The sequence below is a fragment of the Brienomyrus brachyistius genome, chromosome 10 (assembly GCF_023856365.1).
Source record: "Brienomyrus brachyistius isolate T26 chromosome 10, BBRACH_0.4, whole genome shotgun sequence".
Classification (NCBI taxonomy): Eukaryota; Metazoa; Chordata; class Actinopteri; order Osteoglossiformes; family Mormyridae; genus Brienomyrus; species Brienomyrus brachyistius.
This window is the reverse complement of record NC_064542.1, coordinates 6,120,678-6,241,149: the sequence shown is the minus strand read 5'-3', so window position 1 is coordinate 6,241,149 and position 120,472 is coordinate 6,120,678. Positions and strand designations below refer to the sequence as shown.

The following is a 120,472-nucleotide window of genomic DNA, read 5'->3' as shown; positions in this document are numbered from 1 at the left end:
CGGTACATGCTGGCTGAGTGTGGTATGAGACGCCGTGCTACAGAGCTTATCTGCCGTGGGTTCAGGACTTCCCCGGATCGACCCACGGAATTTACGGGGCGGAAATACTGCGCAGAAATACTTGACCATCATTTCCTCTTGCGGCTGAAGCAGAGCTTCTCAGACTCAAGAATATTTGCACTAAATAAGCAGGCTATACATAAAATAACACGTGTTAGGCCCTCCCTGTTATTCTACTTATATAAACGTCAGCAGCACATTATTTTTCTTATGGGTTCATTAAACTAGCGTACAACCAAACAACTTTTATTAAGCATAAGGGATGGATGAGGGACTTTCCACTGCTAAATATGTGTGTGGTTTAATACATGGAATACACGCCTATGCAAATTAGAGGTAATGTATCAACACGGATACGCCAATGAACAGAAAACATGAAGCGATGCGGCGCCCAGCTAGGGTGCATTGGCACCACCGGCGTTTGTAAGCAGCGCTGCTGCCACATTCATCAACTGCAAAGGCTCCTGCTTCAAAATCGGTGAGCGATTTTTGATGTTGTTGCTGTAGAGGGAAGATCACGCTGATAAATTAAATAGTTATAAGACTGAAGATTAGATGAGTCATATTTGAAATATAAACAGCTATAAAATATGCCGACAAATATATATGCCGGGACGTCTTCACAGTACAGTATAGGCGTATTGAAAAATTAGTGTATCGGTATACCGATGAAAGTGTACAGAATGTATTTCCAGGATGAAGTTGATATTGTCAAATTATCTAGGACCTTGGACTATTTTAAATTTACCTTTCTGTTCTTTGTATTTTGTGGGTATAACTTGTTTCTCGAAAATAAATAAGAGTACAGTACATTTCTATTACAATTGGTGCTGGAGATATGATGACATTGTTTCAACATGCAATTATATATAGTCACCATACAATGTATAAGGTATAATTATACCTTAATGCAGAGTCATATTAAAACAGTCCATTTAATGAGCATGGTATTTTCCTATTTTTTTTTGATAAATGATAACCTGTTTTTCTCTAACTGTGTAAAAGTGTATGGTGGGGTTATATGGAATACTATAGCTCTGTGTCTTTTGTCTTTAAATCATTGTTTATTATACAGACTATAGTGTTTATTGTACAGACAATAGTGTCTGCCAGTGTCACCTATTTGTACTATATATATTTCAATACATATATTTATATCTGTAAAACTGCTACTGCTGTTTCTGCCACGACCGTTTCTGTTCCGTGGCCCATTGACGGCTTCCGCTTAAATTACCGTATGCATGAAAATCCCTTTGTCCCACTGACTTGAACTTCAATCATTAACTAAAACAGGAAATGTTGGCTGTGTGGACAGACCTTCTTTTGCCTTCCAGGCCCCAAAACAGCTGCTCTTTGATGTATCAAAAGGAACAGATGTTCTGCATAGTTTGGGACATAACAATATCTTTAATATCATACCCACCCTCCACACCAGGAGCAGCAGGCAGCCAAATGAAAGGTACTTCCATTCACTGTACTCGCTTAGGGAATAAAGTATAATGTAGCCTGTATTTTGCCTCAGCCTGCATCTGTGTGTTTATGTGTGTTCATGACATGATACTAGATCACAAGCCTGATGTGTTTAGTTAAATTTGAGAACAGGAGAAATTTGCCATGTACTGATAACATAACTGAAGACATGAGATGCAAATATGTAAACAAAAAAGTCACCATTATATATTATGGCTGTAGCTTGTTTTCCATCATTTTCAATTTGCTGTTTTCATTGGTACAGTGCTGCTGGGATATATCTATCTCTGACACATATAAATTGTCCCAGAATAACACAGAGTTTATTTTTAAAATGTCTGCAGGAAAGGAGCAAACTTCAGATACGTCTTCTGAGAACAGCGATAGGGTGGTAAAAATACAGCCTGCAGTGTGAAGTGCTGGCAAAAATACAGCCTGCAGTGTGAGCCACTGGCAAAAATACAGCCTGCAGTGTGAGCCGCTGGAAAAATTACAGCCTGCAGTGTGAAGCGCTGACAAAAATACAGCCTGCAGTGTGAAGCGCTGACAAAAATACAGCCTGCAATGTGAAGCACTGGCAAAAATACAGCCTGCAGTGTGAGCCGCTGGCAAAAATACAGTCTGCAGTGTGAGCCGCTGGCAAAAATACAGCCTGCAGTGTGAAGCGCTGACAAAAATACAGCCTGCAGTGTGAAGTGCTGGCAAAAATACAGCCTGCAGTGTGAAGCGCTGGTAAAAATACAGCCTGCAGTGTGAAGCGTTGGCAAAAATACAGCCTGCAGTGTGAGCCGCTGGCAAACATACAGTCTGCAGTGTGAGCCGCTGGTAAAAAAAAAACACAACCTGCATGCAGTGGGAACCGCTGGTAAAAAGACAGCCTGCAGTATGAGCCGTTGGCCTTGAGAACTGGATTCCAAGGCTTGTGGACGTGGCTCAACCTGTGGAATTCAGTTCTTAAGCCCAGATGCTCTGAAAATGCAGAAGGTGGTGAGGCACCCGAGCAGCAGCACAGTCTGTAACGGTCAATTCATTCAAGTTGGGATAGTGGTGAGTGCAGTAAGACATTTATCCCTGCAATGGGCCTTTGTAAGAAAATATATGAGTATTTATTGGTTAAGATAAATAAGATGTTTAGATTTTGGATTTTAAATATTTCAGAGTGTGTTACTGTGATTATTTAAAACATATATTTTAAACAGTCATACTGCATTTTTGATGAGTTCCATCCGTCAATGAAACTATACGGGCAGAATCCCGGCAGAAGAAAGTTCAGGAAATTTGCTAATTTGTCCGAAATGCCTTTCAGCCTTTTAATCTTTATTGGAAAGTATGTCCTCAGGCCTCTTTGGATACTGTTTGTTAAAACGATAAATAAATTATAAAGCTGAATTAAACAGAATGCTGCCAAAAGTACTACAAGAGTATAGTAGTAACAAAGGTATTATTAAGAAATTGTTATTCTTTTGTTAAATTCCGTTGCCTGATAATGGTTTCGGACAATAATTTGGGATGTTGGTTAAGAGACAGTTTATGAGAATAATTCGTAGGTCCGTGCAACTGTAGTACATTTAGTACATTCGCTGGGAAAAACTAATTCATTCAAAAACAAAATTGTGATTCCCTCTAGTGGATTCAAAAATATACTGCACGCATCTAGTCTGTATTACGTATAACATACATATGGAGAACTTACGGGTTTGATATAAATTTAAATTTAATACCTCGGAAATGTAATACGGTTTTTCTGCATTAAGTACATTAACAGAATATGTACATGTCGCAAAGAATTAAAAACATCATAAAGGTTGTTGTCGTGTCTGAACCTACATCACACTTCATCACACTATCTTTGAGGAAGATATTTAACATGCACGTCTCTTTAAAATGCAATTCTGCAAACATTTTTGTTTTTGTCACAAAGTGCAACTGAATGCCTGCGTGTCAGACACATCTTAATCATTTTTACATTTTTAAAAGCAGTATGTCTGAAACACATACACAGGCCTATGTGGAACAGTAGTGTTTAAATGTGTACTTTGGCTAAACACTCAAGTATAACTATAAGAAGCACTGCATTTTGTAGGAGTGCATGGGCTAATTAATATGCAGAGATCTGCTCTTTGGGATTGAGGTCGCACCGTTGGGACAGTAGCAGCCATTCCCTGATCCAACCACCTGTTGGTGAAACGTGCAATGTGCACTGGAGCGCTTTCATGAGGGGGGGGGGTGCCTCATGTCCAAGTAGGTAAGAAAAGAGGAATCATGGGATGCAAAGAGCGGAAACACGCCGCAACGACGTTTTCTTTGGCTATAATAAAACTGAAATGTGGTGTGACGCGTCCTTTTAATGTGGCGCAAGAGAGCTTTGAGGTCGCATTCATATAGTGACTGCATACGTGACAATGTCCATGTTCACATTGTCCAAGCTGGTTTCTTACTTAAACAACGTTATTTGCCTGTGCAGTCGTGTTTGCATTTATCTTTGACCCTGGATTAAGAGGCTGAGCGATTTCACTGTCACCTTTCGCTTAAAATTAATCGCCTGTAAAATGGCTTTGTATGTAACATACTATAATGAATGCATTTTTTTCCCTGAATGTACGAAAATGTTTAAAAGATGTTCTTATGTTTCAGCGTGATACCATCCAGTTTAAAGGTTTGAGGTCATTACAGTCATCTGTATTTCTGTACCAAAAACGTTCAGCATTCGCTTGTTTTATATATTTTTGGGGCTCTTTGGGTTCTCATTTTTCCTAAATTCCCGACTGAAATATGTGGAACACGACAGCTGAAGCCAAGTTCATACGCGTAGTTTCTGTTTCATTACCGTCTGTCAGAAACAAACCCAAGGCTTGGTGAATCAGCCATGGAGGGTGGGCAGACTTTATCGCGTTTTTTCGCCATTTTGAAAACAGCATTTAAATAGTTTAGGCTGATAGATAGCATCCCATTATATCGCCCTCCTCTCTAATCAGAGCGGAGGTGCTGAATTTAGTTAGATCCAAGCGCATCTGGTTTTCCGGTCAGAGGATAAGGGGGAAAATGATACCCGGTAAGTCATCGGGGTGCGATTTGGGGATGCGCTCCTGCTGCCTATATGCTTGGTTAATTTAAATCCCGCGTAATTTACACCTCTTCGCCTGGATCATCCGCAGGTCGTGGCGGAGATCCGGACGACACACGGTGGTGTTTCGCGCAGGTGAAAGGTGTCGTCGAGGTGAATGTCACCGAAGGTAAGTGATCATTTGCTCGAGCGCCAGATGAATCGATTGTCATGACGAGTCAGTTGTAACTCGTCGCTGTGATAAATGTTCGTGGCAAATTGCATTTTAAATAAACTGTCTGTGATAAAAAAAAAAGTGCCAAAAGGAATATATTCCAATAACGGAATGTTGGAGAATTGTGACAATTTGAAGATTGTTTTGTGTAACGACGTGTTTTTTATTACGGTTGTAAATTCTGTGTTTTACGTGTGCATTCAATTTTATTATGGAAGACGTTAAAGTATAATTTGCTAAGGTCTCGATGGCATGTAACTATAGAAACCGTACTTTTGCGCCCCCCTCCTCCTCCGGAGCAGGATTGCATAAGCGCGCGGAGCCGCTCTTCGTCTCCCTCTTTTTCTCGCTCTAAGGTTTACGGCACAAAATATTTATGCACGTGATCTTTATTTATGCACGTGATACTTTCATTTGTTAGACGTCTCACCGTAGCAAATCTTTAAACCTCAGTTTTATTAAACCAGCACATTAACGGGCAGGCTTCACAGACCACGGAAGTAGTTAGCAATCGCGTTTATATGCAGATTTGTAGATGATTATCCCCCATTAACGGTTTTTCACAAGTCTACCGATTCCTCAAATGTCTGTCACTGATCGTGTGAAGCAGATCCTTTGCTTTTCACACGCCGGATAGACAATTTACAGGCAGATGCTGGCAGCCTTATAATCTTTTTATGAAGTCAGTTATGAAAGATTTTAAATTTTGCCTCTTAGCGAGCCTAACATAGGCGTTATCATTGAGTTTTTAAAGAACTATGAAGAATTTCATGAAAAATACTTAAAAATCCTATATAACCATGAACAAAAATTATTGCACTAATGTGAGGGTCTAGCTGTGCTGTCTGAGCATCAAAGAAAACTGGGCCGTTAGTTTAAGCTGAACAATAAAAGAGCGAAAGTCTGTCGTAAAGCTGAACAGTTTTCAATTCTCTCTTAAATGTCAAGCTGTCTGGAGGTTAGAAATGCAAGTACTAAAGAAAAATATAAATGTTAAATGTTATATCCTCAAAAATGCTAAGAGGGGACGTGGCAGCTCCATATTAGTCCATCAGCGCTGCTGATGGCCAGAATCGGATTCATTGTTATTCAAAGCTCTTGACGATAAGAACGAAACGCAGTTTCTCAGGTCTCAGTGTGCGCAGTGTGACTACTAAACAACAAATAAATAACATAATAATAAAATACTAGAATAAGATATCTGAACTGGGTATAAAATAGAATAAACTGCCGATGGTGTCAACAACAATAATAGTAATAATAATTATTGACTGGCATTACTAGTTGAAGAAGCCCAGGGTTTGGGCTTCTCAATGTGACACAGGATTCAGGGTGACTTACATCCCCTGTAGGAGGGAAAGCCAACTCTCAGTGTGTGAACACCCGCCGGACACCCTGCAGGGACGCGCTGAGCCAGGCTCCCAGCACTGGGCTGCCTCCTCTTGCGGACAGAAGGTGCTGGGAACTGCAGCCTGATTTGGTTGGACCTGAGCGGCAGCATACGAATGTGACGCGAGATAAGCGAACATACGAATGCAGCAGCGTGACGAGGACGATGTGGGTTTGGATCAAGCGCAGCTTCTCACACAAGCTACCTGTAGCTTTGGCTGCATCCAGGGTCTCCCCTGAACATTTACACCCACCTTCACACTATTTGCAGTACATCGCTATCAGCCTAAATATAGACATCGCACTCATTCATGGAGCCCCTTAAAAAGCACAGGGAAGGGAGGGGGCAGCCGACTGTGACTCAGGCTTATTGTGTGAGGTTGCCGGGGGGAAGGGGGGGGGGAGGAAGTCAGATCTTTGATATGCTGATATGCTCAGCCGGTAGGGAATGGCATCTGTCCCTGAAAACTGAGAGCTGCTCCTATTGATTCCTGGCCTGTGGAAGATCCTGCTGTGTGAAAGGGTGAGGGAAGTGGCACCTGAGTCCATGATGACTGTTAACGCACCACAGAGCCGAGCATCTGCAGTGGCTGCTGCCTGGTCAGGCTTTGCATGCAAACATCGTTTAAGGCACAGAAAATATCACTGCTGTTGGTGCCTTTTAATGAGAGGAAACAGGACAACAAAATAAGTCTTTACTGATTGGTTAGTTCAGTATGTCATTTCGTAGTTACATATGGGTTAGTACAGTAACCCATATCTTCACTGACTGGTGAAGCTTGGCTTTATAGATGATGCGTGGGACATGCATTTCACGTTGCTCTTGTTTATAACAGAAATTTAAGAGTAAACATATCGACAGTATACAGTGATGCATAAAAAGAAGCAAATGTAGCCTTACTGGAAATTACGGTGGCGCGTTCTGTCAGGGTAAGACGGTCTTATTTATCCGATCAGATATACTACACACGAACCATCACTGATCAGGGGCATTGGAAGTACCAACATGTTAATGTACTAAAGTGCTTGTTTCTCATTTAGACAGTGTTAGTCTTTTGTGGGACTCCTGTAATGCAATTTGATAGACTAAGAGAACCGCAACAAATAAAAGCATCACATTCTCTCCCAAAGCATGTACTTAAAGAAAAATCTCCATTCACACGTTTAAATGAATACCGTTTTTCCTTTAATGAATAAGGAATTCTCAATGAGATAAGCGTCAGAATATATACTGCAGTACACGGAAGCACCACTAGATGGTACTGTGAACAACTCGATGACACTTAGAAAACAGCTGCTAATTTGAGATCATGGTTACGTAACTGGCTCTAAAGATAACACTCTGTCAATGTGCATAACAAATAGAATTGAAAAGTAAACAGCTTCGCAAGTGCTGTCAACAGAGATAATGTATTTGACACATTAAACATGTCATAATTATGGCAATGCTTATGTTTTGATAGTCCTTATTGGTCCGTCCACAACACGTAGTTGACCATAACTTACAAAAATTCTTAGGTGAGGATGGGTGGGGTGCTACATGGTCACCTTCAGTTTACCCTCCCAATATTCTAGGTAGCCTGCCAGACCTTTACTAATTGTATCTGGTATTGATTCAGGTATGACATCATCAACAACGGGGCAGTCTTATTGGCCCAGTATCCCGGGGGAATCCCCCAAGGATCCCCCTGAAAGCTCCTCCCCCTGTATATTAAGGATATAGAGGTTGGTAAAGCAGGATGACTCTTAAATGCAAGTGAATACTGTGAAAGTCTCTCTGACACACATCACACACTGAACACTGTTGCATCCTGTTTGATGCATGTAGGTGACTAAAAATCAGGCCCAACTTTCATCTCTTCAAATAACAGCAGAACAACCTTTCAGCATTCATTAGACACTATCTTAATAGCTTTAGTGTCTACATTGATTCCATCAACATCACAGTCTCTCCAGAGACGTGTAGAAGTGCATCTCTGAAGCATTTAAAAGCTCTAGTGATTCTGCAAGCAAAATGAAAACAAGCTTTGTTACAAGATGCAAAATTTATGAGTTTCTAAATCAGCATTGGGAGTTTATTGTTAAAAATTCCCTGAACATTCTCTGAAATGAACATGCCAAGAATGTGGAAATAAACGAACACACTTTGAGCGTAATCCACAATCAGAAAAAGACTAAGCAGGTGAGTGTGTGAGCGGCAGACATGATGGGGACAAAGTGCTCCGTCAATCAGGGACTAAAAACACTGAGAGCAGTATGAAATATGTCACCGCTGAACGAAAATACAGGATATCCATGGTGTGATACATATAAAGAGTGTTCAGAGCTGTACTGTCATTCTATCACGTCTCATTTTATACCTGGCTGTGAGTCTCTGTCATTGTGCATTCCCTATCGCACAAGATCCATTTAAATTTTTGACTGAGTATTGGGAGTAAGAGGGCAAATCCCAAATGAGGAAAGCAAAAGGTAACCAGTAACTCCACTGGAGTAACTAATCAATCATTGTCTATCGAGTCTAATTGCATTTCCAAACAGACACAATAGCAAACAGACAATTACCTGAATGTAACTGATACTTTAATACAGATATTGCCTCATGCCTCCTGGGCTGGGATTCAAATTTTACATCCTTTCTGGCTAGAAGCTAGAGGGCAGCCTCACCTTTTTAGACATTTTTGAGCCCTTAGATTCTGTTTACCCTGAGTTCCTGATGCCCTTGTGTTCATGTATTTCAGTTCGCCTTTGTTTATACCTTTGCTCGCGTTCACCCTGCTTGTGTCTAATTCAGTTACTATGTTCTGTTTTACCTGTTTGCAGTATCTCCTAGTGTTTGGATCTGTAGTGTTGTTGATTACCCTCACATGTGTGTTGTTACTCTAGTCCAGTCTAGCCCTGGTCTCATATGTATGTAAGTGTCTGTCCTTTTTCTGTTCCTCGGTCACTCATCATATTCCTTCCTGTATTGCGGTACAGTGGTTCCTGTGTGGTTCCCTGGTTTCGTTAGATGATTCTTTCCTTACTTCAGTTTAGTTTGGCTTTGATTAAGTTCCTGTTTGCTCACCTGCCTGTGCTGAGACCCCTTGCGTGTCCCTCTTGTTTCTTGTCTTTAAGCTCTCAATAAAGCCCCTTGCTGATATAATGCCTTTCACTGATCCTCATCTTAACAGTGCGCCCTGTGATGCACGTACAGCCCACCAGGGTGCAGCGTACCCAGTCTTGTGTCCTATTCTGCCTGGGACTAAGCCTGACCAGCTTGAATGGTTAGAAGATTGATGGATAGTACTGGCCAGTTAAATACTGTATGTTTAATAACAGAATACGTCAGAGAGAGAGGTAAGGAGCACGGACTGATACACCGCGTAAGGAGCACGGACTGATACACCGCGTAAGGAGCACGCACTGATACAGCATGCAAGGAGTACGCATTGATACAGCGCTTAAGGAGCACGCACTGATACAGCGCGTAAGGAGCACGGACTGATACACCGCGTAAGGAGCACGCACTGATACAGCGCGTAAGGAGCACGCACTGATACAGCGCGTAAGGAGCACGCACTGATACAGCGCGTAAGGAGCACGCACTGATACAGCGCGTAAGGAGCACGCACTGATACAGTGCGTTGCCGCACCCATCACATGACAAACCACGTCATGGGTGAGAACCTGAATGCAGCCATGTGGCAGGTGATACCTCAGCTCCACACAACTCCGAATGGACCAGTGTGAGGTTTTTCCAGTGGCTGCAGTGCCAATCCTGCCGCCAACCCCCAAGTTATTCCCTGTGAGTTGGAGGACCTCCTTATAGGGCTGGATGTAGATTAACATTATACCCAGGATGAAGCAATTGCAGGTTAAGGACCTTGTTCATGGGCCCAATGGAATGGAATCCTGCATTCACGGGATTTGAACCAGCACCCTTCCAGTTGCAGGCACAGATCCCAAGCCTCAGAGCCAGCACTCCACCCACAGAATACTTGAATACATACTAATTATAAACACGCCAGTTTTGAGTCCTTAATTAAAACGTACAGATTTTCAGATTTTTAGCTTTTGTCCTCAATAAAACATTCTGATGGAGAACCTCAGCTTGCCTAGAAATTAATCTTTAAGAAGGACAATGAAGATCAAACTGGCAACATACACACTGGTCTCTAAAAAAGTCACCACTACATTACAGAGGATGATATTTAACTGCTTTCCCAAATGTCTGGACAACATAGAGACCCTAAGCGGATATTCAGACTGCCAAAGCGGTAAGCTAGGAGGCACACGGACTCAGCCAGGATATGTCTTCTCTGTGAGAGATGGAAGGCAGAGCTGGATTCTGGCTGAGTGACCACACCGCTCCCAACGGCCATCAAAAAGATGGACACACATATGCTCATTGTCACACTGTGGTAAAACAACATCAACTGTCAGACATTTATGGAAGATGGATGGATGGTGGATGGATGGAAATGCAAATGAATCAAATGACTACCATTAACTATCTTAGAAGAGGGTATCTCTAGTTGCCATGTTTTTGGCAACAAAGCCCCAAGCTGTGTCTTACATTATCATTTAATGTCTTTGCAATTTGTTTCACATAATGAAACAAACCTTTTCATCATATCGGAGTTAGTGTTCAGTAGCACCTCAGCCATAGTAATCCCATGTTTAGTTTTTAGTCTCTTACCAAGAAATGTAATTTAATTTATTTTTAGGCAAGCGAGTCTTTTTTAAAAAGCTTCTAATGTCATAAACCCCAGGGACGTTGTAACTAAGTGTGCTCCATCGTTTTAACCAAACGTCTTGCTCAGCTGATCAGCGTATCTGTTTTGTGTGTCGCGCTTATTATTAGTCGGCATGTTGGATACCGAGGGCTCGGGGGACGTGACTGTTCTATTTTAAAATACCATAGAGATCATGTGTATGTTTTCGTGACCTTAGAAGGAATGCACGCAAAATTGCGTAAGGCTCTTTATGTCCATCTTTTTAAGTCGAACAGGCAAAGTTTTAACACAGCTGTTAGTAGCCTAAAGATATACGTGTAAGAGGTTTAACTTCAGACAACATGAATATTTATACTGGTAGCTTCGACATTGTATTATGGGTTTTTTGTGAATAAGCAAAAAAAAAAAAAAGACAAATTACTGGCATCCGGTCCAGCGTGTGACCCCATCAGCCCCCCCCCTCCTCCCTTCCTACCCCCCCAGGGTAAGCGGTAGGAAACAGGGCAGCTGGACAGTTAATCAGTGACGTCTACACGGAATACAAAGCAAATTAAAATATTAATATTTATCAGAATTTACAACAACATCAATAATAATTACAACAACAACAATAATGCTGTAGTAATAATAATAATGTTGTAAGTAAATAAGCATATGGGGTAGGCATGTGTGTTTTTTTCACGTTCTATCTGGGAATATAAGGAGCTATATTCGCCGCTGAGTTAGCTATTTATTCCGCGCAGGCCAGCAATTGGTAATTTTATGTGTGTGAAAGGGAGGGGGGCGCTGGAAGGAGAGCGAGAGAGCAGGGGATGGGGGGGGGGCAAGGGAGTGTGTCGGCAGATACTGGGACATTTAACTTCCTCGCAGCTGAGGCAGCGGCGGCGATCATCACTGTGCTCACAGGCAGCCAGCAGATGCGGTGCCGGCAGCTCTCAGCCCTCCTCCTCTCCGCTCCCCGATGCTCAGTCCCCTGCGATCCGTGAGAAAAAGCGCAGCCTGACGTCCAGCTAACGACTGGGGGCGGGGGGGGGGATAAAGCAAACATGATGAACGAGAGAGAAGCGTCGTCAGGAGACATGTCAATCTCCCCGATCCGCTATTGCAGTAAAGGAGGGATTTGAGCTCCGATTTAAAGTGATGCCGCTGTAGATCAGTGGAAAAAACGCAGGGAGCTCTCCTCCCTGCCCTCATACTCCGGTCTGTGCCACCGACTTTCGGATATGGACAAACAGTAATGCGCTGCCAGTAAGGAAAAGATTTTTAAAACATGAAATGCTTTTCCCGTTACCTCCCGTACCTTTTTCGACCCCCCAGCACCATACTCTCCTCCAGCTGCCACACAGAAGGTAGGTACGCGGGGTTTGATTTAACGGGGCTCTGTGTTTGGATGACGGGCTGGGTGGAGGGGAAGGTGGAGGGGGAGGGGGGAGGAGGGGTTGTTCTGAAGCGTGTGTTTTCTGATGGAGAGCGACTCCACTGTATGGGTGAGACCAGCAGACAGTCGGTCTGCCCCAGCGCTCACTGCTTCCTCTCCTCCGTGTCTCTGTTTACCCAGTTAGGTTTAGTTGCCTTGGCATATCTGCCATTATTGTACTAGATGGCTGATACTGGCAGCTTGAGTGCAATAAACTGCCCGATCTTTCCATGACTGGGCATATTTGGAGGTTATTAATGGGAATGTTTGGTTCAGGTGGTTCTGCCTGGCAGGAAGCTTCGTGTTTGTTTAGCTGTGTCATTTATGAGTGAGACATATTCACCACTGAACGGGAGCACTATTAAAATCTCCAGTTACAAATCAGAAGCCATTTCTGCGACATATCTGTCACTGTCCCTATCCCTGAAACTCACTATAGAAAAATACCTGCTTACAAATGACACCTAATACCATACAATGCTCTTCAAAAGCAAAACAACTATCAGCGCTTCTGATACATTTTGTCTTTATTATCACGTATTTGTGGCCTACAGTAACGAGCCATTCATGAAGCACATTCACAGCTTCATGCTAAATCACCTGCATGCATTTGAGATGGGACACGTGCAGAAACTCCCGCATAGTTACGAGCTGATTTGTTATCCTGTTAATCAGTCGTTTTGTTTTATTTGTAACATGTTATTGTTTATTGCAGATAAAATGCTTGTCTCATCTATCCTAGTAAAAGGGAGTTTTCTTTAGAAGTAATTAATTCCTGGTGGACTTACTGGTTTTAATTGTGGTTTGTGTGTATTTATTTGTAAGGGTATTTCCACAGGGCAATTCCCGCAAGCACCACAGTGGATTCACTTTGAAGTCATATTTTTATAAATAGTTTTCTGTGTAATTTTGCATGCCACATGTCAGGGGCAGCTAGTAGGCTATCAGTGGGAGGTGAACGCACCTTTAAAAAGCTTTCAGATAACAAGCAGAATAGTAACCCTGACCAAGCTCCTTAACCAGAATAATTCAATTAATAAAGAGACTGTTGAGGGAAAAGAGGTTCTGAAAGTACGAGTGGGTGGGGTTACAGTATTCGACCAACCAATGGGTGGCTTAAACCATTTTGTAACCGAATGCAACCTCTTGCGGCAGATTCTTAAATCTAATTTCTGCCATTTACCGCTGTCAGTGAATAACTACATGCCGAGTGTATTTTTACTACAGAAGTAACAAACTAAGAAATGTATGTTATGAAAGAAATCTCTATCATTGGGATTAAATCCCAGTGCAAACCAAAACTAAATAGTTAAGGAAACCAAGACAAAACATGAACCTCAAGAATGGATTTTACTGATTGTACCAGTCTTTAAAGTATTTTTTTTTTTTAAACTGCTAACTCAAAGTAGTCTTTTCATATTTTTGTAGTAACAAAATTAATAAGAAAAATGTAAGATGCTTATTTTGCTAAATAAAAACAGCCGACATGTCAGGACCTGTTCAATCCATTTTACGAAGAGACGCGAAGACATGGCAGGATAAGGATTCGTTATTAATCTCCCAGGTTCCTTACAGCCCCTCTCCACGAGAAGCATTAGTATCGTCTGCTGGGTGTTTCACTAGTTGACGCTGCCTTGCTTAAGCTTTGACCTATTTACAACGCAGTTTCATATGTAATAATGTTAGCGCCATTTCCTCCTCCAGTCGTGACTTAAATAACGAGAGTTAGTATCGCCCTGCCTATTTTTTTTCTCGCTGGAAACGTGTCCGGCACTGATATAGCCCCAGCCCAGTTTCCGTCTTGCTGCAGGTGCAAAGCTTGAATGAGTCTTTTAGGGGAACTGGGGAGATCTGGGTGGTTAAGTCTAATGCATGTTAGCCTGTGCACTGAGAGTTATTCTTAACATGATTTATTAGGTCAGTACGCTGCATGGTTAATGCAATGTGTCGTTCCCCTTTAATTATGCGCCCCTGGCTCTGCAGTTACACTCACAGGCGGTGCGGGGTCTGCACTTTGGGACGGGACAGTAAATGCATTGTGGGCGGGCGGATTTTTAAGTAACACAGAACAAATGAAGCAGTCAGCTTTCCTGCCGAGATTAAAATGTTCTCACCATGCAGTTGAGTTGTTCACCTCGTTAGCTCTACTGTATGTTAACTTATTCCAACGCGTAAATGTTCCTCTTAACTAAATCTGTCAGCAACGTCATTTTCTACGCGCTGTGTGAATAAGATACCATTACAATCGCAGTGACTTATCGTACTGTCTAATCATGCAAAGCTCAGCCCATTTCCTCTGATATTTACAGATACTCCACAAAAAGAGCACAATTCAGAAAAAAAAATTAAAGCAAATAGGTATTTCCTAATTACACTGGGCAGGAGAGGCTCACTGGCCGCTGGGATCTTGCTGCCCCAGGGGGATTGACCTGCAGGGGCAGGTCTAACCCAAAGGGTGAAAAATTGCCCCAGGACACATTTGGACTCCGCCCATCTGGGGTATTGGTATGCTGTGCCTAAAGTGCTGCCAGTCTTCACTTAAGTATGACTGTGGTCTTGGCTCTCCGAGCCCAGGGAGGAGTCTAGAATGGCCGGCAGCGGCCACTCTAGACCCAGCCACTCTAGACTCATCACCATCTAGTCAGGCTTGTGACAACGTTCTCGGTCACCCCTGCACTGTCCCCATCTTTCCGGAAAATTTGGTTGTGTTGTGTGGGGATGCAGCTGGCCTTGTAACGACATGGCCACACCCCTTCGTCATCCCTGTGTGCCATCACCCCCCCTCCCCCCACATATAAACACTCTCAAGTAAAATGAGTGATGGTGAGGTCTGCTCCACTCCCACTGCGCCGTTCAGGGTGTGGCCAGTGGCGCTCGGCTGAGAAATAAGTGAACAATGGTAAGGCAGCTCTCCAGAGCTGTGGATCAATGATCTAATTGCGTCCCACCAAGAGGCTGGGTGCGACCCAGGGCATTGAGGGGAAACGATTTCCCAGCTCGCAGAGTCTCTGGAACATGAGTTTTCATATCGCATCATAAAGGGAGCCTCCTCTATTCTGTTCTGTGGAGCAGGAAGCCCTTTTAGGAGGCTGAGACACTGTGGCCGATCGGGAGAAGGATGGTGACGACTTCCCCTCTGTCGCATTAAAAACTGCCTTAGTGCTGTCATCGCGCATCTGCCTGGGGTGGGGGGAGGGACATATCCTTGAGCTCTGCTGGATAACCAGTGCAAACGAGCGGGAGGGTGAAACAAGTCTGCTCTGTGCTTCTCCTGCCAAAACTCCAGCCGCATCTCAGCCAACGACTCTTCACGGGAGAGAATATTCATCCACGGCGGATGTAACTGTTAGTCACTCGTTATTCCCAAGATTGCTCTCAAGCCTGTGGCTCTCGCTCTTTCCTAATCACCGGCTTATGCTCGCCTGTCTCCTGTTTACTTAGGAGCTCACGTCCACACGGTGGGGGTGTAACTGGAGTAACCCCATCATTTAGATCCGGGGCTCGGCGTCAGACGAACACACCACACTCAGGCATGATGTGACTGGGAATTCAGCCCAGATCCGGGAGACGTCAGTTATTTTTAACAAGCGTTGGGAGGACACCAGTAACCCTGAGTAGCTGAGCGAGTTGAGGGGAGACAGCCTGTTATAATGGCGTTGGAGGACCCCATGAATCAGGACGTTCTCTTGGGATAGGCAGAGTTTATCCAACGTTATTTTAATCTCGGTGGCCTCAGTCTAGCTGCTCACAGCATCTCACTTTGGGTTTGCATCTCAGCAGATGATGCTCTAATCAATGATATAAGCTTTCTTCTGACAGGATTTCAGATTAGACAAAACAGAACTGTGATCCCATGGAGTGTCTCTGTGCTCAGCACTGACATCCGGTACCCTCTGCTTATGCGCACAGCGGTGAGGTGGGGGGCGGCACAGGCTGCTGCTGCACAGAGACTCTTTGGGGTGTCTTGCCTGTGTTGTGTGTAGTGATGGAGCAAAGAAATGAGAAAGCTGGAGAGCAGCAGCAGCAAAGGGGGAGAAGGTTCACGGGATGAAACAGTGGGTCACCAAAGAAGACTGATGCTTTTCAGCTGCGATGGTACAACAGCAACCCACTCTTCAGATTTGACCCTTCTGGTGAACGTCTTGTAACCACTGCACTTCATAATGCCTGTAACCTCATAACGCCAAGTGAGCTGGCTCTCTGTTAAATTAACGGCATTAACAATAAACAATATATTATTAAAAATTAAAACTGCTGCATCTTGAGAAAGAACAAAGCCTTCTGGTGCATTTTATCGTCCCTCATAGAGGCAGAAGCATGTACGGATTGTCCAGACTGGTGTTTCCCAGTCCGGTCCTCGGGGACCAGCAGACAGCTCACGTTTTTGCTCCATCCCATCTCCCGGCTGTTTGCGGGTCCCTGAGGACCGTTTTGGGAAACACTGATCTAGATGAACTGTGCCTTGGTTTGCCACCCACGTCTTTAGACCGAGAAGCTGATGCAAGGCTGGGTCACATCTTCGTATCCATGGGCCTTGTTAGCTGCCCCAAGCTTTCACTTAAAGACTCTTTAATGGAAGCCTGTGGGACGCATCCCATCTGTCCGGGGCTGTTCTAGAAAAGACGGTATTCAGTTTCCAAGGGATTCTTGGGTCAGTACACAAAGTCACATTTTGCGGCAGGTCGTAATCTGGCCACAATGGGTGTTTTGTATGTCCATCACCACTGAGCCGTTCAATGTCCCCCTGGAAGTTGATTGTGCAGCTTCAATAGGATTCCAGGTGGGCAGGTTTGCATAGCCGCATTAGTGTCTGGTATTTGTCTGGTCATGTGGCCCTCTCTGCGGGCCCTCGGTCAAGTGGCCCTCTCTGCGGGCGCTCGGTCATGTGGCCCTCTCTGCGGGCCCTCGGTCATGTGGCCCTCTCTGCGGGCGCTCGGTCATGTGGCCCTCCCTGCGGGCGCTCGGTCATGTGGCCCTCGGTCATGTGGCCCTCTCTGCGGGCGCTCGGTCATGTGGCCCTCGGTCATGTGGCCCTCTCTGCGGGCGCTCGGTCATGTGGCCCTCTCTGCGGGCGCTCGGTCATGTGACCCTCTCTGCGGGCGCTCGGTCATGTGGCCCTCGGTCATGTGGCCCTCTCTGCGGGCGCTCGGTCATGTGACCCTCTCTGCGGGCGCTCATTCACGCAGATTGGCACCAGAACGGAAGGCGAGAGAGTGATTAGAGAGAGTCTGAAAGCAGAGAGAGGAGGAAAGAAGAGGCAAGTATGCAGGAAGAAAACCTAGGGGGTGAGAAATGCGCAGAGCGGTATCTGCGCCGCCATTGGCTGCTTTAGAACTCTCAGCCCGGCTCATTGGCTTATTATTGGTTGGTATATTCTAGGTGTTGGTGTGTCCAGCCAGACCAAACCCCTCGACTGAGTATTGACATTTTTTCCATTCCGGGCTCATGTCTGTGCATGTATAAAGGCTTCCAGTAATGAGATGACAAGAGCATCCATGTCTTTCAGTGTGAGAATCTGAGCGGGGGCGGGGCATGAGCTCCCCAAAGGGAACTTTCTTCGGCTGCATGGAGTGGGGGGTCCCTCCCGCTAGGAGAACACTCCCTTGCTCCGCTCCATCTTTGGCACGTTGCTCCCGCCCTTTGTGGTGGGGTGGTCTCTCTCCCCTGATGAAAATGGAGCTCAAACAGACGCATATATGTTGACTTTATGGAATATCACCCTGGGCAGTGCCTACGATTCCTCACCCAAAACGGCCCCAGAGCGTGCAGGGGGGGGGGGGGGGGGCGCACTGTCACAGTGCAGAGCTGCTCATTACCTCAGACGCTGTCCTCTTCTGTTTGGCTGATTGATCCCCAGCTCGGGTTTGGCTTCCCGGGACACAGTGATGCCCCCCCCCCCTGTGTAATCAAAATACTAAAAATGCCAAAAGTTGAATTTTGTTTGGTTCCTTGTGGTTAAGGTTAGGGCTGGGTAGGGTTAGGGTTAGGGTTAGGGTCGTCATAGTTGGGATTAATGTTATGCCCATAAAAATGAATGGATTGTCCTCACAAAGATGTGAGTACCAGTCTGTGTGTGTGTGGCTTATGTATATCTGTGATAAAAAAACTATTATCTTGACCTTGTGGGGACATTTTGTGACTGCAAAAAAAAAACTAAGATGCCAACAGTCTTTTGTTTGGCTACTTGCGGTTAAAGGTTACAGCTGGGCTGGATGTGTGTGTGTGTCATTTATGTAGACATTACATTGTGGGGACCAAATTTCCCAACGATGTGATAAAAACCTGTTATTCTTGGCATTGCGGGGGCCATTTTCTCGGCCCTCACAAGGAGAAACTCAATTGAATAAAAATCTGTGACTGCGATCAAAAAACTGAAAGTAAGGTAAGGGCTGGGTGTGTGTGTGTGTGTGTGTTTGTGTCATGGGCTAGGTAACACACTGATGTACTACAGTCATGGTGCCATTCTGAGTGATGCAGGAACACTTGTTCTGCACTGGAAATGTTTCACTGCTTGATGTCGTTTCCTGACCTTCTGAGTAACAGAAGCGGTAAGAGAACAGAGGCAGTCGTCCATGATCCCGGACCGGTTCCCCACCGCGGCTCCATCCCGGCGCCTCTCCTCTGCACTCCTCTGTCCGCAGACTTCATTCTAACACTGGAGGGGTTATCTCTGTTTACACTGGGTCCCATGCTTCTGCTATCAGTGACATGTGACAAGTCGCTGTAAGGCACGTGGAGATAAAAGACCTGTTTGTGATTCAGTTACAGCCAACGCCTCCAGCATTGATGTCAACGTTGCATGACAGAGGTGCAGCCTTTAAGGTGGACTGTAAGGAGGAGCTGAGCGCTGAGCAGATGTACACATCAGGAAGCCTCTGTACCATGTCTGTGTTACGCCCTTTGGCTGCCTGACACGTAGGCATTCATCTCTGTAAGCAAACTGTGCTTACATCTCAGCCAGCATATGAGTGACATGTGCTCGTCAACTACACAGAAGACGGGGGGGAGGGTGATCCATCGGACATGACCCTGTGTGTCCTGGGCAGGCTTGCTCCCTGGTGGGGGGGCTATAAGAGGGTGGCACTGGTCTGTCACATGCATCAGCAGATGAGATGAATGTGTTTCCCATCATCGGCTTTGTGTCTGAAAACTGACTAAAACTTTGTTTCTTTGGTATTGAAAGCAGTTCTCACTTTCTTCAAAATGTGACCAACTCATTGGTTGAAAATGAACAGTCTTATAGGCCTAGAGTTTATTTCTAATTCAAGGTTAGAGAGACAGGTTTTATTATCAATGAGTATTTGTTTTTTTCTTTAGCATATTTTCACTTGTTCAGTGGTTAATGATGAGAGTTTGAAGCACTGTTTCAAATCAACAGGCCCTGATGGGGCACTTTGGGTATTAAGCCTGAACAGTTATTTAACCTGAACCTGATTTGGCATTAAACCCGAACAGTTATTTAACCTGAACCTGATTTGGCATTAAACCCGAACAGTTATTTAACCTGAACCTGATTTGGCATTAAACCCAAACAGTTATTTAACCTGAACCTGATTTGGCATTAAACCCGAACAGTTATTTAACCTGAACCTGATTTGGCATTAAACCTGAACAGGTGTTTAACCTGAACCTGAACTGATATTAAACATGAGCTGGTAAAATTCCCACCTGCACAAAACGAGAATGACTACATTTTCCAGGTCAGCAGTTCTGCTTGTATACTTGGTCTGGGTGTAAGGTGGTCCAGCTGGCTTTCTCTGCTTGAAAGGTATAAACGTCAGAAGTCACCTTCAGTTTTTGGTAGCGCAGCAGTTCCATCAGAACTTCCTACAAAAGTGCAAGTAATTTTCTCTTATCATGCAGCTGTTATCATTTGGGCAGATTGGGGCTCCATCGCATTACTTCAAACGTGGCCTTTAATGTCAGTACAGTCTTCCCAGCATACGTCAGAACCGAGCGTTATTTCAGTTTGTCCTAATAACTAAGGAGCACCTGAATGACACCAGGTTGTACTTTCTTTTGCCAGGGTGCTTGTTGCCATCAAATATGGCCTTATCCTCACATCTGTTTGTCTGTTGTGTCAGGTCCTCTTACCCTGTGTACTGGAGAGCCACATAAACTCAGCAGTTAGAGCTGCTAATCTAAGCCAGACTTAGGCCACTCCCATTAGCTTTAACCTTGTTGTCATACTGTGGTGGTTGAGGACGCAGATCGTTATGTATGTTTGTGCCACAGTATTATCTTGTGGGGGAAGTGCACTGGCTCGAGGGATTGTGTTATCACCTCACACTTCAGGGCCCAGCCCTGTGTGAACACAGAATTTCCATGCTACCCCCCCACCTCTCCCCACAGCGCTGGTTTTAACTCGTGATCCAAATGCATGCAGATCAGGTGAAATGGTGTAAATTGGCTGCTGGATGAGTTTGTGTGTGTGTGTTTGTGTGTGTGTGTGTTACCAAATGTCCCCCACAATGTGATAAAAACCTGTTGTTTTGCCATTTTGGGGACTATTTTAGGTCCAGATTGGATGGATCCTTCCTGAAAATGTATAAATGCTGTTTCTCAGCTGAAGGGCCTGGGCTGGTGACTCGTCAGACCCCACATGCCATCAACGGTGGTGGGTTATAACTGAGGTTTCTGCCAGTCCCTCAGCTTAGTGTTTAACCTGCACACATGCCAGATCTGGCTGTATTCAGGCATCGGGGACGGAGGAGCTTGAGGGGCATTGTGGGAATGTCGTGCCCACTTTTGTGGCCTGCTTGTAGCTGAGGCCTAGAACAAAACTCTCCTGCCTCAGAGCTGAGTATTTCCTTCAGGCTGAAAGTGGGCTGTGAGGGGAGATGATGCCGTCAGGTGGCCACCTCACAGTTCGGGGTCTGGTCCCTGCACAGAATTCGGAACGTCGTCCTGGTATGTGTGTGTCTCTCTTATTCACTTTGAGATTTGGAGCATCTGGGTTACCTGTCTGGGAAGAGGGCAATTCCTATATCGGGGAGGGTCACTTCCGGGTGTCGGGGAGGGGTTTGCTCAGCGGAGAGGCATCAGAACTGGCCTGGACGTGACTCCAGGACAGCGAGGGGGAAAAAGAGATGAGCAAATCCAGATGGTTCTGTAATCTTATCCCGTCTGACGTGCAGATGAGGGGAAGGTGAGAATTAGTTCACGGTGACAAGGGCCGAGACCATGAGGGCAGTGTGCGTTCGTGTGGCAGTAAATTAAGGGCCCACACAGATTCAGGCAGCACTGAAAATAAGCACAGGAATTATGAAAAGAGGGTCTTTAGCGGCTAGAACAGAGGATGACTGTTGCTCTCGTGTGATTCTAGCAGTGTGCTAGCAGTGTGCTAGCAGTGAGCAGTAAGCTTCTGACCAGTGGTGCACCGTCCCTTTAAGGGGTAGCCTGTTACCAGAACAAGGTGCCCAGTGTGCAGCCAAAGCCATTGAGCACACGGCGCAGCTCGGGGGGGGGCTGTAACTGACTCCAAGTATTTCTGTTTCACCATGAAGCTCCGTGGTTGCTCAGCTGAAAGAATGGGCCCTGTCAGGCCATGCTGGGGGGAGGGCAGGGGGGGCAGCGGCTCAATCCGGAAGGTGGAGCCCGGCTGGGAAGCGGAGACGTGCTCACCGGCCAGCGGCACCATGGAAAATATCAGCCAAGCCAACCCTGCAGGTGTCACCGCTGAACTTCTGAAAGGGGCAGGCTGCGTTGCTATAGCAACACTTTGTTTGGATTTTTCTCTCTTCCGTGTGAGGGGACCACAGGGCTGCTACCGGGGGGGGGGGCGGGGGGGGGGGGTGCTTTTACTTCTGAATAGGTCGGCCTCGTGTGGTGCACCGCTCCAGGGTTGAGGCTCAGTGCTCCACCCCCCAGGGTCTGGCTCGTCTGTAACTAATGGCTCCGTAGTGGAAAGAGCTGTCAGGATGACTGAGGAGCTGTGCGTGGACCCCAGGGCACCCCCCCATGCTCGCCACCTGCCCGACTGCCGTGGGAGGAGGGAAAAGCCCCCCAGGATTGGCATATATCAAACACGCAGAGGATCGGCTGCTGCCTAGTAATGCATTAATGCCTCCATCACAATGTAGGCGATTCTAAGCCCCTTTTGGGTGGGGGGGGGCTTCAGCCACCTCATTTTTCTTTCTCAGCTTCCCTGAAAAAAAATATTTTTCTAAATGCATTTACCGATTTTCCCATGTTTTTGTGCATGCCTCATAGCCCACAGCTGACGGATGTTGCCCCCATTGGTTGCCCTGCTAATCGAGAGCTCCCCCCAGAGGACGACCTCTTGTTGGTTTTGTGCAAATTTCGAAAAAAGTTCCTTTTCTCTCATCTACTGTATGTGTGAATCACACGTCACCACAGCTTGTCATCGTTCCCCTTAAATACAAAAAAAAAAAAAATCAATCTCCCTGCTCGCCTAGTCTGATCTGAACCCTCATCACCCCACTCTGGGGGCCTCTATTGCCAACAGCGCTCCGGGTCGAGTGTCCTTAACTGGAGGAGGAGCACGAGTTAACAGAGGCGTCCCAATACATTTGCACACTTCTGATGTGTGGCCAGCTTAGATTCGGATAAAAAAATAGCCTGTGCGAGGTTTTATCTTTTATAAAAACCTCTAAACAGAACTGGCAAGGTGACCGGTCACTCAGGGCTGCTGCTGGTTTGCTTGGCAGATGAGCACATCTCTAATGCTTTCCAGCATGCGCACTCTCCTTGATTATACTGGGGCACGTGGTCCCCCGGGACATCATGCGTGTGGCCGTGTGACCCTGTCTAGGAGCTGCGCGGGACGGAGGGTGAGAGCGGCTCGTTCTCCTCCGAAAATCACCAGCTTTGAGTTTGCAATCAGCTCCCAAGACGCCGCCGCTACCATAAATCCAATTATGTTAATAGCGGCTGTGCGAAGTTAAAGCGAAGGCTCTCCTGTCGTCTGCTGCAAGTCGCAACTGGGAATAGGCCTACATAAAGCCTGCTTTTCAGGAACAGGGAGAGCCTAAAATCATTCACATTACCCAAAGGATTAGAGTGTTATGAATGTCGATCGTACTTGTGCTGGGGAAAGCCCACGTTTAGGCATGTTAAATTTTTATTTAGTACAGACAGGTCCCCAGGTCCCCTGTAGGGAGAAAAAAAAGGTCACATGTTCAGTTTCACACTGAGGGAAAATACGGCAACGAAATACCGTTTCTCTGACACGACACCCCCCCCCCCCCGGGTGTGACTCACAACGACACGTGTAATGTCACTATGTAGCCAGATGGTGGAGCTCTAAGATAAGACGATATGTGATAATTGCGGCATTACTGTATGCCGGATATCTCTTTAGTTTTAAGCCCCCATTTTAATATATCTGAATCGCTTACTTGTTGTTTGTGAGCGTATTTTAAAATACATTAGCGGAAGTGTGCGTGTTCAGGGCCTCCGTCGTCTTGTGTGTTTCCGTAAAGATAAACAGCGTTATGTTAATTATCATTTTGAGTATTTCTCCGAAGGAATGCCGTTGTTAGCTGTTGATAGACACTGATGGTACAGAAGAGCGTACGTCAGTTGATTGTACGACTTTCAGCACCCGGAGCTCAAAACGTTAGAATATTAATTTATATTTTAAAAGACATTCATTTTTGGAAAGGAATAACACTTTACTGTAAATATCCAATCTACACCCATTTTAGATTAATGTTTTTGTAAAGTATAATGGCTGCTATCTAGGCCAATCCTTGAAATTCCTGGTTCTGATCCGCTGGGCTGAAGTAAGATCAATATTTCAGGTGTTGATACACAGAGCCAGAAGAGCTATAGTGGCAGTGATACGCAGAATTTAGTCAGTTTTGGAAAACAGCACTGGGGATCGCCATTGGCCACTGGTGCTGAGCGGACACAGCATGCTGGTCACCGGAACAAGATGATTGGGCTTTGCAGTCTGTGAGTTAAAGCCGAACGGCTGCTTACATCAGGAAGTCGTAGTATTCCAGAAATATTTGCACTGCATGACCTCACTTCCTGGCGTTTCACGTTTATACAACATCAGCATCTGTTTGTTCTTTGAATAAATTAACCCCTCCAGGATAAAAATATTTGCCCGGGACACTCCTTTGCAATAACAGAAATATTCTCTGAACAAATGGATTTTTTAAAATAAACATACAATCGATACTTTAGAAAAGTCACTCGAGATCCTCGTCAGCCTTGCAGGGGACCATGGCGCCCAAATGGAGCGCTGTGTGGCCGCGGGCGGTGTTACACGCATTAGGGGTGACAGACTTCTCTGTTTCCTTTTCCACTTGGCTGACACATGTATCCAAGGCAACGCATGACTTTACACATCAATATACACATTCATACTGTAGCTATACCTCAGGAGCAAATGGTGGATAAGAACCCAGCATAGCGTACAGCTGCATTCCTTGTCTGCGACGCGGACGGAGGTGTCGCGTGTCGTCTGCTCATGTGCTGCCTCAGATGAAGAATCTGCAAATCTGCTGCCTGCTGCTATAATTCTCCATATTGCGGCTTCCTGGTTGGGTTGTTACCCTGCATGGAGGCATTTGCTAAGACAGTATGGACATTATAAACAGGGACGCTGCTGGTTGACCCTCAACTCCACCGCCTGTAGATGCAGCAGAATACGGAGGACAGATGGGACCCTAATATGGCATTTTCAGTATTTAAGAGGAAGTGTGGGTCAGATGAGAATCAGTCTGACAGCATGTTTGTCTCAATAACCTTCTGCCTGACCCACGGTCAATATGTCATTGGCGCATAGACGAGAGCGACAGCATGGGACAGGGGTCTCCCACAGAGCCAGCAGGAAGAGCTACAGTCGCACCCCAGACACAGACGCCCAGATGCCTCCTGTCGGGTCCAGCCTGGCCCGGACCGGCCGGCCTGGAGTGACACACTGCTGAGCTGAGCCTAAGACACACACCCTCAGCCATGAGCCGGGCCAGATGGTGCTGCAGGGGTCTGCTCGCTGTGAGGAGAGTATATATGCTTCACTGAGGAACGGGTGCCCGGCGTCCTGCTGTGTGCGGGGGGGGGGGGGGGGGGGTTCTCTGCAGCCGCACCGATCAGGTGCTGTGTGTCACTTTGGGCATCAGTGAACAATTCAGTCACACCATCCGTTTATATCGGCATATTCTATCTATCTATCTATCTATCTATCTATCTATCTATCTATCTATCTATCTAATCGTTGTTCTTTATTGTCCAGAGCATATTACAGTATGCTGGTACAGTATTTAACAAAAATGACAATATAAAAATATTCAATTTGAGAATAGCATAATTTAAATAAACCCATGTTATTTTTTTGATTTCATGCTGGTAGACGAGAATATGGCGTGTTTAGCAAAATGTAGGACCAGAGAACAGAGGCATCTCATTCGCAGACCTGCCCATAGTTACACAGCAGCGAGGAGCCAGCCAGTCGCCATGGAGTGAAACCTCGCCTGACTAATTCCTTTTAGATCACAGCAAATCAATAATTAATCGGGGCTCATTTTTCGACGCGCGTCTTAACCGCTTTCCCGTGACATTTTTTTAAATGTCGCCGTCTCCTTTGGCCCGGGGGGAGCCAGCACTGTAGCCTTATCAGGGGGCAGCTTGCAGCCCCTGCGGGTACCGGGAGACGAGCTCCCTGTGATCAACACTAGCAGCTGCTCAGCCAAATGGGTGTGGGGGCAGGGTCTGCCTTTGCTGTATGAGCAACCTGGATACGGGAAGAGAGCGGGAGCCGCCTGGCACCCACCCACAAAGTCCCCATGTGAAAAATTTATGGTCAGGGTGCGATCTGAAAGCAATGAAACCAGACCTGCAATATGTGTTCTTTCATAAGAGCACTATATTAATAAATTAAATATTTAAAAGCTTGTACTAAAAATGGAAGATCTAAGTTCACGATTTATTTTCGTAATGCCTGTACAATAAAATATAGGTCTGTTATGGACTATTTAGTATTTCACATACTTGCAAAAAATAATACTCTATAGGTTTGCAACTATTTATAGCTAAAATGGCTATTTGCGAAACCAGCAGTTATATTAATCTGTTGCTCCAGTGAATACTAAGGCAACCTGGCAGCGACAAAACAAAGGGCTCTCGGAGTGTCGGTTTAGCTACGCCTGAAAACCGCCGCCACAGCGTTCGTACTGCTCGCAATGCGAAACGTCACCGTGGAGATGCCACATTCTGTGTTATCCAGCTTACTGGTGAGGGGGAAAAATGCTAAATTCAATTTAATTTGAACATCTCCACTTTATATTTGTCTTGTGTGACTAATACGTCCACGTACCGCCAAATGGATACATCACATTCGTGTGCATTTATACAATACCCGTTAGATGGCGCCAGTTTCAATCAACCGAAAGAATATTCTAACACCATTTTAAAGTGAATCCGGCGATGCACTGATGAGTTTGCTACATTTGTGTGTAAAATAACTGAATTCTTGATTTTAGATAATCCTATATGAATATGAAATAGCTTAATAAAAAGGCCTACCATGCCTACCCAGAAGGGCATACGTTTCAAAAAGTAATGCTTTGATTAGCGATCATGTAACAGTAATTCATTACAGCTTTACCCACCAAGGGGCGTAATAAAAGATAAACTAGGGTAAGGTGTCCGGAATTTGGGTCTGAGAGGATTCTAATGCTTTCATGGCGGGTCGAAGGCTAATCCGGAGCTGTCCAAGGTTCTGAACTATCATCGAACGATTAACTGCAAGAGCCAGATGCACAAAATACTTTATAACGTCAAAGGTAATGAAAACTTTAATAAAGTTAGTTAATTTTTTTCCATCTATACCCAATTAATCACCAATAGACCTCTGCCAGTTTTCAGTAATTAGTTTTTTATAAATTAGCGTTTTGGATTAATTGTCATGTTTAAATTGATATACTTGGTGCGCAAATTGATATCGTGCGTAAATTGGTGCAAATCACAGCTGAACACGTGAACGCTTTAGTAATCTGATTACGGACAGCTGTTGTTCACCACGCGACAGCGCTCCACGAGCGGTCTCCTAGCAACCAGGCAGCCAGGTGCTGAAGCATGTCGCCCGGAGCAATGAAGTTTCTCACACATAGCAGCAGATGCATTTGGGTTATAAAACCAGGCTGAGTTTGTATGCGTGTGTCCTCTCGCACGATGTCTGGATTTGCGTGTTGCCATTAAGGATATCCATTCATATAATTTATTGGAATTTTTTTAAACCTGTTTCCTAATACCAATTCAGGCGGAATTTAAATAAATAGCTGCATTACGGACTGTTTCTATCGAACAAAAATGGAAGAATATATTGACATGTAACTCCCATAAACGGGGGGGGGGGGGGGGGGGGGGGGCTGCTGTATAGTTTATTAAGTGACAGGTCATGCCTGAATGGGTTGAGTGTGAGCAGAAATTAGCATTTTGTGTTTTTATTATTTATCTTTCTGTCTGTTGTGTTGACAGTTTGAGAACTGTTAGAAAGTATATGAGCCTCGGTGATTCAATGACATCATTAACAATTGATGACCTCAGTCAACATGATCAAGGGGAGTGATGCACACCTTCTTTTAATAAATGTATACCTGCATATCGCTAATCTACACTGCGTAACATTTCCTCAGTCTCCCTGGGGTTTCTGTCACTAGATGCCAAGCAACAGTCTCAGTACCTTTTGATAGACCTTCAGAACATTCTTGATGGTTTTCTAAGCTTCCCGCTATACCACATGATTTTTTGTTTTTAGCAGGAGACACTAAAGATATATAATGTAACTTTTTTTTGTAGATGAAAGTGGGAAAAAAATATCCGTGCATAATTGGATTATGTTGATACACGCCTATGTGTCAGCCTACCTGAAACTGGAGGACAAAGGACATTCATAACCGGGACGGATTTAAAGACTGGGGCGTTAAGCGTCGCAGGGTGTTCATTCCCAGGAAACATTAATAAAGGTCTGAAAGTAAATGTGAAATGTCTTAATGAGCTTTATCGATTGACGCCACCAGCATAGCCATATTCATTTGTGTCGCAACAATTAATGACCACAAAGATTATGGGCCTTTTTATCTTCATTGTAGCAGGACAAGAACACAAGCCTCTAAGGCGTTATAGAGATTCACTCTGTCTAAGGAAGCAGGAACGATAACTGCGACGAGGACAGATCAAGCCAGATTTAATTTAGAATCTTTCATTGCTGAGCTATGAATTATTTATTACTGTTTGATAGATTAAATATATAGATCATGAGGTTGCTGGTATATGAAATCACAATAAACATGTGATGTTGTTATAAACTTCACTAAAACCAATAACAAGTCGCGTCTCCTGTCCTTAAATTGCTGGAATGATGCTTGGAGAGTTTGGCTGCCCAAATCAACTAATCACAACCCAGAACTAAACAAAGCCCATGCATTACTTTCAGTGTATTTTATTTATTATTTGCAGCATTATTGCGAGGTTCTGCTTGATTTGCATGACCTGGCCATGAAGGAAATGGCAGCAGTCATCATGATTTAAGAAGCAATATTAGATTATCCCCCAGGCTGGATTTAATCCTGTTTGCTAAATGTACACATTCATCTTGTTAGGTTTCTCGCCACTAATCTGTCTATACATCTGCTTCTGTGTAGCACCGCAAACACCTTAATCCCCTCCCCCCACTCTTTATTCTCTCTTATGCCATTTTCAGCTAAAAAGGCTTCTATTCAAAGACCAGGAGCTATAGCTGTTCTGAAATCTTGGCCAACTGGCTGCCTTTGCCTTTTGTGGTATCAGTATTAGGAGACGGCAAACCATTATCGGACTCCAAATGATTAAAAAGGAAGTATCCCATTTTCCATGGTAGGTATGCAAATGCTGTGAGCACATGGGAGGTGCTGCTCTCTGTTGCATTTGACTCTCTGCTCTGATAAAACAAGCTTTTCAGCGTGAGATTACGGCGCCTTTGCCGCGAAAGGTCCTTTCCAACAAAAATGCAGCATTTGGCCAGCGGTGTTACAAGGGCAAATGCAAATCCTGTGCACCTTTGTTGGAAATTAAATGTCAGCAAAATGTCGATATTGATTTTCGTGTCATATGGAGGCCGGCTGGCCAGAAACTGGAGCATATAGCGAATGGGTTTTTGGCTGACAGAGGCCAGCGAGCTGCGTCAGCTTCCAGTAAACATGCTCCACATCTCAGGATTCCTGCTCACTTCTTACTCCCCATTAGTGTGGCGGCTGATGTATTTGCCCCCCAGGCAGAAGCGACAAGGTGTCACGTTTGAAATTTAGAATAGAATAGTGTTACTTCATTAATCCCCGTGGGAAGTTGTCTTTTAACTTTGCCCCATCTTGTTCTCCATAGAGGTGAGAGCAAGGTGGGGCTCACAGCAAAGGGGCAGCCCCATCGTCATGTCTGGGATCCGGGGGGGTCTGGGGGCCTTGTTTAATGGCCCACACATTTGTGACTATGCTGCTGAGGTCGAGGCTCGAACTGCTGAACTCACCCAACCGCCCCAAATACAATTTCCATTTATTTTATTTTTTAAAAAGCAAACCCTTTTGTCAAAAGAGACACATGAGTGGATTTGAACCGGTGATGACTGCATCATGCAGCCACAGGAGGCGCTACCCTGTCAACCTGGGCCTCATAAATTGCTTTTCTCTTTCACAGTTCTCCGCGTCTCGTGGAAAACCCCTTTGCCCCACCTCCGTATTGCAACTGGGTGCCTGCGACGTGTGTAAATCTCATTAGCTGCAGGCAATGACTGCCTGCACACAGGGGTTTGCTTTTAAGCAGCAACAAAGAAATAAAATCTGCAAATGTTTCTTTTGAGGGAATTTTACAATGCAGGTTTATGCTCTAAAATAAAAATGATAGAATTGATGATAGAATAAACGAGACCTTCAGCCCTATAGCCTGCGCTGCTTTAGAGGTGGGAGGTGAGCTGTCCCACTCACTCACTCCCCGCATTAACCAGCTGTGCCCCCTTCTGACGGCTCCAGGCCCTGGACTTCCTGCCCTGTCAGTATTTGGCAGTCAGCGTATCTGGGAGCTGTCCCGGGTGCTGACTTACCCACCTCTCCATCTGATCACGGCTGCCAAAATAAGAGTGGCTGGAGTCTGTCCGTCCTCAGCGCTGCGATGGGGGTGGAGAGACTGGCTCAGCACGATATGCCGGTGTTTGGCTGCCCTGATGCTGCGCTCACTGCGTGATGTGAGAAGTGGTGCCCAACCATGTTTTTTTTTTTTTTTTTTGGTGGGGGGGGGGGTTCCCAAATGTCACGCACTTCCTGTACAGCAAAATAAGTAATTTGCATGTCAGTAAGGTGTGGTGATGGCAGCGCTGTCGATCTTCCAGGACATCTGTGCCCAGTTTTGTAGAACTAGCCAGACACTCGGAGAATCTGGCACGGAAAGCGGAAGTGGATAGCCCCTCCTATGAGCTCCCAACCCCCGAACCACACCCCCCTCACACGATCCATCAATAATCACCATGCTGCATATCAGGCTGCCAAGTGTGCAGAAAACGAGGCACGTTTTGGGACACCGAGGTGCTTGTTGCTGCAGTAGGAAGGTCTGACTTTTTGTAGAGCTGAGAAGAGAAGAAGCGTTTTTAGCTCTACAAGCATGGCATCCTCCTTTTTTAATATGTGATGCCCACGTGAGGTGTACAGTGTGGGCGGTGGGCTGGGCCCAGGATGAAGTCACTCTGGCTGGGTGCTCAGACTGTTCACCCACGGAATCACGGAGGGTGTGAATCTCTCCCACGAGTTGAATCCCTTTTCTGTCTCTTTCCTGCAGTTCTCTGCTCAGTTCAGACTGGGCTGCCACTGGGGATACTGCCTAGTACTCTTGCAGAAACAGAGGTTTAAGGAGATTAGCTGTTCGCTGGGAGATAATCAGAGGAGAACTTTCATTAAATGGAGGGGGGGGGTTACTGTATCGAGAGGCTCTTTTATGCATAACACGTGATGCCATTTCATACTGATGTGTTTACAAATAATAACCCTTTTTATGATGATTTGTTAATAAGCTGCGTGAAACGTCGTATCACCTTTAATAGATTGTTTTCATGAATCCTGCCACTAAATCGAGCCTCGCGTGTAAATTAACCCTGTAAATACTGGTGACGCGTTACCTCAGGACGTAGGACCCCACGTGGGGATACCCCGTTTTACGTGAGCAGGGTGAAATGCGCGCGGGCGTGAATCCTCCATGCTGGGTCATAGTGAAAGGGAGTCGCTGTGTGTGCTTCGAACAAGCTGTAAAATTAGCACATTAAACCATCTCCTCCAGGCCCAAAGCAGCATTGTTACAGGTCTACACGCTAATATCGCTTCTCCCCACATGAGTGATTCAGGTAGAAATCGATGCCATTTTAATTCCTCTACGCATGTCGCTCATTCCGACGAGCCCGCAGGGATCGACACTGAACCGTGTTAAGCTCCCCTGACCGAAAACAGACAGCTTATTTGTCGTTTGATTTAAATAAGAGTCATGATCATTTTACGGAGAAATACAGAGCCTTAGCCATCCCCATTAAGGGATCTGAGGTGGAGGGGAAAACGACTCCATTTTAGCGGGGAGGATGTGGGGGGGGAGCTTGCAAATGGGTTGAAGATGAGATGGAGACTCACTACTGCTACCCCGCACATTACATTCAACGGAGATAATGTCCTAAAATTTATTCTAATGGAAGCGTAAGGGCGATGGAGTGTTAAATAGAGTATGCGCTGCGAGTAATGTGCGGCTGCAATGACAATATGTCATCACAGGCAGACGCCCCGTGACCTTAACGGGGATTTTCATTTGCAAATAGGCTTGCGGATAAGATGTGGCTAATGCGTTTACAAACTAAACATAACGTGTCTCTCTCCCCCCGCCCGCCCGCCGGGTTCTGAATTCGAAAACAAGTCTTTCGCAGACAATAGCATCAGGTAGATTAAAGGGGGTAAATGTGCAGGGGGCTTCGAAAACGGAATAGGGAGCGAGACGAGGGAAGACCCTGTGGAGACAAATATTAAACACAGCATGTAAATCAATCCGGTCCAGAATTAGGTGGCAACGACGAGATTGTGCATCTCATTTGTCGGCTTCGCACTGCCTTCTTAAAGGGGAAACGAACGCTGTTCATGGGGAGTTTCCCGGTCCCGAAAGAGCTGCCTTTTGCTTGCCGAGGCTTACATTCAAAAGTGACTCCGACATGTTTTCTAATCTCTGGTCCCTAAAGTTTTGTTCAGGCAGTTACCTACTAGTCTTACACTCTTACTTGTGTGTACTAACATTCTACACAATCCCTGTAGTTCTTCGAGGAACTTTTGTGTAGAAGTTTTTGTGTAGAAATGCAGTGACTGAATTTTTTTTTTAATAATTTTGATTTAAAATAATGTTTTATGCAAGAATCAGAACTATTCATCATTGGAAGGATACTAAAACCGGAGGTTTTTAACCAAGATGTCAGTTTTCACTTAAGAAAAATCTCAAACAGTGAAAGAGAAGGAAGCACTGGTTTTGTACGCCATATACAATTTCTACACAAAATTCGGGTGCTCAAAAAATATGTTATAGACAATAACTTAATTTAATAGCCAACATGCGTGCAAAAAATGTATGCTGCATTACCAAGCCAAACAATATAGCCTAGAAATTAAGATAAGATAGCCTTTATTACTCCTACGGGTGGGAAATTTTCATTCTTTCGTGTATAGATAATTTAACATTTTTGTGCAGTAATGTTTGACTATTGCTTAGAGCACCAAATAGTTTCTATTTTTGATTGAAGGTGCACGCTTTCTAAAAAGTGCTTTAAATATTTTATTTGCTCCCCGTTGACTCATTATTTTTCAGAATTGTTATTTCTTTTTTAGCTTTTGTCTTTTTCGGGGGGAATAAGTGTTGGGTGGCTACAAACCGTAAAGCATTTTCGTTCTGCGGGTGTAAAAAATGGACATCAGGCGATGTCCGGCTCAAACAATCTCTTCTGCGAATCCCTTTGTATTATGGCTGATTATCCGTTGTGCTGAAGGACGTTACAGGTTAAAATAAGGATCGTATTTCGTTCCGACGCCGTGTTCCCGGCAATTCCGTGGCCGGTCGGTCCCTGCAGCGTTTCGGCGGCATGTGCGCGGACCACGGAGGCACTGACGCAGTCAGCCGTCGGCGCTCCGTATGGGAGGAGCCTGTCCCAATGCGGTACAGGCCGAGGTGCCATCGGATCTACCATGCAGCACTTGGAGTAGGGACGAGCCCATCGGTCTGACCGAGGACGAAATTAAGCTGGATGACGACCGATCTCTAATAAATCCACGCGCAACGTAGAAAATCTTTTCCAAACGCAAGTCGTTGAGATTCACTGTTACCTTGTTAGTGGGGCTCCGGATGCATTTTTCAGTTTCATACAAACTATTTGCGTTTAATCTTTTCCGACATCCACGCAGAACGCAGCAGTAAGCTCATACCTGCACTGTAACATTGGAGCGCGACCTGTCATTCATTTCACCTGTTATACTATTTCACACGGCAAGGAGAGCGACCGCAATTTAAGACGGGAAACCTGCAAGTCTGTGCGCCAACTCCGCAAGACTGTCTGCGGCGATTTCTTATTTGAACTCCGGATCTTGTGAAATCTGTAGTTTTCATCATTCATTTTTCGGCGAGGTCCGAGACATGACGGTCAGCCCGCTTCGTCCGCGGACCCCCTGCTGAAGCGAAGGTGCGGGACCATGGATGCCTGCCTGTCTCTTATCTGCCTCCCAGCTAACGACATCATAAATGGAGGAAGACATTGACACTCGTAAAATCAACAACAGCTTCCTTCGCGACCACAACTATGCAACTGAAGGTAAATAGATTTTCTGTTTAATAAGCATTATTCCTGATGTAGGAGTCATGCTTTCTCTGGATGCTCTGCGCTGAACGTAGCGGTTGTCGAAATTATTCTAGAAAACGTGCATCGTCTCACCAGACAGTAACATATTTAAGATGGTGTTAAGCAGCAGTACCTAAAATAGAATATCTAATTAAAACGTGTAGTACTAACGGAAACGAATAATAATAGAATTAAATATGTAATACAGAATATCCTCTGTCATACACAAGATATTATTTCAGGTAATCTGAATTTCAAGAGGACGCTGTCTAATATATTCATTAATACGTGAAATAGTTGATCAGAGACCGGTAAACGAGACAGGAGAATAAGCGGAGAATAGGAGGTGAAGCGTGACACACCCTGCCGCCAAGTCCCGGGGATCCCATGTCAGCGCCAGCGAGATGCTTAGCCCAAGACCTACCCATTAACAAGTTGGCCATTTTTTATTAATCGTTAAACCTAACGTGTCAAAATCAATTTATCGCATTTCACTTGGAAAATTGCGTTCTGGTGTTACATCTGCGGGGTCGTAGATGACGGTGGGCTGGAGAGCTTTAAGCGGCTTAATCATAAAACCAGCAGCGTCACTGTGCCTCTATAAAGCTTGTATAAACCCCCCAACGCGGTGCTTCTTACGTGTTTTTCACTGAGCCGGGTAGGCTGCTGGAATACATTATTAGCTTATTACTTATATATCTTCTTCACTATCGTCGATTAAAATGGGCCGACAGCTGGCAGGTTTCACTGAGCGATAGCGGACCACTTGCATTGACACGCAGAGGTGCATCAACCTCATGTAACAGAGGGAGCACTTTAACTGCCCCCTGCTTCTAGGAATGCGACCAGGGTGCCCATGCGCTGCCAGGTGGCATTAAGCTTCTGGGCTGATACTTTCCGCCATTTGCAAGTAGACAGGACAATGAAAGCCATGTGAATATTGGGAGGGATTTCAAATGCAGCCTTGTTGGAATCCATCAAGGAAACGCATTTAGTAAAAAGTGGACACACTTCTGTGGGCTTATTTTAAAATGCACACTTCTGCATGCACTGGGATGTAAAAGCACAGCATGCCTGACTGATAATTAGGCACAGCAATCATGCTCCAGAAAGCCGCCTCTTTCATAAAGCTGAAGAGGAGAGCAGGCAGGCACTGACAAGGGCAGCTATGCGAGGGGGGATAGGAGTGGAACAGCACCGAGTGCATGACTGTGGAACACCTAAGCAGATGGGATGAGCAGAATCCGGTGCCAGTCCTTATGCACCCTAATCCAGGCCAGGCCAAGTGCAGCACTTTCCTGCGCAGAAGGAAACGTTGCCCACAGCGGATTTCTTGACCTTGCCGTCAAAAGCCCGGTTCTGCCGCTCGGCCTCTGGTACCATCCTGGGTGAGATGGGTTATCGACCGGCAGCCTCTGGCTAAGCTGAGGCTCGGGCTAGACAGGGACCGTGGGAGAAGAATGCGGTCAACCGGAGGGTGGGGGCTTCAGGAAGGCAGAAGAAAGTAGGGGGTGATAGTTTGGGTTTGTTGCTGAAGGCACAAGGAGAGCATTGTTCGTGTGACGCCGGGTCACTAAGGAAGCTGACTGGACACGAGCTCTGAGCTCCGCAGCAGGTACAAATGTTAAACTATCTCCAGGTGTCCAGTGAGCCAGAAATCATTGAGAGTTGCCCTGTTTCACCCCAACCAGACTGTGGCCCGTGGTAGCAGCGATCACCCATCGCCGATCAATCCTCCGCTTTAGGTCTGCCCGATCGTATGGCCCCCGCCCCTCCGACCCCGCTACCCATTCAGTTTTGATTCCTAATTGGGTCAGTGATTTACTTGGCTGTCCAGAGCCACCTTCTGATTGATCGGCCTGTTTATCAAAGCCCTTGGTCGCACAAAGAAGATGCATGAGCGCATTAAAGATGCACAAAGGACAATGAGACCGGAGAGAGAGGTCACCACAATTGGAAAAGGGCCGATGAGAGCATAGATCAAAAGCTCAAGCAGCTTACTTCCTGGTATTTCATTTGGAGACACACACACACACACACACACACAGCTATTCTTCAGTGGCAGGGCAGCATTCATCGGCCTCATTAGAGTCCTGTCTCCCTGTTCCTGGAAAGCCTAAAGCCTTTTCTATTTTCAGAGTGATCCAGGTAAGGTAGCTAATGGGGAGCTATTGGCTAACGCAGGGGCACCAGCTCCAGCCGATGTGTTCCGAAGAAGTGGCACACATCACGCCCCGCCTGCTGCAGAGCAGAGCAGAGCAGTGAGACACCATGATCCCCCTTTTCTTCTACATCCTCTGCTCCGCACTGTGCGAGTCCCCTGCTCCCCATATTTAGGGCACACTAATTTATTAAGCAGATGGAGACAGTTGTTTGATGGCTCTGTTATAGCCAGCAGACTTTATGTTTCCATGTGAATAACCTCATTTTGCTTAGCGACTGAACACCCCCCTCCCCCCCCAGAGAGACACACCCTTCTCTAGGACCCCTCCCCCCAAGAGTGGGCTGTCTGGCTTCTCCTGTAAAATATCATGTCAGCCATGATATGTTTCACGGTGTCTGTTTTTGATGGAGAAGACTGACCACTCATTTCAAATACAGATCAAATTATATAACTGGTAATAAGTTTTGAGATTCCTTATCATGAACTATTTCGTCATACCATACGAAAGTACGAGACATGCCAACACCCCGGTGCAGATTCAGATGAGGAGCCCATTCAGCTCCTTTTCCTCATTCCAAGCCTTATTTAAGATGAATCCCCACCTTTGGCCACAGTGAACATGCCCAGATCGTGACCCGTCCGTCACCTCTGACCCATTCCTGTCCTGATAGCAGATTCACTTCTTTTTCGTCTCCAGTCCTCTCTGCTGGTCTCACTTACCGTCTCCCCATCCCTTCCTGTCATCTCCAAGGCTCACGGATCTGGTTGTCAATCTGCCTTGTCTAAAGATGCCAACGTACAGCCTCAGAAAGGAGGTTGTCAGTTATGGCTAAAGTGATCACTGACACTTGCCCAGCTTTTACACTGAATCGTAGCCTCCTACTCTGCAGCATTAGAATGCTATTGCACCTTTTTCCCAATTAACTGCAAGTGACTAAATGAAACCCTACAGACTGGCTCCTGTATATTTCATAGCACGGATGAGCAGCCTTGTTCTTACTGGAATGCATCCTGCAGACTCTCTCGCCCCCCAACTTAAAAGTGGGACATTATTATCAACAAATAAACAAATACAGCCATGCCCGGCTAATCTAAAAAAATGAAACACATGTTCAGTTATGAGCACATATTGCTAACAGCACATTAAAAAGCCATTAGTGACACCATTATTAGATCCTCGTGGGTCTCCAGTATCTAGACAAGCCAGCAGCCAGTGACATTCAAGCAGGTGTTTTGATTGAGATTCATACCAGTGAGAGCTGCACCTGCATTGAATTTAGATTAATAGGCAGTAAAAGGTGGACATTAGACAATGTAAAGAAACCCAGCTGATTTCTAAGCCTGATTCTTTGTCATGTTTTTGATTAACCACTCAACAAACTGCACAGTAATGTCACCTGGTTTACCATAACCTACTGTTAGAGCATTCTGATTAGAATAGTTTGCTTTTCAATGAAAGGTACTAAAATACAAAAGTACTAAGATATCCTCCATGCCACCGATAAAGCGAACGCCCCATTGCTTCCTTAAATCAACCCCTTACAACCCGAAATGGTTGCACTTTATACCTCTTTGCTCAGCTCTCTACAAGTCGAGCCAGTGCTTCCCTGCCCGGCCAATCAGAGGGCTAGCTGAGCGGCATTCCCACACGCTGCTCCTCAGAAAGTGGCGAGCTGCCCAGTGAGCTGAAAGCCTGCTCTTTGGGCCACTGATTTATAGACCTGTAAACCCCCCGAAAACGGCAGCGTTTGACCTGAGCAATCTGTGGCTGGCTGGCAGCCGTTGCGTTTGTGACCTTTTGAAAACCTCAGGGCGTCTCAGCCAAAGTCCCCGTCGGCATCGGGGGGGTCTAATGCCCCTCTCAAAGCGTCTGTCCCGCGCCATCCATTATGGACTCTAATTCATTAATATTTATGCCATTCCCAAAACACGTCGTGAAATGCGAGTGCCTTTTGATCCTTCCCTGGGGTGCTGTGTCACAGACCCAGGAACTGTAAAGGTTATGTAGACAGGATACGGATCTGTATCTTCAATATATTCATATATTTCAGTAATCAAAATGTAGAAAAAAAAACGGGATTTAGAAAGTCAAACAAAAGCCTACATTGCACATTACTGGAGAAAGATGCCATTGTTTATATTCTGCCCAACCTCAACGGGGAACATTTATCTATAAGGTGTGTCATAGCTTTTCCGATGAAACATAGATGCAGCTTGATGTTTATTAATGGCGATGAAAAACATAAAGGGGAAGGTGACAGGGATTAGATGCTGGAACCTAACAGAGGCAAATGGTAAGAGAGTGACCCTCAAGCTGAGTTATCGCAGCAGTGTGGCTGTGGGCCCTGAAGGTTGCGCACATAGCCAGGCTCTCCTGCTGGCCTGGAGGAGATGAAATGCAGCAAATCTGAGCGTCGCATATGTCCTGCACGGTGCCCCGCAGCGGGGGAATGAATGCTGATGCTTATTTTGATCACATGTCTAGAACCGGGTCCCGATTTCCCCAGAGGATCATTTCAGACTTGAGGTGGTGGGGGGGGGGTGTTTGAATGAGTGTGTTTATATATATGTCACAAAAAGTGAAAGACATGGCTAGATTGCTGGTATTTCCTAATTGTTTGCATGGCTGACTGTTGGGCAGCCTTGGAGGCTTGGGGGCTGTGGTGGGGTGTTTTAGGGTGATGGGGTAGGTTAGGTGGGGGCAAGAATTGGATGTTAAATCTGTATGGGCTGCTGGGCCATACTGACCCCTGATCTCAGCCTCACTGAGGGTAAATTTCCTCCCTTACGCTAGAATTGTCCCACATCAGGTGCAATAGATGCAATAATAGAAAGAAAATCTCCCACCAGCCCCTGTAAAGAAGATCCACACAATAATACTGATAACACTGCAAGACAGAACACATCACTACACCCCCCCCATGTGGATGCAACTAAACTTGGGCTCAGGATGGGGTCCTTGGAGAGGAAAGTAAGACAGCAAGAGGCTGAACTCCATCTGCGCAGGACCCCTGTTCAGAGCCGGCTGCAGAGTCCGTGGAGGATACATTATACACACAAGGGGAAAGCTGAGATGGGCATAAATAAAGCCCCCGCAAACCTCTGCAGGGGAATTGCAGTCATAAATCAAAGGCACGTCTTGGCCGGGCTCTTTCTCTGCCAGGTTTCGAAGCAGAGGCGTCTCCTGCTGGGAGTAATGCCTCTAAAAATAGGTGGCATCACCCTCCACCCAAGTTTTTAACATAAATGAATGAAATTGCTGTTCAATATTGTAACTGGATGAAGTTCATTTCCTTCTTGTGTGCTCGTGTGCTTGTTTTTGTGTGTTTATCCGCTTTGGGATAACACGGGCATGGCCATTTATCTGAACGTGTGACTGAGTGAACGACGAAGACTAAGATTAAGGCAGCAAACTAGAATAAAAGATTCAGCTCTTTTCAGGGAGATGCGGTTTGGCCAGCAGTTCCTAACGTTCCTGCTCTTTTGAAGCTCTCCCTTGTTTTCCAGCTTGCAGAGGAAGGACTGTTTTGTGTGCTGTGTAGCAGCAGATCACTGGACTGAGGTCCTCTGGGCCCTCTCTGAATCTGGCTTTTCTTGGAGCTAATCGATGGTCCGGAAGCAGACCATTCCGGGTGAATTGCCATGAGCTTATAGAAGTGAAAGGGGTAATGAATGCCTTACCTCAGGGATGCTCTGTTGCTTCCAAAACAAGCGCAGTACACAAAGAAAAGAGCAATACTCCAATGGAGCAGGGCCTTGTCTTACCAGGCCCCCTCAACTATGAACAGCAAGTGCACCCCGGATTCACTGAGCTGTAATAGGGGTTTGGACATTGACCATTGACTGTCACCACAGATAATCCCCAATCAATATAGGCTACCCCCTCCCCGCAGATAAGTATTGACTTTTATGTACAACTGACTGATCAGTATTTGGGAAGTCTATCTCTGCTGTGCCTTTCCCCGTTCTCATCCGCTCTGCTTGGCTGCCGGCGCACACAGTCCTGCTCATGAGTGGTTACCGCGGTACACTGGCTCCAGCTCCCACTGCCCCCAGCTTTTCATTGGTCCACTTGTGATCTGAGCCACATTCTCCAAGAGACGACCGTGGTAAGAACACAGCTGAGGGGAAACAGGGTCTGCGATGTCACTCTCACGTCCGGCAACGAAGAAATGACCAGACGCAGTTTATTTATGTCGCACCCGGCGATTCTGGCCTCCGCCCGCCTATGTGTTGCCGTTGGAGAACCGCCGTTCTTGTTGAGCAGAGGCGGCAGCGGCTGACTGTGCTGACTGCCTGCTCTTGTCCTTCTTGGTGCAGGTATGAAGGTTGATGCACCCTTCAGGTGCTGATGGAGTGGAGACCCAAAGGAGGGACAGCAATCCTTGTGCCCGTGGTTGGGTGGATTTGGGGGGAGTGTGGGCATTAAAATTAACTCGTTAAATTAGGCCAACTGATGGCCCGGTTTCTGCACAGCGCCTCCAGCGGCTATAAACATGGACCAGCAGCCGCTCCCTCACAGCAGGCTTCCCTCTGCCAGAAACATCCAGCTGTGCGAATACACACGTGTATTAGTGTATCATGTAATATTTTTCGCTTATCGCTTAGTTGCTTGGCTCTCGCTTTCATCGAGAGGAAAATGCGACTTACAAACAGTATCTGAAACCTGCAAACTCCACTGATCACCTTCCTACCCCTTGGTGTTGTGTGAAAAACGAGTGGATAAAACTACCTGTAAAATAAATGATGTAATTAAGGTTTGGCAGTTACTAGTGCTGCTTCAGACGGGCGCTGAAACCGGTGCGCGCTACGGCGATATGCAGGCCTTCATCGTGCAGACTGGCGGAGCAGCAAGCTGGATGGATTGAAAGCCACCGATCAGCCCTACATCCACCTAATGCTTGCCAAATATGCTGGCTGTTTTCCCCAAAGCATACCCACGTTAGCGTAGCATGGTGCTAAACAGTCATCTAATTTGTTTGTTTATGCATTAGATGTCACGCTACAAGGAAGTTGCACACTAAATGACTTTTTTTCAGTAATATTGTCTGGATCGCAATGCATTCTGGGAGGTGTTAAATGCTTTTGTTCTTCATAGGCAACACAGAAAAATGGCTGCATTTAGAGACTTTTTGGATACAGTTAAATTATTATCTAATATTACTAATATGGTAAATGCTGCATATACATTATACTTTATTATTTTGTAAATGCAATAAATGTGCTGATGGGAAATTCCTGTTTTTTTTAATGCTGTTAGGGCCTTAAGTATCTCAAGAAATGACACTTGGGCACTTGCGAGTGGAAATAGTTGAAGTAATGGCAGGTAGTGTTCGAATCCAGAAGGCGAAAGCATGCGAGACAGATCCATGAGGCTGTTTTGGGCGACCGCAGGTATCACGGAATCATGTAGTTTTCTGTGCACTGTGAGACGTCGCTTTGCCGGGTCATGTGCCGGTCCTGTTTCTGTGACAGTCAGCCTCCTTACAGAACCCTCTCAGTTGGCTGCGATGACCACCCTCTGACAGGAACCCAGGTGTCCCTTACAGCCAAGAGGCGTTTCACTTATCAAATCAATCTTGTCTAGCAGCTTTTAGGAGACCCATCGTTTGAGAAAGAAACACATAACTTTGTGCGAAGGAAGTACTAATATCCTGCAATGTCAGTTTGATGCCATTAGTTTGATAATATTGTCCATGTCACGAGTAATCAAGCATCAGTTCCATTCAGCCATTTCACAATATTGTATCCTCTCTTTATTGGAATTTACTGCGCAGTTTGGTAGCCCCAGAGGTAGGATATTGTGTCCCAGAACTAATAAAACAGACATACATACTTAGTAAATTAACTCTCTCCTCTCAGGCTATAGATAAGTAGATTGCAGGGAGTAGGTTAGTCTAGACTGTGAGTGATTATGTGTTTTAGGGGTGTAATTTCAGTTTTTTATGTCGGCCATATTGGTTCTTCCCTGCAGACATATCTGTCATTCTTGACATTATCCCCCTCATGCACCACTGTACTGTGGATTAATGCTTTGCCTTTGAGTAAACACAGCACCCCAAAGGATCTTACAGCAGAAATCGCATTGCTGTCCATAGATCCCCTCCATCCTAACCCTACTCATCTCCCTCCTCGATCAGCTTAATACCAGGAGGGATTCTGGTAAAAACTGGAGCAGCCCCCCCCCCCCCCCCACCACCAGCTTTCTGTGCTTAATCATTGCATCCTGATTTACAATGACCCCAAGTATTCCGCATTAGGGACAGCACAGGCTGACAGGCTATGAACCCCCCCCCCTCGAGCAGCAGGACTCCCTTAGAGGAAACCCAGGACCCTAAACAAACCAGCCAACTGTTTACCATGAGGTGACGTCCAGACACCAGGTCGCTGTAAATCGCTGAGCTCTTAGTGGTGTCTGCAGACTGTCACAGGTCTGTTTTATTGCATCCTTGTCTTGGCAGCTGTGGTTGGGAATGGGCTGATGCACCATGTTCCACTGAGTTTGGAGGGGGAGGGGGGGTGGGGCAGGATAATGACATTGAGCCCAGCATTGATACAACATGCCCCAAGGAGCGAGTCCCTCAAGAACATCCAGCCAATCCCTGTGCAAGGTCATAAAAACAGATACTGCACAGCAAGCTCTGTATCAATACTAAACCCATATAAATAATAATGCTTAGGGGGAAATGGTGCCACTTAGAGAGAAATAAAGTTTAATTGGTTAGCTATCGACTGTTCTTTATGAACTGAGCTAAATGGCCCGGGCTACGTATCCTGCGGGTCTTTCACTAAAAAGACCGTCTTCTTGTTGGTCTGCAGTCTGGACCACTGAGCAGGACCCGGGTGTGTGGAGCAACTTGCTCACACATCAGCACTGTGCTGTCAGCTGCACCTTCTTGAGAGCGGCTCCACCAGTCAGCCTCGTCTAGGGACGCGCTGGGGAGAGAGCGGACCCTCAGCAATGCCTGCATTTGGGATTATGGGGAACCCACATCTGTGGTAAAATGGTCCTGCTTTTAGCACAAGGCTTAGAGCAAATCCTCTGTTAGGTAAAATGACAATATAAATGAGGCCAGCAGATGTTGTGTTTAATGGAGACAAACAGCCCCCTCCATCGGTTTGTGCCGGACCGTTCTGTCTCGTTTGCATGCAGCAGACGTCTCTCTCGGTGCCGACGTTTCCTAGAGCAGACTTGGCCGGGCTGACAGTTGTGGAGTGCAGTCTACTGTAATCGCTAAAGAATCGTAGCATCTTAGCCCACAGAGACATAAGGGTCTGCATTAATCTGGGGTTTTAGGCACAGACCTCAGTAATCCCTCGGACGCGGTCAGGATTTGTAGATATATTCATACGGGAATCTCCGCACTGTGAGGCACAGATACAGGCAACGGGGACACAGCCTAGGTGGTTGACAATGGATGACAATATCCTCTTTGATATATTCTTTCATTCATAAAACATCTTGCGTCTGTGTCCCACAAGGCCCCATTGTTCACCTCCCACCCCCCGTAACATGATCAGTCAAGCTCTTAGTGTGTTATGGACCCAGGGTGCAGACGGAACAGCCACAGAGATGCTGTGGTTCAGTCGCTGTCCTGTGCCTGGCCAGCACCCCCTCCTCCTTCTTCCCAGCAACCTTAAGTGTGAGTTACAACTCTCGCTCCTCTCTGTCGTGGTTGGCCACTCGTGCTGTAGCACTTAAATCCGGGTTGTTGTGATGGCGGTGATTCCCTCAGGCCTGGCGTCACAGACACATGTTAAGGCCCCCTTGGGGGTCCGTGTTTAAGAGCAGAGTAGCCCGGATCGTGAAAGCAGACTGGCCTGTGTGAGGAGTGTGCTTACGCATCCCAGAATCCTTCAGAAACTTGAAGGTAACCGGTCTGTGTGTATTTGTGTGAGCGGCTGCAGGAATGAATGAGTGTTCCAGGTTAGCTTCTGCAGAGCACAGTTCCAGAGTCTACAGGCACGGTGGGTAGCCCCCCCTCCCCCCCAGCCACAATTAAAATGACTTTACAGATCAATGTGAAATGAGCCATCCCACTCTGATGCATCACTGCTGTTTCACTGGGATCAGCAGTCTTCCAGAGGAGATTAAAAAAATGACATCTCACTCTATTTCTGATAAGTAGAACTTCCTGAAATTGAGCAGGGTGTGTTTTTGTCTCGTCATATGCAGCTATTGCTGTCGCTACTATAATTTAACCTTTTCAGCAATGCTTCTCCTAATTGTAACATAAAATTCGAGCAATATATAAAAAGCAATAAATTAAACACAAACTGTTTCCAAATAAAACCCAGCTGCACAACCACATACATCAAAGCCAATAAACCTCGATTAGGGAAAACTTCAATGTCCTTAAACGTTTATTCGTCCATATTTAAATGAGAGTGCGAATGTTAGGGGAAAAAAATCAATAATCTCACTAAGGACCAAGTTTCCCAAATTACTTCTAGTTTCCAAAAATGGCAGGGTTGGGGGGGTCAGTGTGCTCAGGTCCTCTTCAAAAGAGGCATGTGATCATGTTCCTGCAGGAAGGTGATACTGCCCCCCCTTCCTGCGGGATGAGGACTACTGCCCCCCTTCCTGTTTTGTGATGCAGCCCCGCTCTCCACCCAAGTCCATCATCCATGCAGAAAGTGTAGGGTGAAGCTATGATTATATCGCAGTCAGGCCAAGGTGGAGCAACAGACCCCAGTAACCATCTTTTCCAAACAAAGAATCAGCATTTTGATCTTCAGCATTTAATCATGAAAAGCTATGGATCAGCTCCCCTGCAGGGGACATTTATTATTCAAAAGAAAATCCACTTAAATTTATGAGCACGGGGTGAAAAGTTTGGGTGAATAAAATATTCACCAGCTGCATTTTTCTGCTTAATTCATCAACAATTTTTTTTTGGTAAATTTTACTGAACATAAATTCAGTCATTCGGCAGGTTGCCTGCACTGCAACACATTTCTTAGTAGCAGATATTTTGTAACCATATAGAATGATGTGAATTGGAGCCACATGCAGGAATTTCACGGTACTCTTCCCACCAGCTGGGTGCATGAAGCCGTCCCTTTGAAGCCTTCCTTATTATTAGTTAATAAACCCTTTGCAACAGAAGATTCTTTAGCTAGAGGCGTAACTATTGAGCTCTACAAACTGGCGCAGACGTCTGACACGCTACACCAAAAAACCCCCCTTTGAAGATGATAAGAGAAAGTGGGGGGGGGGGGGGGGGGTAAGAAGGCCTCTGCTTCTCTACCTTTTATTTATAATTGCGATTTTAATTGACATACTACTGAGTTACTGCGCCTGTGTGCCTGCGAGTTTATCTTCAGTGAAATGAACATAAAATTTATTCTCATTGTAATTGACTATATTTTCCGAAGCCAGTTATAATGGCCTAATTCAAACGTAGTGGATTCTATTTATTCATACGTTCGCAGTAAATGCTGATCTGATCAAGGCTGCAGTTGTAATAACAAACGCAGGGGTCCCTTTATCTCCTCCCGGCAGAATATGATGGCAGTGAACTGAAGGGTCAGACACTCTGCTGAAGTCGCTGATGGTGTTACAGGACGGCGCACGAGTGTTTTCCGACTGTTTTCATGCCCCCGGGTATCGTGGGATGACGGAGATGTCTGTGCACATGGGTTCCGTTCTGTCGGGCTGACACTAACGCACCCGCTACCCAGTTTGCAGAAGTAAGGGCATTTTATTGGGTCCAGTCTTTCCCATGGAAAGTGCCCAAAGGAAGAAGAAGGGACCAGATCTGGCCCAGACCAAAGCCTCACCGCTGGGGATGTGCGAGAGAGATGGCTGAGGCCCATAGGGACCCCCCCCCCCCCCCCCCAATGTGCAATAGTCTGGAATTAGGTTCTTTAACTTGTCCCTGGTTAAATTATGCATCTGTTAATGAAGTGTGAAAATCAGCCAAACGGTGAGTGACGCTAGTTCCCCCCTCATCCCAGGGGCCCAGGACCCTTTCAGAGGCTGCTGATCCGTTTGGTGTCACATTTCTATAGGGCATTGTTCTGCAAAATAGGGTTAATGAGCTTTTTCTGTTCTTTCTTGAGTGGTGGTAACGTTACCAATGCTGTGTAATCACAGGCACGGCGGCCGGCAGGGCTTCTGGTTAAACGGAGATTCACACAAAATGCAGGCTTGTTCTGTCTCTCAGATTAGCATGGTAGCTTTGGCATACACATGGAATTGTGTTATGCTTCAAAAAACACCCAGACATGTCTATAAATATCTACTGATACTGTCACTGACATTCCGTAAATCATGCGGTGAGCAGCTCTGGGCCTGTGACTGAAAGGTCGCCAGTTCGAACCTGGCCTCAGCAGAACAGTCTTTGAGCTTTAGAGAGTAAGATGGGGGTAAGCAAAGGGAAGAGTTCCAGTGCACCTGTACTCGTACTTGTGCAAATGGCAAATGAAGGATTTATCATGAAAACTTTTTTGCAGTGCATCATCAATGGAGCCAACACTGCGTCAAAATTGATGTCATGTGTCGTGGGACTCAGTGTCACCGGCAGGCAGGTCCTCCCCTTTTGTAATGAGAATCTGGCCAGAACCTGATAACCCTCAGGTACATCCCCATGTAAAAAAACACATGCAAACCCTATGGACAGATGGCCATCAATGTGCGTTCCTCTGGCCAGCCCTCTGGGGGGCACACGGCCGGGGGGGTAGGGCAATGACGGTCCCCGAATAAGAACCATGGGATGCTGATGGCAGAAAGATGGACTGATGTGCTGTACGCTCACTGCTGCAGTAGGTCAAACATCCATCCACCCATCCATCCATTTTCTGTAACCACTTGTCCTATTAAGGGAATCTCAGAGACTATGGGCACAAGGTAGGGAACAACCCAGGATGGGGCACCAACCCATCGCAGGGCACACACACACCATTCACTCGCACACCAGTCACTCGCACACACACACACCTATGGGTGATTTGATAACTTCAGTTAGCCTCAGCATGTTTTTGGACTCTGGGGGGAAACCAAAGTACGTGGAGGAAACCCCATGATGATACGGGGAGAACATGCAAACTCCACACACATGGAGCCCTGGCGGAGACTCGAACACTGGACACTCCCGGAGGTGTGAGGCCACAGTGGTAAGCACTGCATCACTGGAGCAAACATCAGCAATACAAGGAATCAATCTACCTACCAACCAATATGACTGTCAGTTATGTCACTTCACCTTCACGCCGAACAGGGCGGCTCCGTCACAGAAGGTGCTGCAGTGTTCCTTCCTCGTCTGCTTCGCCTTCACACCTGTGCCGCCCTCGTTCTCGCCCTAGCGGCTGCTGTCATTGGGCAGCACCCTGAGCCGGACTGGCTGGTGCCACGCTCGGGTTCACGTAGCTCCGGGTTTCTCTGTTTCCCAAGCTGGCTGTAGCTTTCTGACCTACTTATCAGCCGTGCTGTCTGCCCCTTATTCCTGCTCACCCGGCCGTATCGCTGTCCTACAATGAACTTTTTTTTCCCAAACACTTTTGTTCTGGGTATTTTTGTTGTAGAGGATTGGTGCCAGTGAAACGTATCGAGGTCGGCAGTGTGGCGGTAATCCCTAAAGCCTGTGCAGGCGATGTGTCCCCATTTTTTGATGCCTGCCCTCCTCACCTCAATACAGACAACCCCCCATCCCACCCCCCCCGGGTGGAACACGTTCACTGAGCAATTATGGGTGGGATAATCAAAACCAGCCAATACAACCTCCTGGACCCCCTTAAATGGATGGAGACCTCAACCCCCCCAATACTCAACCCAAGGTTATGCCCTTGCTCATTTGAATTTGTCCCACTCACTCCATGCTGGCAGGTGCTTGAAGGGGTCGCTATCGGTGATAGACGGACGACCACACATCAGCCGAGTAGGGGTCTGCAAGATGCTCATGGATCCTCATGGATTTTTAACAGCCACGCCTGCTATCAGTGTACGGAGGAGTGATAACCCACCTTCATCCCCCGCTACCAAAGTGAATCTCCCCCTTATTACATGAGCTAGATCTCTGTTATCAGACCGCTCCCCTGTCACATGGCTGGGCCGACCTCTAACCTCCGCCGATTCCAAACCGCCCCAGAAATGTGTTGACTTTCCGTGGTTTTGGTTGCCTCGCTTATTTACTAAAGCAGAGTTAGGCGATCAGTGGAGCCGCCCTTAGCCCGACATCCAATCCCCTACAAATACAGCTCGCTCTTTTTCAATAAGCTGATTCAGAGACAGATTTGGCGGGGGAGGGCAAGTTAATCCCCTCTCAAGATGTCTACGCCAAACAAAGGCGGCATTTCCCCTGTGGAATCCAGGGTGCTGCGGCCGAATGCTCCACAAATATTACGAGGGGATCTATGCTTCATTTTGCGGTTTGTCTTTTGTTTACCCAGATTCCCAGTAAAGCTGGTACTCTACTCTGCTAAGGTCTGATAAATGTTCCTCCTCAAAAAGCTCAAGGATATCTTCAATCCCCCAAAACTCTAATGTTTCTCTGCTAGAGACCCTAACCCCGGTTGCTGTGGGGGGGGGGGTGCTTTCAGTCACCCCAATCTCTGGCCAGGGGCAGCTGAGGACCCCAATCTCTGGCCAGGGGCAGCTAGGGACCCCAATCTCTGGCCAGGGGCAGCTAGGGACCCCAATCTCTGGCCAGGGGCAGCTAGGGACCCCGATTTCTGGCCAGGGGCAGCAAGGGACCCCGATTTCTGGCCAGGGGCGGCAAGGGACCCCGATTTCTGGTCAAGGGCGGCAAGGGACCCCAATCTCTGGCCAGGGGCAGCTGAGGACCCCAATCTCTGGCCAGGGGCAGCAAGGGACCCCGATTTCTGGCCAGGGGCAGCAAGGGACCCCGATTTCTGGCCAGGGGCAGCTAGAAACAGCAGTACTGCAGTAAGCTCACTCATTAAAGCAGCGACATTCATTAAAACCGCCTACAGCGGTTTAATGTGTTAATAATAAGAGCAACTTCTGAAATAACAATCTCCCCTAAGTGGTTTACTTTGGATTCACATGGCTGATGACTCCTTCCCATTTTCATAATCCCTTTACCAGAAAATGTATTAATATTAATTTGCTAAAGATGAATTACATTCTCTGGAGGACCCCAGTGCTCTTCAGCAGACCTTGTGCTACACAGCAGAAAGGACACAGATCCTTGGGTGAAATTACATGGCGGCTGATTCGCAGTGTTTCTAAACCGAGGACAATGGTGACTAATTTATGACCTGGCTTTAATAACCAAAGCAGGTACGGAAATGGTGGTGGGACATATTTCTGGCGTGTAGGACAGCAACAGAAATGTGTCTTTAATCTGTTACAACTAAAGGCATGACTGACTCTCCTACACTAGGCCAGAATATGGAATATTAATCTGTTTTCAAATTCACCCCAAAAGATGATTTAGTTTTAGCCTCCACTTTGTAGCTGAAAATTAAGGGAAAACACTGGAAAGACAGAGACTCCTGGGGCCTAATTAGGTCAGGATGCTTTTTTCCTTGGAAAAAAAGAATTTATAATTTACTTCCAGTAACAAATTTGAATATGCTTTAGACATTGTCGTTCTCCCTCCCTCTGTGTCAGACATTCTGTCCTTTAGCAGAGCTCGTCTGGTGAGTGCAGTTCCCTTCAGACTACAGAACATCACAGTAAAATGCCTTTGTAGAGTCACAGCGGGTAGCACAAATTAGATCAGCCCAGCAGCACAACGACGCTCTACCAAATCATCGGGGGGGGGGGGGGGGGATGAGGAGACCGGACTCTAAAATTCAAAGTCCTTGGCTCATTCAGCCGTACCGTTCATGACTAAACAGCAGAAAGTTTCGGAAACAAGAAGTTTTCTATAAGACTGAGGCTGCAGCTCTGGGTCTTCAGAGTCTGTGAGGAAAAGGCATTGTGACAGAGCAGAAGAGAGACATCTGACGAGACACCGAGAGGACCCACCATGACACGGCACTCAGTGTGAAGCACGGTTTGACTGTTTGCCAGGTGCTATCACTGTTTGCTCAGTGCTGTGCCAAAGCCGTTCTTGTCAACAGAGACACAAGACAGACCTTTGTGCTAAATAAAAGAAAGTAACCATGCGCTGTATGCTTTGGAAACACACCCAGTATTTTCAACAAGGTGAAGTCCTCCAATTTTTCCACTATTCTTATGTATTTTCTCATTAGGTTTTGCCTTGTCTCTCTTATGGAGCTCCTGGTAAATACTTCAGAAGAGAAATTTGTTTATAAATGGAGAAGATAACATTAGCACGTGCAAGCTTGAGTTATTTCCATTCAGGCAATGTGTGGCTGACTAATCACTGTACATGGTTAACAGTTTGTGACGCACTGCAGCTCTTGTTGAATGATCACTGGCACAATTAGCTGTCTGGAAATGAGAGGGAAAGTCAGGAGGCATGCAGGATGCGTGCTGTACAAACAGTGATAAGAAAGCACTTTGCATGGCTCCTTGGACTGAAGAAGGGATTGCCATGGAAACACTCCTTAAACTCTCATCGCAACTCGCATTAATTGCACAGAGGGACTGCAGGTAAAAAAGAAAGAGGAAGAAAAACGGCCACCCCCAAAGCCCCCAGCGCTCTGTCTGTTTCACCCTAATGCACTCTGAAAACTGGAATTATTCAAGAGCCGTTCCAGTTTGTCTCCTCCATCCCATGTTCATCACTGTAGACTCATATTAGATCGTTTGTAGAGCTTGTGTTCTGGCCTTGAAGCGTTGCGGTGTTCCACGTGGCACGGTCATGCAATATGAGTGCGTTGTGAAGCAAAGATGTAGGGGACATTGATTATGAAAAGACCGCGGTGTGCCCTAAAATCGAGAGATGGACGGACCTCTTTGAAGGCGATAAAAGACGGTGCTTGAAAGATAGGTATTGATTGGGTTCTGCGATTCCATAAGAGGCTACCAATCTACTTTGCTGAAAATCTCCTGCAGCTTTGCTGGCAAATGTGAAGTCAGTCCACCTGCTGCTAAATGTGAAGCTTTGCTATCGAAACATGAACAGGCATTCGTCGTATTTGGTGGGTTTATGACGCTTATGTGCTTTTGGGGGACTCTACTTGGTGACCTCGCAAACAGGGCTGGTGCTTGTGATGCATTGCCATGCTCTGGATGATAAGACACTAAGGATCTCTTCAGGATGACTTCATTGTGGTCAAATTACCCCAAATTGTCTTCTCCATATTGCGTAGTGATGAAGTGGTTTAAGTCACAACACAGGTTATATGAGGGCATGCTTCTACAGGACAAACGTGCCGGGAATCCTTAAATGCCCCCTCTTGTACCATGGTTGTTGTGAGGCTTTCTTGGAAAGAAAATGACAGCATTTGGATCAGTGAATGCCAAGGATAAAATGTATTTCTGTCCCTGTGCAGCCTGCCTGCTGCGTGTGAGGTGCGGAGATTCAGCCGGCCTGTGGGTGTAGAGGTGTCATATTTATGGGATGCCTTACTCAGGCTGATGTTGGGTTTGGCCATTGACAGGAATGAGACAGGGGTAATTATAACCAGCCGTGTCACTACGAGCTCACCTCCGTGTCGGGGGGACGGGCAGAAATGGCAAAGGAAATCACTGGCACGAAGCAATACCATCGATAAGCTTCAAAATACGCACAGAAACTGGGGGTGAGGAAAAACCCTGGCCAATCTCTATCCCACAAAGCGCTACGATTATGTTAATGCATCTTTGGGAAATTACTACAAACTCCATTGTTAATGGACATTTCACTTAAATTCAATCACATACTCAGTACGAATTACAACAGTCAAACATTAGAGTAAAGCATTTGAAATATGCAATTAAGCAGAAGTTATGATCTGGATATACAGAAACAAAGTGGCAATACAGTACATTGTAGAGCCTCTGCCTGTGTTTAAATGTGATAATGGCTATTTATGCTACAGTGTAATTAAAAGCCAAATGTGTCCAAAGAATGCAGTGTCGGTGTTTCTGTGACGGAATCGAAAATCAGCAATAAGCTTCGTCACAGATAATGAGCAACCACACCTCTTATGTGAATAGCAGACGTCGTACCTGTGCCTCAGAAATCCAGCCGAGCACGGATTGTTCCAGCACTGATTGAGATGTGAAGCTCTCAGGCCTGGGAGTTCTTGACCTGGAGAGTGGAACCCGTGCCCTTTGCGTCACACCTGTCTCTCATGCTCCCCGCATTTTTCCGTGACATGCAGTTATGGTGCCGTGCAATGGAAATCTCTGGAAGAGAATCAGAGGGAATTGTCAAAGGGATTAGCATATCAATGAGATGGCAAAAGGCAGGGGGAGGGCGGCATGCCGCTGTGGGGTGGAGAACCCAGTCTTCAGGGAGGGAAGCATGTCTTTGGTCTATTCCTCTTCTGAAATAACGACGCTCAAGTCGTGTGCCAGATGAGCTTTTCTCGGGTGTGAAAGTCATTGTAATGCACTACCAAAACAATTGTCAAAGGGCTTTCGTTAGGATTGTTTCTTCATCATAGCCTTCTACTCTTTCACTCTTTCCCCTGCACATTAAAGTGTCCATACTGAGCTGTTGATGACACTCTTTAATGACATTGAAGGTCGTGGATAAGCAAGCCTGAAATTTGGCTGACCAGTATCCTCTATGATGTGATGTCTTGCAGCTGACATCATCTCCACCGTTGAGTTCAACTCCACGGGAGAGCTTCTGGCCACTGGAGACAAGGGGGGCCGAGTGGTGGTGTTCCAGAGAGAGCAGGAGGTAAGCGACAACTGGCCAGCTATCGGCATTGGCCGACACGGCAACAAATCGACCAGCAGCCGATGGTTTAAAATGAGCCAATATTTACTGCCGATAATTCCCTTCAAAATGGTGACCCATGTACTAAAGTCAGAAAAATGTCTTCTGCGTGGAATTATTTTAATGTTAGTGAAAATTAGAAAATGACATTAGAAATGCACTTGGGAAACATTGCTCTGCTAAAATTTCACAAGGAGGATATACAAAGATATTTTTCAACGCAACACATTTGATTGCTCACCTTAAGTAAAGAGTGTGAACAATTTCTGAAAAACAATCTGTTCCACTAAAGTAGGCTGCAGAACGTGTCGGCAATAATGCAAGCATTTGATAGCAAACAAAAAAATTCAGTTCAGACAGTGTGAAATCAAAAGATATTACTCGAAAAATTCATCACACTTGATGATCAGCATTTCCCTATAGTTAAGGCCTTTTCAGCAATTTATAACACAACTTTATAGTTACGTTCTGTAAGTAACAGAATACTTCAAATGTGTAACTCAGAGCAAATACTGCATTCTCCGTTTACATTAATCTCACGGCACATTATTATCATCGTTATTAATTTATGTAACATAAATACTCATTTGAAATGTGTAATGGTAACTGAAAGCAGATAATGTTATAAATATGACAAGATGCATAGAGGTATAAAAAATTATACTCTGGGTCTGTTGCTATATGCCAGAGTTGTTTTCTTATCAAAAAATAAACACTTCATATTTTCGGAATGTAATTTATTTAATTTTTATTTTTAGCATTTTTATTTTATTCCTTGCCAAAATACAATGCAATATCAAACATACAGCCTCAGCCGCCGCCCCCCCAAAGCCCCACAAATTCTTGTCACCACAAACCAAACAAAGCTGGTCGACAGCCTACATAAGAAAAGTTTCCCATCCATGCACTGGGCGAACGAAACAAAACTCAGCCAACTGAAAAGAAAACACACGCTAAGGAATCTATATGAAGTGTAAGATGTACCTTCGTATCCCTCGCAACTGCAATGTTCTTACAAATTCCATCTCACTCCTCATCATCCAGTGTCACATTCAGATCTCTTCCCCATGACATACCCCCTTCACCCAGGTTCTCAACCATCATGGAGTAACACGTCGAGGCCTTGTCACCTTCCCCGTATCGCATTAAAACTTTATCTAGCGACTCTGCGATCTTGGGAAATGGAGTAATCCCCAGTATTAAATGGCAAATTTGTAGATATCTGAAGAACTGCGACCAGGGGATACCAAATTGTTGTACTGAGTCCTGAAAATATTCCAACCTACCGTTACAGTATTAGTTATTTATTTCTCTATTTATTTGGGTGGAGTGTCCCTTTATACTTATTAAAGCAGAACCTCCCAAACAATCAGCATTGGGTTTGGCGTCAGTTTTTGAAATAATTGCCTGTTGGTATCACCTAGAAATTTCCTTATCGGTGCATCACTAGTAAGTAGAGATGCTAAAACATCTGAATGCTACATTTACACCCAAACTCACACGTGGCCAGCAGCCACACCCAAACTCAACTTTCAGTGGAAATTTATACGAAAAGGGAGGAGCTTCTGTACAAACACGCCCACACAAACAAGCTTTACCAGCAAATGCATGAAGTTTCTATTGGCTAGGAAAGACAGGGCAGGAAGTCATCTTCTCGCTGTCGTGAGGAGCGTTACAGAGAGCATGTCCCGCATTCATTCTTCTGTGCTTCACCGCTCTCTCCCATAGCACATTGTCTGTTAATGGAGGGCTAGACAGACGAGTCCTCAACGTCTCTCTTCACTTCACACGGCACCACAAGCACAAGGACCTGCTTTCCAATCCCCTTCAGCTCCTCCTTTGTTTCTTTCCACATTGATCTGGCTGCTCTCAGAAGGGAATCCCCATTTTCAGAAGGGAATCCCCATTTTCACAATAGAGATATCACAACCCAAGGGCCGGCTGTCATCCTCCTGCCAAAATGTCAGCAAAAGGAACTACCTGCTCTATGACCAACCTAAAGCGCCATTACAATGTCGTGCAGCTGTCACTGACAATCGGCTTATAAAACTGACGCAGAGAGTTTTTGGGGAGAGGTGATGACAATCCGTCTTTTAATCACGTGTCGAAATTTTTATGGACAGACTGCAATGAATCTCAGCATAATCCTGCTTTGTCATAACTGCTATTTCTCTGGTCTCGCAGAGTAAAAACCAGCCACACAGACGAGGGGAGTACAATGTTTACAGCACCTTCCAGAGTCACGAGCCCGAGTTCGACTACCTGAAGAGTCTCGAGATCGAGGAGAAGATCAACAAGATCCGCTGGCTGCCACAGCAGAATGCGGCCTACTTCCTGCTCTCCACCAACGGTACAGGCCGCAGGGTGAATTCTGTTTGCTCAAACCTGGGAGGTCGAGCGCCTCGCTGCCAATCCACGCGTCAAGTAAAAGGCGTCTTCTGACATACACAGAGGATAAGGCAATATTAACCGGTCAATAGCCTTTACATTTTATAATTGACTGTGTACTCATGTTACCATGCAAACCGTGCAGAGTATTAAACTGGCACTGTCATGACAACTCTTGCACCGAATTCAATTCAAGCATATTCTGTGAGTCCATCTTCAGGTTACTGAATAACCCTTTCCTAAAATACCTCTTTAATTACATTTACTGAGGAGATTGTACCTCCCTAATCCTCCCAAAAACAATGATCTAAGTGACTGTCAGTTTCTCATGCTGAGGCACATTTATTCTCTTACAATAACACTGCTGCGTACATCCCGGTATGCAGTTTGCTGGCCCTCACTAAGGCACGACTCTGTGTGTTTCCACTGGGCAGATAAAACTGTGAAGCTCTGGAAGATCAGTGAAAGGGACAGGAGACCTGAGGGGTACAACCTGAAGGATGAGGAGGGCAGAATTCGAGACCCGGCCACCATCACCACACTCCGGGTAAGCGGCCACAGGGAGCCCTACTCTGACCTGTCAGCATTTCTTTACAACGACTGCTTAGACCCCCTGGTACCAGATAGTGTTTCGAGTCATTTGGGGTTGAAATGAACTAAGGTATGTCAAAATATGTACATGATTATTGTGCTTTAAGCAAATCATAGTCGGATTTGCAGTTAGTTGTTGCACATTGAGAACGTTTCCACAATCCCTGGGACTGGCATGTAAAGTATCCTATACTCAGTGATTCCACATACTCTCAGAGTGTTTGCTAAATATAAGAACACAAAAGGAGAGACTAATACTCCCTGTGCGTCTGCTAACCATTAGAACAAAAGGAGACTCATACTTTGTATGTTCGCTAACCAGGAGACCACAAAAGTCGAGACATACTCTCAGCATAACACACAGCAACAAAGCACAATGGCTGACTAAGGAAAGGAATCCAGGCAGGCACTTAAATATAAACAGGCAACCAGGCAAACAAGGCGACAGGTGTGGCATATGAAGCCAGACAACCAATCAGCAGAGACACAGAACAACGAGCAGCAGGTGAAGTAATTTACGGTAAATGAGAACCAAACTAGGGAACCTTAACAAACACGGCGATTAGGAAACATTAACCACACACTACGGTTTCACCACTAGGATAATAAACACAGAACAAAAGTACAAGCAGACCCAAACTAAAAGAGAAATAAAGGTAACTAATAACAAACACTAGGGAACACAAAACAAAAAGAGTTTGTGGAGGTGGGCCTGGAACCCATGACCAGAAACCTCTCAGCTTCTGAGCTACACACTTAGCTCAATGGGCTATGGAACAGTCTGCAGAACAAGGGAAAACACTAGGGACTTATGAGTAAGACAGAGGAGGGAACAGGATAGCCAGCCGCACCTGCTGGCTAAACATGGGTGAACACATAGTACAGAGATGGACTGTATGATAGAGAGGGGGAAAGGACACAAAGGATGGGGTCAGACAGGTGCTGATCCTGACATACTCTCAGCATGTTTGCTAACCATTGGAACACAAAAGGAGAGACTCATTTTCTCAGCATGTTTGCTAACCATCAGAAAACAAAATGGGAGACATACTCCTGGAATGTTTGCTAACCATTGGAACACAAAAGGAGAGACTCATAGTGTCAGCATGTTTGCTAACCATCAGAATACAAAAGGAGAGACACAAGAGAATTGCTGCCACTATTTAATATGTAATCAACCAATAACCTAGATCATAATAATATAGGTGTTGTTACTGGATGTAGCATTTGTACTTCTGCAATGATATGTTTAGTAAGATTGCCTGCAGTTAAGGAGTGACCAGTAGTACCGTTATATTTAAACACTACGAATCAAGCATTAGATATTAATAGGCAGCCAGGTTTCTGTCTCTGTTCAAATTACACGTTCATCTAGAATTGCTTTTAAATCAAACTTTTTTGGTTTTAAATCTCTTTTGAATGTATCTGCTTTTTGGTGCCAGTTAAAGAGCTAAAAAAAATCCATACCTTCTTTAATTTGGGTCTGTTCTACAAAAACAAACCCGGTGGAGGGCCGGATAGGACATATGCTTACTCTCCCTTTGTTTCCCTTTTGAATCTGTGGGTCAGTCGGCCTATTTCTTTGGAGCAGGCATGCCGAACAGCCTGCAGAGCAATCGGTACGACCCGGCGTGTGCCTGGCGGCCAGAGGCATCTGGAGCAGGCCGTGCTCACAGGATCGTATAATCACAGGCTAATCCTCCAAATTCCCAGAGGGCCGTAGAGATTAAACGTGAGACTGTGATGTATCGTACGATTAAAGCCGGGGGGACAGTGGTCTCCGAGTTACAGATCCGGTCTCAGAGGGCCATAGGCGGTTGGGTCAGAAGCTCATGCTGATGGGGTGCCGTACAGAGACGGTTTTATCTGCAGGTTGCCCATCTGCCACAGCCAACCAGAGAAACCAGAGGTCAGCACTGTAGAAGGCTTGAGCAGCGTTCGTCATTTTTCTGCACTCTACAAGCTACTAGGTTCCAGCGTTGATCAAGGAGAAGTCAGGCACTGTATTGGTGAAAAAGGGGGTTTTTTGTTTATAGAACCATGGTTAGCCATGATGGATAGAGCAGTGTCTGCATCATGCAGGCTGTACTGCTCTCTTTAAGGACCTTTCAGATGCACTTCGGCATTCAAAAAAGCCTCTTTATTGACACTGAGATACCATTGCAAACAGAATAATATCTGCCGTGATGTCTAGCATCAAGTAGGATACGTACCTGATCATTTAAATGAACATAAGAAAAGACCATTGCACCGTTTCTTAAAAAGTGCTTCTTAAATCAGTGCTTCATTTTGGGATATTGCATCTCTTGGGAAACAAAATGAGGCTGATGAATCAGTGATATTTTAACTAACCCAAAAGAGCACCCAGGATTTTTAAATTATAGCAACACAACATATGATTCATTGGAGTGAGAGCAGAAAGGAAAACAATCGATATATTGACTAGAGCAACAGTAGGCCTGTATTTATCTCTCCGCCTTGCCTTTCAAGCCCCTGCAATTTTTCACACCATGTCCAAATTGACCCGAACACAACATTAGTGTTGAAAAATTGATTAGAAGTAGACAGGTGGAATTCTAGGAGCAAAGACATCAAAATGAATGCACTCTGGTCGTTAAGGGAAATACTGTTTTGCGCTGAATTCTATGCCATGGTTCCTAGGAAGATCAACATACTCAGATGAGACCTAAATGACCTTAATTACTCCTGTTCCCTGATTGGTCTTTGGAAAAAAAACTGAAAAAAAATCGGCGTATAGTTTAATAAAATCTCAATTTTTGATTTTTTTTTGGTTGACACTTTAATCCAAAGCAACATACATTTTTTTGACAATGTAGGATCAGATAATCCCAGGAGCAATTGGGGGTTAAGGGGCCTAATGGTGAAATTAATCTTCTGACCCTAGGATCTGAACTGGCAACCTTCCAATCACATCACAGCATCCCAAGCCCCAAAATGAAATTACATGTATGACATTACATTCTTATGCAGTGACCAATGAAATTGCTCATAGCAGGTAGCCGACGCCTGATTGGCACATTTGCACAACTTGGTGTGAAGAAGAAATGGTATGAAAATTTTATATCACAATTATAGTCACCATAATGATCATGGTTATCAGTATTAGCACAGTATTGTTAAAATATGCCGAAAATGTTCAAAAACCACTGCACAACTGAAACCAGTTTTATATTATGTATCATGTTGCACTTTCCGCCTGCGCACCTGTGTCCGGGAGACTGACGCTAACATTGGTTGATGCTGGATGGTATTTAACGTGAGATTTTTCAAAGCATGGTAATCACTACAGTTTTAATAATTTAAAATTGAAATGGTAACACTAACCCTTGGGAATCTTACTGTGGTTTACCATGAAACCTCTAACTGGTTCATCACCTAGGTGGGTTGTTGCTAAAGCAGAACAGGTATGGATGTGGACAGAACATTCTGGTAGAGAACAGAAATGACCCACAGTCCACAGTATAATCACTGGAGTTCCCAGATATCCTCCTAGTACTTCACCCTCAGTACCAAGAACCTGATTTTCTTCATACTGTCTCTCAGTCGCCTGACCTGCTGCTAAGCCTGCATCTGCCATCTTCATCTTCAGGCGCGAAGCTTCAGCAGCTTCCTGGGGCTTCATGAAGCTTAGGGCTTGTTAGCCCAGACGTGCCTGCCTGTATCCTGGTGCATGAATCTCATTCTAGTTGCAGGGAGGATTTTCCATCCTGCTGAACTCATATTCAGTCAGTGATACACACCCTGACGGAGAGCTTACTTGTGCCTCCATATGGCTGCATGGCCACGTAGTTTTGGGGGGGGGGCGGTATCACGTGTGGGAGGTGGAGGATGGGCCCTGCTGACTGCCTGCAGCCATAACCGCTTCTTAATAAGCTTTTCTGTCCTGCCTCAGTGGGGAGGAGTGGGGGGGCAGGAGACCCTCTCCCGATTGCGAGTCGTATGAGGGGAAGGGGCCCAGGGCTCGGGGCCAGCAGCAGTGAGGATGCTCCTGTTTAGTCTGTAGCCTGTTAGACGCCTCCTTCAGGAGCTGTCGCCTTCGAGCCTGTGTCATGAATTATTCTGAAATGTGAGGCGGCAGGGTGTTAAGGGCACACATGGCAATGTCAGACTGGAGGAAGCGCGACTCGCTGCTCCACCTACAGGCATCGCTGCACTTAGCGTAGGATACAACTCGTATGATTCATTCTATTTACACATAAACATGTGGCGGCAGCTAATGACCTGCTGAGAAGAGCTGCACTGACGCAGAAGGGTGGTTAGGTCTTAGTGGTCACACTGCCAGGATTGAAATCAATAAAGGAACCTGTCAATCATTCGTAATAATATCCTGCTCATATTATACTTATCACTAAATAAAAGAATATGCTGTATATAGTGATTTTGAAACACAAGGTCAGCGTACAGCAAAGAGGCAAAAAATCCACTTAAATTGTACATTTTTAAAGCTCAGAGCTTTTGGTTTGTTTTCAAATGTATGATTAAATACTATTTAAATGAACAGTATAATCAAGTTACATGCATATAATTTTCTGATGGGCTTTTTCATACAGTATTCATAAATTATGTATAAATACAATAATATGCTGTCAAATTTGTAGGTAAAGTACACAAACCACTTAATTACAATCTATAGTATTAAAGGAGATTCTACTTTGACATTTTAAGTCAAAAGAAAAAAAATGTTCACATCATTCCTTTATAATAAGAACGGTTACATTTAGTATCACAATAGTGCAATGAAGATGGTTATTCTTATCAAAGTTATTCAAATTGGAAAATTATATTTAATAATTTATGTTCCTGGCAGATGAGTGAGATATTGGGTCAGTCTACACATAGTTTATTACCATTGGTGTATAAATAAATAAAGAGTTTATAGGAGTCAGAGCTGATGCACAGGCTGAATCAGCAGGAGTCCCTGCTGCCCTCTGTCTGGAACGTGCCATACTGGGGGGGGGGGGGGGGGGGGCACAGCAGAGCCTTTGATGACCTACGCGGGAGACCGTTCCCCACTACGGAAATGAAACGGTCAATTTGTTGGACGCCTTTTTTTTTTTTTGCCCTGCTTTGTCTGCTGAGGGTGGGGGGGTGTGGGGAGGGCTGAAGGAAGCCGGTGCTCGAATGCTTTCAAACGGCAGGAGAGCTTTTCAGTAGTGCTTCATGCAGAAGGCCGTCATTACTGGGCATGGCTGCCCCCTGCAGATGGCTGCTTGCTGCCTTTGTGGCCCTTTTTTGTCCGGCTCATTTGACTCCAGCTTGAAAAAATTCAGACAGGCGTGGTGCTCTGTATACAAACGACGTCGCGGCAGATAGTTCTGCAGTAAATTGTACTAACTTGAAAGAGATTGTGTCATGAAATCCTTGACAATCAGTACACGGTTCTTGAAAATCTTTTAGACGGTCAACCTTTCAGCCCATAAAATGCTGATGAAATAAAATATCTATAGTAGAACATTGCGTCAGCTGGAAGCACGTCCCACTGCTATTAAAGCGGAATGTTGACTGCACAGGGGGATGTTAGGCGATTCTCTCCTTTTTAGTGTGGAAATACAGATGTGTCACAATTTGGAGATAGTCCTGCTGTGACCATGATAGCATCCATTAGACCCTCACACTGCCTTAGACTTGACCTAGACTCCTTTCACATACATTCCTGCTTTAGTTGCATTGAGGATTTGGTGGACAATGGAGTGTCTTATCATTTTCATTGCTGCCTTCACTCAGGTTCCAGTTCTGCGGCCCATGGACCTCATGGTGGAGGCTACGGCCAGACGGATCTTCTCCAATGCCCATACATATCACATCAACTCAATCTCCGTCAACAGTGACTACGAAACGTTCATGTCCACGGATGACCTGAGAATAAACCTCTGGAACTTGGAGATCACCAACAAGAGCTTCAGTATCTTTTGGATCATTGCTTTTCGTAATGAGTCTATTGATATGTTGAACAAGAGCTTGAGCAGGACTTCAGTGTAAAGGACATATGACGCCTGCAAACATTTCCATTGACTGCGATTGATTGATACTTTAAATGCATTTGACAGGCTAATACCTTCATCGACAGTTCAATACATCATTGAGCAGTAAGTGCCATTAGCAAACATTGAACATCTAATTTACTTAAATGTTCCAGCCGTAAATCAGCTCTCTCTCTCCATCTTCAAACCACTTATCCTGGTCAGGGTCACATGGAACCTATCCAGGTAACACAAGCCAAAAGGCAGGGTTATGCAATTTCAAAGCATGTTTACATACCACATGCAATTTAGAATCACTAAATAACCAAACTGCACAATGTCAGACTGTGTGAGGAAATTCACACACAGAGAGCAGAGGTGGGATTCAATCCCCCAACGCTGGAGATGGGACACAATGGTTCTTGGCCTTTGAGCCACCATTCCACCCATCAGCCACATTGAGTTTTTTGAATATACGAAGCCTGTCATTTTGCAAAACGGCATCCCTTAGCTTTGTATGCAGGCAGAAGCAGATTGCTCTAGACAAGCACTGCGCTGCTTCTTTTAAAAATGTCCTACCTTGGAGTCTTCGCCTGAATCTCTGGGCATATATAGCTGGAGGTCTGTCATATTTGATGCTTTATTTCCTGAGCTGCTGCTCTTCCAGACATTGTAGACATCAAGCCCGCCAACATGGAGGAGTTGACGGAGGTCATCACGGCTGCCGAGTTCCACCCAAACCAGTGCAACACCTTTGTCTACAGCAGCAGCAAGGGGTCCATTCGGCTCTGTGACATGCGGGCAGCTGCGTTATGTGACAACCACTCCAAGTGTAAGTGACACTGGGGAGTCTGCGTTAACATCTTGTCACCCGCACATTGCCGACTCAATAATAAAATAAAATATCTCCCCAAAACCATAAAATTACAAAATATTTAAAAAGATGCGCATTTGGCATGAACACTTGCTAATTTTGCTTGGATCACAGAATTGTATGTGCTTACGATGCATTTTGGTTCTAAATCTGCAGAAAAGCCATCTGCCCTGCGCAGCTGTACATAGGCAAGCTTTTCCTAGGGTTGGTAGAAAAAAAAGCACGCTTCAGAAATATGGACATGTCAAACCAAGGCTGTTCTACATTTGGTGCAAAAGCAAAGTGCTGAATGTTCCGTCAGATGGTCTGAAGACAAGGCTGCTTACAGAGGCATGCTTGCCAGAATCATACTGCTTGTTGCATTGTTTTTTCCCTTCTCACCCCCACTAGTAAATCTTGAAATGAGGGAAGGTTTGTGAATCAATCTCTGTTCCATCCTGGAACACGGCACTGCAGGGCTTCCTCAACAATGGGGCCCACGGTGGAGTCGTGGAATCCCTGGGCTTCTCCTAGGGCCTAATTACATGTTTCCCTCTGGGCCTGGTGAATAAAGGAGCAGAGAGAGATGCAGGCCGTCTCGCTGGCAGGCAGGCCTCGATTCTCTGACACCACCCTACTGTGAAGCCTGTGTGCTCTCTGGCATGTGGTTCAAGTGCCCAGTGCCACAGGGTATGACAGTATTTTTTAATTGTTTATATTGCAGTCTCTGCTGTGCATTGAGAGAATCCTGGCAGACATGTACACCTGTGCATCTTTAAGGTCACATTCCTAAGAGAGAAACCTAATTCTGCACACTGGATCAAGTGAATCCTGTCATCATGCAGGAGTAAATTCTACATTACTGATGACCCTGTGAAACTTTCCTTGACATCATCCCCCAAAATATACTCATGCTGATTTACCTAACAAATCACCGTTTCTAGAATATCTGACTCTCTTATCATTGGGTAAACAACTTATTTTTTTATCCCCAAAAAACAGTCTTTGAAGAACCTGAGGATCCAAGCAACCGCTCCTTCTTCTCTGAAATCATTTCCTCTATCTCGGATGTCAAGTTCAGTCACAGTGGGCGATATCTGATGACACGCGACTACCTCACAGTGAAGGTGTGGGACCTCAACATGGAGAGCAAACCCCTGGAGACTTACCAGGTACCTTTCACACATGTCCTCATTATAGCTCTTTCGGTCTCTATAATGACACGCAAAAAGATGCCCTCCAGAAAAATCATTCTCCATTGACAAGCACTGCTGCTCTTGTCCAATATTTTGCCAGTGACAGTGCAACTGACCATCATCCCCCCCTCAGGACGCTTGTGTGTCTGACTATCCTGATAGCGTGAGTGGGGCCACCTGTTGTGAGGCAGCCCAGCTGTCTGGTCTCTATAGCACAATGTGCAGGTCAGACAAGGTTAGACACACGTCGAATGTGTCATCATTAGCCTGGTCAGGTGCCAGGCATCTGCCACAAGGAGAAGTTATTAGCAGGAGTGAGCTGCATGACGCTGGTGATCGATGAATCTCACTAGGCTGTTAGCCTTCTAATTTGCGCTGATATATTGACAAGCCGAGTTAACCAAGCACTGTGTCAAAAGTCTGTCTTTCTATCCACACTCCATTGCCAGGGAAGTAAATAAGAATCCGTTCTCTTGGGGAATATGTCTCGAGCCATTTATCATCATGGACAAAACCAGCTTCCATTTACTTGTTCTCAGGTTGACTGCTTCCATGTACATTCACTACAATACAGAACCTCAGTCACTGCTTTATTTTATCCAGGTACATGACTACTTGAGGAGTAAGCTCTGCTCACTGTACGAAAATGACTGCATCTTTGACAAATTTGAATGTGTCTGGAATGGATCTGACAGGTCAGTAAGGAGGTTTCTCAGTATCTTAATGTGATACATTTTGGTAGAATTGTTTGATACAATTTATCACACTGACGTTAGAATTAACTGTAGACGTATCCTGGTGATTATCGTTAAATCTTTGACTTTTTGCTGTTATTTATAATTCCCTTATAGTGTCATCATGACAGGCTCCTACAACAACTTCTTCCGAATGTTCGACCGCAATACGAAACGGGACGTGACCCTGGAGGCCTCGCGGGAGAACAGCAAACCGCGGGCGATCTTGAAGCCACGCAAGGTTTGCGTGGGGGGTAAACGACGGAAGGATGAGATCAGTGTGGACAGTCTAGACTTCAGCAAGAAGATACTGCACACTGCCTGGCACCCTTCCGAGAACATCATTGCTGTGGCCGCCACCAACAACCTCTACATTTTCCAGGACAAGGTCAACTAGCTGTTGTGCCCAAGCTCCCTGAAAACGTGGCATTTGGCCCTTTAAGACATATTTTGCTTCTTTATCTTTAAAAACATCCTTCCTCAAAGTTGGTTGCTGCAGATCTGCTGGCTATGCACAGCAATGGTAAGAGGATTGTTCCAGAATAATTCCAGGAAGGGAGACAGTACTGCGACACAAATGCCTTGAAGAGAGGCCAAGAGAGAGAAAATTTTCATATCTCCAATGTTGCATCATGGACACTGCTGGGCTGGTATGAACTACAGGTGTCTTTCATAAACCCATGCCCTCCCCGTATTTTCATTAGCTTATTATTTATTTCAAACTCATATTGGTACTGGAAGGTGCATTCAGTGTTTCACCACTAAGCGAGGACTGGAATGTGGTTAAGGAGAGAGAGAGAGAGAGAGAGAGAAAGTGAAAATGTAGCCACCTCCAGCTGACATCCACCAGATGGGAGACAAAGAAACCGACAGAACTTACGAGCGACTGCTACCCATTTTTCAGCTGGCGAAAAAATACCAAATGATGCTATTCTAACCTAAAGGTGGAAAGTGTCGCATCCCACGTGTCTCTCGTTTCCGCAACCAGCCTGATTTCTCACAAAGGATTCCACCTGGCACTACGACTGTCCGCCCCCGTGAAAGACGGACGGCACGTTGCCAGCTTGTAAAGTGCAGAGAAAATGGAGAATTATGGAACAACACACGTTTCTGATTGGTTCCCTTCCCAGATGATTGCCCTGCACTTCCTCCTGCTCCCTTGTCCACATTCTTAAACTGGAGTGCCTCTGAGCAGCCACACATTAATTCGTCCAAGTGCGTTTTCATTTTACTTCCATTTTGTTCAGTATTGGAATGAAGAAGCTGTTGTGCCTTGCTCTGGTATTTGATCATATAATGGTAGAGAAACAGCCTCAGTAATCCATGTCATGGACCATGTAGAACCGTCAAGGACAAATGCAGGGTGGTGTGGGCTTACATGGGGGAGAAAGTGGTGCCTCTTTTGGATGCCATTTGGTACATGTTGAAGAATTGGATGATTGTGGAAACTCTGCATTTTTACATGCCTGAGTGATTAGGAATGAATGTTTTTTAAAACTGTAAATGGCAAAAAGGCTAATTTTAAAATTCTCTTAAGTACAAGCTAAATGTTTGTGATACATCCTTTAGTACATTTAATACAGTTGTACTTCAATGCTGTATTCTGCACAAAAGTCATTGTGCAAATAAATTCTAATTAAATTCTAATTAAAAATTCAGAAAAGCCTTTGAGCCTGTCAAGAAGAAAACTGATGGTACCAAGATTATTGAGACAATTATCTCTGTCACTTCTTTTAACATTCTGCCTGTGTTCCTCACTCTGTTCATAAATTCACAAGTTTGAGCTTTCGGTCTGATGCTACGTCAGGCGAGCTCCCTGTGTCGTGTCAGTGACTGCTTGAGGGCTCTTACTCGCAAGACTCTGTGCAGAGCGCAGCTCATTCCACAGTGAAGCTGGCCATGCTGCTCTTTCTTGGAAATGTCTAGCAAACAGAAGCACCTGGAGCTGCTTCATCAAGTGAGTTCTGACAGAGGTGGTTGACCCTTCTCCCGTTTTCCTCGTAGTGCCCCTGTCTCTTCTCGAGCTCTCAGTCTTCCTCTATCCAAGTCCCTGTCTCTGCCCAGGGGGAGGTTGTGTGCTGTACTAGGGTATTACGAAAACCACTACATATGTCCCTTTCTGGTTCCTCTTTCCCAACCATCATACTTTCCAATTCTGCTCAAAGGACTACCACAGCCGAACACAATGCAGTGCTGGGCTTGGTTACGTACTTGAGATTTCATGGTCCAAGAAATAGAGAGACACAACTGGACCAGTAGATCCTCCCATGACATGAGAGTAATGGCGGTATGATGTAGCCTAACCAGTGACAAAGGTTCTATGATATCAGGGAACTTTAGGTACAATTCCTTTAATAAGTAATGTCTTCTGAACTATTTAAGTTGTAAACTTCTTAATGAAAAAGTTTTATAGCTCAGAATGTATTTAAATGTATTTAATTGTCATGCAATCTTTATGCTCTCTAGTATTCATTGAAGTAAAACACAAAGCAAGCTGGAACGCTCATGAAGCCTCCCGTGTCCTTTTTTAATATTATGGGGGGGGGGATGTCCAACTAGGATACATATTTATTTTCTCATGCACGTCGTCAGGCTAGCTTTTGGCTGGTATCCTCAAGCCTTCCTTGTAGGTAATCTGCTCCTCTGCCTTATTTGATGACAATGATACTTTATATTAAATCCAAAACTATATTGCCATAAAATGATCAGTTTGACGCTATCAACAGTCAATACCTATTTTGCTGCAAAACATCAATGTGTATTTTCATAGAACTAAAACAGTTTGATGATAGTACTCTACATATGACATTTCAGTTTAGTCAGTCTTTGGACACGTGGAATGCTAGCAGGCATAATCACTAAAACATCAAAGTCTTCATGCAGACACAGCAGGATGGTAACCTACGATGATCTCAAGTGCCCTAATTAAGATACACATCAAACGCATTTAAACATCTCACAATATGACCAACATCTGGGTAAATGGATAGAAAGATGACGGATACTTAGATGGATGCACTGTTATAACAATGGTTCCAAAACATGATCCCAGAAAAGCTTGCTGTGACTAATTACTTGGGCCGTTGATTGAATTCTGGCCATGCTGGGATATGATTATTAGCTCTGCATTGCAATTTCGGGGAGGGTGAATGTATTTGCACAAATAAAACTCAAGATTCAAAAATAAGATATAGGTGTAGATATTTCTTACGCTTCATATATCGGGCAGTCTTCATTGTTCGCAGACTCGTTATGAATTACAGTGAATATTTTTTAAGCAACGCTGCACTTCCCACACACTCCAGTGGACATCAGGATTAGTCTTTCATGTTTATGGCAAAAATAAGGCTCAGAAGCCCACTGCTGGTGTGATCAAGGCTGGGAGACCAGCCTAGGACAGCATTCCTATGGGTTCCTTTTGGATTAGAGCAGGTAGTTACTGAAAGCACGTGGTAATCCCATCAACCATATCCTTAGAAGCCTCATCCCCTTCACTAGTGCATTTTACCATCCTAGTTAAACAGCTATAACCAAAAGCCCAGTAAGTCTATCAGGTGAAAAGGGTATTGCTCACTGCTGCATCCCATGTAGAAGCGGGTGTTAACGCCAACTGACTTCAAAGATCCGGTAAATTTGCAAAAATAACTCAGAGGTGGCATGGCAGTCTCACATCTCTGGGGCTGATGCTTTTTGTGCATGCATATGTATGTGTGTTTGTAATTATTACATTGTGGGGACCAGATGTCCCCACAATGTGATATAAGCCTCTAACTTTTTACCTTGTGGGGGGATATTATTCGGTCGTCACAAGCACAACTCACATATATATATATATATATATATATATATATAAAATGTGAATGAAATCAAAAACCGAAAAATGGCAATAGTCTTGCTTGGTTATGGGAATAGGGTCATGCCCACAGAAACGAGAGTCCCCATAAACATATGCTCTTTAGTATTCATTGAAGTAAAACACAAAGCAACCTGGACTTTGCATGCGTGCGCATGTGGGTGCGTGTTCCCCTTGTATTGTGCGGGTTACTTCCCGCAACTTAAGGGCATGCAGGTAGGTAAATTGTTATCTACGTATTGAACATAGTTCATGATTGTGTCCGTGCACATGCATGCGTCTTGCGTTGCCTTGGGTCGGCTTCGTTACTAACTGGTATCCACGATAGAGTTATTAAAATACAAGAATAAACTACAGACGCTGTATTCGGTGAGTTTTTTTTTAACTATATGCATAACTAACAGGACACAGGCACGTTTATAAACTTACCTTCTAATTACATCCTATCGTAATGCTAAGGAATCGCATGAAACGATATTTCAAATGTTCTCATCTGTTGCGCTGAGCCGTTTAAAAACAATCCTGTTTTTAAAGATTTCAATCTTAGCTACACCGCTTACCAAAAATCAGTGCTAATGCAACGGTTCAACTATATCAATCAGAAAGATTAATACGTGCATGAAATTTGTGAAATACCAATATTTGTGATTCATGATGCCGTGAATACCGCCGGTGAAGAAGACGGTAATTCGTCAGGTATAGTGATCACGATCTGGTTGACCAAGCTGTCCGATAACCAGCGACGTGTGTAGCATCCACTTAGTAAGCAAGACTCAAAACGTGTACAAAGTGCTCCGATAAGCATACTTGACGTTTCATTTATATCCCTCGATGTAATTTGAACTGGGTAATCCGTCTCACAAGTGCAATTACGTCTTAATTTTGATGTCAGCTACTCAAATGAAACATTTTCCATTATGCATGTAATGCAGAGGAGAAAGCGCGGGTTCATTAGCCTGCACGCCGTCAGCCTCCCTCTCCGTATGCTGCACGCGCCCCTTCGCCGCGCGCCGCTAGCCTCCCGCTCCGTATGCTGCACGCCGTTTCGCCGCGCGCTGACTGCAGCGTCCGCGTTCTCTCATCTCATTTGTGTCATAATTAGCTCCACTAGGACTGATCGGTAAAGAGTAGCCGCTAAATAAGATACGTAGGGAGGAGGTAAAATGCAAATGAGGGAAAAGGGCGCCTTCCAGCCCAGTCGTGTTGCTGAGCACATTTTAGATCAAGGTGAAAAACGCAATTCGCCAAACCCACTATTTCTTGTGGTTTCAAGTACGGATTAAACACCCAAAGTGAGGTGCCAGGCTGGAAATCTTCGCCTTGCGGTTAGGAATTACTGGCTATTCTTTTTTTTACACAAGACTCCGTTAAAGTTTCATACTTTGAGCAGAGAAACTACTCAGTTTTAAAGATCCTCTCGAATCATAATTAGTGAACTACGGATACAGCATTCCACCCCCCAACCCAGTACTTACGGTGAAATTTATTCGGACTTCTCTCATGCTTCTGCCGTCAAGAAAGCCGACGTTTTAAACAGATATAACATATCTGCTTACGAAAGCCACATTAATACAAGCAGGAATCCGCCAAACGGAGATACTACATTGAAGCAACATCGCCTCCAAGTGTTCATTTTATTGAATTAGCGTCGGTGTTAGGAGTGTAGAATCAGACTAGAATACGTAGGCTATCCGTATACAAAACGACTATGAGCATAAGTATTCATTGGCAAGGAATCCTCATTGTTAAGAAAGTGTATATAAATGTATGCCTATATTACTACGAACGTGTAAAAAAGAGATTCTCAGTATTACGAAAATAAAATTTAAGTTCAAACATGACGGTGACGTACGTGATAGCAACAGTAATATATTACAAATGTCGCCTGTTAAACTGCAGTCTTATTGCATAATAATAAATCAAAATGCTTTATTAAAAAGCTAAAATTATAGCTCTAAAAAGCTTGGAAACCTCGGGAAATAGGAAAAGTATTGAAATTATAGGCAACCTACCGTTGATTAAATTTTTCAGTAGAAATAAATCATCACCATTTCTATGTAAATCTAATAAAATATAGCCGAATCTTGAGTTTTAATTCAATTTGAACTCACTTCAAATAAAACATTTAGAAGAATATAAGTAGTTTCTGAGACCAGGAGTTTTATTAGAAGGAAACGTTAATTATAGTAGGGGTTATTGTTTTTTTCTCTAAGGTTTTGCTAATGATTATATTAATTGGCCCCATGTGGCTACCGCAACAGGCAAAGGAAACACTTAAAGTCAGCTGGAGAAGCAACTGTCAATCAAACTGTACCTTTATAAATGCGCATCTAGAGCCCGCAGCATCATCCCGCACGATAGACCCATCGCCGAGGAGCGGGGCTGCGAGTCGCTTAACTAAATACCACAATTAATCGTAAGATTCTAACTTTGAAATAATAATCACCGTCTTTTTTTCTTTCGTTCATTTGAAGTATATTGGATCTGCAGCTGATACAGAATGGATAAACTGCAAAATCTTAACTCAAGTAATGATAACAGCACCACTGACACAGAGTCGTTTACCGAGTGGGATTCTTATCAACGACTGAACTCCCGGGAACTCAAAATGCTCATTCCAGTTATTCTTGGGATCATCTGTGTCCTGGGTTTTGCTGGAAACCTCACGGCTATGGGGGTGCTCCTCACTAATGCCCATAAGGGTAAACTGTCTCTGATCAACTCCCTCATTCTCAACCTCATGTTTGCCGATGGTCTGGTGCTGGCTTTTACAGTCCCCTTCAAGGCTGCCGCATTCTCGCGAGCTAGCTGGACGCTGGGATGGTTCGTGTGCAAGACTTGCGATTGGTTCCTGCACTCCTGCATGGCAACTAAGAGCTTCACTATCGCCATCATGGCTAAAGCCTGCTACAAGTACGTGAGCAACCCCATGAAGCAGGTGAGCATCCACTACAAAACCGTGCTGGTCATCTTGTCCTTCTCCTGGCTGTTGGCTTGCGTGATTGCAGTCCCCCAGTGGCTATTTGCAGTGCTTCAGAAAGATGGCGACAGAATGGTCTGCATCCAAGTCATGCCACCCAACACTCACAGGTTCATGTCTGTGTACATCAAGGCGTACCCCCTGGTCACCTTTTGTGCCCCCATCAGCTTTGCCCTGCTCTACTTCTGGAGGGCGTATGGCAGGTGTCAGCGGCGTGGTAGCAAGACCCAGAACCTCAGGACACAAATACGCTCCAGGAAACTGACACTCATGCTCTTCAGCCTGACAGTCACCACAGCAACTATGTGGCTGCCACAGTGGGTGTCCTGGGTGTGGAGGCACCACGTTATGGAAACCAAGGCCCCATCGCCGCCCCTTGTCTTCACGCTCTCCTCCCAGCTGCTGATGTTTTCCATCTGCCTGATTAACCCGATGATTGTCCTCTCGCTGTCCGAGGAGTTCCGTGAGAGCTATAAAGGACTGTGGCGAAGACTGACTCTCCGAAAACACCCGCCCAAGCCCAAGCAGGGGCCACACACACCTACGGCTCAGAAGTGCCCCTGTCCCAGACCCGAAACCGCTGGAGGACAACCACTTCCCCACAAGTCTGGCCCAGCAGAGGAGACCAAGCCGGACCAGGATGTAGAGCACAGCTGCACAGACGCTGAGAGTCCAGCCAACAAGGATGGCATCGTCCTGCCAGACGTGGAGCAGTTCTGGCAAGAGCGTGAGACAAACTCGCTGACTGACGTGAACGACCCAGTGCCCTGGGAGCACCAGGACCTAGCAGAAGTCAAAAAATAAAATGCGCAGAATTGCCACAGGCAACTGCAACACTGGCCAGGGTTTATCACACCGACTTTAAAACATGCGAACAAAGGCAGCGGGTACAACAAAGTGACCTCGTAGAGCTGTGCTTTACCAAACGACACACACACCCAGGTATTGCTAGAGTAGCTTTGGATTTGTTCTTGTTGAGATTTAAGATGTAACTTGTTGACTATTTTCACTGTGATTTTGTCTGTGATTTTAAATACGTTTATGTAAGACTTGACAAAAATCAACCCATTCAGCAAAATTGAAGAATCTCTCAAATGAATCCTTCGTTACACCCACCATCTTACAGTGGGCCTGCCAATTTGTCATGATATATAAAACCTACTGTAAATATTACACATACAGCTGCTTATCCAGTGTTACAAATTATTGTAAATAATCATTTTCACATTTATATATGTTACATATGATAGGAACTGCTCCCAAGAACGGTGTAGAAATATTTTGGAGGGGAGGGACACGTATTAGTAAGATTCTGTGCATGGTCCTGAAACTATAGTTTTGTAAAAGTTTTTTGCTTGTAATAAAAGTAAACCAGTGTCCATCAGCAATATTGTGTTTTCGTTTGAACGTTATACGTGCTTATAAAAAAAAATGGGAGGCTGCTTTTATTTCAGTAAACTTATACAGAAACCGCAACATCAAAATTAAGTAATTTTAGGAAACATTTAAACATTCAAACTGTACTTTAGCATTAATGACGTCTGTCAAAAGATAATCAGTCATCACCACCATTAGAATTAGCATCTCCAGAATACCAGCATGTATGTTCAGAGGAACACATACATACATCTAAAAATAAAAATAGAAAATAGTTTTAATGGTTTCTGGACCGTCAAAGGTAACCATGGATGTGAAGAACACATGTCAGCGTATCACCATCGCTTGGAGTCCATAGATCTTGGGTGTGGTAATCTGGAGAATAAGGTGATGCAGGATGGATGCTGGGATACTCCTTGTCATGATGATGTTAGCTAATACTGCGCAGTCTGCAGGCCGGCTAAGCCGCCAGACCCGGGGGAGCCCGGAGTGGGGTAGAGCTCCCCTTATTTGGTGGAGCGGCGAGTGGGCTCCGAGGCGGTGGGCGGGGGCGGTGGCCCCCTGCGGTCCAGATCCTCGATGTATGACATGATGAGCTTGCGGCGTGCATCTGGGACACACTCCAGGACCAGATATCGCTTATCGTTCTGGAGGACCTTCTCAATGTCCTTGAGGTGCTGGTCTGACTCCTGGATCAACTTTCGGGACCTGAGCATTCCCCATTTTTTTTGGGGGGGGGGGGGCAAAAAATATGGGCAGGTAAATATCACTGGGAAGTGACACCCCTAGGGCCAGCAAGTCAGGGAACAGGAGGACCAACCCTGTGAAAGAGCAGCTCAGAGAGCGACTCACCTGTATGTGATGAATTTGGTCTCTTTCAGGAGTGTCCTGAAATCCGCTTTGGCTGTGATGTATTTGTCTTTGATGTAATCTTCAAACTCCCTCTGCTTTTTCTGTAACAGAGCCGGGTAAAACCAGACATAAGAGGAAAGTTACACCGAGCAAAAACTCAGGGAGCAAATTAATTTCTTTTCTTTTCTTTTCTTTTTTTTTTTATTACCCGGTCACTACTGGAGAACTTGATGCAGCGGGGATCTTCCTTAATGAGCTTCTTCACCTCCTTCCACGTTGTGGTCAATGTGATCTAAGATGCCCAAACAGAGAGAATGATGATGATAAAACACCGAAAGACAGAGCATGCTGGAATGCCGCAGTGACACGCCCAGCGGGAGAGAGTGTGCAGTCCTGCTGTGGTTAGCATATCTGTTAACCCTGAGTAAATAACACATTAGCATTATGCTAAAGATTCACTTAGCTATTATCCTTCTCATAAGTTACTGATGTCAAATAAACAGCGGTGAAGTTTCACTGACCCGCTGAATTTTGGATCAGATAATCTGCAATGTCCAAGTGTGGGTTAAAACAGATTCAAGGGAGCAGCTTTAAGCAAGGCCGACGAACCGAAGAGGTCTCATCCAGCAGCAGCCGGAAGTGCTCCTTCTTCTTCTTGGCGAGCGCCTCAATGTGCTCGTTGAAGAGCTTCTCCTTCTCGTCACGCTCCAGCAGGGAGGCGGACTCCCAGCGGTGGTCCTTCCTCAAATTCCGCCGAGTGTCCGACCATGTAGCATCCGAGGATCGTACCTGGCGTGAGCAAAGACAAAAATCAGAAAATCACTAGAGTACAAGTAATGGACTGCAAAACTTGAACCAAAGGTCCATGTACGTGAATGGGAAATCTTTCGCATCAAACCACTTCTGTTTGTTGTCTTTAAGCCGACACGGGTATCGGGGGAAAATAGGGACCAGTGAAGAATGACTCACAGCTTTCATAGCAGTCTTAACGTATTTGACAGTTTCCTAATCCGTAATCAGTAGGGAAGGGGGAAACAACTCTGGTCCTGGTGTGGCAGTATCCAGCATGTCGTCTATCCTACCTAGTCTTTGATGGAGTGACCTGATCTTGGGCAGACAAACTCCTCAGGTAAGATAGAAAACCTGCTGGAAACTGGAACTCCAGGACCAGGGTTGCCTACCCATGCAGTAGGTTGATGGATATGAATTCAGGCGACTCTGATACCAGATTTTGGGTTTTTGGAATATGTAGAAGGATGGAGACCCTACATACCATGTCTGACATAAGGGCCTTGAAGTGCTGGATGGCCTCCTCTCGCTTGTGCTGCTCCCGTTCGCGGTCGATCTCCTTGGTCTGCTCCGAGCGCGCCTTCTGCACCTCCCGCTCCCGCTCCCTCAGGCTGGCTTCTATCCGCGCCTGCCTCTCCAGCTCCTTCTCCTTCTCAGAGTCCAGGTTCTGCAGCCCCAGTAGCACACGGTCATGTTCATGCTAACCCCAGTCCCTCAGCGTGCAACTCTGTGCTTATGGTTAGAGCTCAGCACACCTTGGACAGCTTCTCCACATACTGCTTGAAGAGCTCCTCCCTCATGGCCGAGCTCTCCACGGCCTTATAGCGGGGGTCACCCTCCAGCTTGTCCTTCACCTTGCTCCACCTCAGCTGGCCATCGACGTGCTGGTCAGCCAGGAGCTCGAAGAAGTCAACCTTCATCTTTCATGGGGAGGAAAAGCACCCACTCAACACCTCCCATTCAAACAAGCTCCTCACCAGTAATTAAGACGTGACGCATATCAGTACAATTACAACGTACTAGGAGAAGTCACATAAGAGCAGAAGTAACCCCCCCCCCCCCCCCCCCAAAAGAGTGACAGCTTTTAACAAAGATGCTTACTCTCCCAGTCAAATCTGACTGGAAGCTGCTGAAATTCCAAACACACAACAGCTTGGTCCAGGTTGAGGTGAGGTCACCAATAACCTATTAATGACTCCTGTGTGTTGAGTAGGGTGGTAATTAACGGTGCCCTGGAGTGCAGTCAAGCCAGTGTCACTGTGAGAGGGTGAGGGGTGCAGATGAGAGACTGACTGGGGGGCCTCCCTCAGAGAGCACCACCCACCCTTAAGTTGTCCCTGGCAGGTGACATTTCACAGTCATTAATCTTTGATGGGTGACCTTTTGTTCCTAGAGGAAATCATACCAGTCACTATAATCATTAACCCTCCATGGTACACTGGGGATTTGCATTGAAAAAGCTTTTGGACACCAGCAATAAAAGTAGTGAAACTGCGTATATAGAGAAGTCTTCAGAAAAGCATTGAACTAACAAACCTTATTATTCCTAGGAAGCTTCCCTAGAATTCTAAGTACTCCAAGTACCTTCATGTCATACGGCAGAGCCTTGGCTACATATTGTGGGGTATGGCCCATTCAAGAGCTCACCCACAGCATCCATCCCTCCCCAATCCCCCCACTAGTTAATAGCCCCCTGACCTTCTCTCCACGACTCTTGGAATCCTCTTTCTCTTTTTTCCTGAGAGCGGTCATGAACTCAATGAACATGGCTTCCCGGTCCTTCATCTTCTCAATGGCCTTGAACCGTGCATCCCTGGCATGTTTTGAAGCAAACTCGCTAAAAGTCATCCTGGAAAATGACGTTCAGGTGATATTTTCAATAAAACTGGCAGTTCTCATGTCATAAACATTATACAGAAGACTTTTAAGACAGCCTGCTACGTAGCTTGCCTGATATTTGGCTTTGCCTCCTCCAGCATCTTCCTGAACTCTTCCTTGGCTTGCATGAGCTTGTTCTTCTTTTCCTTTCGTTCTTCCTCAGCACGAGTCTTCACATACTGGTCGAAGACCTATAAGGTCAACAAATATGTCTGAAGTAAGTCTGCATCCATAGAGAGTAGCGAATACCGTTACCAAGGAAGCATAACGGTGCATGGTGAGCTCTACCCGGGGCAGTTAAAGCTCCTGCTCAAAGATGACGACATCTCCTGTTCAACCAAAAACCCCACATATGTTTGAGCTCCATTAACATTCCACCGCGATTCCAGAATCACGTGATTGCGATAGCCCTAACGACAACCCAAAAGAAGCCTACAGGCTTGAGTGCTTGACCCCCCAATGTCTGGGCTTCCAATGACTCTCAGTTTACATACGCAGATCCCCTTAGCGTGGAAGATAGAATGTATTAAAGGTTGGGTACCAAAGCACGGTACTAATATGGCAGTTCCCATAAGATCGGTATGTATTGGACAGTATTGTAATGCAGATTTCAGTGCCGCTTAAATGCCTCAGATGTCAATTGAAATATTTGCTCTCTACTGCTTAGGCAACAGAAGCATCACTGTACCTCACATGTCATTGGTTAGCACTAAACTTGCTCTGATGTTAGCAGACACCTATCATTAGCTAGTAGCTACCTTATACACGGTTAAAACGCTAAACGGTCTGAGATGTGATTGTATTTTGAATGAAATACAGACACCGGGAGGTACTAATTAAAAACAACTGGAGTGTAAAGCAGGGAACACATACAATGTTTTTTTTTGCATTTACATATTTAAGGTGACGAGTTAATATATTCAATTTAAAATGAAATTTGCCAACCCTAAGACACAGAGCATGTCTATATCTCTCCTGTGGTGAAATAACCAAACAAACACTTACGGAACATACTGGAAATGGCAGCCGTGAAAACGTTTGCCTTCAGTACCACCAAGACGACAAAAGATGGAATTTCTTATGGAATAATGGTCTGTCAGAGCCCCAGGTGCCTGGACTATGCAAGCTACTGCTCAAACGTTTCTTGTAGCTCATGGTGACGTCATCCTATTCGGAGTCAGAACGTTACAGATCTGTCCAGTCATATCTCATCACCTCGCATCATGTCAGCTCTTCAGTTTGGGTAAAAGGATACTTGGGGTGTTTCCCCAATGGACAAAAAAGTCCAAAAAAAAAGCAAATGAAGACATTCGATCACATTAAGAAGAGGTATAATGTTCAGTCAGAAAAAGGCACATTTACCTGCAGTTTGGGTACAATTGGAAGAACCCTGAGGTTACAACCCCAGTGACTAGTGACTGTACCCTGAAAGGTACAAAACGGTACTTTTTCCCCCGAGAGCATAACTGGAGCGCAGGTACATATCTGCGGACACATTACCTGCTTCCGTTCCTTGGGGTTCAGCAGAAGGTACCGTGGGTCAAACACTATCTTATGCAGCTCCTTTTCCCATGTGGAGAAGGCTGAGACCTGGGGGCAGGATGGGGGGCAAGGCAAAGGTGAAAGAGCATGCGTGTAAGAGCAGCCCTAATGAGGAGGCTATAACAAGGTGCCTACGGCAGGCGAGCAGCTCACCCGCTCCCCCCTGCAGGGCATGAGTTTAGGTGGCACTGAGGTCTGTTTCATCGCCAGAGCCACAGTCTCAAATGAACGAGGACCCCCCCCTCCCCATGGGGCAGCCGGAACCTTTTCCCGGCCGTTAATCGGCACAGAGAGAAACGGTCTAATTAAGCAAAAAAAAGGCCGTCTCTCCAATTACCCCGGTAAAGCACCTACTGCAGAGAGCCATTTCCAAAGTGCAGCTGGCAGACAGTGCCCTTGGTGGGGACGCCCGGCCTTGAAGATCAGCCCTTTTGATTCCACTAAAAATGCTTTTCATCTCCTCTTTGGGACACAACTTAAAAGGGCGACAACCTTTCCGGGGTCTCTCTGCCCCCCCACCCCCCCACTGCAAGCAAAGCATTGAAAACAAACAAGAAAATGTCAGAGTGACAGTAATGCCGTGGGTCAGATACACGGAGAGGGAAAAACCCTCTGGATGGACAGACAGGGTTCCTGCGCCCCCCCCCCCCCTGCTCAGAGAGGGGAATCGCATGGCGCAGTGGTTCAGGGTAGCTAACCGGACCCCTCAGACAGGTCAGCAGATCAAAGAGAACACAGCAAACTTCCAGAAAACCTTCTTTTTACCTGCAACAGGCACTGCCAGTCCAGGCATATTTGCTCAGCAGACATGTGCAATGTTTCATATCACTGAAGCAGACAGTACTGTCAGTTGGTCAAATTACAAAATTCTAAACTAAATGCGTCATAAAAGGGCCCGCGTATCACAAATATCCATCTTATAGAAATACCGTGTTACGGTTAAATCATTCTGAAGTATATGCTGAATACACCACTACCAACTATTGACAGTCTCATCAGTTTAATTCAAGTAATACCCAATAAAATAAATTACCGAAAGCGTTCTGCTGGACGCAATATACCTGGACTTGCAGTAAGTTGCACTTGGCACCAAAAACCAATTACTTAGAATCAATACAGCAACAAACAAAATTTCCAGCAAAATCTCACACACAAGACATCCGGGTAAACACAAAAAACAGGGGAAGGTGTGGGGGAGGGAAAGCAAGGGTATAAAATACAAACTGCAGATTGTACCTTGGTGGGCTTCCACTTAGACTTATGTGTGAGACATTACAGAGCCGGTTACGAGCCACGCGAGAGTATGGCGGCTGCGTTGCAGTGTGCTTTACCGCTCTCTCCAGCAGCATGTCCCTGAACTGCGCGACGCGGGCCTCCAGGGGCACCACCGCCCGCTCCCGCGCCGCCTTAATCTCCGCCTCCACCGCCACCTCTTTCTCTGCCTCGGGGGTCTCTTTCATCTCTTCCTTCCTGCGGAACGACATGGGGGACATCAGAATGCCCGATGGCCAAAGTAGGGGTAGGGGTGTAAGTGGCGGTTTGGGGGTGGGGGGGGGGGGGGCAGGGAGATATAGGGTTTGGAGCGCAGATCGTTGGAAAGGCAAGCAGTAACGTTTAAAAGTGGAGCTCAACAGCAGCCAGGTCATGGCAGCAGGCGAACGGTTTTTTTCTACCAATCAACTGTCTCAGCCGACCTGTTACTCTCTCCCCTTATCTACCTTAGCAGTACAGTTCCAGTACAGCTCTAGCACATTCCGCATCTTACAGATGGCTTGTGGGGTGTCTAAGGCTCCCAATCGTGACGTCTCACTGGACCACAATCACAACGCAACTAACATCTGCAGAACCTCTGGAGTTCCTCTGTAAGAAAAGTCTAGAAGAAGGCTGAGTAGGTGTTACCTTGGAGGCCCATGTTGGTCTCACCAGTTCTACGGGCGTTCCCTGAAAAATATTCCCCTGCGCAACAAGACCGCCGTTTGGGGCAGGGAGAGGCAGACCTCTGACAGGAAACACTGATTGATTGGGTATCCTGGACAGCAGGGATTTGCATAACAAAAATCACGCCCCAAGACAGGCAGGTATCAATTAAATACACTCATTGTAGGCTGGGTCAGAACTTTCAAAGTCCAATTTCTAGCAGTTCATATTCATATGTTAAAAAAGGTGCAGATGCACAGTTCACTTTGACGAGTCGTTACGTGACAAATTAAGCTTGAATTCTCGCTGACGGACATGGTTAGCACGGCCGGAGCATGCTTGGTGCGGCTCGCACGGAGCCACCAAGGCCAGCATGTCGCTCACGGACGCCGGGCTCTGGCTCACTTACTTTCTCTTCTTGGCCTTGATGGGCTCGTCTTCCAGGGCCTCCGCAGCGGCAGCTTCCAGCTCCTCTCGGCTCACGCCCACTAGGAAGCGAACGGGCAGGTTAGCCATTGCACTCGCACAAACACCTGTTTCTGGCAAAGTGGGGCATGGGCGACTTGTAGACAAGCACAGGCCACAGCACTCAGTCCTTTTCTATAAGTAGGAAAGACCAGGCAACGTACTGTATGGATGCGTCACACCTACCAAGGGATGAAAGTTTTGATGCAATGGGAAGAGAGAGAGAGACAATTCATAGATGCTAACTAGCCATGATCCATGATGGACCCCACACAACGCCCACACAACATGGGGACAACAGGCTACCTCCACACACACAGAGCGGAAGCGAGACTCGAACCCCCCACCTGGGAGATATGAGGTAATAATGTTACCTGCTGGGCTACTGTGCCCCCCCACCATCGCTGTTCAGTAAACACAAAACCAGCCACCAGCCAGCCCAACCTGGGCACCTCAGGCACGGGGCTCACCCAACTTGCGGCTGTCCTCCAGACCCCTCTTATGGGGGGGCTCCTGGATGTTCTTGTCCACATCAGCCCGCCCCATCAGCTCCTCGGGCCGGTCCCACATGGAAAGCCGGGTGGTGGGATTGTAGAAGAAGACGCGGTCGTCACCTGTCCAAACCACGCACCTGCCGGCGGATAACGGAAGCCACAAAGATCAGATATAAGCACAGATCAGCAAAAGCCAATAACTTCCCTTTCTATCCCGGCAACAGCTTCTGATCAGTGCCTGTCAGTGATGAAACTGAGCCTTAACAGTCCCAAACGCATCCCAAATAAATTACTTTTTGTTTTAGTCACCTGCCTTCTGCCTTTTCTGCCACCTTTCTGACACACAGATAAAGTTGTAGCAAACAAATCAAACGAAAGCAGAACCCGAGGAAGGCGAGAGAGCACAGACTGGTGTAGGACCAGTGTGGTTACACACCAGGGGGTGCCAGGGATGGGAGTGGTGGCCACCGGCTTGGCCTTCTGAGCAGCTCGCTCCTCCTCGGTCATCTCCTCCTCCTTTGGCTCCTGAGCAAAGGCGACGTGGAGCTGAAAGCAGCCAGTCACAAAACACAGAGGAGGACGCCGTAAGGCACGGTGCACCAAGGCCGCCTGAGAAAGACCAAACGTACCTCTTTCATGTCCTTGGGAGGATCCAACTTAGGCTCGTCATCATCCATGTCCATCAGATCAGAATTTTCTAGCAAGAATTTGCCATCCTTGGCCTTTTCCCCATCCTTATCTGCTGGGGAGGGGGGGACACAACAAAGCTCATTAAGAGCACCTACAGCCAGTCTTCATTCTTGGACATCACTGACAAACATCATCCAAATCCTTCAGTATCACTAACCAGTCATTTTCCAACTGGAAGAGCCACGTATTGAACACCAGCCAGAAATGTCCACTAACCCTCTGCAGCACCAATCCGTGTCTTTTAAAGACGCATGCATGTATATTCCATGAAGCTGGAAAACCACCTTACCTTTCTCCTTGAGCTCATCCGGCTTGTCCCAGGTGGACTCCAAAGTCCGACTGTTATAGTAGTAGGTCTTCCCATCGGCCGTTTTGTACTCGGACCACTCTGAGAGGGAGAGTGTGCCGGCCAGTACAGCAGGCCCTGCCGCCATGGCCATCTGTGGGTGCATCATGGGAACCAGGGGAGGAGCCATTCTGGGGAGCAAACCTGGGATAGGCCACACACACAGGCAGGTGTGTGAGAGCGCACCAGCGGCTCGGCCCACGGCCAGGCCACCATCCACAACCAGTTCACTGATCCCACCCCACTCCGAGACCAGCAAAAAGAAACTGAAACACGCAACTAGCAGAGGACCCTTTGGAACTCGAAGAAACATGATCCTCAGGTGGGTCACCTTGAGAGCCTACCCATCATCGCCATTTGCAAAGAGAAATAACCTAAAAATTTGCTCTCCCAACAAAGTTTTACAGCGTCTTCTGCATATATAGTGCACTGAGAGTTGGAGGTCCGAGCTGCATCTGCCTGCAAACCCCACTTGTCAAGCTAATATTGGGAAGAGATTCAATACAAGACTTTCATGAGTATCGAAGTATGACTGGGGACAGATTAGAGTTAAGCCAGTAAGGTGTGAAACAATCATTCGCTAATCTGAGACAAACAACCAAACGACTTTTAAAAAAAAATCTGCCATGTTAGCAATGCCAGGGGACAATAAGCTTCTTAACCGATAGTTTAACCATTAACCAGGTAAACGGTAAATTTACGACAAGAATGCCCATCACCACCACAAGGAAAAGTTAAAGCGTGATCAAAGATGACTGAAGAAAAGAATGAGGGCAATCACAATATCGATAAGCTCTAATATACACGACAAGCAAAGTTAAAAACCCACTTTCCGTCAAAACAAGTCAGAGCCGTGATTTTCACAATCTCCTTTCCTTTCGAACCAACACAAACCCCAATTACCAAAGGTAATGATGTCAACCTGATGCATTTTGAAAGAGAGCTTAGATTAGGCACAGATTTGCAAACAGCCACCATCAACAAGAAGGGAGCCGCTGCTGATGAACACACAAAAACATATAAAAATGGTCATGTCTGTGAGCTAAGCCTGGCTCTGTTTTCAGAAGATGCCACCAAATTGCCACAGCAAGCAGCACCACCAGACCGGTAGCTGAATGGGGTCTGAGGCAGACAGATCATTCCAATCTGGTTCCATCTCATTGCGTGGCTGAATATTTGGATTAGTGCATCTTTCCAGCGGGAAACCATTGGCTTTCAGGGCGTGGCCTTAACTACTGGAGAAACATAAAACCACTAAAATTCCGTGATCCGGACATGTCTGATAGTAAACAGCAGCAGATCAGATCAAAGTATCCTAGTGGACAGTGTGCAAGTGTGCAGGGCAGACACAGGAGGAAGGGTAGCGTCACAACACGCACTAACATGCCAACTAACAGAGAATAAAAACTGCACTGGAGATTTTGGAAGGAATTACCGTTTTTGTTGGGAGCGACTGTCTTTATATAGGGGCAGCTGACTATCGGCATCATTGCTACACCTGCAAGAACGGATAAGCAAGCATATTGGACACAGAAATCGCCGGCTGCTTAGACAGGTCATATACGCATAGATATTTACAGCTAGAGGGCTTCCCATCACCTGGCTGGCAGGTGAGGGGCTCTCTGAGCACCTGGACAGCACAGGGGGCCTCAAGCGGCACTTGCGGAATCACACAAAGGAATGGATTTCATCCCAGAGTCGATAAATGAATTACACATGTTTTTAATATGATAAAATAATGGCGAAGTTTTGGAGTGGGGCTGAATTAAGCGAAAGGGAAAAAAAAAACAAAAAAAAAAACACTGTAGCACACCACAGAGTGTAAATCCCAAACTGTTACGGCACGTTCTGTGGAGCAGGGAAGTACCAGACTGAGCCACTCTCACAATGACTGGGACAGACTGCCACCTACTGGACACTCTGTGCCATGCTCCCAGCAGGCATTAGGTGCCTGTTAATCTACCCCAACAGAAAAAAGTACATAAACATCTGCAGTCATTTATAGATCACATACATGGAAACCAGCATAGAGTGACAGCCCAGTCCAAACACTGGGAACACTGTACTACACACACAAGCATGGCCTTTGCTAACCTAATCTATGGGAGCCTTCAGTGCCGACAACGCAAACACTGCAGGAGGAAATAAAAGCATGAATTTTAAAATAAGCAGGAAACCACCTCATTGGCGTTATAAGATGAGGGGTTGCTGCTCTGACCACCCCACCCCCCAGCACTTGGAATGCATGGACAGGGTCACAGCTGAGAAGGGCAACAGCCCTTCGGAGGAGGGGGGGGTATGCAGAAATCACAGCCGACTAACCAGGAGGGTACAACTCATCTGTATGAACTACATCAACTACCTGGCATCAGTTAAAAACAAAACACACCTGTCAGATGGGTGCACCAATCCCTGGCTTCCATTTGGTGCGCTGGGCTACACTGTCCTCCTGGCACGCGGAAATGACCCTGCAGGAACGTGCTCATTGTGGCATTTCAGACACAATCCTGCTGCAGTCAGCTGTGACTGTGCCAACACACTAAGTCGTCATCACCTCTCGGGCACGCAGAATATGTTAAGGTGATGGGAGTCACAGAGCCACTTTTTTAGTGATGCTGCCGGTGACCAACCAGGTGGATCTGGGTGATCATGAAAAGTAGCCTACTGCCGATTAAAGTCCATCCATTACCATCTGCTAATCCGGGGTTCGGGTCACGGAGGTACCAACTTCAGGAGATACACCAGACCTCCCCTCTTCCCAACCACCTCTGCCGATTAAAGTTTTCAATTAAAAAAAATTGTTGCCCAATATCAACAGGAAAGACTCATCATTGGAACAACATTGGTCAGCAACATTGCCCCCTGTATCACCACATATAGGATTGACATTTGAGCAATGATGCCAAGCTGGCCACTGGTTTTGGTGAGCTACCCAACCCAGACATTATTAAAGACTGCACCATATTATTTACAGAAAGAAGACAACTATTAAGGTCTCCATTAACTCCATTGAGGGTGCATGACCTTCACGGGCAACATCATAAAAGGAGCGATGACATTCTGGTGGCCCCAAGGCAAAAGGCAGCAGGCACCTGCCAGCTAGCCTACGGCGAAAAGCGGGGCAGGTTCACTGGGAACCCTGACAACTCTTCATGTATCCGAAGTCCAGCTGCTGAGTTTCATCAGCTGGAAATCAAGCCTTAGCATCTTATTCATTTGGCAGCCGCTTTCGTCCAAAGTAACATACGCAGGTAGCATCTCATAAGCATAGAGCTTAGATACCAACAATCCTACGCTGAGCTTCCAGGCAGAGACCAGTAACTCACAAGCATGACAGCTATGGGAACAAGAGCTGCACCGAACACCACAGAAGCTAACATCTAACCAGAGAAGGATCAGCAAGCAGATGGTGTAGACGGAACATCATGAATATCATACATATTAGTATGGACAGATGGTATGAAGGAACTCAAAGGAGGGCGTGTGTGTGTGGGGGGGGAGGGGATGATGTCAGCGTCTGAGAGGGCAGGAGCCCCACGCACAGGGCCATGGCGCCGGAGCGAGGACAGCGGCTGAGCACCTACCTGGCAGTGGGATGGGCATCCCTGGAAGGGGCACGCGGAATGGTGGCACCATGACGGGGGGGAAGGCGGGCATGGCGGCGGGCTGGGGCAGGCCGTGTGGCACGGCGTGCGGTATGGGGGCCGGCAGACTCTGTGCCAGTGGCTGCGGCAGCGGCTGAGGGACGGCTGGCAGTGGTGTCGCCGTGGCAGCAGCCACAGATATACTCCCTGTCACCACCGGGGGCGCCCCTGTAATGGAGGGTGATGACGCCACAGGGGACATCTCCGTGGTGGGTGGGGCTGAAGTTGGGTGGGGAGAGGACACGTCAAGAGCAGGGGCGTGAGCACCAATACCAAGAATGCCTCAGAAAATATCCACGAGACACAGCCCGAGCGGCACTTACCGACAATAGGCTGGGAGATGGCTGGGGAGGAAGGGGCACTGTTGCTGCTGGGCGCGGGGCTGCTGGAGCTCAAGCTTGGGGAAGGGGCCCGGGTGGCAGCAGGTGCCGTTGCAGCAGAGCTGGCGGCCGGAAGGCTGGTGGGCGAGGCTGTGGCCGAGGGCCCCGCTCCCGGGGACATCATCAGGGGGCTGAGCTCCGACTGCTGAATAACCTTCACCCCATCCGGCTTGGTCCAGGCCGACTCCCGGGTACGGGCGTTATAGTAGTACACCTTGATGACAGGGGGAGGCAGAAGGTGAAGAACTCAGCAGTGATGCCATTAAAAAGCACAAACCACGCAGAAACATGTCAGGTGAGGCAGAGAACTCTGGTTACTAACTGGCTGAAGAATCCCCACACCTGGATTTGAAGCGCTGACCTAAAGGTTACCCCAAAAACCTGCACACACACCGGCCCTTTGCGGATAAGACTGGCCACCTCAAGTCTAACATCACAAAGCTTGATTCCTCTCTGTTAAGCAACACTTCAGTTACATTGAGGAGATGCATACCTTCCCTTCTGGGGTCTTGTTCTCCACCCAGATCTCCTCAGAAGGTGGCAGCGTGGGCCCCCCCGGGGAGGGTACAGGGGGCATTCCAGGGGGGAACATCATTCCGGGGGGGGGAGGCAGATTGCCCATTGGAGGAGGCATGAATGGGGGTCTCTGGGGCACAGACACGAAAAATGTAACCGATGTGTGAGATCAACCGGTACCAAACAAATACAGCAGGCAAGGCATTTTACAAAGCGATAAGCAGAAGGTCTCTACAGCAGGCACTGGGCTTACATACGTCAGACAGACCAGGCCTCCCTTTGCAAATGGGAAACTAACGGGCCACACGGAGAGGAGGATGGGCGGGGCCTGAGTGTAACGGGCCACACGGAGAGGAGGATGGGCGGGGCCTGAGTGTAACGGGCCACACGGAGAGGAGGATGGGCGGGGCCTGAGTGTAACGGGCCACACGGAGAGGAGGATGGGCGGGGCCTGAGTGTAACGGGCCACACGGAGAGGAGGCCGGGCGGGGCCTGAGTGTAACGGGCCACACGGAGAGGAGGCCGGGCGGGGCCTGAGTGTAACGGGCCACACGGAGAGGAGGCCGGGCGGGGCCTGAGTGTAACGGGCCACACGGAGAGGAGGCCGGGCGGGGCCTGAGTGTAACGGGCCACACGGAGAGGAGGCCGGGCGGGGCCTGAGTGTAACGGGCCACACGGAGAGGAGGCCGGGCGGGGCCTGAGTGTAACGGGCCACACGGAGAGGAGGCCGGGCGGGGCCTGAGTGTAACGGGCCACACGGAGAGGAGGCCGGGCGGGGCCTGAGTGTAACGGGCCACACGGAGAGGAGGATGTGTGGGCCTTGTATCCAATGAGCACAAACACTGGCTGTCAGGGGTAACAGAACTGGACACCATCACTGACAACCTCAGCTCTGTATGGTGTCCGTATGACATGGAGACATCTACATACCTGTAAGTGTGGGGGTCCCACCGGCGGGGGCATACCCCCAGGAGGAGGTATGGGCGGCATACTGGGATCGAATGGTGGACGTCCGAATGGAGGCCGTGGGGGAGGGGGCGGTCCTCTCATCATGGCGAATGGAGGGGGCGGGGGCCTCATCAGCGGGGGAGGGCCCCGCATCACTGGGCTTGGGGGAGCAGGGCCACGAAAACGAAGGGCTTCTGCCATCCTGAGGACGAAATGGGTCATGAAAGTCAGACAAAGGGCCATTCTGTTCAGACGAGGCCAGCCGCCACAAAACAAAGATGGTACTTCATGCAAGCCCAAGACTCGAGGCATACAAAAGCATCCCAACCTCACACTCATTCAATTTACAGGCCATCCAGAGTGTCAGTTTCTATCAGGAATGAAAGAATCATAATTGACCAACAGCATAAAATTCACCACCACTCATACAGGTAAACACCTACAAAGCCTTGTTACTAACTACACCTTCTTTAAACATGTCGACCACTACATTTAAAACACGATATACACAAGTAATCATATCACGTGCCATCAATAATCAATGGGAAAGGACAATAAATGCCTAACACCATATTCAAAGATGCATATCTTACACTGGGTGGTCGATTGTATTAACGTGGTAAAATGGGAGTTTTAAGTGCCAGCAGGCAGCTAACATATGTGCTTAGAGAGACTGTAGTGGGGCAGTGGCCGGGTGGCGTTCTCCCATCAGAAATAAAACACGCCGGCCTCATTCTCAGCAGTATTGGGCTCCCCATTCATTCATACCTATATATATGTATGCAGTAGATAGTTCAGCAAGAGATGAGACACTGACAGCCGTACAGCACGGTACCGGTAACTCAAAGGAGGCGATAACTCAAACCCAAAAACAGCACAAAGTGCCGGCTAACAGAGCCAGCGGGGAGCGGCGGAGTGACCAGCACGGAGCCAGCGTGCCGTTTCTGGCCGTTAGCTGAGCAGCTAGCGACATGGGTAACTTTACTGAAGTGAGCAAGCCAGCTAAAAACATCATAATCTGGAAAGGAAGGTAACCATAACAAATATTTCAAAATAACTTTTATACGTGCTAGTAGTAGTGAACTTAAGAAATCCGTATTTTAATCGTCTAACCTGTTCTCGTCGAAACCGATTCCGTCTCCTTCTACGTGATCCGCCATTACAAGAAAACAACCAAGAACTGGACCTGAACTTCCGGCAAATGTACATAGAGCGGCATCGGAAGCATCTGATAGGCTGTGGCTCCTGTCAATTTTTCAGACAGTGCTATCCTGGTGATTTTATTGGTTGAACAATTCATCAATCAGGTGGGGCCTTGTCTCCGTGGATTGAAAACGGGAAGTAAATCATATCGTACGTAGGTCACGTGTAAAGTAGAAGCAGGTTGCTGTTTAGTATTCCGCGGCATGACATCCGAAGCAATTGAGGTCGTTTTCTACAGGAAACTATTTCCCATCTTTTGCTGCTTTTATTTGAAACATTGTGTTATTGGTCAAGCTTAACGTAATATATTATTAAACTGCGAAATGCTGTACTTAAGTTTTTTTATTTTGGAATTGCTGTTTTCCTCAGCTGTTTTGTTCCATATGTAACGTAGCTGCCCCTCCCCCACTGTTCAGTAGACTACTGCAACAGTTATTTGTACTACTTTATCCATATAAGTGCATTTAGATATAATAACAGGCTTTTGCACTACAGCCAGAAAACAACATATAAATACTGAAGCATAGAAGCTGGGGAGTACACGCTGTCCCGCACAAGCCAATGTCTTTCCCTAAGACGTTGATCATGAAACATCATGAGTTGAGAGCTCCCGATCATGGTAAGGGCTCCAATCAAATAATTGATCCATCTCTCCCTTCGGCAGCCAAAATAATTGGCAACATTTTATACACTACCCAAACCTAATGGCATGTTAATGGATCCATCTGGTTTCGGTATACTTCGTATATATCAAGCACTGAAATGGTGCAATATATGTTGGCACTTCTACAGTTACTGTTTAAAACGACTGGACTGGAGATATTTGCAAGGTTAAGTACATTTTAGCATACTGATCGATCTGGACAATTAATTGGTGATATTTCATATTCATTATTTTTACGGAAGCTTTAAAAAACATGAATCCTAAACCAGGTTCATGGAGGAAAACAGCTTTGAATATACAAGTACACAAACAGCAATTGAACTAGTCAGAGTAAGGGCAGAAACTGAGTGTTAAGAAGACCATGGCCGAGCTGTTAGAAGGACAATCACGCCTGCTGGCGAAGAAGGCAGAGCTGGGGCTGTGCTGGAGTCCCTCCCCTAGACGCTGGAAGGAGACCGTTGGGTTACGAACGCGCTGGCCATTTGCCAGTATGGGTGATTCCTGTTTTGGGCCTCATGTTCCTCGTGTTTAACTGGCTCTTATTCTTTTATAAAATTAGGCAAATCTTTATAACCTATTTCATTATGTGTTTATCTTTGTTACAGCAATAGAAAACACCTAAACTATTTTTATCTCTTTAAAGCACCATTTCTCTGGAATATGCGCTAATTTTAGCATGTCCCAAGTGCAATGTATTCTTCCTCAGTAAATATAAACTATAAAATTACAAAAATCCAAACTTATTCTTTATTATTTTGATAAACTATGGTATACTACCTTTAGAGACAGAAACCAATCTGGTGAAACTTTTGTTTTCTGTAATTATATAATACATGTCCCCGCATTCGTTTCCTACCCTGTGAGCCTCTAGTTTCTTGGCTCCCTAAAAGGACTACAAATCCATACAGCCATTTCCAGGAAGTGACATCATTTGTTTTTGGAGGGAAATTCAACTGAAATTCAATTTTCAACTCACTCTCTCCTGTATTTTTCTCAATTTTATATTACACACCGGTTTGAGGCAATTTGTTTATTTAGCTTGTGTTTACTCTGGATACTTTTACTTGGATTAATTCTATCCTTCTGTAATTTCATTGACATGTATTTTGCTGTTCTTTGCTGTAGTTGGTTCTCTGTCTGGTTTTATTTTAATCCCATATGTGAAGCACTTTGAGCTGCATTCTATGTATGAATGGTGCTATATAAACAAAAATTATTGTTATTATTATATTTGAAGAAATAATGTCAAATCCATTATGGAGCAAGTGCCAGTATAACATTATATTATGCATAACAGCAAAACAGAGCAATTAAAAAGAAAAACATATGAACAAGGTCCATTTAATAAGTTTAATATTCGTGTGAAATAACAAAAAGGCACAATGTATCTCACAACCTGTTTTGCATAGGTCCACAAATGTATTTAAACAAGGCCTTTTGTTTATGTAACCTACATCATCAATAGTCAATATAGTGGAAAAAGGTAAGCTGAAAATCATTTCCCAATGTCTCTCTATTCTGAACCGCATTACTGAATACATGCTTTGAGGTGCTGGGTTTTTAATGTCACATGAAGCTTGCACAAAATAAAACATAAGAAATAATTCTATAAACTCAACTTTGTCACACGGAAGCATCTCTGATATGCCAGCTGACACTGAGAAAAGCCAGCATACCTTTTCATCTTTCGAAAGCAGGCGAGACCTTCATCTGCTTGATATTTAAAGAATTGTCCCTGTATTTCAAGCTCCCGGGTCTATCAACAGTGAGGTGGCACTCAAAGAGCTTGCTGACCGCGGTCTTCGCTCTGGCTCACTGTCATGTTTAAAGTGCATACTGACTGACATCAGATTGATGGACAACGGCAGCCTGGCAGAGCAGGACTCTGTGAAGAACTAAATTCTTAAGTTTGTTGAGAAACAGCACTGCATACTTCTAAAACCTGAAATGTCTGGTGTTAGCTTTTAACCTACGACGGTTCTGGCACCATTCTTTGCTGCTGTTCCATAGTAAAAAGCATACTATTTGCAAAATGTTCCTGAAATTATCTTTACAGTGCGTTACTCAGCTGTATCTGTGAGTTTATATGTACAATTCAGCCAATATCCAATATCCAAAAAAGGCGAGATGTTTCCAGATGCAAAGAACGCACAGAAGTGATTAGTTTAGCACCACGAGCCCCAGTGCCCAGATGCTCCAGCGGTTCAGGCTCAGTAAAGTGTAAAGGGGTAACTGGCAGCTTCTTGTACCCATTATCCTTCACAGCCCAAAGTTATTGCTACTACTCAGCGGAGAGTGGCTCTCTCTAGCCTGATGGGAGGCGGGAGAGATCTGCCCAGCGCCTCCAGCTGAAAGCTCCGGACTCCCCTTCTCTCCTCCTGAAATCTATCTCACACTGCTCTGTTCACAAAACACAATGTTTAGCTAAGTGACTTCATAATTTACTCATGCTTTTTCCTGAACTACAATGCTAATATTATGACAATAAATACAAATAAAAGCCACATCAGCACATCACGTACTGACATTCGACAAGCCATGTAATACTCTTATTTATGCAACAAAAATTACAAGTATACAGGATTTCAAATTTCAAGTATGTAAGGCAGATTGAATACTAGGGATTTTAACCATCTTACAGATCTCCCGCAGCTAATTATGTTCTTGTAAAGGGATGCTTGAAAAGACCAACAGTGCAATTTGATGACCTGATACTGAGAATTCCAAGCAGGACTGTCCTCAGCTTTCGCCACTGAGGTCATTCTGAATACTGTAAAAAAATAAAATAAAATAATGACAGCATATTAGAGGTAAAGGAGAAGCAAGATGAACACCTGAGGACAGCATATTCTGTAACAAATCTCATGTTGCATTAAATGTTAATAATGTACTTTTAGTGTAACATTTATGGAGTTTCACAAACACCATGGGTTTGGGCGAAGAGAAATCCCAAATTGTTACAGCTGCCAGGTAAACTATAGCATAATTACCTGGCTTTCGGTTTGTGACCTTTAGGGGGCATCGGTTGGCCTTTATGGTTGGGCTTAGGCTGGGGTCGATCTTCAGCGTACCTGAGCATGGAAGGTAGTATGTTTAATTAAACTACTGCTTTATGAAAATGTGACATCTTGTATGCCCAGTGCATTTGTGTAAGTTAAACACTGCAAATTCAGGGGTTGGACAATAAAACTGAAAGCCCAGGTGGCCTCGTCACTACGCGATGCAGGAAGAGAAAAACGTGCAGAACATGGGAGATGTTCAACTTCACCTTTATGTTCATTAAACTACTCTGTTACCAGTCTCGCTGTATATATTGGTGCCGTATCATCCTGATACACAGCACTACCTTCAGGGTACAATGTTTCAACCACTGGGAGAACATGGTCCTCCAGAATGGCTTGGCAGTTCTTAGCAGTGATAGGCTCATCTAGAACAGGTACTGGGTCTAGGGAATGTCATGATGTTGCAGCCCAAACCATCACTGATCCACCCCATGCTGCACTCTGGGTATGTAACAGTCCAGGTGGTACGCCGCTTCAGGGCTTCTCCACACCATAACTCTCCCAGATGTGGGAGAGATAGTGAAGGTGGACTTATCAGAGAATAATACAAGGTGCACATTGTCCACAGCCCAAGATTTGCAATGCTGGCAATGAAATTGACGTCTGGCACTGGCATGAGTGACCAAAGGTTTGGCTATAGCAACCTCACCATGAATACTGACCCTCCGGAGCTCCCGACGAGCAGTTTTGGTGGAAAGAGGAGAGTCAAGGTGCGCATTTAATTCTGCAGTGAGTTGGACAGCTGTGGTTTTATGTGTTTTTTTGGATACAATCCTGGTTAATACCTGGACATCCCTTTCAGACAGCTTCCTGTTGTATCCACAGTTACTCCTATTGGATGTGATCAGTCCTTCATGGTGGTATGCTGACATCACCCTGGATACTGTGGCTCTCGATACACCACAAAGACTTGCTGTCCTGGTCAGAGATGCACCAGCAAGACACGCACCAACAATTTGTCCTCTTTTAAACTCTGATATGTCTCCCATTATGTTGTGTGGATTTGCAATATTTTATGCACAGCTGTGCTATTGCCCTGCTAATTCAACCTTCACACTCTTACTGATGGAACGTGCATTCGGTAAAGATTGGCCACCAGACCCCGAAAATATAGGCGTGAAACCTCAAACGCTATTGGCCAGTGCTGCAGTTTCACTGTCCAACCCCTGTAGTCCCACATGATACCCTTGTCACCAAAAGAGTCTGAAGGTCCTTCTTACACGTGAGGGGGAGGGGGTCTTTGGGGGGGCTCGGGCCGAGGCTTAGCCGAAACGCAAATGGGCTGCTGGAATACTGGGGGTGGTCTGGATGGGGGTATTCGGGGAGTTTTCTGTGGTATGGCGTAGGCCGGTACAGGAGGTGGTTTCTCAGTGGGACGCACAATGGAGGACCTAACCCTGGAGGGACCAGCTGGGCTTTGCCGGTGACCGACCTGCAAAACACAAGGACGGCATCATCGGGCACAGCTCACGCGTTTCCATCCATCCATCCATCCATCCATCCATCCATCCATCCATCCATCCATCAACAGCCCCTCACCTCTCCGTCCGGCCCCTGCTTCTTCTGCTGGCTGACACGCGTGCCAGGTGCCCCATGGCCAACAGGGACACTGGAATGATAGGAGAAGCAAAGTGCCTCTGTGAGGATGGTTCTTCGTTCAAACGAAGGCAAATTCCCTGTGTGCATAATTTGGAAGGTAGTTGGTTAAATCCGAACACCAGTTATAACTCCTGTTACACAGGGAATGCACACTCAGGCACCCAAGACATTGAAATGGATTCTTTTCATCAACGGACACTGAAATTCAATGAGGGTGCGTAGATTCATTACAGCGGTGCATCAGCAACTTACCTCAGCTTCCCAGATTCAGACCCTAAGTCGAACAGCATCTACCAGCTACCGTTTGTATTAAGTGTTGCTGTGCTTTAGCAACCAGAACTATTTCAGCCACTCATCTCTCCAGAAAACCTATGTGGAAGATACACCATATTGCCAAAAGTACTGGGACACCCCTACAAATCATTGAATTCAGGTGTTCCAATCACTTCCATAGCCACAGATGTATAAAATCAAGCACCTAGCCATGCAGACTGCTTCTACAAAAACATTTGTGAAAGAACAGGTTTCAAGCATGGTACTGTGATAGGATGCCACCTGGGCAATAAATCCACTGAAATTTCCTCGCTACTAAATATTCCACGGTCGACTGTTAGTGGTATTATAACAAAGTGGAAGCAATTGGGAACAAAAGGAAGTCAGCCACGAAGTGGTAGAGGCCACATAAAACCATACAGTGGAGATGATGCATGTTGAGGTGCACATGGTGCAGAAGTTGCCATGTGTCTGCAGAGTCAATAGCTCATGTGGCCTTCAGTTTAGCTCAAGAACAGTGCATAGAGAACTTCATGGAATGGGTTTCCATGGTTGAGCAGATAGTGACGAATCGCGCTTCTCTGTCTGATAATCCGATAGATGAGTCTGGGTTTGATAGTTGCCAGGAGAACAGGACTTGCCCGACTGCATTGTGCCAAGTGAAAGTTTAGTGGAGGGGAGATTATGGTGTGGGGCTGTTTTGCAGGGGTTGGGCTTGGCCCCTTAGTTCCAGAGAAGGGAACTCTTAATGCTGCAGCATTGAAAGCCACTTTAAACAATTTCCTGCTCCCAACTTTCTGGGAACGGTTTAGGGACGACCCCTTCCTGTCCCAACATGACTGCGCACCAGTGCACAAAGCAAGGTCCATAAGGACATGGATGAGCAAGTCTGGTGTGGAGGAACTTGACTGGCCTGCACAGAGCCCTGACTTCAAGCCGATAGAACACATTTGGGATGAATTAGAGCGGAGACTGTGAGCCAGGCCTTCTCGTCCCACATCAGTGCCTGACCTCATAAAATGCTCACCTGGAAGAATGGACAAAAATTCCCATAAACACACTCCTAAACCTTGTGAACAGCCTTCACAGAAGAGCTGAAGCTGTTATAGCTGCAAAGGGTGGGCCAACTCCATATTAAAGCCTATGTATTAAGAATGGGATGTAAATAAAGTTCGTGTGTGTAAAGGCAGGTATCCCAATACTTTTGGCAATATAGTGTATGTTCCTATACCTACCGCCGAAACTGCAGATAATAGTGAACCATCCACGGACCACATATATAACGTGATTTTTGTGTACATACATATGGTCACGTTTAATTACTAAATTACGCACAGTGAGATATTACCAACATTATTATTACTGTATATGAAGTACATTATTATGCAGTACTGTACTCTCTCTCGAACAGAAGGGATTCTGACGTTTTAGCACAATTTTCAAGAGATGATAGAGCAATGAAAAAATATCTATCAAGGGATGATGAAGCAATGAAAATCATGCTTTCTATCCTTGCGATAATGTGGCGATTAGCGAGAATGTTAGAGGCAGACTGGATGAGAGTTATGCGGGTCAGCGCATATACGGGGACAAAAGGAGACCAGAATTGTACTGGGCGCCACCATGTTATACCGTGTTACAGCCTGTATTCACATGGCACTCCATTTGAAACTTATGAACCGTTTATTTCTGGAATTTTCTGCAAACCACAGATAACTGACACCATGGATACTGAAACTGTGGATATGGGGATCGCAGTGTATGTAAGTGTTTAACTGGCTCACGTGGATGTGGATGAAGGGACGTGATTCCTCTTGTGCCAGAGCCTGTTCTTGTAACTGTACCAGAGAGCTGCAGCCCCCAGACCCAGGAACAAAAAGGGGAGGAGGATGCTGAGGAGGAGCCATCGGCCTGGAGGGACACGGGGAGAAGCTGCCGGTCACTGCACACATGGCGACGAGGGAAACCAGGGTGTCTTCAGAGCGACAGTTATCAAGGTCTTACTGCGGGGGGGAAGCGGGCCACTGTCGATACTGCCACCTGTCCCCTCCAGCGCACAGCTGGGTGGTGACCAGCCGTCTGTGCAGTGACAGTTGTGGTTGTTGTTGCATAGCTGTGAGGGAAGGAGGGAGAGGACAACGTCAGGAGGCGAATGTCACTGAAACAACACGGCTCCTGCTCACAAACCCTTACAGCTTCACAGACCTTCTCCGTCTCATCATCCAATAGGAATTGTGCACAGTGACACTGGCAAATGAGGCCACTGAACATGAGACTATCTGGGGTGGGATGCCTGGTCCACAATCTGCCGTGCATGAATCTTACAATAAAGTACTAATACTCTATTAAGCGCCAAGGGGAAATCCTCTTTTCCTCATCTCCCTGGGGGGGGGGGGGGGGGGTCACAGTAAAGGACAGCCAAGGGTTAAGGGCCTTACCCACAGGCCCACAGACATGTGACTTCTTCTGCTGAGGCCAGGCTTGAACTACCTACCTTCAGATCACAGCCACATACCACCTCAAAGTAAGCAAGTTATTTATATTGCATTAAAAAAAATCAGCTTCCGCTGACCAAAGTGCTTCACATATGCAAAACTGAAGGAATATATGTATAAAAACAACAGGTTTGGAGCCTTTATTAAAATAAATGATTGAGTGAGGAAGTTCAGAAGGCCTAACTCCTTGCTGGGCACTGTCAGGGCCACCTGCGGCCAGGAGCCAGCCATCCACCCAGGGGCATGCCTACCCCGTGACCGTGGCACTTGTTGCTGCAGTCGTTGGCTTGCAGGAAGGAAGCATTGCGGCACTCTCCCTCGAAGCAGATCTGTGGACGAGTGAGACGTGTAGAGAGTGAGACGTGTAGAGAGTGAGACGTGTAGAGAGTGAGACGTGTAGAGAGTGAGACGTGTAGAGAGTGAGACGTGTACAGAGCACCTGACCAGCACAGTCTTGCACCGACATACAAGTTACAAAAGAGACCTTGGATGCTCCCGTTTCCCAGAGACAACACTCACCCCATTTTGCCCACACTTGGTTCCAGTCATCACCAGGCCCGGGTCCAACGTGTCCCCTTGGCTGCTTTGGTACACGTGGGTCCCCCTGCACAAGACCTTGTCGACCCCCAGCGGGATGTTGGTGTCGATGGCTACAGCGTTCCTCTCCAGGGGCTTGGGCGCGGTGCTCAGACACTGGATCTTACCGCATTTCACATCCCTATCGGCAGCATCAACAGGCCCTTGATTAGCATGTGGGATGCAGGTCGAATCTATTCAGGTCAAGTACCAAACTCTAGGAACTAGCAGGAGGACCCGACCTGGGACTCAACCAACAACCTTCATGCTATTAGGTCATGGGCATGGCCACAGGCTACCCGCTCCTAGCAGTGCCCGCTTGCCTTTCCCGGCACCTCCTGTACTCCCCCGTTGTGTCCTTGCCACAGTTGCCATAAGAGTCCCCGGCCTTGTTAACCTCCTTGAAGCACAGGTCGGGCGCGGGGCGGGCTCCTGTCGAGGAAACACAGGCAGAGCGACCTGATGAAAGTGCATCCCAGCTGTCAAACGATTCGGTGAAACGCTGTTACTGAATAAGCTCACTGAGGCACACAAGATAGACGGGAAACACAAATAAATGAATTCCTAATGGCTCCGAAACATACATTCATTTAACCAGGCCATAAGCAGGGGACGTAAATAGCCAGTTAGTCTCAGGATCCAGATTCTCTGCTGTACTCATCGTAAGGCAGATGCAACGGCTGCTTTAAAGCATTTCAGCAATTATTCACCAGTAACAAGGAAGATGTGTTTTTTAGTGACTTGTGTGCTGTTCGTGATGCTACTACTGACATTTATTGAAGTAAGCAGTACGTTATACAAAATGTGCATAGATGGATAGAGGGATGGATGGAGGGATAATGGGTGGATAGAGGGATGGATGGATGCTCCATGTGAGAGCTGGCGTTAAGCTGAGTTGTTCCTGCTGTCTGTGCCCCGTTTGCTGCTCGCCCGACGCCCATCCGATGCCCACCTTGTCCCCAGAGGGAAAGACACTGCTGTTCCAACGTCAGGCACATGCCCGTGTAGCAGTAGGCCAGCCCGTCCAGGCACGTCGTCCCATCCATCAGGTAGAAGTTGGCAGGGCAGGACTCTGACTTCCCGTCGCAGTACTCTGGTAGGTCACATGAGCCAGAGGCAGGGCGGCACAAGATCCCTGGGCTCTTCAGCTAAGAAAGAGGAGGAGGTATGGAGGATAATGCCTCACGGCAGAGGGGCAGGTGAGTGGGCTTGGGGAGGGGGGACAGGGAGGTGAGTGGGCTTGGGGGGGGACGGCACCTTGCAGTTCTCACAGCAGACGCCATGTGCACATTGGGCTCCCGCCTTCAGCGTGCAGTTATGACCATTGCAGCACGGACTGGAGCATTCCTGCAGCAGAGACAGCAACAGACCGTGTGACAGTTACTGCCAGACACCCAAGATGAAACCACTGCATTTTAAGGCAAGTAAAGGGCCCTCAGTGTGTCTACTCAAATGTTACTGTAAGCAGAACCTGGAAAACTGACACATTTTACCGGAACTTTCCGGGAAAAAGAAGGGAGATTGCTGTCATAATGGTGGGACAATGTCGGAGCAGCGACAGTCACGGTCAGAGTGACACGTCGCGGTCAGAGCGAACGTCACAGTCACAGCGACAGTCACGGTCACATGCTGGATGCAGAAGCAGACGTGTGAGGTGCGTTCTGAGCCGCCGCTGCAGTGTGGAGGCGTGAGGGCGCGTTTAACACGGCTGAGCGAGCAGCAGCTTCCGCCGAGGATCCCAACCTCCGCTTCCCCGCAGTCGCACTCCTCGCCGTCCTCCAGGTAGCCGTTGCCGCAGCGAGGGCCCCCATACATGGCGCTGGTGTTGGGGGGGTTGGAGAGGCATTTCCCCCCCCCAGAGCTCAGGTAGCGCTGTAGCTCCTTCTTGTTGCAGGCGTTGAACACTTTTGGGAAGGGGTGACTGAAAGGGGGGGGGGGGGGAGGTCCTGCCATTAGCACACCCTCAGTGACAGATATAGGCGATTCAGGCCTGCAGGTGCCACCCATCTTCCCAAAAAGCTGCCACAGGCTGTGAATCTCCTGCTAAATGAACGGGCCCAGCCACTGCTAGCGGGACGGGGACGTCGTCTCACCCTGTGGAGGCGGCCATGATGCAGCCCCCGTCGTCGGCGCGGGCGAGGCAGCACCCAGGGGTGTCGTGGCTCATCCCGAAATTGTGGCCCATCTCGTGGGCCATGGTGGCTGCCACACCCACTGCACTCTCCGAGTGGTCCTGCAGGGGGCGCAGTCTGTTAGAGTGGCCAGAGAATCAGCACTGTGTGGGAGGGGAGCAAGGATTTCAGTGGAAACCTTAACCTAGATGTCTAATGAAAGCATCAAACTGTATCGTCATAGATAATCAGAAAAACGAGTTACTATGATCATGAAGAAGCCATCCCAACCTTAAAGAGCCCCGTGGTGACGAGCCTCAGATATAGCCCATAATAACACTGACATAGCCCATAATGACACAGACATAGCCAGTAATAACACAGACATGACACTGAGCCCCTGAAACATCGCGGCCGCCCTGCTCTGGCTGCTTCGGGGTCTGCATGTAGGCTCTTCTGAGCCCAGCTGGAACAAAATCACACTCAAGCCTATTGGGTCGTGAAAATACCGCCCCTTTTCCCATGATCCATTGGGTTTGGGAGAAAAACACAGTGTGGACACTTAAAATACATTATTATTAATGTATCCACATTTGGTATCCGAGCTGAAAATAAGAGTGGAAATTGCTTGCTTAAAAAAAGCAGAAGTTGTGGACGATGTGGACATCTATTAGCTAAACTAAATATTACTAAATGTGGTACTAAATCATGACGCCATACAGACGTGGGTGTGGTTCTGGTCTAGATGGGTTCGGATAAACATACACGACTCCAGTTCGTCTTACCGAGTTCACCCCGCCTGACTGGTACTCGGAGCACATGGCATTCAGTGGTGCCAGTCCAATGGTGGTTCCCTGGAAGGAGATTCCCCTGAAGACACAGACACACAGATTCCGTCTGGGACCTCCAACCACCTGGGGGAGCCAGAGATGCAGGCGCGGAGGGCGGCTGGCGGCGCCATGGTTACTGACGTGATGAGCTGGGCGTTGTCGTTGGGTGAGAGATGCAGCTGCTTGCGCCTCCAGGCCAAGAAGGAGCCCAGGGTGCTGTAGGGGTTCGCAGACACGCTGATCTTGTCCCCGTCCGTCCAGATCTCCAGGCCAATCAGTGCCACGCGGACGTCAAGGGCCTTGTAGAACTGAGGGGAGCACAGAGGGACACATAAGACCGCAAAGCCTTCTGTGAAATGGCATGCAGCCTGACTAGTTCAGGTCCGTTTAGGTGAGAGGCCCCCCCACATCGATCACCTTGTCCACGAAGTTTGCGGCTTCCAGCAGTTTCATGCGAGTGCGTTCATAGTCCCTGCCGTGCTTCTGGAACTGTGGACCAGAGACGTTAAACCACATGCAGGAGGAGCCTGTGCAGCAGCGTGGGACTGTCTGATTGGTTGACCCATGATGGACAGTCATGTGACTCGCCTACCTCAGCGTGATCAGCCACAAGCAGCAGCTCCACATATTTCATGCTGCCGCTCATATCCCTTTTTTCCTGCAAAAATAAAAGGAAAAAGCCTGTAAAGCCAAATTAGAGGATTCCGGGTGGGGGGGGGGGCAGTGAGCAGCGAGCTGTCGGCAGACTCACCCTGCCACTAGGGGGCGCCTGCGCCATCCCGTCGATGAGGTCCTCCAGCACTTGAGCTGCGTGGTTGTGGCGATGCCCGCAGGTGCCTTTGGGGAGTCGGAGGTGCTCCGCGCGGTAGACGGCATGCCCGTCGGTCCCGAACCCTGCCCACCCAGCCAGTGGCTCGATGAGGTACGTCATGCTGCTGTTGACGGTGATCAGGCCCCTGGGGACAAGCGGGAGAAGAAGCGAAACGCCATGTGTCCTACACATGCTAAACCCGCCATCACTGGAGGGGTCACTCAGGTGAGCCTGAACCTACCATGGCAGGCAGCCCCCCTGCCTGCTTTTGGGATTTTATGAGGGATGAGTTCATGAGGGATGGTATATAGCTGATTGCCTTAGGGATCTCTTCCAACGTCCAAAAGGACGTTAAATACCTTGACTGACAGAGAAGTCATATCAGTGTTGGGCCCATGACCAAGCCCCTTAACACAAACTGCTCCCGAGGGACTGGATTCTGGCTGCCCCTGCTCTCTGGCTCCCAGCATCCCTCACTTTGGACAGAAGCGTCTGCTAAATAAATAAATGAAAATCAAATACGTATGAGACTGAGAAGGTCACAGTCAGTTCAGTCTTTTGGCCAGGAGGGCGGCGACAGGATGCAGAATCACCCAGGTGCCTCATTTGCTGTGACAGCTGGAGCAGCCGGCTGAGTGTCCCAGTGAAACCCATGCGGACACAGAAACACTCGCTTGCGCTTTCACACTCAAGTTTATGCTGACTGATGTGTATGCCGAGACACACACACCCAGTGGGTTGTCTAAGAGAAACACCCACAGCTCCCACACTGCACGTGGCCCCAGCTGGTGAACTCACTGCAGCGCCGCCGGACTGCCGAGATGCACACGAGGGCGCCTGAACACGGCCCCGCTGCCCCATTTCGCTCTGAAGAATGCACCTCTCTGGGTGGATCTTCAAATCCTGCAGCAGATGTTGCAGCTCTGAGGTTTATCAATGGATGTCTGTTCTTTCACTGCTCTCCCTGCAGGCTCACGGGGCTTCGGAGAGGAAAGAGCAGATCCCGGAGCCGCCATCCTACACACTGCAACCCCCCGGAGATCCTGCGAGTTCCTGAAGCTGCACTCAGCTGACTTCAGTTACGTCGTCTCTGCATTTCCTGCCATGGCCCTTAATCTGACTTGCGACTCAGTGAAATGTGACAGCGGCCGGTAAATGGGAGCCAGACTGTGATGATAACTGTGCTGAAAGTGTTGGAAGTTCTCTGAGACAAGATGTGACGCCAATAGCTTAAGCTCACCTCAGCCCCCCACAGCCGCTTACAGCCACACTCGAGTCGTCCTCTCCTGCCACCACACCATGGAAAAAGCAGTTCTCCTGGAAGGTTAAAAACAGCAGCATAATTAACGGGTTACGCGAAGAAGTGGTGCTGATTTTATGGAGGTGCACCCATCTGTCCTGTCCACGAACCTGGTGTGGGAAGAAGGTGCGCCGGGCCCCATCCGGGCTGTACCACGTCTCCTTGTATCTGGGGGAAAACAGCTGCCTTTCACAGAGAAAAAGATCACAGTGTAACTCACTGCATCTGGCTACCTTGGGTTACAAGGCCCATCGGGTGATTTTATATCAGGTGTCAGACGTTTGCAGGGAAAGGCTGGGAGGAGAGCAATGGAGAAGTCATCACAGCACATACTGGACCCCCCCCCCCATGTCATTTCGATGCAAATAAGGAGTGTGGCTGTCGCATGGAGAGCCCATCTTTCGCGAGCGTGCGTCTGGCCCGCTTCTCCGGGAGTCCAAACAGTGTGCATCAGCTTACGACGTGCCCGAACTTTAGGGCAAGGGCCTCTTGGCTGGGAAACGGAGACTGCATTCATAAACCTAAGAGGCTACATTTCTGACCATAAAAAAAATCGCACGTCTTGCTCAACAGCTCAGCCAGATGGTGTTCTATTTAATCATTTGTTTTCCAAAGATAAATACTGCCGCATCTTGAATGCTTTCACTTTAACTGAAACATTTTATTTCTTCCTGTTTATGTTATAATTTCTTCTTACGTTTTCTCTTTTGGACAGTGTCCGCGAGGAGCTGAAGCAGACAAAGGTAGATGGAGGGTTTGCTGGCCACACTGATCTTTACTTACAAATGGAAGCCGGAATCAAATACAAGCCCGGCCCATGTGTATCTTAAAATGATGTCACAACATTATGGTGGACCAGCCCTTTCATCACGGGGGGGTGCGCTTATTCTGAGCACTGCGTATCTTCTGCTCCATGCAGTGGTGCATCCCAGCTCAGGTATTATGTGTCTGTCCTGTGTCCTTGTTCATGTTTCTAGACTATCACGCGTTTCCCCACTGTAAGGTGTGACAGCACACAGACACTGTCCTAGTCAGGGTGGAAGGCCTGCTGCCTCCCAGTATTTATACTGGCCACTCTGGTGCTGGTGGACAGAGTCCAGAGCCAGCAGGTCACCTTATGAGTGCTGTCCACAGGCAATGATTACCTATTTGCTGTGTACACCAGCATCATGCATGCTAACATCATGGCTTAACGATATGAAAACAGGAGTCTGGTAACGGAGAAGTAATGGCAAGGAGAATCTCACATCAGAGAGGATTGTGGGAAAATGCAAAGAGAGGACAACACATGACTGAATCACAAAAACACACTTTTGATAACATTTCTTTGCCTTTCCTATTCTGGTTTAATTGATATTGAAATTCATCACAACACACCCATGTAAAGAGGCTTGTGAATGGCTAGGGTTACAGTTTTGGTGAGATGAAAAAGAGGACGTGTCCATGGATCAGAATATTAATGAGTTTTCATGTAAGCCGACCAATGAGGTAGCACATATCTTTTGCATATTAATGAGTTTTCCCTAACCACCCTGAAAAATGAAAATACGCATCCGGGGAAATCCGGACCTATGGTAACTGCAGAGTTAACTCTTAGTTTATAATCTACAATGATTTACACAATATACGTGTGTACAGGTCTTTTTCAACTAAAGTTATAAAACGCTCAGCTACAGTTCGTTAAAGCAAACAACGTCATTCATTGTTCAAACAAAAATAAACGATTCTTATTTTGACGATCTAACACAAAGCGTAAAGCACAAAACGGAACAGTTGTAGGCATGTCCAAATCCATCTCACTATTTTGATGGCGGAAAAACCAGACTTTGCGCCAGCGTAAGGAGGACAAGGGCTTGACGTAACTCTCTTAATAATGTTTTGGGCATAACATATAATGAACCAATCAGAATGGTGCATCACCTAACCTTTAAAATGCAGCGGCACATGATGTACTCTGGATTGTTATTACAATGGCGCGTTTATACAAACGTAAATGTGTTAATGGCATGGTACAATGCAAACAGCTTTGGGCAGACATAATATACATTGAACACGCAACTAAAAGTGGTCACATATACAACAATAAAAGATGGGAAATAAAGTAAAATAACTAAATAAGGACAAATTAAATGAATTAACACATAAAAGAGGTGGAGTTCTAGGGACTCTCATTAAGATTGACTTCCTCAAACTGCGCTTTCAAAAATCCACTCTCATTCCATTTCCAAGAATGATAAATTGTGTGGTTTTTTTTTACTAAATTATGTAATCATTTTTATCACATGTTTTGTCAAAAACAACATGGATATTGTGCTTTAGGAGGGTATTTTCAATGTTAGTTAGGAATTTTGATCAGATTAATCTCTGGAGAAATACTGTGAAATTGAGAATCTTTTCGAAGAGAAAGAATATAATTCCTTGGCAAAAGCTTTTTGGATTATGGTGTTAGTCAACGTTATACCAGTGAGAGGACGTCCATTTACCAAAATCGCAGGAGACTGTTTTATAAGGGCTGACGTTCATAAAATCAATTTCCAATATAGTAAAACTTGTTGATGAAATGCAGATAATTTAATAGGGAGTCTTTTTAGGTCACAGTTAGATCTTAGAAGGAAGTTGATGCCACCTAGCTTCATAAACACTTGGTTTGGGACATGAAACCAGAGGCTATCTACATTTTTCAGAAAGTATCGTAGCCAATTAATTTTAATAGCACCATTAACACAATCAAAATCAATGGCTTTCAGACCTCCTTCTTTATATTCGTTAACATTATTGCTTTCCTAAAGGAGTTTATCTTTGCCTTCCAAATATAATCGACCATATCATCTACGGGAGCAGCACCGCCCCACCCAGGCCTTTGGAGGTGAAGCAGGCGTGGCATGACGTAACACGTGAAAGCGGTATGACGTCAGAAGACGGGGATGCTCGCTGCTGAGCGGTTTTTATTTTAATTTTGGGTCTGCAGTTCGCGAAATATAAAAAGAGAGAGATCTTTGTTCAAACAAATCACAACCTACAGTGTTAAGGTGTTTTTAAATGTTCAAATAAAAGCCAATTGGGCTGTTATTTCTCTACTCTTACAATTTAGATTCCTTACCAGGGTACATACGATTCAGCTTTTCTGGCATCTGATCTCTCCTTGCCCGCGCTGCTGCCGGTGTTCTGTCGATTTATCCTACCTTAGCTCGATTCGATCCGACAGATTTATCTATTGATCGGTGCTACTCTACTGAAAAAACATATCGTCATTTTACTGGCTGAAACTGAAAGGGGATAGTCTAAACATAATACACGAGTAACTAATTAAAAAAAAAAAACAGGAACTAATGTAATGTAAGCAGGCATAGCGACAGTCTGACATACCTTATCAGATTGTATTACCAGTGTTAAAACTACACGTAGCATATATCGATAGCCCGAAATACTACCACGGCATCCTACCTCTATAAATACTTGGGTAGCCAATTCAATACATTTAAATACTTCATAAAGATGTACCGTCATATGTATGTGCACACTACTGACACATTATATAGCCTACGGAACTCATGTCAAGTTATTTAGCATACAACATACAAAACACTGATAGTGAGCCAGCGCGATGCTGATAGTTAAGTGTGATAAATGCATTTAATAAAATATTTAAAATGTAGGAACATTGAAAAACGCCCAAATAAGATTACGCAAAACTTGGCCGTAACTCCAATGCAAGGTAGGACAGACCGATGGGCGGCTCTTCAAGCACAAGGAAAGAGGCGTGATGTCGTTGTGCGCTTGCATATGACCCAACAGCAGGACGTTTCGATTGGTAGGATGAATACCTCTAGTTAGTCTAGTACACTCCTTTGTTGGCATCGGCATCACGCCTTCTAAAGTCCTACGGGTCGTCCTCACTTATGTCCAACAGAGATTCGTCACGCATGGCAATGGTACGCAACATGCAATAAAGAATGCCGCGACTTTCTGAGGTCTCTATTGTAATGTTACACCTCGTTTTTCTAAATATTTGAAACGCATTTTCAGAAATCCAAACGTCCTTTCAGTTATAGTACCTGCTTAATTCTGATAAACTCCAAAGGTTTTTTAGTGATACGGTTTTTTATTTACTTATATATATAATTATTGTTTTTCTTTTGGTGTTTTATTGAACAGTATGATTACGTGAAAAACACCAGTTCTACTCTATAATAAAACACATATACATTAAATAAAATTAAATCCCAGTTGTGCACGTGTTCGTGTCAATAAGCGTCGTGCCGGACATTTCTAATATACACCACTTAAGTAACGTTTAATAATGCGTCACTGACTTTTTTTGACGTTTTTGACTAATAAAAACCACGTCTAATGTTATTACGCGGCCTTACAATAGCAACAGACATACAATGCGCCCGGCCACGCCTCATTTAAAAAATTGGTGTTTTTTTTCCCTTCACTTGGTACTCCACTGTAATTTGTAACATTGGGTCATACGGGTATAAACCATCAACCATCACCCACACAAGGGCTCAAACAGAGGGCATGTCCGGGTGAACCCGGATGGACGGTCACCCTATGAAAGGCTTATAAAAATAAACTGAATTGAATTGACAGAAGCTTTGAGCAGTGCTGAGATGCTGGGCTCTTGTGTGGCACACTAAGGAGGCAGTCAGACCACCCAGAAATACAGTGATGGGGGGGGGGGGACAGACGTCTAAATCACGGCTAAGTAACAGAACAGGCATCAGCACAGTCTCAGCCAAACACACAGGGGTCGCCTTTGAACCTCCCCCAGCCAGTACGGGAACCAAGAAGGTGTTAGCAGTGGTGAACTGCCATAGGTCACTGCGAAGCAAACGGAAACCCCAAGTACACACCCCCCCAACCCGTGCCACTAGCCTCTGATCGATCCCCGTCTCCTTCAAGCCAGACGGGAATGACTGTGTGACGCTGAACAAAGTGCTTGGTTTACTGGTCTCACCCCTTTTAAATTTGTATCAAGTCCTTAACCACGGATCAGCTCGGGTGTTCTCTAACTGGTGTCTCATCCAGGCAGGCCGAGAGAGAGAGGAGAGAGAGAGATGCCAGCTGTCCCTGAGAGCTTTTCACAGGTCCACACTGTACAGGCGCTTGGCAACAGCAGGGATTTAGTGGCCTGGGAGGGGGGGGCAGGTGCCCTTGTTGAGGACATTAGAGGAAACTGATGTGCTGGCAGGCTGATGTGTCTACAGTCCCTACCCTGCAGTGACAAAGAACTCCATTAGGACATGCGGGCAGTTACACAAGGTGATAACTCAACGTGCCTCTCCCGCCCCGCCCTGAGAGCTCACCAGTGGGCTAAATTAAAATTAAGCCTTTTACAACTGGCAAATGTACACGCCATCATTTAATACTTTCCGTAAAGCCTTCGGAAATAGGACAGTATGATTGCCTCAGGCAGCACACATGATGGAACGGTCTACATTTAAAGTCTGACAGCCTTCACGGGTGTAGAAAACCTTTTTCTGAAGCACCGTGCAGAAGGATGGGTTAACAAGACATGATGAAGCTGAAACGACCATTAGCATATTCCCTCGTTCCCCTTAGAGACGAAAAGCCTGAGAAACGGTCAGACGTTGGCTAGAAACCAGGCCCTATTCAGAAATGTGCCTCCCGTACACCCTGGGCAGCACGAGCCCACACCACACACCCCCTCCCTCCCCATACGCACCGCCTCAACCCCCCCCCCCCCACGCCCCTTCTTTAGATGCACAATAGCCAACATTTAGCGCCTGTGCAGGAATGAAGCGATAACAGCCGATGCAGGCCTGGGTTCTGCCTGAGCATTTGACGAGAGTAATGGGGTCCCATCTGCTTCATGCGTGAACAAAGACGCTCGGTGCAGCCCGGGTAGCGGGCAACCGCGCCAATGCAGCGGGGGTCAGCGGGGCACATTCCCCAGGGACATCGCATGACTTCATCCTTGGGGGGGGGGGGGGGGGGGTGTGCCTAGCTGGCTGATGAATGGGGTGATGCAACAGAACATTACCAGTCTGAGCGGGAGCCGCGGTTGGTCGCCTGGGGCAGCCATGACAGACCAACATGCTAGAGGTCACTAAAAGCACCTAAATGGCTCCATTAGCTATGGAGGTGGGGGGGCAAAAATGAAAGAGCACGACGTGAAATCGAATCAGGCAAACAAAAGGCTTAATGACATTTGTCTGGTGGGAAGGTACAATGCGGCCAGGTGACGGTGAATGAATGTGCTGGAATGAAACAGCCCGGGGGGGGGGGGGGGCTTTGCCCCGTACACCAAGTGCGAGGAGAAAAAAATCCTGATCATCCTGCTGTCCACCTGAACCCCACCCAAGCCCATCCCCTGCAGCCCCCTCCCTGCTTGAGTCAGCACACCCCCCACCCCCCTGTCTGGCAAGCAGGCAGACCTCCACTCGCCACAGCATCTTCAATTAGGATAAAAGCCTTGCTGCACAAATGAAATTCAGGACATTTCAGCATGGAGAGGGAGGATGGCTGCCAGCCACAACTGGTGTGCGGGTGAGAGCCAGGGTGACGGAGGCAGCGGAGAGATACACGAGGAGAACAAGGAAAATCCAGGGAAGAAGCGAGAACGTGAGACAGGGGGAGGGGCCTCCGGGGAACGGTGAATGGGAAGAAGGGGGAACGCGAGACAGGGGGAGGGGCCTCCGGGTAACGGTGAATGGGAAGCAGGAGGAACGTGAGACAGGGAGAGGGGCCTCCGGGGAACGGTGAATGGGAAGAAGGGGGAACGTGAGACAGGGGGAGGGGCCTCCGGGGAACGGTGAATGGGAAGAAGGGGGAACGTGAGACAGGGGGAGGGGCCTCCGGGGAACGGTGAATGGGAAGAAGCAGGAACGTGAGACAGGGAGAGGGGCCTCCGGGTAACGGTGAATGGGAAGAAGGGGGAACGCGAGACAGGGGGAGGGGCCTCCGGGTAACGGTGAATGGGAAGCAGGAGGAACGTGAGACAGGGAGAGGGGCCTCCGGGGAACGGTGAATGGGAAGAAGGGGGAACGTGAGACAGGGAGGGGTCTGCGGGGAACGGTGAATGGGAAGCAGGAGGAACGTGAGACAGGGAGAGGGGCCTCCGGGGAACGGTGAATGGGAAGAAGGGGGAACGTGAGACAGGGGGAGGGGCCTCCGGGGAACGGTGAATGGGAAGAAGGGGGAACGTGAGACAGGGAGAGGGGCCTCCGGGGAACGGTGAATGGGAAGAAGGAGGAACGTGAGACAGGGAGAGGGGCCTCCGGGGAACGCTGAATGGCAGTCTGTCCCGAACACAAGCCCACCATTTCGCACGGACTGGCACCTCAAAAGGAGCCTAGTGTGCAGACAGGGAGGCTGGCACAGCTCAGAACAGCCATTTGCAAACCTAATCAGCAGCAAACCCCCTGCCCCCCCCCCACCGCCGTAAGCCAGGCCGCAAAGCTTGAAGCACAGCCGGCAGCGATTATAAATCAACAGATCAGCAAAACACTGAACCAGCAGTAACTTTAAGTTCAGCCTGATCTTACTTAATCTGAATCACTCCACTAAAGCATACAACAGCATAAATAAGAAGAATCAGAAATCACTGTGGGTAACGGCCTCCATGTGATGTGCCAGCACACCGTTATTAAAATGCCTCGTCCAAGAAGTGGACAAGTGAAGGACGACATGTGGGCTGTGGATGAGACACTCGGCCTCCGGCACCTGCTGGGCTGGAGGACAGTCCTTTCATCGCATGTCATACAAACACAAGCTTCACAGACTCCATTTGCCAGCAGCCACCCTGTTTGCTTGCACCCTGTTTTTTATTGCATTCAGAGGTTTTTATATATATATATATATATATATATATATATATATATATATATATAAATAAAATTGAGGTTTATATTGTGAGGACCAAGCTAATGTGGCAAATACAAACACACACACACTTGAACATTAATGGATTTATGTCACTACAGGAACTGACACTATACAGAAGTTAAACTTGGCACAGTACACAGCTAGATTCAGAACAAAGTCATTAGCATGTTTGGCTGGACGGCACTTCACAGTGACAAAGGCCTTTGGTTCCTGGAACCTTCGACAGTCCGCCATTCATTTTCAGATCTCCGTCTCGCAGTAACCTGACGATTTACATCAGTCGCCCCGCTCTGCTGGGAGAGGCCAAATCTCTGCTTCCGAATGATTGATAAAACTGCCTGAAGACAAAATCGACTGGAAGCTAATGACAGATACGGCACAAAAGATAAAGAATTTCAAATTAAGTCCTTCTGAATTGCACAAAACAATTAAACATATAATAAAAAATATACCTGAAAATGGAGGCCCTACTGTTATAGACCTTTAGTTGTGTATTACCCAGCACCCATACTTCCTGAATCTCAGCTGAAGAGCCACCACACAACACAATAAAATACAGACAAAGGATAGACTGGTCTGGGTGAAGGAACGACACCCAAGTCAGGCACATGAATCCAGAGCTAACGAGACACCAGGACTCCAGCACCTCCCAGGAGAGAGAGAGACACCCCCCCCTCAGGCTGCGGGATTTCAGCAGCCCCCCAGGGAGAGACCGTCTCCTGGCCTCAGATGGAGATGCCGGATCTGCCCTCTGAGTCCCAAATGAGTGCTGGTTGTTTACACTCACCGAGGTCCATCACTTTATTATGCAGGTATAACCTACCAGACTCCTCTTCTAAAGATCTCTGGGGCAGCAGGTTGTGGCAATTCAAAGCCCAGGAAACAAGAGTGCAATAGCTTCCTGATTGGCTAAGGATAACGGCGAGCGCTCACTTGTTCCTCTGGAGCTGAAGCATCAGCTGTCTTCCCTCAGCTGTAATAATCACCTCTGCATCCCAGGCCTGGTCCTGAAAACACAACATCCATCCAGTCCTTCACACGCAGTGAGAGCCACTGCGGCCTCAAACGAAAGGCAGCATCCTCCAGCTGTCACCGCTCTTCAGTCTCATTCATACTTTACCTGAATCTTGCATCATAGGTTTTTATTTCATTTATATCGTATGTAGGATCAAAGCCCCCAACATGCAAAAGCAAGCAAACATACATAAGTGAGTAACATAAATGTGACTGAGAGCTTACTTCTGACTTGCCAGGTGACCTCCTGCGTCTGGCAGCATACGACCACACCGGGTGAATAATTCCATATTGGTCTATGAGTGGTTTATCCAACCACCTGTCATCTATTAACAAAAAAACAAACAGCTTACTGAAATTAACATGACAAAACAGGAGACCTTTACCTCTCCGTTTATTCTTAAGCATTGAACTATCCTAACGGTAAAAGAAACTCGCAATTAATACAAAAAAGCAATTGAGGTTTATATTGTGGGTGCCTGAAAATGCCCCCGCAAGCTAACGTGGAAAATACAAACCCACACACATGTGCACACTAATGTAATGATCTCGGTACAGAGACACCATGCATTAGAAAGACGAGGCACAGGTTACGCACGTTTACACAAACACTGTAGTCACTCGTTTTAAAAAGTTTTAAATCAACGAATTATGACAATTATCGGTAATTATTAGTATGGTATAAGTGTATAATCGAACAAAAGAAAGGTACTGCAATAATCCAACAAAATAATAAGTGATAGTAATCAGTCAGGGAATACTCTGCACACCAAGGTGCTTCGGCGTCAATAGCGATATGTAGCTTAGCATTTTCAAAAACCAGCCATCAACCGAATTAAAAATATTATTATTTAGATGATTACAAACCTCCCAGAATGCGTCGGGAGAGACCATCCTGCACTTACCTGAATACGCATCCTTTCTCGATGCTGTGCATTTAAACACATGAAAGGAAAACACACATATATACAAAGAGCAGTTTATAGCGATCAGATTACGGAGCCACCGACTACAGGCGGGCAGAATCATGATTAAATACGAAGGGGAAGCACATAGGGCGTATTATAAACGAACCGGCGGGCGGACAGTCGGCCGGCCGGGGAGGCTGCAGCGCCCCCTTACGGGCCAAGCGCCAGCCGCGCTATTTATACGCAGCCCACATATTTCGCAATTAGCAGTACGGGTTTTACTATATTCAAATACAATATAAGCATTTGACGTGTTTTAACAAATGCATATTTGTATTTCAGATTAATTATTAATTATATCCTCATATCTGATAAGCAGACTTCAATCTGCGTTCTTTCACTCCTTAATACTAATTTGAGGTGTGCGTATAATTATTTAGAAATCTATTTCCACCCGGCAAAGCGTGGCAAGACAAACCCCACCACAACAAGTCCTGTGATTAAAAAATAAAACGCAGGACTACATATTACGGTAAACAGAGTAACTATCACTGCAGGGCGCTCGATACTCGCACATCGCTCTTTGGTTGGTTCGCAAGGGCGTGATTTTCAGCGCACCGCCGATAGCACGCTTCCTCTGGGTGGTGGTTATTAGGGCCTTACTGCGGTCTGGGATGCTGTAATGATGGTTACGGGGGGCATTACAGCAAGAGGCTCTCTTATACAAATTTAAAGCACTGCCTTACCTTTACCCTGGCTCCACAGGGGCTTTGGCTATCGGTAAGGGTGGCGGGGAAACGGAGAGTTGGTCTAAACGAACCAGCTAACAAGGCAGTAAAGGTTGCTGGAGCGAGTGCTGTGGATTACGGCATTTTTAACCCGCCGTGTTTGCGAATTAACCATCAGAAATTCTGCTCATGACACCAGACCGCGTTATACGGTATATAAATACTGATTTCTGAATATATGTATAATCATATCATATAAACACTGCAGTTATGCACATCAGCACAATCACAACAAACCAACGTCTAATAATTTTGCGAGGGCATTCAATTATCACATACAGCCGTGGATACAATTACAAGAACACTCTAAACAAATCTGCAATTTTTAAATCCTGGTTTAATCATGGTTCTGCTGGCAGAAGGCTACACTGAGCAGCAGGTTGCTTCTAGGCTCAAAGTTTCTAAGACGGCTGTACACAAGAAGAAAGTAATGCAGGAGACACTGGGAACGACCAGAAACCAGCCAGCTAAAGGGCAGAAGCGACTCTCTAATGCCAGAGATGACCGTTAACTTATCTGACAGTTTGTCAAGAATCGGAGGATGACCTCAAGTGACCTTCAAAGGGAAAAGGAAACATTAAGTGCAGGCATGAAGCGCACTGCTAGGACAGTTTGTATCTGGCTCTTAGAAGCAGGACTGAAGTCCCATAAAGCCAGGACCAAGCCCTTCATCAGAGAGAAGCAGGGAAGGACCAGGCTGCAGTTTGCAAAAAGTATATATATTATTCATAAACGCACATCCATAAATTGAGAAATTAGTGAAACAAAAAATTGTGCCGTGGTCTCAATTGTTTCCACGCCTGTATATTCTAGTTAATGCTACATCCCATGATATTCAAACCTGCGTCATGACATGGTGAGAGAAAAGGAGCTTTCTAATTGGCCGCTTCTGTTTTCCGCCAGAGTGAGGCATAGGGCTGCGAGCCCAGCAAGCGCGCGGCTGCATCTCGTCCAGGGCGAAGTTGGCTGAGCCCCTCAGCTGGCTACTGGCAGATCTTCCCACCCATGGTAGAACTAGCCAGGGGTTCGCAGCATGTCATCAGAGCTCCTCCGGCACAGACGAGGCCTTTTTAGACTAGAGTAGTTACTCCTCACACTGCTGTAGAGAGGATGAAGGCAGAGAGTTTGAACAGCGATTTGTTACGGCTGGTGATCCAGTGTTAGACCATAAAGAGCCCCGATGATCATTAATCTGCTGTGTGGAATCAGACCACGACGCTGCCCGAGCTTAGCTTCTGCTCAATCCAAATCAGTGCTGCGGTCACGGTGTCGGCCTGTGAGAGCTGGGCTCCAACACCCCGCACCCACACCAGCTAAGCTAACAGCTGACTTCAGGAAATCACTGCCTCATTCACTGTGGACTCATTCACAGCAGCTTCTCACCTTAGATTTCAAGAATAGATGCAAAGCTACAGATTTACAGATGATTTTGGTTACCCTACTATTAACGCTGAACATGCAGATACAAAAATGGGTCTCATGAGTCTCATCTAATGTATATGGCAACTGCTCTCCCCCTAAAGGGAAACAAACGCCTCTTCATTTGGGAAGACAGGACTTCTGCAGGCAGGGAATTGGCCCCAAGCAGTTTGCGTTTCTTCCAATGGATCGGGGACATCTGCAAGGAAGAAGCGTTTCACCATGACATCTGCGCCCCTTGCCTCAGCTTCCTACGTTGTCCCATTTCCGCAGTTAGCTTTTTACAACAGCTGTGCACAGTCCAAGAAAAGCACAGTTGGAAGAGGTTCAGTATGTTTAATCTGGTTTCGTCTCACATTGACCTAGAACTTTCCGGATCAATACGATATGTCTATCTGGGGTGCCCAATCCACAGCACTCATAATCTCTATCGGTCACTCACTGCATCGGTGTCTGATAGCTAAACACACAACTTTACGAGATTTAAATCAGAGACCAGATACATCAGCACAGCGCATTTCTCCGGAACAGATGGATACAGTTACGTTCTCCAGAAGCTGCGTTCACTATGTCTTAGAGCAGAAGTGGCCAGTCTTACCCGCAAAGGGCTGGTGTGTATGAGGGTTTTGGGGGTAACCTTTAGGTCAGCTGTTCACACCCAGGTATGAGGACTCTTCAGCTAATCAGTCCTCTAATTAGGGAGTTACAGTGAAAATCCACATACACAGCGACCCTTTGCGGATAAGATTGCTCACCCCTGGCTTAGAGGGTAATAGGAACCATGTGATTTTTTTTAAAATGCCTTTTATTATTTAGCTTTTCAACTAAATATTCACCAATACACCAGTACAAAATTAACTCATTTTAAATTGCTATTCATTTCATCCTGATTACAAGTAAGTTTCTCACTCCGCACACATTTATTAGACAACTCCTCTTACCCTCTGTTCTAATCCCAACTCAAGGTTATCATGGGCACCACTCATAGCAGTATAACATGAGCACTCTTTATTCAGGTTAAAAAATATCTGGTTATCTGATCAATAGACCCTCTAAGACCGCCGACTGGTATCTTATGGCGTTTCAGAACTCACAAGAGTTAAAACTGACCCAAAGTTCTTGATGAGCAAAGCTTAGGATCTGAAAATGCCCTTACAGCGCCTCCTTGCTAAGTGCTGCTGCAGGAATGGTCAGCAGAGGTCATTCACCACCTGTGCTCACATTCAGCCATCAGATTCCAGGATATCTGGATGCTGCTCCCAGAACTGCTCCCCGATGACATCACAGTGATGTGCCGTGACTTTGCTCCTACTCCTGATCACTGTCACCTCCTTCTCGTCCTCATTAGGCAGCCTGACCTGTTTCACCGTCGTCTCATTCACCTGAAACAACGCACACATGTATAAATGAAGACCACCCCCCCTCCCACATAGCTTAACTTGGGGACCCCCCTCCTGCCAGACTCACCTTCTCCCAGATGAGCACAGTACCTTTCCTGTACAGTGGAGGTTCATTGTTGTAGTTTATGTTGAACTCGGAAAATAATATTTCGTTTTTGTCGGCTGTGACGGTGCCCTACAAGGAAAACAGCAAGCTGTAAGGACCTCCCACCCCAGCGGGTCCATGTCACCCTGAACCAATTCTGGCTTAAATACAGAGCCTGTAAGCATGCCCCCCCCATCCCCCACAGTGCCACGGCCTGCCTCTGCCCCCACCCACAGCGCCTGCAGATTGTCTGCTCATACCTTTAGTTTCTCTTCTGCCTGAGAGGTACTCAAACCGCCCTTCTGCACCAAATTCCAAAACGCTGTGTTGTACAAGTTATTGATGTGACCTAGACGGCAGAACAGACAGACCTCATTACACTGCAGGAACGGGTCGGTCTGCAGCGCGCGTCACACAGGTGTGACCGGCTCAAATAAGCGGCATAATGCCGTATGACGTATCTGGTGCAGAGATTGAAGCCGGGATGCAAGGCAGAAAGGGGAGATGATGACAATGTGTACGGGAACTCACAGTCGGCCTGTCGCCAGCTCAGATAGTCCTTCAGGTTCTGGTTGCTGGGATAGAGGACCACCCTGCCGTCGAAGCCTGGGGGGTAGAACAACTGCTGCTCCCCAAAATAATCACGCCAATGGAAAACATAGCTGGAGGAGAACTGGGAGGCTACATGCGTCACCAGTTTGCTGAAGGGAAGGAGCGATAGGGACAAAGGGAGCAGCGATTGGTGCATTCAGGGCTTGTCGTAATTCTAAGCCTTATATGTATATTATAACCATAGAGGAGATATATGCATATATATTATATTAAATACATTAAATATTACTCAGTATCTAAACTCATCCTGGGAAACCTGCTAAATAGTCAACCAATTTTCCAGTCATGGAAAATGCATGGAAATTGAGAGGAAAAAGTAGAAAGTCCTGGAAAAATGTTTCAGCAAACCAACAACGTTAGCATCTGAAGTTTTGAATATGTGAACATATTGTAGACTTACTGCATGTGTTAAGTATTTTATTAAAAAGATAAACATTACAAATTCATTTATGTATTACATTAGATGCACGATAATCTATTGACTTTTTTGTTGTCAAAATGTGAACCTGTGCATTCCTCACAGTGCACAATTACTGTCCAGAAAAGTTCTGCTGTTCTGAATTTGATTGAAATGACATTATTAGAATCTACACAGTCCCGGGTCATTATCCTTCCCTATAAAAAAGCCCAGCTGTGTTTATATTGAGAGTTATTTGCACTGCTCTGTATTGTATTTATTCCAGGAGTGTTTGCACTGACATTTAGCAACAACACACTGATTATTCCCCAGTTCAGACAAGCTTTTGTTTTTATTTAATTCACTCCACATAATCTATACTTCTACCTGAAAGATACGGTGAGCATTTTATCATATTCAGAAATGGAGATATATATCACTACTTGTAATATAAAACATATGCTAAGGAAAGCCATAAAACATGGAATTGCACAGAATTTCATGGAATTCAATTTCCCTACCAGAAATTCCAATTCAATTCCAGTTTTGCTTCCGTATGGATTTTTCCCTATCCCAATCCCATTTCTTGATTTGAATGGTAATTGACGAACGGCCCGACCCTGCAATCCGAAACACCAAAGACGGAGAGGCGAGACACACGGCTCCGGCCCCCTGTACCTGGCTCTCCTCTTGAACCAATTTGAGGACCTCTTAAAGACGAAGCTGTACTCATCGCTCTGCCCATAAGCGATCACGATGTCCTCCAGCTCCTCCATTACCGTTCGGGCACTGCGGGTCATGAGGCCCAGGGCGCGCGCGTCATTGGGCTTGGCGAAGCTGTGCTGCTCCGCAAACCTGCAGGGAACCACGAACCCAGCAGACGGGGACTCAACACAAACAGAGGTGTGCTTCTGAAAAAACGTATGTAGAACAGTAAGAGCTTTGCGGCTATCCAAACCTGACACCGACATCAATTAGGTATGATGAAATAATGAAATGTTTGAAATTTCATATAATGATAATACATACGGTTTCTCTGCTGTCCAGTAGAACAGGTCAGACTCACCTGTGAAAGTTGCGGCCATCCAGACGCACGACTATGTAGCAGTTTCTCAGACACGTGTCGTCAGTCTCGAAAATGCGGACATACTCGAATTTACTCTTGGCCATGGCCGATCCAGAATATAAATGAAACGACCTTCTGGGGTGAGACTTTATTAGACCATCACCTCCTCCGGTGCACCATGTAAATGAAAATGATCGGAGAAAGACCAGCTGTTTCCACATAAGGTTTCTGTAGAGGAGCAATAAACATCAAGTAACAAGACGACAGTCAAAATACTCTATGTTACACTAAAATATTTCTTGTATCGTGCAGACAGTACATTACCTTGCTATTCAGTTAGACGCACACGGTCATTTCGGTGTCTATGCCACTCTGTTGCAGTTGTTGGTGTCTTCATTGATATTTCACCAGTATTCAACTAAACGTGTGATTACTAGTAAACATGTAACCTCCATTCAGGACCAACTAACAACACTCCATCAATACAGACTACAACCTCAGATATACATGCACTCCATAGAAAAATAAATAATACAGCAAACTAAAAAGACAATCAGAGTCACATTCCTTCGAACAATTTGACAGCATGAGCCTACCCATACTCCTTAGCGCGGTCCACCTGCATCTCCCGCCGTACTGGAAAGTAGAGTGAAAAGAATAGTTCCGGAAAAAAATATACTGGTTTATTAATAAATGCAAATCATGTCAAATGGTAAATAATGCCTACACTTGAAATTAACCTTGTATGGATGTTGGTAAAGTGCATTTTAAAAAGCGAACGACTTTTATTGGCAGAGTACATAAATACTGCCGTGTGCCGCCCTCCGGCTCCCTCTTGTGGAGGCCGATAGAAGCTACACATTCGGCTGTAGCTGCGGCTCTTGCAAGCATGGAAGAGCAGGTGAGGAAGGGGCAGCAAAACCAATGCGTGAAAAGCGAGAAAAAAGAAGCGACCAGTGCCGAGGCGGATGAAGATGACATTAAGTCTAAGTTAGATGTAAGCTCTGAACACTTTGATCCTCTGCTGGCGCTGTACTCCCCGACATTCAGCCTGCCGTACCCGGACGTAAGGTGCTTTAACAACGTCGCCGAGTATGAGAGTTTTCTCCGAGGCGGCCGGGGGAGAGCTAAGCCCGAAAATGTGGAGAAAAAGAAGAGGAAGGCGCAGAAAGGCGTTGCCGACCCGGCGAGGATCGAGAGACTAAAGAAGCTGATGGTAAAGGCTGCGCCGTCGGAAGGAGAGGAGAGCGGCTGCTCCAGGAGGCCGCCCCGAAAGCAGAAAGCGCCCAAGAACGTCCTGACAAGGATGCAGCGTATGTGAAACCACAGCATTTTAGTAAATATTAGTGGTGCACGAGGTTCTGGATGCAAAGTTGCTACCAGGACGTTCACGTTATAATAGATATACGAATAAGATGAGATGGTCATTCTTCTGTACAGATATTCAATATTGCTAAAGTAATGCTTATTTGTTGCAGTGCATTCGGGCAGTCCGCTGGGAGAGCTTCACCGCTGCGTGAAAGACCGGGTCCGAGTCAAAGTGCACATTCGCACCTTCAAGGGGCTCCGCGGCGTTTGCTCCGGCTTCGTCGTGGCCTTTGATAAGTTCTGGAACATGGTGATTTCTTTGTGTTGTGCTATTTATTTGACTCCAAGACCAACTAACTGACATTATTTAAATATAATTGCGGTATGCTAGTCAGACCTGTATGTAGACGTGTGCATTGCTTCCGTGTGTCAGGCCATGGTGGACGTAGATGAGACATACAGGAAGCCGCTGCTAGGGGATGCAGTTCTGCACGCTCCAGCTCTCACCATCACCAGAGTAAGCTCCTCCTCCTCAGCCGCCCCCCACACCTCACACCCCCAACACAGCACCTCACATAAGCATGTCCGTCCTTCAGCTCTTTGACAGGTTGGCACTGCAGGAGAGTCCGGAGCTCGGGCAAAGTGGGGGAGCGGGGGCCTCGCCGTCGGAGGCTGCTGCACAGAAGCCTGTTTTCCCCAGGGACCGTCAGCCGAGCACCTGGGAATCGGGGACGACAGAAGGACAGGGCTCCAAGTCTAGAAAGGAAGGGAAAAGGACAAAAGTGGACTACCAGACGGTGCACACACGGCACATAAACCAGCTGTTCATCCGAGGAGAGAACGTGCTGCTGGTTCACGTACCGCCGTAGGGTCCTGGGCGGGTCCTGCTAACCTGCTAGCAGAGGACTGGCTCTCCAGTTACATGAAGAATAAATCCTTCTTGTCACACTGCTGCTGGGGCATGATTTTGTACACGTTTAACATCATTGTGGCCTTCTCAGGTACAGGTGCTGTTCCAGTCTGGTAAACTTAATGTTCCCCTTACAGTACTGTCAAGAACTTGGCTACATGTAATATTTTTTATGGGAGTAAGGACACTGTCTTAATTAGCTTTGTAGATGTACAATCATACCTCAGACGTGGTCTAGCCTTCCTACTGGACTAGGGTAACATTTAAAAGTTGTATATGTACAGAACTACA

General features: G+C 46.4%; 6 protein-coding genes across 23 annotated transcripts; 3 read left to right on the top strand and 3 right to left on the bottom strand.

Moving 5' to 3' along the window:
* The first annotated feature begins 3,992 nt into the window (after positions 1–3,992).
* On the top strand, positions 3,993–67,331 carry ppp2r2ba (protein phosphatase 2, regulatory subunit B, beta a). Of its 3 annotated transcripts, XM_049028132.1 has the most exons (10): positions 3,993–4,582; positions 4,686–4,763; positions 52,946–53,043; positions 55,267–55,432; positions 55,905–56,017; positions 61,807–61,984; positions 62,710–62,874; positions 63,898–64,071; positions 64,699–64,786; positions 64,943–67,331. In XM_049028132.1, the coding sequence occupies exons 1-10, from the start codon at positions 4,573–4,575 to the stop codon at positions 65,220–65,222; spliced, it is 1,350 nt and encodes a 449-aa protein (XP_048884089.1). In that variant the 5' UTR covers positions 3,993–4,572; the 3' UTR covers positions 65,223–67,331. The 3 variants fall into 3 exon arrangements, with proteins under 3 accessions (XP_048884089.1, XP_048884090.1, XP_048884088.1); XM_049028133.1 differs by lacking the exons at positions 3,993–4,582; positions 4,686–4,763 and adding an exon at positions 11,744–12,261; XM_049028131.1 differs by lacking the exons at positions 3,993–4,582; positions 4,686–4,763 and adding an exon at positions 33,490–34,140.
* Positions 67,332–69,761: 2,430 nt separating this feature from the next.
* gpr151 (G protein-coupled receptor 151) lies at positions 69,762–73,029 on the top strand. The gene has a single exon (XM_049028135.1). It carries the CDS (start codon positions 71,179–71,181, stop codon positions 72,460–72,462), a length of 1,284 nt encoding a protein of 427 aa, XP_048884092.1. The 5' UTR covers positions 69,762–71,178; the 3' UTR covers positions 72,463–73,029.
* A 48-nt stretch (positions 73,030–73,077) lies between these two features.
* tcerg1a (transcription elongation regulator 1a (CA150)) lies at positions 73,078–88,674 on the bottom strand. Of its 7 annotated transcripts, none has more exons than XM_049028125.1 (21): positions 88,610–88,674; positions 87,479–87,698; positions 86,526–86,678; positions 85,976–86,246; positions 85,593–85,871; positions 83,444–83,506; positions 81,952–82,152; positions 81,602–81,714; positions 81,409–81,518; positions 80,949–81,109; positions 80,423–80,501; positions 79,428–79,566; positions 78,055–78,144; positions 76,627–76,745; positions 76,375–76,525; positions 75,432–75,596; positions 75,161–75,343; positions 74,497–74,676; positions 74,096–74,179; positions 73,888–73,988; positions 73,078–73,743 (listed from the first exon to the last, which is right to left on the bottom strand). In XM_049028125.1, exons 1-21 carry the CDS (start codon positions 88,654–88,656, stop codon positions 73,542–73,544), a joined length of 3,111 nt encoding a protein of 1,036 aa, XP_048884082.1. In that variant the 5' UTR covers positions 88,657–88,674; the 3' UTR covers positions 73,078–73,541. The 7 variants fall into 7 exon arrangements, 6 of the variants coding, with proteins under 6 accessions (XP_048884082.1, XP_048884084.1, XP_048884083.1 ...); XM_049028127.1 differs by having other exon boundaries at positions 81,409–81,497; positions 88,610–88,672; XM_049028126.1 differs by having other exon boundaries at positions 81,602–81,711; positions 88,610–88,672.
* A 2,025-nt stretch (positions 88,675–90,699) lies between these two features.
* adam19b (ADAM metallopeptidase domain 19b) lies at positions 90,700–112,327 on the bottom strand. Of its 5 annotated transcripts, none has more exons than XM_049028655.1 (23): positions 112,194–112,327; positions 111,514–111,614; positions 111,208–111,281; positions 102,531–102,606; positions 102,361–102,437; positions 101,061–101,265; positions 100,902–100,967; positions 100,727–100,798; positions 100,451–100,617; positions 100,265–100,349; positions 99,462–99,601; positions 99,112–99,289; positions 98,626–98,715; positions 98,321–98,516; positions 97,692–97,800; positions 97,312–97,510; positions 97,044–97,121; positions 96,302–96,410; positions 96,082–96,208; positions 93,965–94,034; positions 93,646–93,857; positions 92,354–92,434; positions 90,700–92,133 (listed from the first exon to the last, which is right to left on the bottom strand). In XM_049028655.1, the coding sequence occupies exons 1-23, from the start codon at positions 112,315–112,317 to the stop codon at positions 92,103–92,105; spliced, it is 2,667 nt and encodes an 888-aa protein (XP_048884612.1). In that variant the 5' UTR covers positions 112,318–112,327; the 3' UTR covers positions 90,700–92,102. The 5 variants fall into 5 exon arrangements, with proteins under 5 accessions (XP_048884612.1, XP_048884613.1, XP_048884615.1 ...); XM_049028656.1 differs by having other exon boundaries at positions 102,531–102,588; XM_049028658.1 differs by lacking the exon at positions 112,194–112,327 and having other exon boundaries at positions 102,531–102,602; positions 111,514–111,543.
* Positions 110,272–118,573, bottom strand: thg1l (tRNA-histidine guanylyltransferase 1-like). Of its 6 annotated transcripts, none has more exons than XR_007400383.1 (10): positions 118,288–118,573; positions 117,964–118,191; positions 117,576–117,752; positions 116,420–116,589; positions 116,149–116,237; positions 115,871–115,978; positions 115,625–115,785; positions 111,514–111,614; positions 111,208–111,281; positions 110,272–110,612 (listed from the first exon to the last, which is right to left on the bottom strand). XR_007400383.1 is itself a non-coding variant. In XM_049028662.1 (8 exons), the coding sequence occupies exons 2-7, from the start codon at positions 118,182–118,184 to the stop codon at positions 115,627–115,629; spliced, it is 924 nt and encodes a 307-aa protein (XP_048884619.1). In that variant the 5' UTR covers positions 118,185–118,191; positions 118,288–118,572; the 3' UTR covers positions 114,463–114,602; positions 115,625–115,626. The 6 variants fall into 6 exon arrangements, 2 of the variants coding, with proteins under 2 accessions (XP_048884619.1, XP_048884618.1); XR_007400381.1 differs by having other exon boundaries at positions 110,272–110,567; XR_007400382.1 differs by having other exon boundaries at positions 110,272–110,564.
* Positions 118,574–118,588: 15 nt separating this feature from the next.
* lsm11 (LSM11, U7 small nuclear RNA associated) lies at positions 118,589–120,217 on the top strand. The gene is made up of 4 exons (XM_049028660.1): positions 118,589–119,276; positions 119,442–119,581; positions 119,705–119,788; positions 119,868–120,217. Exons 1-4 carry the CDS (start codon positions 118,709–118,711, stop codon positions 120,138–120,140), a joined length of 1,065 nt encoding a protein of 354 aa, XP_048884617.1. The 5' UTR covers positions 118,589–118,708; the 3' UTR covers positions 120,141–120,217.
* The last annotated feature ends 255 nt before the right edge of the window (positions 120,218–120,472 follow it).

What these genes read in the sequence shown, in the direction of transcription:
- adam19b (XM_049028655.1), bottom strand. Translation starts at nt 112,317, where the DNA reads ATGATTCTGCCCGCCTGTAGTCGGTGGCTCCGTAATCTGATCGCTATA. An exon ending in GCGACTGCGGGGAAGCGGAG is followed by an intron (nt 98,716 to 99,111) that starts GTTGGGATCCTC and finishes TCTCTGCTGCAG; the next exon opens with GAATGCTCCAGTCCGTGCTG. An exon ending in TCTGCTGTGAGAACTGCAAG is followed by an intron (nt 98,517 to 98,625) that starts GTGCCGTCCCCC and finishes CCTCTTTCTTAG; the next exon opens with CTGAAGAGCCCAGGGATCTT.
- thg1l (XM_049028662.1), bottom strand. Translation starts at nt 118,184, where the DNA reads ATGTGGAAACAGCTGGTCTTTCTCCGATCATTTTCATTTACATGGTGC. An exon ending in GATGGCCGCAACTTTCACAG is followed by an intron (nt 117,753 to 117,963) that starts GTGAGTCTGACC and finishes GGTTCCCTGCAG; the next exon opens with GTTTGCGGAGCAGCACAGCT. An exon ending in TGGTTCAAGAGGAGAGCCAG is followed by an intron (nt 116,590 to 117,575) that starts GTACAGGGGGCC and finishes CCTTCCCTTCAG; the next exon opens with CAAACTGGTGACGCATGTAG.
- ppp2r2ba (XM_049028132.1), top strand. An exon ending in TGTTCCAGAGAGAGCAGGAG is followed by an intron (nt 53,044 to 55,266) that starts GTAAGCGACAAC and finishes CTGGTCTCGCAG; the next exon opens with AGTAAAAACCAGCCACACAG. An exon ending in CCTGGAGACTTACCAGGTAC is followed by an intron (nt 64,072 to 64,698) that starts CTTTCACACATG and finishes TTATCCAGGTAC; the next exon opens with ATGACTACTTGAGGAGTAAG.
- gpr151 (XM_049028135.1), top strand. Translation starts at nt 71,179, where the DNA reads ATGGATAAACTGCAAAATCTTAACTCAAGTAATGATAACAGCACCACT.
- tcerg1a (XM_049028125.1), bottom strand. Translation starts at nt 88,656, where the DNA reads ATGGCGGATCACGTAGAAGGAGACGGAATCGGTTTCGACGAGAACAG. An exon ending in TGGGACCCCCACACTTACAG is followed by an intron (nt 86,679 to 87,478) that starts GTATGTAGATGT and finishes TCTGTGCCCCAG; the next exon opens with AGACCCCCATTCATGCCTCC. An exon ending in GGAGGACAGCCGCAAGTTGG is followed by an intron (nt 80,502 to 80,948) that starts GTGAGCCCCGTG and finishes TTCGCTTCCTAG; the next exon opens with TGGGCGTGAGCCGAGAGGAG.
- lsm11 (XM_049028660.1), top strand. Translation starts at nt 118,709, where the DNA reads ATGGATGTTGGTAAAGTGCATTTTAAAAAGCGAACGACTTTTATTGGC. An exon ending in TTGATAAGTTCTGGAACATG is followed by an intron (nt 119,582 to 119,704) that starts GTGATTTCTTTG and finishes TCCGTGTGTCAG; the next exon opens with GCCATGGTGGACGTAGATGA. An exon ending in CAGCTCTCACCATCACCAGA is followed by an intron (nt 119,789 to 119,867) that starts GTAAGCTCCTCC and finishes TCCGTCCTTCAG; the next exon opens with CTCTTTGACAGGTTGGCACT.